The following is a 124156-nucleotide window of genomic DNA, read 5'->3' as shown; positions in this document are numbered from 1 at the left end:
GAGTATTCCAATATCACAGTACTTCTTAGCAGTGGTGCCTTGCATTATATATTATGAAATTACTGATTTGCCTTATTCCTTTTTAGCATTCATAAAGTTCCTTTGGAGTACAGAAAGATGCCTTAAATGCTTCTTAGATATTTTGAATAAGCTGTAACATGAGTTTATAGTTCATTTTCACCCATCTTTGAGTGCTGATAAGCAGTGCTAGCATTGTAGTATGTCTCAGAACTGTTGTTAGGATGCAAACCTGCTCCTTGCCTTCACCTAGTGTGCTATTAGCCAGGAATTTTAGCTCAGGGAGTGACTTTACCTACATGCCAATCTAAAACTCTGATTAGGCTACCATGAGAAATAAAAAAGCCAGAGCTTTAGTTGAAGAGTCTGTTGAAAGAGGTGAGTACTGCTACTGCCTCGAACCCATGCAATTCCTGTTTTATACTACCTCCTTTAAAAATGATTCTAGTGTTTTTTTGGATTTTGTTGTTGTTGTTTTTTCCTGTACTCAGGGAACAGTTTGTTACTTTTAAGCTGCCTCACGGAAACGTGAAGCAAACTGACAGGGTATCATTTTGTGTTTTAATAGGAGAGAGCGAGAGACAGGGGGGAGGCTGGAATCATCCAATGTTATAAACTTGCCTGTATCTATATCCAGTCCTCTTCTCACTCCTCCTCTTTCCCTATTCTACTTTAAAAAAAAGTAAGAAAGAAAGGAAAAAAAAAAATTAGGCATATGTTTTTACTTTAAAAAATTGTTTAAAATATAATGTTGTGAGAAATCAACCATCGGAACTCCTGGCTCTATTTAAATCTGTCAGAACTCCCACTGACGTTACTGGGGCTGAGATGTCACCTCCAGGTGTGCCAGGCTGATGTCACCTCCTGTGTTGCTCCTCAGTATCAGTAGGTGGTCAGAAGTTGTGGTAAGCCCTACTCTCATGGTTGGATTGTGCTGAGGGATTGGGCTCTGGTTCCTGGTTTCTTTCCCCTGGAGCTGTTGCCAGTCCTGAAGCACACAGTACACACTCACCAGTGGCCATTCAAATGCTTGAAGAATGGTCTTGTACCAAAGACTTTTCTGTGGAGGAGAAGGAAGCCACATATTATCCAAAAGGAAATGAACTAGTTAAAAAGCTATAGGTTTGAAGAGCTGAATACATTTTATTGTATGAGTAGTTACTAACAAAAACCAATAGGACTTCTTGATTGTAGTAGCCGATTGCATAGGTGAGTTGTATTCAACAATTTTAACTACCTTGTTGTTACAAGAGCCTTTAAAGAAAGTTAAAATGCCAGCAGATATCTCCAAAGAATTCCAAGTGTAATTTTTTTCTCCAGCTTGTAGTTGATGAACAGTACAGTATTAAGAAAAATATTTTTAAACAGTTTTTTTACTACTTGCTGAAGAAAAAGAAAACTTTTCACCAAAGATTTATTTTCGGTCTTGTCAGGCAGAATGTGTAGTGTACAGCAGAGTACTGTTTTTAGTTAGGTAGAGTGTGAATTAATCAAAACTAGAGTAAGAATGTGTAACTGTAGCATGAAGTTTCACACTTCATCTTTCAGAGTAGCCTCTTGTGTTAGTTGCATTCAGAAAGAGCTGATATGCAGATGGTAACTGCTTCTCCAAAGACTTGTTTGCTGTAAGTACTGGCAGTGGGGTATAATGGAATGATCCTCGTTACAGGTAAATACTGTAAATCCCAAACTCTTCCTTCCAAAGACTCATTCTGTAGTTTAACCTATGGATAATCTGAGAGAAACAGGCTTCAAATAAAATCTGCCAATCTGATACAGATGCTTGAAGTTCAATAGCCAAAGAGTTGAAAATACTCAGTGTATTAGAGAGCAGCACGTCCAGAGCTGGATTCATCACTTAATGTTTTATCAAGGTACTTCTTATCAGCAAATAAATAAAACCAAAGATATTTAAGGTTACCTCAGCGTATAGGAAAGCTTAGTTAGGCATTAATTATTCTGTCTTTTTCTTTATTTTTATGTTAACCAAATATAAAACATTTCTCCAGAACCCAGTCTACATTCATGTGCTTCCCTTTGGCACAGTCATGATTTCTACAGAACAAAAATCCTTTCCTTAAAATCCATGGCCTAGTACTAATATATCACAAGATTTTGTGAGAGAAAAATTGTCTTATGATTGAAAACACCAATAAGGTAAGCAAAGGAATATCCAGAAAAATTGTAGAAATTTATAATGTCTCTGTTGAATTTAATAGCAGAATCAGTCCTTCATAATTGTAACAGTGCAAAATTTAAAAAGTTTAAATGCTTCATAGCCTTGAAGGCAATGCATGTAATTATAAATATGATCTTACAGATGATAATTTTTTTCAAAATCTATACCCATGGCTGTCTAAGGGAATGAATTTTCCCCTTTGTTCATTCCATTTGCCTAGAAAGAGCTGGCAGAACACAGCAGGCAGACTGGTTTCAGGATTTCCAGGTTTTTCTTCTAGGTTATGTCTGTAGAAACTGGGTCCTGGAGAAAAAAAAATATAATTTCTTAATTATGAATTTTGCTAAATATGTTCTGGAAGATGAACATAAATGTGGAATTTAGTGTTACACTATGTGAATTGATTTTGTTTAAGTGTTGTAAGAACTAAGGGGCCATGGCAGGTGCGATGAGTGTATGTGCAACCCTTGCGTTTAAAAAAAAAGCAAAAATGTTACTGTTGATGTGACTTGAAAAGCATCAAAACTTACAGAGAGAATCTGAAAACTGACTTACCATGGTGACAGTGTTTGTAAGAGAGAGTCTGCCCATCAGTGCCACAGCAAGGCCTGGAGTCAAAACTAAATGCTGAGTCTGCCCCAGCTACACTTGTGCGCTTCCTTCATGTTTAACAAACACAAAGCACGGCCATCTCTCAGGAGCCAGCAGGGCTGGGGATGTGTGGGCTGTGCAGGACAGGGCACAGCACTTGGTTACTTGTTAATGGCTCTGCTATTGTAAGAGAAACCTGACAAATCTACATATCACTTTCAGTAATTTCCTATAGTGGCTCTCCATTTTTTGGATAACTGATGAGATTTTTTAACAGAAAAGAGTATCAAGAGATTGCTTTGCCTGTTTTTAATTATTCTTATAGTTCATTCCTTCTCTGGGTTTAATCCCAAGTTTTTGATATGAGCTTCATCTTGTTTGTCTTACTCAAATCAGGGTCCTCATCCTGTTTCTTTTTAAGCCAATGGGAGAATTAATTTGTATTTCAGTTTACATAGTCTGGACAAACAAAATAAGCTTCTGTTTGTTTTTTAAATTTTCACAGTACTATTATTTTAAAAGACAGAAGTCTTAGAGAACTCTCCATGAATCTGGTATTAGCCTGTAGTAAACACTGAATATTTCAAATCAGTTTACCTCTTTTTCATTGCAAATCAAGTCACCTTGAATGACTTCTCATTTGCTGCAGCCTGGGTGTACACAAGCAGAGCTACTGCTGGCTCTCAGTAAAATGTTACTCTGAGCAAACTCTGACCTTTTGTTCATTTTCTGAATTTTTGCTCATTTAATGAAGTTCATGCAGGGAAAATTCCATCTCCTAACATGGGGAACATTGGTAGGTTTTGCAGGGCACTCCATGTTTAGCCCAAAATCCCATTCATGGCAACCAGAGAGAGCTGCCCAGGTGTAATGCTGGTGGTATTTCACAGAAATCAATTAACTGACATTATTCCCATAAAATTGAAAGCAGAATTACACTTAGTAATTGGCTAAAGTGGTAGTTTTTAGCTTGAGCAATTGTTACACCCTTGCTAGCTGCTGCAGCTCTGCTAATGGCAGGCAACCTCTAGAGCAGAGGGATTCCTGTCTGCAGGAAATACTGAGCACCTTCCTACAATAACACTGTGTAGCATTTTGGTACATGTGTTTCAGAAACCACAGTTCTTCAATACAAGTCCAGATCACTTTTGTTGACAGAGAAAAGAACACAAAATCAGCTTGGCTAAAATGTAAGTTCATTTCTTTGAAATTCCTCTAGATTTATGCTGAGCCCACTCCTGACTGACTCAAAAGGGATATAAAAACATGCTTGAGGCTTTGCTGTGTTGGGCCCTCTGGTTCCATAGGGCTCCTTCAAAAAAAAAGAAGTTTTCAGCTTTTTGTGGTTGCATATACTCACATTGCATCTGCCTGGTGTGTTTTCAGTGAAGACTAACTGTATATGAAAAACTGATTTATACAAATGTTGCTTTTTGATTGTTTGGCTTCTTTTTTTTTTTTTTAAGTTGTGAATGCCTTGCCAGTGTAGGAGCCAGGTGTGTATCTGACATTGTGGTGGTCTGGATCCTTTCACTCTGTGTGCCATTTTCTTCCAAGGGCAGCAATGGCTGACTGGCTAATGGAGGATGGAGCTGAATTGTATTAATTTTATATTTGTCTCAGGGGATCAGCTCCATGAATTCCATTGCGTGAGGGAAGCTAATGTTTGCCCTGATTTGAATGTAACTTTTTAATGTCTTTTAAAAACTATTTTGTTTAATAATGTGGATTTGTTTTTCTTTTTCTAGCATTCTAGTAAATGTTACCTAGTGTGTTGGTTCATTTTTCCCCTCCAGGGTTGTTTATATACTACCCCAAGGTCATGCCAAAAAATAATAGAAGTTTAAATGCCAAATGTTTATGAAACTGCTGTCTAAATACTGATTGATTGCACAGTTGAAATAAAAGTTTTCCTTAGTAAAGGTGTTACTTGATATTTTATTTTCAGTGTCTCTGAGGAGTGGCTCAAAACAAGGAAGATAAAAACTGCAGGCTGAGCAGATAGGGATATTGTTGGCACTTCAAGTCATAAAAAGAGGTAGACAGTAAACTGAACTTATAATTGAATTTCATAGAACTTGCCCAACCATGTATTCATTTATCACTTATGTACCTGGAATTGTTTCCCACCTAAATCTCTGTGTCCCACTGCTGAACACCCATGCAAGGTCTCTGTTCTGCTTTATTTTCATGGGGTGTGAAACACGTGGTTCTCAGTGCAGTTGCTCTCCAAAGCCTGGAAAGCTGCTGACAAAGCTGCACTGCTGAGTTTCCCCAGCACATTTACACCTGTGGAGCCCCATGTTCAATGTATGACAACTGAAAATGCAGCTGCTGTTGGTCAGGAGGCAAACTGCTGCTCTTACAAAGGACTGCATGCTAGATGGAAATCAGTCCAGTTCAGTTAGTGAGGAAGTTGTGTTCTGGAGGGATTAAATGGTTTCTGTTCTGGCAGGTTGATCACTGATTGCCTCCTGAGAGCAACAAGAACTTGGCTGGGCAGTTCAGAGCTGGATTTAGAGTAGTGGTGCCCATGCAAACTACTGGAAATGAAACCACAGAAATTACTGCTGTCATTTACAGGGTCTCTAGGGAGACTAAATCAAAACATCAGTGGAAGTGGAATCTTGCAGTACTTGGTAGGTTTGACTTCTGTTTTTGTCTATGTTGTTCCCTAAAAGATATGAATTCTTTACTGGCACTGGATACTTAATGGAGAAGGGAAGATATTCACAGGTATTTCAAAGTTTTGAAATCACAGTATTGGGAATTGAAGATTTGACATAAATGTCTGCTAACTTTTTTCCATGTCCAGGAAATGACTGTTTCTGAATACATTTACTTCTTACTCTGAGCATCTGTAAGAGCATGGGCCCTGTCACTTCTGGGTGCCCCCAAGAGAGAGCACACTGAACACCCCTGGCAGTCAGAGCTGCTCTGCTTTGTCAGTGTCTCCTGCTGATCACTTGGGATGCCTGAATTCTGCAGTAGAACCATGAAGTCTCTTTCCTTTTGAATTCTCAGAAGACAAATGAAATCCCAAAAGCCTCATCATGCTTCTTTATGAATCACAGCTGTTCCTACCTGCAGAGTCTGCTTATAGACCAGTTCTTCCTAGCTTATATGACATTTATCCCTGGGAGTTTTAGAGCACCAGCTGTGGAGATTATTTATAAAACCAACTCTAATCCAAAAGTCTTTACTCCTTATGTTCAAATATAGGAGCACTGAAATATAGTTATTGAGAGATAATTGAGAAAATCAGACCAATGCTGAAAATATGATCAAGTATTTTAAGAGAGTATTTGTAGAAAATGAATAAATCCTAAATAGAGTAAATAAATCACATTTTAAAAGTTAACGATTTCAAATAACTAGGGAACAGTCAGTTGTGCAGTGATAAAAATGCTCCACCAGTGCAATCCACCAGAGATGTTGCTCTTTCTCTAGGTAAGAACCAACTGCAGTTTCCAGTTATATTCCAGATTCATTTTACAGTCCAGAATTCTTGTTATCAGTGGCAATCACTAAATAGTAAAGCTCCATCTTCCAAGGAGTTACTATTGCAAGAAAAGCTTAGAAGCAGCCCTGGTTTGGGGTCTGATGCTGTGCTACCTGCCTGGAGTCTGCCACCAACCTGAATGTCTGGGCTACAGACAGGTGAGTGCTGGGGGCCCCCTGCACTGAATGGCCACATTCCTTGAGGTGACAGCATTGCTATTGCTTTCTTTAGTTTATCAGTGAAACAAGCTACAGTCCAAGCTTGTCTGTTTTTTGGATAAAGGGATCAATACCTTGGAGTATGAAGGCCTGGGCTATGAATCTCCTTTGCACCTGAAGCCTGACTTCACATCTTGTTATATATGAAAAAAGACCTCTGCTTTCCTTTCATTTATTGAAGTTACTTCTCTGAATATACACAAGTAAATGCAGTTGGGTTTTCTGTTTGGGGATGCATAAACATTTGTTACCTGTAGGATTAAAGTGTGCCCTATTTCTAATGCATGTTGGCACTGTGCAGCCCAGCCTGTTTCTCCTGCCTGTCCTGGTGGCTCTGAGGCCCCTGCAAGAACCAGCTGAGATGGTTTTCTGGCAGTGCTGCCAAGTGGCCCAAGTTCCTCAGGGTTTCTCTGGAGAGATGACTCCAGCATCACTGGAAGCTGACCAAAATTCCAGGTGGGTTCAGGGGGTGCTGGATACTGTAATTATCCACAGTTTTGAAGGGTGAAAGTAAATTTTTATGGGCAATGGAAGATAATGTTTCCTATTATACTCTGTGGGACATTTTAAATCACTGCCTAAAACACTGGATTCTACTTTAGCTGGAAATAAAATGGGGACTCCCCAGAGCTCCTGTTAATAGAATGGTTTTGAATTTCCTTTTATCTGCATAGCAATACACTGGGAAAAAAAGGTTTTCATGAGTAAAGCCGCAGATTTCTGGCTGGGCTGCCAGGCTATTGCACCACATGAAAGCAGGAAAAGTGTTGCATACACTGCAGCTCACTACAGCCTTTTAACAATTTGCAGTTTGGTGTGCTGGTCTAGGAGATTCACTCCCCTGGTTTGCTGAAAACTATCACCAGGAGGTGGGTGACAGACCTCAGTCTGTGCTGCCTCCTCACTTCTTGCAGTTTACAGACACAATAGCATAAAACAATCCCACTGAACTACTTGCTCATAGCCTTCCTTATGATAGGTTATACAACTGAAGTTGGAAGTAAGATAGTTTACAGCACAGACTGTAAAATAATAATAGTAATAAAAAAATTCCATTAAAATTATTCATGTTAGCAACCATCCTGCTTTGGAATAGGTCCTGAATATTTAAAAGTCAGTAACAGCTTGCTTGGGCTCTACCAAATAAAACAATCTGGCTTTGCTTTACACAAAACCCACAGTCAAGGCAGAATGAATCCCTTGAGATTGAGATTTCCAGCTTCAAAGGATAAGTAAACCCCAGGCTTGAGTTTCTAAGTATTCCAATTAAAATTCTTCTGATAAATCAAAAGCAAGACAACCCCTAGTTCATAATAAGAAGAATTCTGGCTTTTAAAACACTTTACAGAAAAATGGCTATATTAAAGAGGAAAGCACTCTCATTTTTTATAAACTGCTTCTCCGTCTCTGTGGTGTAAGCAGGATAGGATAGAATCAGTGGGGAAGGTCAGTGTGTTAGAAGCCATTGCAGCACAGCTGACAATCCCAGGAGTTCACCTGAGCTGGGAAGGCTCAGAGGTCACCTCCATGCTGGGCTGTTGGGCACAGGGTGGGACCCTGGCACCCAGCAGTGCTGGCTGCTGCCACAGCCTGGCATTCAGAGGTCTCAGCCCAAGTGGGGGTGACTGGAACAGCCTTTTAGTAGGAGCACTCTGCAACTTGCTTTAGCATTCAACGAGGTTTTACGAGTTTGGGATGATGTTTCTTTTATGTAGCTCAAGTGGGCCAAAACGTGGAGCCCTGCCCTGCAGTTGCAGATAAGAAAATGACAGGATCCCCAGAGGAACAGCTGTATAGCATCCTAAAACCTCTGCCTCTAAATTTCTGACTTAGAATTGTCCCCACTAAACATAATACATGCCAAGTAATTTAATCCAGTTTGGTGTTTGCAGACAGATAGTGCATATCTTTTAAATAATTCTACATTCTTTCCTTGAAATCCTGGATTTCATGTGAATTTTAGCCTGGGGATTAGGGAGGCTCCTCTCAGATGCAATGGGTGAGTGCAGCATCTATGTAACTAGGTCACGGTGTACTTAGGAATATTTAGTTATCTGTTCTTGTGTTCTTCCCTACTTTAGTGGCACAATAAACAAAAGAGGGAATGAAGATGGATTTGTTATCTCCTCTCCTAGGATGGCAGAAGAGATTTCATTGTGGAGTTTTTTTGCTACATTTTCTAACAATGTTTGTGATTTTTCTTTTTTTTTTTCATTTTGCATTTTGTAAGCAATGAAGTGCAGGAATTAAATGCTTCCCTTCTTTTCATCAGACCACGATAAACAGGAATATGCAAAGGATTCAAGATGATGATCCAGAAAGAGCAAGAAATTGCATTTCTTTCCTTTCCCCACAGAGTGTCCCCATTTCACTGTTCGTTGCTCAACAGGCGACCACCTCTGACTAGGCAGAAGTCCATTTTGCAGAGAAGCCTACAAAGGTTACTCAAGCATGTGTTTGTCCCTTTCCAAAAGGTATTGTATTGCAGTGGACAAGGCAAACTGAAAGTTCCCTTTTACTTATCAGAGAGATTTTATCTGTCTTGGTGACTTGAAGATCAAATGAGGTTTTTTAATGCATATACACACATACTGGATTGCCTGTCAAAACTTTTGTTCTTTGGTTTATATATAGCTGTAAATACAATAATTAAACTTAAGTTCCTACATAATCAATATCATCTTTATATTTTAATTCTTTAGGTACTAATTAATTTTGATATATTGGATATAAAACTTTATAATTTAAAAGTAATGGAAAATTGTAGGTTTTAACTTTATAAGTCTTCTGTTGTTGGCAGGAGTAACTGAGTGCATGAAAGCTGCTTTTTCTGAGATACTTCAGCATATACATGTTTCAGAAAGCTGAATGTAAGCTGAAAAAATAAATATGCACCCAAAAAAATCAATTAGTCTCACTAGGTTTCATAATTAAGAGCTTGCTTTGAACTTTAAAATTTTTGTTCGAGTATAGATATGACACTAGAGTGGCCTTTGTACAGCTGAGACATTTTTTGATCAGTTCACTAATAACTTGTCTTGCAAAGCTTAGAAAAATGTGTTTCATCAACCAGTGATTTGCAATGTGACTAGACAAAGGCATGATCATTGTCAGACTTGTGTCATATGGCAGAAAACTAATGTAATGGGCTACAGATAAAATCTTACATTCTTTCATGGATCAATTAATAAGCCAATGTATTTTGCGCTTTTTTCCTACAAACAGTTTTGTATTCATTTCAGATTGAAGTTAAAACATGAATAAACAATTAATTAGATTCTGTTTTGTATTTTGTACTTTATATTATGTGGCTAAGTGGCTAGTGCAGAAGTTTAGACAGTCCTAATTTTTGCTGATTAAAAGCAGAAACAAAACAGATGTGTGCTGGTGGGGCCTGGTTTGCATCACCAGAACAGATGCAGCATTCAGCAGCAGGCAGAGCAGTTTGCACTGAAATGGCTTCAGTGACTCATGCTCGAAGAGTTTCAGTTACAGCTACAGCCCAGTCAGGTCGGCAGAGATGCTCTGCTCCTGACAGACCCAGACCTGCTTAACACATTTTGCCAGAGTAGTGTCAGCTGCATAGCCAGCCAGGCTAAAAAAGCATAAAAAGCACATCTCAGTGTAACTTATAAACATGCACGTGTTCAGTTCTACTACCAACAAAGGGAGGTGTGGAGGAGGAGAACAAATGTGTCTGGAGCAGGGGTGTAACTCCAGCAAAACAGCAAACCCAGATTTTTGGTATTGTCTCAGACCTGACAGAAACTCCCTCCAGCCTTGATAAACAGTCCTGTTTATCACACTGGTGCTGTGAAACATATACAAGGTTGTAGAATTAGCACTTAAATTTGTTTAACATGAAAAGAGGCCTTTTAGAAAAATGACTTATTGTATTTTTTCCCTCATAGCAAGTGGGGGGATAGACTCTACTGATGCTGGAATACTGTTACAAGATAAAACTATTGAAATCTAAATTTCCTTAAATGTGTCCCTTTTTTCCAGAAGAAAATTATTTCAGAATGACAACATCATTACAGTTCAAAAGGACTTTGGAAGTCTTGCCTTTGAGTCCAGCATCTTGCATAAAGCAAGTCTAATGCTGAACTTGGACCAGGTAATTCTGGGGTTTGCCCCGTTGCAAGCTCGTTTCAAATTATGAGTCTAATTTTTTTGTCACACTTTTCTGTGAAGAGCTTTGTCTCTCTTTTCTTGGTAACTTCCACTTAGGTGTTGGAAAGTTGCTAACTAGCTATCCCTAAGTCTTCTTAATTAATGCCAGCTTTTGAGAGGAAGAAATGTTGGAGTAATTTTAAGGCCAACCAATGAGCAGTGAGGCTTATCAGGTGGTGAATTGTGTGTCATAATGAGAACTTCTGTAGATTTTGGGGAAATATTTGGGATGCTGGTGTAGCAGGCACCTGAGCCAGTGAATTAGTTCCTTTCAGAGACCACATCAGCCATTTCCAATGAGAGTTTAGAAGTGAGTCCAACAGGATTCCCACAGATTGCTCACAAAAGACCTGAGCCAGTTAAAAGCTGAATTTGGATGAACAGCAAAACAGACATAATTTTTTGCAAGTAGAGCACTGGGTTAAATCTGAATTCCCAGCTCCCATTTCTGATGCAGACAATGTCCCCGTAGGAATCTTCACAGGCTCGGTGACACCAATCTGCGCATCCATAATTACAGTCTACATGCCATTACACGGCAGCCGTGCACAAAGCTCCTGCAGCCCTGGGAGAACCAGCCGGGCCTGCAGCAAGCTCTGTCACAGAAAATGCAAATCTTTTCACAGATAAGGCACATCTTCCTCCAAATATAGACAAGCTCACACCCACCTTGCTAATATTCTGTTCAGTAAGATTACACAGAATCAAGCAGCACATCCCATGAGAATACTGGCTGTGTGCTGTACTTTGAGGTACGTGCATCTGGGATCGCTGCAAAGTAAGAGACTGTGGACAAATAAAAATGATGTCTAGGGAAGGACAGAAATCAACATAAATTGAATGACTTTCTCCACTTTACTTTTGCATTTTGTATAACTTAGTAATAGCCATACCAATATCTTAAGGTTACATTCTTACATGAATGTAACCTTTTCCCCTCAGAAAAAGTATTTCAAATACTGGAAAAGTATCAACTATCCATCTAACAAGAAGGTACATAAAGAAATAGCACTGACAAGTATTTCGAAGTCAGGCATGTAAGCAAACTCCTTACTGTACAGCTGGGCATTTTTTATCCTCATAGGGAGAATAAATCTTTATTCAAATGGTACTTTTAATGCAGTTGATTAACAATTTTGATCTAGATCAAGAACTGCATACCTAACACCTCTAAAATGCAGCCACTTCAGAAGATGGGAAACTGAGGCAGAATGTGTTTGCACAAGATTACACCGACACCGGCAGCGATTTATCTGTCCCGTGTGTTTTTAAGGGTTCGGCAGAGTTTACCGACGCCACGAGGGCACCGGCTGGGCCCAGTGGTTTGTGCGGTACCCCCAGGCCAGTGACCCGGCCGGCGGGTGACACCCGGTGTGGGGAGCCCCTCCGTGCGGAAGGTCCCCCCGCCTGCCCGGGAGCCGCCGGAGCGCGGTGCTCCAGCGCTTTAACACCCCCCCAGCGTGGGCAGAACGGGAGCCGCAGCCCGGAGGCGGGAAGCAGGCGTGAGGCACGTGCCGCACCGGAGCCGCACCGTGGAGCCCCTGACGGCCCCGGAGGCGGTCCCGGCCAGCGTCCCCCCCCGCACGGCGGTCGAGGCGGCCTCTGCCCCCTCCTGCCGCGGCTCCCGCGCTCACGGGCGCTGCCAGCCCCGGCCCGCCCCGCGGCTGTCCCGCGGCCGGACCGAGTCCCGGCGGTGCCCGAGCGGAGGGTGGAGGCGCCGGCGGAGCCGCCCCAGCGCGGCGCCTTTGTTCCGAGCGGCGGCGCGGCCGGGCCCCAGAGTCCCGCCGCGCTCATGGCGGGAGCAGGGCGAGCCCCGCGGAGCGCCCCGCGGCCGCTGCCGCCCCTGCGCGCCCGGGAGCCGGCGGGCAGCGGGGGCTCGGCGCGCTGAGCGGCGCCGTGTCCGGCGGGGGCGCTGCGCGGGGCCCGGCAGCCCCGGCGGCGGGGGCCGGGCGAGGCGGGCGCCTGCAGCCTGCGGGGGCCCTGGCCGGCGCGGCTCGGCGCTCCGCGGACCCCCGGGCGGCCTCCGCGCAGCGGCGCTCCGCTCGCCGGACCCCGCCTGGCCTGGCCCCCGCCGCGGGCTGTAGCGGAGCCCTCCCGCGCCCAAACTTTGCAAAGTCTCGTAGCTCCGCTGCTGGGGCGGCGGCGGCGAGGGCAGCGGCGGGCGGGGGCGGCGGCGGAGGAGGCGGGGGCGGAGGGGGCGGGGTGCGGGCCGGCGGCGGCGGCGGCAGCAGCATCAAAGAGCCCCGATTCTTGCCGCCCTGGGAGCCATGCGCTGCTGTCTGTAATGTCAGCGGAACAGGAGAAGGACCCCATCGCGCTGAAGAGATCCCGAGGTACGGCGAGGGCTGGGCCGGGCTCGGGGGCGGCCGCCGCTGGGGCCTGGCTCCCGTGCGGAGCGCCGGCGGAGCCGCGGGATGCGCGCACCGCCCGCGCCGCCGCTGCCCGCCGGGCTCCCCGCGCAGCGCAGCGCGGGCCGGGCCGCCCCCGCCGCGGTCCCTCCCTGCGGCTGCGGCGGGGCCGGCGGTGCGGGGGCCGCTCGAAGTTTGGTCGGTGGGGCCCGGCCGGGCCCCGCGGGCTCCCGCAGCCTGCGGGCCCTGAAAAGCAGCCCCGGGGCTCGCCGTGCGCGCAGGTGTGCCCCGCGGGGGAGGGCGGCGTGCGGTCCTGTCTCTTGTGTGTCTGGGGATGTGCAGCGCATTAGTATGCAGCGAGCATACTGCTGGTGCAAGGGAATACGGCGGCAGTGCCACATGTCCGAGTTCGTGCTGATGCAGAGCCCATAAATTACACTTGAGTGTTCGCTCTTCTGCCCCCAGTCCTGGCTCCTGTGCTTGAGTGTAGTTGGGATTTTGTCTTTCCCTTTTCGGGAAATGAAAAAAGAAAAAAATCGAAATATTATTTCTTTACTAATAGCACTGGTGTATGGCTCTGGTGAGGTTTGAGGTATGCGTTTCTTTCAAAGGAGTAGGGAGAAGGGCAGAAATGCAGGGTCTCCTCCGACTTCGGCAGTGCAGCTGACTTTAATGGCAGTGGCACATCAGCCTTCGTAGCGATTGTTGTGTCCTTATAGTCCTTAGACACAGAAATGCCTCTCTGAATGAAATAATCAAAGACAGCAGGATGGGTGACTGACTTGGGTGAAAATCATGGCAAAATTATAAAATTTGCAGTTTAGTGCTTCCTGTTTTCTTGCCTCCTGTTTTGCCCCTGGAATTCTATTGTTCTTGGTGTTTTAAGCTTTTTTTTCTGGTTGGATAAGTGGGAAAAGGTGTGGATTCCACGGTGCATATTGTCATTGATTTACAATTTGCTTTTCTAAAACTGCTATAGTAACAGCTGGATTGCAAGCTTGAAAATGAGAGAATGAAGACACACAGCAGTGTTACAAAGGAGACTGGGATTCATTAGACTCCTCCACTCTCAAGCCCTGATTCTGCAAATATTAAAGCATATATGGTTTCACATGCTGGAGTTACCCACCGAGTTCCACCTGATTACAGCTTATTATCAAAACTGTTTACAGTCTCAGGGCCACAGAACAGGCTCACCAAATTTGGTTGAAATGAGACTATTTTTAGTTTTCTGCCTCTAATGAAAAGTTTATTCAGCCATTCATGTTTCTTGGGAAAATGTTCTTACTGAGATAAAGTAGTAAAAACCTAGACTGAGATTTGTCAGTGAATATGAAAATATTCCATGCTGTATTTGCAGTATGTTAAGTATGGCATAAATTACATGCAAAGTAAAAATCCCTTAATGTGTAAACCAAACTACAACTTGCAGTTCTCCTAACCAACACTGAAAATGCCCATCTTAGGTATGTACGAAGTAAAAGAGAATATGAGGCTTATCTCTTCTCCTTTGCACAAGTGTGAATGGCTGAAATTAATTTTATCTGTACTTTAATAGTGGAATAGTTATCAGATATGTATTTGTATCTTTAGATCCATGAGATAGGTGATGTCCCAGTCAAAAGGATTGTATTTTTGCCCAAAAAATTAGTCTTGGACAATGCATAATTTTTCATTAGTTCAGCATTCCAAAATGCTTGGTAGTCCTTTAATGAAAGTCTGTGTGGTAGGTACCAAAAGTGACTTTGTGGAAAGTTTATTTTGGCTTCATGAAAATGAGCCTTATTCACTCTTTTTTTGGAGGTATGCTAGGACTAACATTCTGTTTCCTTTCATGTATAAATTAAATCATTATAGAGCCCACAGGGAAAATATAAATTCTTAGGGCTGAATGAAATCATTGGCCTCACACAGTGAGAAGTGAAAATACAAAAGGTTTGTGCCTTTCCAGACACAGGACTCCCTTCTGTAAACCAAGGCATGTGAATGGCTTTGCTGATGAAAGTAATTCAGGTAGAAATTGATGGAACTTGTCACTGGAATTCTCATGTTCATATGCTGATGCTTTTGAAGAATGATGTCCCAGAGAGGGAATTTATATGTAGTTTTGTAAAGTCTTAACTTCAGCTACTGTAAACCAGCATTTGTGTATGACCCTAAGTATTCTACTTGATCACAAATTTACTGATGTCTGTGCTGCTATTGTTGAATTTATTAAAAGAAATCTGAATATTTGGAACATTTTGCTATCAATAGTTAACATCAATTATTTTTTAAGAGTACAAGGACATGAAAAGGAGTGTCATTTATGCAGTTGTGAGGATTAGTGTTCACAGTGCAATCTTACACTAAATTTAGTATAAACTTATAGGAATGCTGGAGAAGAAGCTTATAGAAAGTACAGGAACAGTTTTGAGGAAATAGATTATAAAGAAGATGATTTATAGATTTGAAATTGAGGGAAAATTTGCCATCATTTTTTATGTAAAACCTTATGCTGTAGTCATTTAGTATCTACAGGTAATGTAGTGACAATGCTTCATAGCACACTTAGTATGTGCAGGATTTTATCTTCTAAATCAAGGCTAAAAGATCTCTTTTTAAAGAGTAATCCCTAGTTTCTCTGATTGTACCTTAGACCATAATATGCTATGTGCAAGCCTGAATTTATTTTGAGACCTTGGTTGTGACATCATGCCCTTGTCTTTGAAATTCAGACTTAAAATTTGATAGGTGTTGATCTGGGATGTCCATGTATCTTCTTTATGTGTAATGAAAAATAAAATCAAATTTTACCAGTGACAGCTAGAGCCAAAAGGAACTTATTAAAGCAGAGGCAGAACTGGATTCTTACTTGAAGTAGGACTGGTAAATTCCCTGAAACCGCCAAAAAAAAGAAAAAAAAAGGAGGCGTGGAGGAGGAAGTGCTGGGAGTGAAAATTTTCAGGCCTCCTTGATCAGGAGTATTTCAAATAACTTGGATATTTTGGTCTGTGTACAATAGGACTGCTACTTCCCTGTGAGAAGAGATTTTGTGTTATGTTGCTGAATATTCCTAAAGCTGGCTTACCTGTCTGCTGGGAACACTTGTCTAACAGAGCAGTGTAATGTCATACATTGTGCTGCTTTGCATAACACTGTTGATAATTCACAGTTATCTCCAGGTTGTCTTTGGTAATGAGGACCTGTGTGTTCAGCTGGATGCTTGCATCTTGATAAAGTTTGACTCATATTCTGAATATAAATTTTAAACAAACAAGAGTAAAATTTTTAGGTTGGATTGCCTGCTTACTGTTCTGTGCTGTTACTATATATTTATATAAAAGAGCAAATAAGCTATTATCCTAATAGGCCTGGGGAAAAAAGAATTAATATGGTTTCTTAATATAATGATGTTAGTACTTGAACATGTGTACATGTGTTGCTCTGGTATCACCTGAAAATGCTTCTCATACTTCAGCTCAGGGTTTTCTTTGCATTCCCATATTGTGGCAATTTCACTTGAGCCTGTGAAGACAGACTGACTGGGATAATAATGAGATTGCCATTTTTATTTTTCACTGATGGTCTAGCTAGGGTTTTAAAATGGAAGCCACGATTTATACAAATTTGAGAGCTTGTCCCACTGTTGTGAAAGGTGGAGAATCCCAGGGGAAGTACAGATATCTCTTTGTATTGCTCAGGGTGAAATCTGATTGAGCAGCCAGTGAAATGAACATTCCTTACTTTTTTTTGTGCCAGGATAGACTTGCTCAGTTATTTTATAACATTTCTACAGAGGTGAGCTGGTTCACTTATTATTGGCAGGCGTCTTTTTGTTTGATCAAGTCTTGCATTTAGTGAAATTTAGATTTGATGCACTGGAGATTAGTCTAAACAACATGGCAAGTTTTCAATGGTTTTTGTTCATGGATCTACTACTGTTTGCTTTTCTTTTCCTTCATGGTGGATTGTAACAATCTGTTGTATATTGTTACACTGATGCAGTGTCTATGTGAGTTAAGAGGTGAGTCTTAGACATGGCTTTTTGCAGTTCTTTTGAAAGTTTCATGATTTATGCAAACAAGAAATACTTCTAACTGGTGATGAGGAGATGTTAAGAATCAAGGGGCAGATAAAAATAAAATAAATGGAAATGTCTATTTCAATAAGAATGAGCATGAATGGGACATGAAAGTGGTAGCAGACAGGTATAGGAGGGATGTTAGCTTACCTCCAGATGTGTGCTCCTTTAGCACTTGCAACACAAGGCACCAGAGTCAATGCAAATTCAGTATTTGTAACAGGTATCTGAGGCTATGGTAGTTAAAGGCAAGCTTACAATACAGTCTGCAATATAATTAATGTACTACTACACTGATTGATATCTTGTAGGTGGTGACAGTGGATTGGATGGGTTAGGAGGACCAGGAGTTCAGCTTGGGAGCCCTGATAAGAAAAAGCGCAAAGCGAATACACAGGTAAATTCCCTTTGCTTCTTTTGAATTCTTAATAAACTCAAATGTTGTTTGCTGGTATGAGTGGCTCTCATTGTTCAGAATATCAATTTCTTGTCACAAATAGCAGCTACATACCAAGTATTTCAGTTTTACTTTGAAGTTAAAATCTTCCTGAATACTAGTAATTTGTACTGAAGTTATTTTAATCCCTGTAAGTTGCCAAAAACATATAAAGAGAGGAGCACAGAGAGACTGCAACAACTGGGATTTTCCCCATAGGGATTTGATTCTGAGGCAGACTTTTTTTTAATGACTTTGTAGCCATTGGTAGAAATCCATACAGTGTGAATAGTTGCCATGAGACTACTTCTTACCTTACTTTCATTCCTGTATGTGTAGGTTTGTGGGCTAATGAATCAGTACAGTTTGTTAATGCTTTGACCAAGCTCTTGGCATACACTCCAGGTGATTTCCAAGCAAAAGCTAAATCAGGCAGAGCTCCTTTCCAGTGCATCCTTGCTATGTGATGTTTCTATGCAGTTGTTCTTTCCAGAAAAGAAAGCCTCAATACAAAATATCTTAAGCAGTTGGGTATCTATAGTGCCGAGTTTTCCTTTGTGTGTTCATTCAGCTTTGAGTGAGAGTATCTGTTAATTTGGCACTGCCCAGTGGGAATACCTTTATTTATGTAGGTAAAACAATCACTTTCTGTTAGGCCATGCAGAGTCCATTGAGATATGGATCTGTTTTCTTCATTTCTGTTTTGTTTTGTTTTAAAGTAGTCACACTGAACCTTGCTCTGAGAAATATTCCATTACTTTACAAGGCTTCACACCTCTTTTTTTACTGGAGTTTCCTTGTGTTCTGGAATGGTAATAATTCTAGAGGACATGCAGATTAGCTTGTGTTCCTTCTGACCAGGTTAAAATTTGCAATGCAGCATTTTTTTTTAATAAATTTTCAGTCTTAGTTCATTAGTACTTAGAAGGAAGTGCTTTCTGTGAGCACAGTTAGTGTGAGGGTGAACCCAGCAGGTGTTCCCTACAGGCTAATCTAGAATGAATTTCAATTGTATGACTGCACTGGTGACATTTAAACAGACTCTGGGCTCCATTAAACACTTGATTATGCTCTGTAACCAGAGCATAATCCTGGTGTTTCATACCTACTGACTATGCTTTGCAGACTGTCCACAATCACTGAATGCTGTTTGGTATAGAAATGTACAGCACAGAATATTCCACAGGCTATAGAGAATACCAGTCTGCTGACTCCTATATTCTAAATGCCTTTTTTATGGTTACAGCACCATTAGCTTTGTATATCTTCATGGAAGTGGGGTGTCTTATGAGATGTATATTCAGTAACATGAACCCAAAATGAAGTTAGGGAAATGCTTCAAATGTGCTCTTCAACATTTGGAAATACTTTCTGTATGGGTTTGTGACAGTTGGATTTCTATATTGTTGCTTGTCTTTTGTAAAAGATTATGAAATAGAAGTCACATATCAAGTAGTATTTTTAACTGCAAACTTTTTAAAACTCTGAAACTACTATAAATCACTACATTATCTGGAGCTCAAGCTCCTCTCCTGCCTCTGAAATTTCAGACAGCCTGGCAGGGTACAGTGGGTGAATTTTACACAACAGCTGAACAGTTCTTTCAGCAGTTGTATTGCTAATCCAGAGCCTTTGTGGTTGGTCTGTCTTGCAGGGAAATACTAAAACTAATTCAAGTGTTGTATTTAAAATATTTGTAGGGGTCGTCATTTCCTCCTCCATCTGAATATGCTCCACCACCGAACCCAAGCTCTGACCACCTTGTAGCTGCAAATCCATTTGATGACAACTATAATACTGTGTCTTATAAACCACTTCCTTCAGGAAATCCATATTTTAGTAATCCTGGTTATCCTGGCTTTGGAGGCTATAACACTTTCAGAATGCCACCTCACATGCTGCCCAGAGTGTCCTCACCATATGGTGGTTCTTACTCCCTCAGAAACCAGCCACATCCTCTTCCTCAAAACCCTGTTGGCATGGGTTTTAGTAGACCCCATTCTTTCAGCTTTGGTCCTCATGATAACCCAGGTTTTGGGAATCAACCACCTTATGGCAGTGGTCAGATAAATCAAAATGTCAATATGTCTGCTCAGCATTTCAGACCAAATCCTGGGGAGAACTTTGGCCATTCTGGTCAGATACCTCACCCTGATGTGCCAACTAACTTTGGTCCTGGAAACAATCCAAATTTTCCAAATTCTCAGCTAGAGTCAAACCATTCTTTTGTTCCTCCACCAAACACGTACAACCAGACAAAATCATCAGCACAAAAGCAAGACTTTAGTCAAGGTGCAAGCAAAGCATCCAGCCAGAGCACTGCTGCTCATCAGCATCATCACAGGACAGAGGACGTTGTGAGCCAAGGTAACAGCGACCTGAAAAACGTTACTCGAAACAATGTGGTGAACCAGGATAACAGCCATTCTAACAGTGCTGAGAACACCAATGCTGGCCACTCAAATGGGACCCAGAGCAAGTCCCGCCAGCCTCGAGGTACTGCTGAAGGGTGCAACTCTGAAAAGAGCAGCAAAACCCCCCTCCATCCCAGTCGTCACGGCCACTCGTCCTCTGAACCTGTGTACCCGTGTGGGATTTGTACACATGAAGTCAATGATGACCAGGATGCCATCCTGTGCGAAGCCTCCTGTCAGAAATGGTTCCACCGGATCTGTACAGGCATGACAGAGTCGGCCTATGGGCTCCTCACGGCAGAGGCATCGGCAGTGTGGGGCTGTGACACGTGCATGGCTGACAAGGACGTGCAGTTAATGCGCACCAGGGACACTGCAGGGCCACCTGCACTCAACACAGAGGGCTGACAGCCTCAATGGCTGCTAGTGGAGCAAATACTTGCTAGGAAAATTCGGTTACAAATTGGGTACTTCACTTTCTGCAGACAATCAGTTGTGTTTGATTGCTGTCATCTTTTTTCCCCCTAATCTGTATTCATTCATAAACTTCCATCTCAGCTTTTGTACTCTTAGTTTTATGCGTGCAAATGTTTTACAGGATGGAATATTTTTTGTTTCTGATAAAACTGTAACTGACAATTGATCGGAAGTAGGATGAGCATTGACAATATTATTGAAGGAAAAAATGTGCCTGTATGAATAGCCCTAATTTGCTAGTGTATATTAATGTGTTAACTAACACTAGCATTTAGTGCTTGGTTTTAATGGTACTATATTTGCAAGTACTCATTACTTTGTTTTTTTTCTTTTGGTGTGAATGTCTGTTATTGATGTTCTTGCTAGCCTTTCTTTGAATATTGTAGAGATGACATGGAGGAATGTGCAGTACTAATAGTTGTTATTTTAGGGTAAATACAGAGAATTTTGTATGTGCTTTTTCCTATTTTTGAAGTAAAGCATTAATGTGCTATTCAAAAATCATGAATTCATGCTTAGTAACACAATGAAACCCTCTAACTATTACACACTTCTGTTTCCTTGAAAAGGCAATAATCTCTTGACTTCTCAGCAATTACATGCTGAAGGCTCTTGCTAGGCCTTGCATTATTTGGAAATTTTTGTGAAATAAGATTAAATTGGAAGAAGAACACATTGAGTTTATGAAGTCCACTGCTTTAAATCTAGAGAATGCCAGAAGTAGAGTTGCACATGTAACCTTAATTCATCTATCTTGAGGACATACCTTGGGATGCAGTCTTTGCTCTGTCACGGTTGTGCAGTCATGCACCTCTCTCTCATTCTTTCTCACTGATGGTTCCAGTCTCCTGCCTCAGTGCTGCCTGAGGATTGGGGATGAAGTAGTGCACAGAAAATCCTGCCCAGCTCCTAGGGCTGTCAGCTCCAGCCTGCTCAGTCACCCTGAGCTTACACAGCCCACTTGGCATGAAGGAGGGGGCAAGGCAATGGAGTGTGCTCTCTGAATTGCTTGATAATTTGGCTAGCAAAGTCTTAAATCTAAATTCCCACCACTGCCTCAGCCAGTCTTGCAGTGAGGGGGTAGGAAATCTAAGGTGAAGAAAGAAAATACAGCTGTCATATCAGGTGAGTTTAGCTCACATCAGAACTAAGTAATCAGAAGTTTAGCTCCTTTGCTAAACCTGATATCCTCCTGACAAGTATGCATGGCACTAGAGCTTCATGTGTGATGCTAAGAAATTCTCTTTTAATAAGGGTAATTTGATCCTATTCTTGATCTCAAAAATAACTCCCCTTCTTTTTTGAATGTTGGGAAGCATCTAGCCTTGAACAGTTCAGCCTTAGCAGTGTGATGAAGTTGCACATGCAACTGAAAACGTTTCTTTTGAAAGAAATATTGTTTGGAATTAATAAAAGGAGGCACTGTGATAACAGATTCTGCTTGGATATGTACCACTGTACTGGAAACAGTCTTTAAACAGCAATTAAATCATATGCCAAGCTCACAGGTACTAGACATGTTCCTTAATGTGATACATTTTTCAGGTCTGTGAGTGATGAGTGATATAGGAGTTTATAGAGAATTCAGTCATCTAATAAAGAGGTAGTTTTCATGGTAAGCCATGCTAATGAGTGAAAGTAAGGCCTGTTTGATAGTTCACCATTGTGTTTGATTTTAAATGGGCTCTACTGTGTACATTCCTGGAAGATCCTGTGCAGATCTACACAACTTGTTTTATTTTAAAAGTGAAAAGTTTTGCTGTGTAAGTGCAGTATTACCCTGCTGGTTTTTTTGGTGGGGTGGTTTTGTTTGGTTGGTTTTTTTGTTTTTTGTTTGTTTTGGTTGGGTTGTGGGTTTTTGTTTCTGGTTTTGGTTTTTGGTCTTTTTTTTGTTTTTTGTGTTCCTCTCATCAGGAAAAAGAAAATGATATCTAGAGTGTAAGTGACATATTTTATATCTTGAGAATTTTCCTGTATGGAGATGTGAAGTGTAAGATAGATCCAGAGCTGCTGTTTTCATCAGTAGTTGCTTTAATTTAGTACATTAACTAGACTAAATCTTGTTTTGTTAGAGGTGTGATTTTAAAACCACCAAGAAAAAACCAAACAAGCAACAACATCTGTTAAAGAGATTTATTCTTCAGTAGTGCTCCTAATGACTGACAGACTGTTTGAAGTTGCTTTTGCTGCCTGAAGTAGCAGTTAAACCAAACCTTGTTCAGATAGATTTGTTCCTCTAGGAATCAGTTTAATCTCTGCAACAATTAGCACTGTGAACATAATGGAGCTGGTTCACACCTACAGTAATGTAAGTGAAATCAGAATTTTGCTCAGTGAAAATTCAACCAAAGCTCCAGTGATGATATTATTACCTTTCCCACTCCCACACCCCATGCCTCTTGTGAGAAGATTTTGGGGCATTTCTTCTCAGAAATCTAATTCATGTTTTGACAGTTGGAGCAGACATTGTATTTAAAATAACCATGTATTTCTTAATCTTTTCCTCAACCCAACATGAAGTTAGGCAACTATTTTCTAGATTAGCTGTCAGGACATTAGTATTTAAACATAGTGTTCCTAAATACTTAAAATCATCTGGAATATCATTTTATAAGGCCTTAAATTGTGGATTTATGAAACTTATTCTAACCATTTATTTTAGATTTTTTCTAAACTGGTATTCTATTGGGTTTGTAAATTTTCCTCATTTCAGTAAATTTTCCTCATTTATTAACTTGTAAGTTCAAGGCATTAGCAAATGTCAATGATGTGAAATAAAAACAAATGAACAACCGACTCCACACTTGTTAGGACAGTCATGTTAGAGATAGGACTGACAAGGATCTCCAGAAGTCATCCAGCCAATATGCTTGCCCTACTGATATGCTCTTGGCATACTTGAACTCTTTGTCTAGAGAGCAGTTATATTTTGGTTTTCTCTGCATGTGTTGACTAAGTAGTAGTTCAAGTATGCACAGGAGAAACAGCAATCATGTTTAATTAGTGAGGTACTAGGAAAATGTCAGCTGATTAGCATTAGAAGTTAGTTCTAGAATGATGGGTGGGAGGGAGGGAGGGCTGGCTAGAATAGGTGAGGTTTTTGTAATACATGAAACAATTTGTATTGAACTCTCATGTGCTTCTTTCATTACTGGTGATTTAGATTGTACTGGTGCTGCACACCAAAAATATTGCAAAGATTTTGTAAATCTTGCAAACCTTAACATTTTTGTGGGAAATGCCTGTGTCCTTTTACATGGTTTCTGGTCATGATCAGAAATGCAGCCTTATATTGCTCCCAAATTTTTTTCCCGCTCAGGCTGAAATAGACAGGTATAAATTGGATTGTGCTGTCCTTAATACTTTTTTGCTAGTGACCAATTTTAAATGAGAAAACATGGAAGGGACAGTGCTGGATACAGACCAGAGGGCAGGTAGCAAAAATCCTGTTTCTTCCTGTTTTACTCATTCCCTCTACAACTTGAAACTAGCAGGTTTGTGCTTGTCTCTTCTGGAAGAAGATGGGAGTGATGCTTACTTCCAAAGGTTGTTTAGAGGCCTAGTTTTTATTTGAGGTCTTCTGATGAAAGAAGCTAGAGAAAAGTAATGAAGTTTGCTCTACTTAAAAGAAAACTATAATTTTGGGGGCTGCTCAAAGAAGATTGTACTTTGTGACCTCTGAAGTTTTTAATCTAAGAACCAGTTTTGTAATCACATTTTTCAGGCTTAATTTCAAGCATGTGACAATTAATGAAGTCGGTGAAACTGCATGCACACAGTCAAGAATGTTTTAAAGTGTTTGCAGTTTGGGGCCTGTGATATTTGCAAGTGAAATGCTTATATGGTTTGAGATTTTTACAAAATCAGTGGTGTTAAAATGTAGCACCTTTTTAACATTTGTCTTTATTCCAGCTTAATACAGTAACACATCTGCATTAAATATATCCCTCTCATTTTATAAATAAGCATTGCCTGTCAGTAAAAGTATTGGTGTAACATTTTTAAGAAAAGGAAGTCATGCTTCTTATCATGTTGTATGTGACTTAAATGACTGTTTCATATTAAAACTAATCTTTCCTTATGTACTGCTTAAATATACCTGTTTTGGGATATCAGTTCAGTACTTTTTATACAATCTTGAATGTGTTCCACATTGGTGACATGTATTTTTGCAACAACTTTTTTGTTTTGATTTTAAATTAGAGCATGTCTGATGTAATACATGCATTAGTGCTGTGGTGTGTGACAAAGTTAATGTATGTAATTCAAATTGGAAAAGTTTCCAGACTTTGTCCAACATTAACCCTGTGGCCAGGGATTAAATTACTATGTAATACAAATTATTTCATACCATGATGTGTTTTAAGCTACTCTATGAAGTATGTGAAACATTATTGTTTATGGATTGGTAGCTGGTGAGGTGTCTTGCATAGAATGAGGTATGATAGATGGTAGCAGTTAATAATTAAAACTGAGTACCTTTCAGAACACACAGCACTGATATGCATTATCATCTTGTTGACATTACTTAATATGAATTTCTTAATATTATCCACTGATAAATGGGTGAACATTTGGTAATCAGCTCTTGTGTGTGAAAATTCTATTCTAACACTCTTTACTTGTTTCACAAAACATATAATTTTTTGTTTGTTTAGAAGGCATATAATTTTTTTGTCTATTGGATGTGATTAGATATATGCAGGAGGATGTAGAACTGGATGTATTTTAAAGTTATTCTGCAGTTGCTAAGTTTTGGCAGAAGCTTTCTATATTAGAATAGACTCTTCCCTAAAATTGGAAACTAAGTGTACTTAGCAGAACTCTTTAAGGCAATATAAATATCCTACACTACATCTTGAGTTATGCACATTCACTTCTTTATGTGGAAGTGATAACTTCTGCTTTCTATAGAAGAAAAGAAAGGTCCCTTTAGTGGCCTAGTGCTGTGTGTCATCAGTTCTGGGGTAATTAGTTCTGAGTGGTGTTCAGGCCCTCAGAGTGCTGCCTCTAGCTTGAAGTTTTCAGTGTTACCCTTTGTCTCCTGGTTTAGAAATGGCTTATCCCAGCACCATGGGGAATAACTGTTTCTGCATTGTTTACCATACATAATTTTCCTTTTCATGTTCAAAGAAACTGTTTCAAAATTATTTTTTGCTCCAACCCCACCTTTTTCCTTGGAGATTTGTGCACTGTATTTCAGGAATTGCTGTACTGGAGACATTTTGGGATTGGAGTTATGAGAGTTGTCTGTTTCTGGACACTCATCTTTTCCTCTACAGAATGGTCGAAATCTGAGCTTCCTTATAACTTAAGGAGGGCAAGCTCTTAATATATCATTTTTTCTTTTTGTTTTTCTTTCTTGATAGTTTCTTTTCTTTCTGAAATGTGAAATTATACAAAGTTGTTAGGGACTTTTATTCAAAACTTGGTCTTTCCTCCAAGCTTGTGTTTGTGGCCTTTAGAGCAGGCACTGTGGTCTTTAGGGCCTTCTGACTTGGAATTTTTTGTCCACCTTCTCCTTTTAGAATTAAAAGTGAGTAGAAAAAGGCAAGTTACCAATCTACTGCCATCCAAACAATGCAAAATATAAGCTGATTAAGATTGTTGACATTTAATTTTTTTTTGTTAATAATGATGTGATATTTTTACCTTTTAGAAGAACATATATCAGAATCTGATTCAAGTGTTCTTGGAAAATGTATATGGTAGGCTTTGTCCAGCACTGTATGTAACTTTGTTGCTTTCTGTTGTCTAGTTTCAGTTTCTTTTAAAATAAAGATAATTTTTGTGGGGAAGTTGCCTGTGGACTTTCTGCAGATGAAGTAATGCCTAGATGGATGCTTCTCACATTCTGCCTGCGAGAAGGCATTTGGATTAGGTGTAATCCTGCAAGAAGCAGCATGAGGTCATATGGATCAGAAAATACAGCTCCTGCCTTTCTTGGAGAGCTCCACTGTTCTGTAAAGGTGCTCATCTGCAGTGACTTCAAAGCAGATGGGAAAAGATCTTGTACCTTCAGCCCTATTTCTTCACAGGATGGGAAGGAAGGCTCAAGCACCATTTGTCCAAATAGATTTTTTAAATAACTTTCTGCACTTGGAAAGTGATTATACAAAGAATTATTCATTCCAGTTTATAAAATTATTACAAAGCTCTTCCTTTAGTTAAAATGCCAGAACTAACACATACCAAATCACTTCGTCACCAATAATTTTTAAAAGTAACTGATATAGGTCCCAAGCTACATATGCAAAACAGTTTGTTGGAATAAACAGAGTTTCATAAAATGTTTCTGCTTTTTGTTAAAAATATGGAGAGATAAGAGAAATGAGAGAGAATTTAGAAAGGATGTGAGAAAAAAAGGTTAATAATTAAAGGTAAGAAAATGTAAATTATTTTTTTTAAATCTAAATGATTTTTCCCCTATATTAAAACTTCTGAAGCCATTAGAAGTGAAATAACCCCAGAAAAGATATATATATATGTATAGGCAGCTAGAAGGCGCAGAATATTAATAATATTATTAAGGTTTGTCTGGAACATAAATCTGCATCCTTCATGGCACAGGTGATGGGAATTTAGGAATCAGCTTTTCAATGGAAAAATTTCCCTTCTTACACTGCAAACTTTGCACTGCAGACTTTTGACTGATAAAGTTAGTGCCAGCAGAAGAACCACTCTGCATGGGTGTCTCTTGTTTATTTTTCAAGTGTGCCACAGTGAGAGCACAGCAGCTTGTCCAGGTAAGGCTGTGGGGTGGGTGGGACAGAGGTGGTGGTTCTGCACATGCACATCACTTCAAAACCTTTAAGGTTGATCCAAGACCTTGCTGAATCCCTTTTGTGTCCTTTAGCAGCTAAATCTGCTACTTTGACATAAAAACTTGTCAGTGATATTTACTGTTTCTCCTACAAGCCTTGCTTTGCACATCTAGGCTTTAAGTAAATAGACATTTTAGTTGATGTATGGGAGCTCTTTTGTGTAATTTGAGAAGACTGAATATTGGTAACCATAACTGTGTCTTGTAAAGCATGTATGCATAATATAGTTCTTCTAGCAGGAATAAATAATAAGCTGCTTCATTTCAGTATATTCTCTGTGATTAAACTAAAAATGACACCTGGGTGACCAAGGCAGAAGACCTGCACTCAAAACCTTCGACTTTCTGGATGACTACAGCTGGAGTGGTAGGAGATTTTGAGTTACTACATTATAGTCATTCTTGTCACTGTCATATTTTCTGAAAAATCCCTTTGCCAGGATTTCTTCTCCTGGGAAAATGAGAAGCCTCAGAGAAAAAACAATATTATCTCATTTACTTCTCCCTGTTTTGCTGCTTTGGAATGTGGCTGGAGATTGTTTACCAACATGTGCATGTTTGATTGGTTTCATGTGAATTGTTTTTACTTAATGACCAATCACCATCAGCTGTGTCGGACTCTGAGGAGTCAGTCACGAGGTTTTCATCATCATTCTTGTTAAGCCTTCTGTCTGTAGCCTTTCTTTAGTATAGTTTTAGTATAGCATTCTTTTAATATAAGTACATAAAATAATAAATCAGCCTTCTGAGAACATGGAGTCAGATTCCTCATCTCTCACCTCGTCTTGGGGACCCCAGCAAACTCAACACATTCTAGCTGCTGCTGCTATGTACTTTGAATGTTCTTGGAAAGAGGAATTTAATTCAATTTACAGATTCCAGTCCATGCAAGGATTGTTCCAGATGATACTGATGTGGGTGAGTGAGGGTAGAGAATAACCCAGAAGTAATATGAGTTATGATGGATTTCTTGCTGTTATAAAAAAAAAGTTATAAATCTCTTCAATACCTACTTTTATATATAAACAGCACTTAAAAGTAACCTCTACTATTTGAATATTGCTGTGTATTATACGTAATAGAACATAAAAATTAAATCTTCAGTGATACACATTAGAAATACTAACTAATGTGAGCCATGTTAAACTCCATTACTCTTGGTCTCATTTGAAAAGAAAGAGGGAAAACTTGACTTTTTGTTTATGGATTTTACTAATATTTCTAGGTAATTGCGTACTTTTGAGGAACTTAAACATACCTGAATTTTTATCCAGCTGTGTTTGGCTCATCTTTCAGGCTGTTGTCTTCAGAAGCAGTTGCTTTCAATATACTAGACTTTATTTTGGCAGATACAGTGTTACAGTTTGTTTGAGAAACATGGAGTGGTAATGTGCAAATTACCTCCTGAGTTTTTGGCAGAGAGTGCAGCAGACAATATTGCTCAGAAAGAGCATGGGGCTGCCTGTATGACCCAGTTATTTTTAGGGGACATGTGGAAGTTTCAGTGCCAGCATTGCCAGAGGAGGTCAAGGAAGGTGATCCTGCCCTCTACTGAGCCGTGGAGAGGCCACTCTTGGAGTGTTGCAGTTCTTGGCTCCTCAGTACTGGAGACATGGAGATCCTGGAGCAGGTCCTGCACAGAGCTACCAAGTTCTTTCAAGGGTCTGGAGAATCTCTCTTACAAGGACGGGCTGAGGGAGCTGGGCCCGTGTAGCCCCCAGGAAAGGTGGCTGGGAGGGGACCTCAGCAATGTGTAAATGTCTGAAGGGAGGTGCCAGGGCATGGAGCCAGGCTCTTTCTCAGCGGTTCTGAGCAATTCAACAAGAGGCAACAGGCAGAAACTGATGCTCAGGAAGTTCTGCCTGAGCTGAGGGAGAACTTCTCTGTGGGTACAGGCTGCCCAGAGAGCCTGTGGAGCCTTCCTCAGTGGAGATATTCCAGAACTGTCTGGACAATTCTGTGCTATGTGCTCTGGGATGACCCTACTTGAACAGGGAGGCTGGACCAGATGGTTTTCTTTTGATAAAAACTAACGCTTGATAGCTTTTGTCAGCAGTTTGTCTCTTTCTAGAAATGTACGTGGATGACACGAGCTGCGTTCCTTCCCGCTCTGCGGAGCCGCAGCGGTGCCGCGGCCCTCAGGCCCCTGGGGACTACAGCTCCCGGCGTGCGCCGCGGGGCCGGGGCCGGGAGCGGCCCGGAGCTGCTCCGGCCGCGGCGATGCCGGTGTGGCTGCGGGAGCACAGCTGGCGCCAGAGCCTCAGCGCCGTGTACCTCTCGCTGCCCTTGCGCGGCGCCCGGGCCACCGCCGCCAACATCTTCTGCAGCGAGCAGTACCTGAAGGTGGGAGCCGCTCGCCTCACGGGCCTCCTGCCGCGCCCGGCCGCGGGGTGACTCCGGAACCCTGCTCAGAAGCACGCGTGCCGTGCACCATGGCAACTCTTCAGATTCAGAACCCTTTATCTTTTATCATCTCTTTATGGCAGAACCCTTTATCTTTTATCATCTCCCTCTGTCTGCTGCGGGCTGTTAAACGCCCGTCCTGCGGCAGATCATGGCTTTAGCACTGCTCATTCCCTACTAATGCTCTTACCACTCAACAGGTGCCACTGCCTTTACTCTCATACCTGGACTGAATTTATACATTTGCTTATAGTGTGGATAATCCTAAATTTGAAATCCATGGCTTCTGTTGCAGTGCTGAAGAACAGACTTTTAAAATCTTTACCTTGTGACGACCCACCCTTAACGGGAAGGAAGCACCTCTGGGCTTCTACAAACCTCCACAGTGGATATAAAGCAAATTACTTTTGTCAATAGTATCTGTTTCTTGAGGTTTACTGTATGCTTGTGCTCTGCTTTGAATATGTGAGAGTTAATTGAAAACAGTAAATATTAGCACAAATTATGTTTTTGTAGGTAAGCATCCCTCCGTTTTTGTTTGAAGCCGTTTTATATGCTCCTATTGATGACACAAACAGCACAGCAAAGATTGGAAATGGAAACATTTCCTTCACTTTGTATAAAAAAGAACCAGCCATGTGGGATTCCCTAACTCTAGCAAATGGTAAGTTTTCTACTCAGAAAACTAGATTCTGTGTAAGGAAACCATACTGAGACACTTCTGCTAGTAGATATCTGCTCAGTTCAGCCTTGTTCATTATTAAAAATAGAAAGTATGTGAGAACAAAGAATATCTACTAGTTCTAGTGTGTGTGAAATAAAACAATATTTCTTGTGCAACTGTTTTGTGTTTAAAACATTTTGTGTCTAAGTAAATCTTAATTTTTCTCTTTTAGAGATGGGCTTGGTTGACCCTGGTTTGTCGAATTGTAATTGTGTTGTATTTTGCCAAAGTAGCAGAAGAAATCATTTTCATTAACATGTTATATACCAATAGAACATCAGGCCTCAATGACTAAGATAGTTTCTTTTTTTAAGCTGACAAAGAGAAACTACAACATCTGAGAGAGAATGCTGTTCTAAAAGCCCAAGAAAAGGCAAAAGAGGAGACAGAAGCAAAAAAAATTACAAAACAGGAAAACAAAAAATATGCTTTGGAGGCCACAATGAAGGTAGGTTCAGAAGAAGCTCTGCAAGACATTCATGTTAACAGCTACCAACTAATCTGGCAGATGCTTTGTTAAATGTATGTTAAAGAATATGAAAAGTTCCAATTTTTATTGTAGTGGTGGTGAACTTTATTATTATTTCTCTGCATTTAAACCTATTTATTACCAAATATGAAAATGTTACTGACAAAGTGCTTACAAGTTGCCACTTTCTGTGAGTAATACTAATGAAAGCTTTTGGTGACAAGCTCAGATTTATGTCTGTTCAAAGGAGACTACAGTCATGCAGCAAAACTCTAGTCTTTTGTGGCCTTTGCAGGTGTTTAGTCCTTTAGCACTGTGAAAAAATACTGATTTTAAAAATTCTCACTCTTTGTTGTATTTTATATCAGACTTGGTTTTTTTTTTGTCTTTTTTGTGTTTGTGTCTTTGTTATTCTGCTTTTTATGTATATTTTAAGATATGTTAAAATTTGTATGTATATAAAAAGTCTGGTCCCTTCATTTGTGTTCAAAGGATTTTTTTTTGGAGCATGCAATGAAATTTTAAGAGTGCATATGCAATATTGACCAGAAAGAGCTACAGTTAGTGACTTAGTAGAAATGTTGTACCTTTTCTAGATATGTAATAATCTCAAAGAGGAGAAATAAGAAACTGTGTGTTCGCATGTTCGCATCACATATATTTTACATTTTTGTATTTTCCAGAGATCTACATTGGAACATGGCTAGGATTTTCACTGTTTAAAACTTATTTCTGAATGTTTCTGGATTGTACCTTAGGGTTATTAGTAAAATAGTTTAAAGATGAGGCCTCTAAAAGCTGATCAGAAATCTTTACTCTCCCAGGCATTTTCAAGCATCTTAATTAATTCTGCTAGTATGGTCACATTATTGGTTATACTATGCTTGGGATATGGAACTGAGAAAATAATGGTATCTTTAACTTAGTCAAGTCAGTATTATCAGATGTTCTGTATCTCATAGGGTTTTTTTTGTTCAAATAGCTAGAGGAAGCAGAAAGAAAAAGAATTGAAGATCTAAAAGAAAAGGAGCGGCAGAAGGTCACTAAAGAGTTGGAGTTATGGAAAAACCAGCAAAAAGATGGTGATAAATACAAGAGCATACAAGCAAAAGAGGAATTACATCAAGAAAAAGAGCCATTAAAAGAGAAAAAAAAAGAAAAAATTAACAAATCTCAGATTCCTAATGAAGGAAGTTCTAAGACAAGACTCAGATCCACAAGAGGTTGTATAATTGAACTGTACTTTGTAATTCTTTAAAGTGTGGATATAACTTTATTCCCAGATGTTTCTAATTCTTCACTTATCTTTGTCTCCACCATACTGAACCAGTTCTTTTAGCTCATGGTTATTTTAAAATTGTTGTTTTCAGACAGTTTATTGAGCTGAAGCACATGAGTTCTTAGCTCTAGATGAAGTCTTTGGAAATACAAGGGTGGGTTTTGTTCTAAGCTTTAGAAAAGTAAATCAGAGAGCCTTTCTGGCAGTGTAATGCAGACTTCCTGGGGGTGGGGTTTCTGTTGCCCAAAGTTACCCAACTACTGGATTTCATGGAATATTCAATCTCCTTTTGTGCTCTCTGTCCTGTGTCTTGGATCCATGGAGAGCCAATTCAGGGAGCTAAACCAGCAGAAGACATTTAATTGGTGTTTGATTTGATAGGTTAGTTTTAGCTCTTATTGTTGCCCTGTCACAGCATCATACAAGCAACAAAGAGAGAGGTGTAAGAGAAGTTTAAGTTCAATTGTGACAGATGCTGTATAATTCCATTTATTTACTTGCTACATTAGGAAGAAGAAGAAAAATTGTTTGAACGTTCCCTTCAGAAGATCAAGTCTAAGCTTTTCTCAAGCAATTAGAGGTTTAATTCTAGTGTGTCACATTTCTAAGGCAGGTGTACTTTGGACTTTAGTAGAAAACCAGAAAAATCTCTTACTTCATTTTTCATTTCCAGTGCTCTAACTCTTTTCATAGGTGGTGGTTCCTGTAGTATATTTTCACAGGATTTAAAGGAAGAACAGTTACCAGCTCCCCGAGCTGCTGCTACAATTAAAGTCAACTTTACACCACGAGTTTTTCCCACAGCTCTGCGAGAATCTCGTGTTGCAGAGGAGGAGGAGGTAAGGTGGGGAATTAATTATTGTGTATTCAGTCAATACAAAAATAGTGTCTGTGCCAAGGGATGTTACCTGTGCAATTATCCTCATCTTCTAAGGAAGGCAGTCTTATTTAAATTAAGAGATAAAAAAACCAATTTTATACAAAAATTCTTTTCACCCTGTTGTGCGGATTAATAAATAACATGTTCCTTTTTAAATTTTAATTCCTTGAAGTACAAAATTTGAAGTGTTCTGACTCTTATATTTAAGATTCTTTCAGTTCTGTCTCAAAAGAAGCTCACACCTCTTTTGAGCTCGATTCAATGAACACAAAGTAATTTTGAAAGATCAAAACAGACAAGTAAACAAAAAATGTATTAGAGATGTGGTAACCTGACTTCTCATGGTAATAAAATATTTGGGCAAACTTTGAAGTTTTTCATATTGGACACTATCAAATATTTTCCTGTGTCTGAAATACGTGGTCAATAGAATTCTTTTGATAAGTATGAGTGAAAAGATGAAAATAAAATCCTTTTTTGGATTTGAATTTTTGCTTCAGAAACAATACTAGCACATTTTTTATCTACAGTGGCTGCATAAACAAGCAGAAGCTCGAAGAATAATAAATTCCGATTTATCTGAGCTGGAAGATTTAAAGGAAGAGGAGAAGAATCCAGATTGGTTAAAGGACAAAGGAAAGTAAGTTACATTCCAATTGAAAATGTATTAAAAATGAAATAGTTCTATGGTGTTTGTCTACTGTTCAGTTTTGGTATATTTTATTGATTCTAGACAGAGTTGGTGAATGTCTAGAGTAGTCACAGTAGTCGTACTAGAGATTTTATTGACAGCTTAAGGGGTTAGAATCTGATAGAATGAGATGCAATTGTTGAAGCTCATGATGAACAAAATCATTATAAACACATTATGTATATCCTTCTTTGAAGAAAGTTGAGGCAGTGCACTATTATACCTAAGTGAATTTAATTTCATTTGTACTTTTTTAGTGAGATGTTAAACATCTATGTAAAATAAACCAGGGACTTTATACAAATACTGGTTTATTTATATAGGTGTGTTATACAGAAAGCTTTGATTAGGCAATCATAATCAGATATACAAAGCTTTCAAAATGAGTCCTGTGTTTACATAAATGTGTCCACTCTTAGAATCCTTCATTGCTTGTAAGCAGTGACTATTTTTGTTGTGTATCTCTAAGCTATATTGTCAGCAGCAAGGTGCACTGAACTTCAGCTTTGTTCTCAGAAAAGACTATAAAGGGACATTTCAAAGGAGAAGATGCTAAAACCTAAAATTTTTGAAAATGAGTTAACAATAACTAGGTGTTTATTTTTTATTTATCCCCTTCTTTAAACTGCATGTTTCATTTTTTTAACGCTTAGCAAAATGTTTGCAATGGGAGACTACCTTGGGGCTGTAAACGCCTATAACCTTGCAGTGAGGCTGAACAACAAACTCCCCCTGCTGTACCTGAACCGTGCTGCTTGCCACCTTAAACTGAGAAATTTGCACAAAGCTATTGAAGATTCCTCCAAGGTATAAAAATCCAGGAGCTCAGGCTCTTTTGCATTAATGTGATTTGTTACTGTGATGGTTCTGTTTTAAGCAGATCTGTAAATACATGTTAGTGCAATTCAAAGTTTTAGAATTAAAAATTGATATAATAAAGCCATGGTGAAATATTAAAATTTGATACTGATGAATGAACTTTCAGAAATTTAAAACAAAACAACAATAAAATAAACCCTAAACCAGGCTTCCACACATTTGTGACAAATGGCATATATTGGCCAGTATGTTTCATTACAGATAAAAATACTGTAGCAATATGTACACTTGAAAAAGCCCACGACTTGGAGCAGAGGAAAACAAAACCAAAGTAAACTCATATAGTTTCTATTATGTTGTGATGTGCTTCATTTGGTTGGAAAGAAAAAAAAATGGTGGTGATGAGCAGGATACCTTAAAAAACTTCTAACAAACCAAACATTTTTAAACAAGGGCTGTATTGTCCTGATGTTTTAGCAGCTGTTATTTGTGCCACAAGAGGAATGATCTCAAATGGCACCTGAATAATGTGGGAAAATTTTCCAAGAATTATTATTTTTTGAACTAATAAGTACTTGAGTCTTGAAACTTGGGGGTTTTTGGTCTTGCTTTTTCTAGTAACTGCTACTAAAACACATGTGCTTTTATAGTGCTACTTTTTTTCTTTTTCTTTTGATAGTATGATAGGCTATATGATGTATGAAAACAGAACACATTATTTAACTGCAATAAACATTTAACATGGCATTTGTCAGTTTTTGGCCATGGTAATGTAACTGTAGGTGGCAAACTGGGGGTGATGGACACAAATCTTAATGACTAGAGTCACAAGCCATTTATATTAAATTTGAATAGCTATTTTCTATTTCTGTTTGAATAGTTCCTATGTTACTGTACAATAATAGTAATTAGGTGAGAGAAGTGTTCATAAATTAAAAAAAACCCCAAATGATGGAAAACCTACTTATAACTACTGTGGGTGTTGTCATTTGTGAAGGCTCTGGAGCTGTTGACACCACCTGTTCCTGACAATGAGAACGCTCGATTGAAAGCCCACGTGAGACGTGGAACAGCGTTTTGTCAGCTGGAATTGTACCCTGAAGGTGAGGCCTTGGCTTTATGGAAACATGCACAGGAATTTATAGTGACATGCAAGTAACTCTGTTTAGCTCACACCTTCATGTTTTGAGAAGTGATTTGAAGGAGGTCTGTATAATCTATGTCTATTTGTTATGAACCTTTATACCACATTCTTTAATTTTTTTAAAATTTACTGGATACTTAAAAAATCTTTCCAAGTTTGAGTAAATGGATTGCGTTCCTAATTTAAGGAGTTTTTCCATTGATGATATTAAAATAACCTGAAATATTTCTAAAATACTTGTGAAGTGCTTAGTAACATCTTTGTAAAATGAGGTAGGAAGCCCATATTAATGAGTGAAATGATTCATCAAGTACATGTGATTTGTGTGAAAATAACTGAATTTACAGTGTCCCTATTCAGTTCCTCAAGAGTATCAGATCAGTTTTGTAAAGCAGTTTTACAAGTGAAAGCTGATAATAGAAATTGAAGAATATTCAAAATGTCAATGTTGAAGTACTAAGCTTTGGCCATTGTTTACCTTTTTCTGCAGGCCTCACTTGATTATTCCCTTACAGCTTCATTTGCACTTTGAAACCTTATAAAAAAGACTAATGTGGGCAAGATTTTACTTTCTGTACTCAGGATTTGGTTTTTTCCCCACAAGCTCTAGTTTTCACAGTTCATGTCTTTTTTGTTCATATTTTCACAAAGGATCATTTCCTCTCTTCTGCAGAACACTTTAGAACAGTCCCTTCATGCACACACACATATATAGGTGTGTATGTACATGAATGAAGAGGCTCTATTTTCATGTTTCAAAACCTGAAAATATTTATGTGGTAGAGTGTTTCCACTAAAATTATTTTGTAAAATAAGATAAACAAAATATAAGTTTATTTACTGATGGAAGCTAAACTAATGTCATTCTGATGCCATCTTACTTAAGGACAAACCTCAAGATCAATACTTTATGCATATGACTGGGGAGTAGTTATTTCCAGTTAGTTGCTAAAGAGGATGCTCTTGCATTATTGATTGATATTGTTAATGTGTCTATATTAGGCCTCCAGGATTATGAAGCAGCTCTCAAGATTGATCCTAAAAATAAAATTATAGAAAAAGATGCTGAGAAGATTCGACAACTAATTCAAGGAACAATGCAAAGTTCTTAATTAAAAAAAGTATAAAAAAGAAACTTTGATGCCTTTGAGGACATCAGAAGGAATCTTATTTCTCTTCAGTGTGTGTTACCTAGACATTTTTCTGCTTCACCTGGAACACTTACAAATTTGGTAAAAGATTGGATATATTATTTGAAACGATAGTATTTTAAACATGATTGGATACATTTTATATAATTTTGATACAAAGTTGTTGTAATTTTGCTTTTTGTCATCATTCTGTATTACTCTGACAATTTGAAACCCTGGACTTGAAGTGGTTCCTTTTTGTTAAGTGTTCTTTCCAGACTGGGGCCATTTCAACTACACTCCTTTCACTTAGCAGTTTTAGCAGACTTCTGAATTTTCTGCATCAGTCTCTTTCCTGAATACCATTTTTGACTGATTTCTGTCTCTATAATAAAGTATTTATCATGCAGATATATATTATTGTGTGCGAATTTTACAGTGTTGTATCAGGGAGAAGGTGGCAGGTATTGTTCCCAGCTGTTTTACTTAGAGCCTTGAGAGGAGTGCTGAGGTGAGTCAGAAGTATCTGGTAGGAAAGCTGCTGCCTCTGCTTTCCTACAGAAAACTGCTGCATTGCACTGCAAGGGGCCAAAACCACTTTCAGAACAGCTGGAAGGAGGGCAGTGCAGCAGTTTGAGTGCCTCTATTGACTGTAATGCTATACTTACAGATATTGCTGTTTGAGCTACACTTACAGATATTGCTGTTTTCTTTTTATAATTACTGAGGGGAAGTGAGGGCTAAGGAGCAGAGACAGGAGAACAACAGGAGAAAGATCAACTTAGTCAGCCCTTCAGCTAACAGGGCAAAGCATTTCAAATTTGTCAACTGTTTTTGGTCAGAGCAAACATTGCTCAAGATGTGTATTGAAATACATGCATGGTGGAGAGTGAGGAACTTAACATTTTGACCTTATTTAGTAAACTGTGGACAGTGGTAATTTGACTCATAATGACTATGGAAGATAGTAATATTTGAGATTGATGTAAATTTCTGCATTAGTGATAATCTTGAGCATAGAAAATATCTTAATATGTGTGGCAGAAATAGTTAGTATGGATAATAAAATATGAATGGGAGTAAGAATAGAGTGAGACTGTGGGTAATATAATTTAGTTCGGACCTTTTTTTCTAAGATACAGGAATATGAAAAATAGAGCCCTGGAGAAATTTACAAGTGATTGTGCTTCCTCACTCATGTTCACATGCCAGTATTTTTAATATTTTTATTTTTTTCCCCAGTAGGGTGTGAGTTATCATATGACAAATACTTTTTCATCTGTTTATGGAAACTGCTGTAGTGCTGTATTGATGAGCCTGCCACAAAACTTCTCTGAGTGAGGTACCTCCCTTAGTGCTGCTGAGCAAGCCAGTTACAACCTGCTGCTTCTCAGAGGGGCAGTGAAAGCTTTTTCTTTGTCTCTCAGTCATGTAAGACATGAAGCTGACACTGAACTTGCTGTCGTAGATAAGCAAGATTAAGATTAATATCTTGATTAAGATTAATGTCTTGATTAAGGCATCGCCTTTATTAATGAGGCCTGCTGTTGTCAATCTCCCATTTATTTTTTCTTCCAGGATCAGAGCACTGTTGGGGTCTAAACCTCTGGGATTTTGGATGATCTGCTCTGTTTGTACAGTGCCTGTTGATGAGATGTGCTCTAGGAACATGGGTGGGAGTTAAGAGCTGCCTTATCACCAGTCTGAGTGGCTCTTGGGACCAGTATCTCCTGAAGCAGCAGGGCCTGTGCTTCGAGGAATCTTTCCAAATTAGTTAACTCCCAGTCACCAGAGTTATTCTACCTGAGGCTAGAAGAATCAAAGATTTGTTGTCCATATACAGCACCTTTGGGGTTTGGTGGTTTTTTTTTTGGTTGTTTTTTTTTTTTTTTTTCTGTTTTTTCGTTTTTTTTTTCCGGGGGTGGGGGGAGTGGCATGTTCTGGGGTGTTAGTTTGCTTGGTTTTTTGAGGGGCGAGGGTGTGGGTGGTTGTTTGTTTTTTCCTTTCCCCTCAGTACGAGCGTTCCTGGCATGTAGCGGAGCCCGTCTCCTCAGAGCTGGCTGTCCCTGAGCCCGGCTCTCCCGTGATCCCCCCGGCACAACGCTCCCCGCGCTGAAGGGGCCTCCGAGCAGCCCCGGCCCGGCACAAACGGCGCCGGGGCCGCGGGGCCCGCGCTCGGCGGCGCGGCGTTGCCATGGCGGTGCCCGGGTCGGGCCGCGGGGCGGGCCGGGCGCTGCGGTGCCGCTCTGGGCGCTGCGGTGCCCGGGCCGCTCTGGGCGCTGCGGCCGCCGGGCCGCGGCGGGGCGCGGACTACGCTCGCCAGGGTGCTGCGGGCGCCGCCCCGCGCGCAGGCGCCGGCCCGGGCGGGCCGGGTTGTTTGTGACGGCGTCACCGGCGGCTGCGGCCGCGGCCCCTCGTCCGTGCCGGGCCCCGCGAGGGCCGCTCTCAGGTAGGCGGCGGGACCGGCCCGCGGGGGCGGCCGCCCTGCCCCGGCCCGGCCGCGTGGAGCTCCGTGGGGCGCGGCGGCTGCCGCGGGGAGGGGCCGCCCGGAGCGGGGCAGAGTCCGGGGCGCCGGGGCCGGGCGGCCGTTCCTGCTGCGGGGAGCGGGTGAGCGGGGCCGCGCGGGGCCGCGGCGCTGCTCGGGGGGCGAGCGGGCTCCGGGCAGCGGTCACCGCCGTGCCGGCCCCGGCTCCGGGCGCTGGCGTTTGCCAACTTCCTTCTCTGCCATCGTCTGCCGCTGCCTCGGCGGCTGATGCAAGGTGCTCTGTTTCATAAACACTGTGCTTTAACTGCGCTGGCGCCGAGCCGCGCTCCGCTTCAGGTGCGCTCCAGGAACACCTGCGCCGTACTGGCGGTAGAGACTGAGCCGGGAATGCCCAGCCTTGCGGGAGTCTGGCTCTCCTTCATAACAAGGAAATATTCTATATTCGGTATGGGTTGCTAAATATATTCTAAGAGAAGAATGTTACTTATGGGAAGAAATTACCACTTAGTAGAAATAATGAACTTCCATGAGAACCCTGAAGTTTAATAGCACTGAACCTGTTTTTATTTCTGTTGTGCAACAAAGAATCGACTGTAGAAGAGAACTGAGAGTTTTTACTTGGAATGACAGCACGGCAAACTCTGTAGAACACATTCGTATTCCTCTTGGTGCCCATTACTCATCTTTGCCAATGCTTATTGAAGGTTATTTTTTAGTCTAGGAAATCCTTTTTTTAGATGATTGAGCTTAAGGGTTTATTTAGACTGGAGTGGTCCTGTTTAAGGCTGGTATTTATTTTGCTTTACGGTAAATAAATAGGATGTGGTATCTCAGATTAATTTTTATATACATATCTGGGATAACTTGGTATTGTGTTATCAACAATGCATATGGTTGTAAGTTTTTCTGCCTTATACTTCTGGTTTATATTTCACTAAGGATAGGAAAATAGTTAATGCTTCTGAGTTCCTGCCCCCATTCCCCAAATACATACAAATTGCACTCTGAGCATAATGGATATTTAATTTGTCCAGACAGAAATTAAGAAGGTGATGCCAAAAGTGGCAATGAAGATACATAGTGAACATACAAAACCAGGGCACCACGGGATTGGCTTTGGTTGGGTTTTTTCCGCAGTCTTTCCTTCTGGCTTGGCCTGGCATACAAGAGACCTGTACCACCCTAGTGTATCCTCCAGTTATCCCTGGTGTCCTGGACTAGTACCCATTAGTGTCATCTTGATTCACTGGGAAGTTTGAAGGCTTTATGTCTTTTTAATTCCTGCTCAAAGCTATTTTTTTAAAAGTTGCTTTCAGGAAGACAGTGGTAGCATTTCCAGCCCCTTTAGGCTGGCTGGAGAAGCATATTGGTTCTTAGTGGGTCTTTGTTATTTGCTGGAGAATCAAACTGGAGAAGATTTTGTGAGTGGGCCAATTTAGCCATTGTGTTCAAATTAGTCTTCTGTTTTTCAGTGTACTTAAGGGATTGAATTTGACCTTGGATTGAGTTATCATGTGCATTTTATTAATCTGTTACAGAAATAAGCTGTTTAGCTGATGATTGAAGTTTAGGAACACTGTACCAAGGTAATTTTTTTATTAAAGCTTGTAGGTCTTTTTGATCTTTTAGATCTGAGTAATAAAGTGTTTTAATTTTGGTAACCGTATGTATGTTTGCTGAATATACCTGTAGGAAAGCTTTTACCCTAGAGATGCTCTTCAGTCTGATACCAAGCTATCTATCTATTATAATTTGGCTAAATTTAGCAGTTCTAACCATAAACCTTAGTGTTCTTCTGCTTATTCTTTTTTCAAAATTCCATTATTTTTCTTAATATTAAAGTATTTAATATTTAAAATATTAATTAAAATACTAATATAAAAAATTTCTGTTTTGGTGGCTTGTCACCTGTGTGCAGGCAAACACACACTATTAGTGTAGTGTTCTGGTTGAATACAAATAAATAACTTCTAATTCAGGGCCATTTATCAAGACAAGCGAGCAATAGGAAATGATGATTGTTTGCTTATTTCTCTGTTTGTTTATTTAATATATTTTGGTGATGTTGGTACCCAGGGAGGTCCTGAAACTTTTGTTTGGGATGGGAAGACAGGTGTTTATGTGGAGCCCAAAGCCATGGTTGCATGTTGAGAAGAGAAGATAGCTTTGTGTTTCTGCAGTTACCTGTCAGTGTGTTTTTGGCAGGACAGGGAGAGCAGGATGGTGTCTCTGTTGTGTTCACCAGGCCCAGGGTGAAATGCTGGGTTAGCTGGAGGAAGAGAGATGTTGCAATGTCCAGCACAGAGTCTGCTGTGACAATTTGGGATTTCAAAATCTGTAGATGCACTGGTATCAAACTGTCCTGGTGCCCTGAGGTTGTCTTTTAAGAATTCAGATTTTGCAAGGCAGCCAGTGATACTTCTGCCAGGTGATGAGTTCTGGTGCTGGGAGTTCCCTTCCTGTGAAAGGAATGCTGCTGCTGCTGGACGCCCAGTCAAATTTAGAGTAATTAATGACAGCAAGCAGATGTCGTTGTCACATGTCACATGTCAACTCCAGAACTTAGTCTTTGCCATTTGGGCATTTGTTATTTTGATGATTGAAGAAGTATGATTTAAAAGTAAATCACAATTAAAAAAAAATAAAATTATCCTTTTATGCAGTGTGATTTAAAAAAAACCCAAACAACTCAAACCAAAATAGATTTCTTCCCACCCCCTCCCAACCTGACATACCCTGGTTGAGATTCCAGGAAAAGCACTAATGGAGGAAGAAAAATATCTACAGGAAAATGACAACCATATTCAAAGTAGGGCTTTATAAAAAACCAGAAATTCAGTTTCTCTCTAAGTTTCATACCTAAGTTAATTGTTAGTAATATTTTTGCTTAAACTGTTGTTGTGATTGTCACCATTACCTTTTTTTTTTTACAGAGGAACTGTAAATATATTAGTAGAAGTTGATGAGAAAATAGTTTTATCTTAGAAAAACACGCAGTAACTACCATAATGCAGAGATATGAGACACATGTTTACTGTGTTTTGAGAGAAACCTAAATGGAATTGGAGGTTTTATATTTTGTTGTGCCAATTTCTAGCCACACTGGTGTACTTAGATGTTCTCATTCCAAGTTTTATGTATAATCTCTGTGTTGAGAAACCAGGAGTGAAGACAGGGTTGATAATAAAGTAGAGAGCAAATAAATTTAAACACATAGATGCTTTCCTCTGTGTTCTTACTGGAATTAACTCAGAGTGGGAAATAAAGCAGGTGTCTGAAATTCTGTGAACAAAGCTTTATTGAACCTTGACTTCATTGGCTGCTTTTATTATGTTGATGCATAATATAACAGGCAATCGATTGGAAATTGTTCAATTTTGGGAATATTTTTCCCACCAAGATGAGTCCATAGTAAATTTTATATAACAATTCAATATATTTTTTTTCAAGGAACAAAAACTGTTTTCAACTTCTTTTTAAAGCCTTTTTGCTAATTAAGGACTTGAAAAAGTGATTGAATATGATGTTAATGAATACTCTGTATTCCTGGTAAATTCCTGTTAAAAAGGAGAAAAGATATACAGGCAGCTGCAGCTGGACAGTTCTCTTCTGAAAGTGGCTACCAGTCATCTGGTAATATTATTAAAAAAAATAAATTGTACTTTGGGTTATTTTTATTTTGTTTTTGTAGTTGCCAGGTACTCTTAATTTTCCTCAGAATCAGTGTGAAGGAGTGAAAGAAACAGGAAACATTGATTTTGCCCAGTAGCTGAAGAAAATTAGTTCCAAAAAATCCTAATGTGTTTCTTCTCAAAAAAAACCTCACACTGTTTTTCTTGAATAAACTGTAGTTTCTGTGCTTGTAACAAAGCAGAAATGATTTTGTGTCTTAAAACTTGTCTATAGCATCATTGTTTAATTATTAATTTATTGACTAGCTTTGTGTGTGTGTTTCTAGTCTAAGGCTTTTTGGTTGGCTGAAATAAGTATGTGCCTAGCAAAACTATATTTGCTCCAAGTATAAAGAAGATAATAGGAAATAAGTACAAAAGAATATATTTTCTTTCTCAACTTTTTTATTTTTTTTCCTCAATTCCAGAATAACAATTTGTGTGTTGGTATATTCTTCTGTAACATCATGATTGCCATTCTTATGTTTATTTATTTTTCAATAGAGCAGTGAAATTGTGTGTTTTGCATATTAAAAGAGTTTACTTTTACCTGCAGTGTGCTTTGAAAATGTCTGAAAATTCCAGTGACAGTGATTCGTCTTGCGGCTGGACTGTCATCAATCACGAGGTACCCAGTTTCACATTGGTACAGTTCTGTCATTTCAGGCTATCTGTAAGCAGTAAAATACTATTTCAGCTTAATAATTCTTGCTTTGTGTGGATATTGCCTACCAACAGAGAATATAGAAGAGCAATTTAGAAGTAAATAATGAAACTACTATTTAAAAAATGTATTCTTTTACTATAGTTGATACAAAGTTTCATATTTAAAATAATTTCTTTTTCTGCAAAGGTTTTACTTTGAAGAGCTGGTAGAATTTTAGTGGCATGCATTCTTCTGTTCCACCCTGCCTGAAAACATTAGCATGCTATGTAACTTGTCTGTTGTTGCTAATATATTTCTTGTCCTCTTGATACATCTGTACCCTCACCGAAACAAAGAAATTTGGGAATACTGGGCAGGAAAATATCTTGTGCAGAAGGGAATGATTCCATGGTTTCCCCAAGTTTTTTCTACCACTAAGGTATCTGATCCTAGTTTTGGCAGTGGCTGTTCAGGGACAGCCCTCTGTCCTTACAGAAAATTGGAATAGGGACAAGTGTATATTCCAGCACTGGCTTGGGACAGGTGTCTGGATCTGCTGTTGGTCTCAAAGTTTGCATTGTGTGGATGAAATCAGTGCTGTCAGTGGAGTCTGGGGAGCAGGAGTCTATGGCAAGGTCAGCCCTTAGGTTTGGTCAAATGACTGCCCTGACTGTGCTGGCTGACACGGGGCCTTCAGCACCTGCTCAGGTACAGCAGACACCTGAGAATAGATAAGAAGAGTGTTTTATGTTCTCTTCCCACTGTGGACAAGGCAGGCCTGGTTGCTCAGAACCTCTGAGAAGCCTTTCCTGGTAGTGTGGGTATCCAGTATCCTTTCCTCCTTTAGTCCTGAGGATTTCTGTATCTCTGCAGATCATGGCTGATGTGTGAGTGTAGGATGGGTGGGTTGGTTTCCTTGTTTGGTTTGGTTCTTATGTATTTAGCATAAACTGAGGAGGCCATTGAGCCAGAATCCTCAGGACAGATGGGTTGACAGTTTTGCTGGAATGACACTTAGTATTGCCTGCATCTACTTGTTGCCTGCCCCAGAAAAGAATTCAAGGACCAGTACTTGAGCTGTTTCATTCAGAGGAGGAAAGCAGGAAAAAATGACTGAAAATCATGCATAGTGTTCATCTGTTCTTCATTGCACACTCCCCTGTTTTGCAGATTATAATGAAAATGGGAAATTTGGAACCAAGCTACTACAAACCTGTGATTGCACTCATGTTTTGACAGTTCCTTGTCACAAGTGATACAGTTTGAAGTTTATAAATATTGGGCCATGCTTTCATTTCTGTTGGCAGCAAAGTGGTATTTAAGAGATGGTTAAAACTTCTTTTCCTTGTTTTGGGCTGGATGACAGGTTGGGAATCTTGTCACCAAAAGAAACAGAAACTCATCCCTCAAGTCCAAGTGGGCTACAGTAGTTTAACAGGCTGCTGGACTCACAGAGTTCAGATAAAAGTAAAAGGATTTGGAGGTTGAGTTCAGCTATTGAGTTACTCCGCTGTGAAGTGCAGACTTTATTTTCATTCTTGGGATGGTTATTTTACACTGTAACTGCAAATGAATTATGCTGTCTAAATAAGTTAACATAACACAAGATTGTAGGATGGCTGGGATTTGTCTAGTCAAAGCAGAACAGATTTCTGTGACATGGAGATTTTGTGTTCCCAGTTATTCATCCCTGATTCGGTGAAATAAAAATGAGGCAACACTGGTGTTTGAGAGCTGCCATTATTAGCATTTTTCCTGGTAGGAGAGCTTTGAATCTGAGCATAAAGAAAGCAGAATGGATGGGATACCCTTCACACAGCTGTTACCCATGGAGGGGGATGTGGACTTCTGTACACGGCAGTGAATTGATCTGGATATTTAGGGCAGGGGTAGAACTGTGGGTTAGACAAATTTGGAGTACTGAAGTATGATTTTCTCACATGCTGTTGTGACCTGTATTGGTGATGACACAGTGGAATCTGTTTGTGGACACGTTTTGCAGTGGCTTGAGGGGCAGGAAGTGGCTGTTGTCCAGGCTGTGGCTGCAGGGAGCTGGCAGCTGTGGGTGCTGCACTGAGTGTGGGCTTTGGACAGAGTCAGAGTGCTCTGCATTGCTGGGTTGCTCCTGAGAAAGCACTTGCTAATTTTGTGTAGGAGGGTAGGGAGGTGACAATATCTTTTCTTGACCTCTTTGCTATTGCTGAGATGGAAGGTCCAGCATCAGATGAAGTGGATCAGAGAGTTCATGCATTCCCACCTGTGTGTTTTACCACGTACTCAGCTAGCCCATTATCTTGGGTTTTTAGCTAAAATTGTAATCTGTCTTAAGCAATACTCCTGATGTTTTTCTTCTTGTGGAGCCTGGGCAAACTGAAATGTTGTTGTTCTTCTTCACAAGTTAAGAAATGAGAGTAGTTGTTCTATCACACCAGAGAAAATTGTCACATAATAAACCTGTATATCTGTCTGTAAAACCCAACCAACCCAAAACCCCCAAATAACTTTGTATTTTCTTTCCTGGGATTTCACTCAGGTTATAATAAATTACTTGTAAATGAGAGGTGAATTTCTGCAAAACACATCAAATCAAAGTTGTGATATTTACGTAGTCAGAAGGAAAAAAGATACAATGTGTTTAAAAAAAGAAAAAAGATACACAGTGTTTAACAGTTTACCAAAGGAGTTAATTTTTGAAGCCTTTTCAAAAGAAACATAACTTTGTAACATGATTATAGAATGTATCTTATGCAGTTCTTTTTGAGGTATCTAGTCTTCCTGAAGTACAGTCTCCCTAAAAACAAAAGCATACATGTTTGCCTGAGTCCTGAAATGAGACATCCAGGGAAACTGATCTGGAAGTATTGCTGCTACTGTAATTTCACACCTGCTGTTGCAAAAATAACTATCTCTGTTTACAAAAACAGCTCAACTTATTTATGGATCAGAGTGACTTAGGATTTTTTCAGTTATGTTTCTAGTTTGCTAGTAGCCTTACTGGTGTCTCATCAGTATTTTTAAACCAAAATTACAATATAAAGATTAAATATTTGGAATTGTCAAGCATAGTGCTTGACTTTAGTACCCTGCAATCTCCTGATGTTGTTTATTTGCAGTTCCTGTTGTGCTCTGGTGTTGTTGCTGCCTGGCAGCTGACCAGTAACGAAGGCTCCTTTTTGGATTAAAGACAGAAATCCAATCTAGAGTTTGTATAAATATTTGTTTTTGAGGTGTCAGAGATGTACTATATAAGCAGCCTTTCAAAATTTCTCACAGGAATTGAGATGGAATGAAGTTATACATAGTTTTTCCTGGTAGTAGTATTTATTGGAGCTCATGTTGATATGCTTGAAAGTTCTATTTTTGGGAGGGTGTGTGTATTTGCATAAAATAGATGGGAGCAAGAATTAGATCCCATATTCAAAACCTCCTCTGTTTCTCTAAATTCCATTTAATAAACAGATCTAATAAAGACAATAAAATAGTTATTTAAAATACTCAGTGTAGCTGTTAATTAATGCCTAGATTGCTGTCATTTTTCCCCCTTAGAATTGTCCTTGTCTAACATTTTTTAACCTTGGTCATGAGTATTACGCACCAACACTTGTTTCACTCTAGTTAGTTGGTATTTCACTTGCTTTTCTTTGCTCAAAGTTGTCTTCAGTTTTAAAGGCTCAGTTTTTCTGTTTCTGTTTTTAATACTAATATTCTGTTTTCTTTGTGACCCTTTCTTCCTACTTTACTATTGGAAACTCCAGTAATTGTAATGTCCATTTAAACTTTTCACCTTCAGGGTTCTGACATAGAGACAGTGACCTCGGAAAATGGAAGCACAAATGACAACCATGAGTTTGGTTCAGAAGAATATGTTTCCTTGCAAGAAGAGGAGCAGGCAATTGATGTGCAAAGTAAGATATTAAAAGAGGAGCAGTTACATAAAATAGGTCAATATTTGTTGTAGCAATATTGTTTGGCACAAAATTAGTATTTTCAATAGATTTTTATGTGCTTTGTGGACCTCTGTCAGGGTATTTGCTTCACCAGTGTTATGGAAAATAATGAGTCATTAACTTTATAAAAATATTTTTTCCTGAAATGTGTGAAATTAGTAGAATGTCTTTTATTTTGTCCATACTTTAGATGTGTTATAGAAAGTGTGCACTGGTGTTGCTGGAAGATAATTTTAAGAAGTGTTATTGATTAAAGAAGTATTCCCTAGTAAAGTCATAGATCAAATTAGAATACTTTGGAAGGAACCATCAATGCTTGTACTCCTGAAAAAATGACATAATGACACAGAATTTTAGTATTATATGTGTGTGGGCATAATTCGTGGTTGCTGCTTTTAATCTTGTGTTTGTTTGCTTGTTTATTTCCTCTTTTTATTCATATAGCTCAGTGCAGCAATGATGAAGAGATCCCAGCAGTAGATAATACTCTGTCTGGTTTTGAGGAAGCTCAGACAGTTCCAGAGGTAAATTACACTAACAGACTACATTATTCAGAAGCTTCTCTAAGCCCCATCTGTCAATGGCAAGAAAATTTTTGAAAGCATTAAAATAGTCACAAATTTTTCCTTTTCTGAAGTTCCAACAATTTTTGGTTATTTGTTTGTTTTAATTACGCCATGTTTTTTGTGTCTGAATAATTCTCACACTGTCCCTTTCCCTAGGAAAACAAAGAAAAAGTTCCTGATGATGGGTCCTGCATTGGAACTATTAGTGATGATTCTGACATTGTTACACTTGAAGCTCCAAAACCAGAAGAAACTCAGATTCAGGAGGAAGCTCCTGCTGATGGTGAAGAAGCTCAGAGTTCAGAGGATTTTAACATGGGTTCCTCCTCTAGCAGTCAATATGCATTTTCCCATGTAGAAACTGGTAAGAGCAATGCAGCCCTAAGCAACTGTGTGCAAAAATGTCACCAGGGAAAAAACCCAAAGCAGTCTTTGGTTAGGGAGCCTTCTTTTTATGGAGAGAGGAAAAAAATAATGGTTTTGTTGAGTGCATATCCAAGTATTAGAGTTTTTCTAAACTCTAGGTGCCCTCTACAATTTTGTCTAAATGTATGTCTGCAATTTTTTAATTGAAAGCAATATTTTTCATTAATTGTTCACTGTTTTAAATGGAAAGTTAATTTGTAGCACATCTTGGAGAGTTAAAATTACTTTTAGTTCACAGAATAATTGAAGGTTTTCTCTTGGCAATATTTTGGGCTTTATATAAGAGTTGGCATAAATGACTAGCAAGTGGGAGGGGATTTTTGGTGCCATGGGGACTAGACAGTATGACTACAAAAACTTTCTACCACCCTCATAGCTATGTAGTGTATATTTATATATTGAAGATACTTCCAGTGCTCGACTGAAATAAGCAGTGCATTATAATCAGGAGGAAGAGGATGAATATTTGTCCAATAAAGAACCACAAACAAAACCCCAACAAATCCAAACCAAAAACTTCCTGTTTTGTTGTGTTCTCTAGTTCTCTGGTCTTCCTCTATAATTCTTTTTGGCTGCTTGTTTGTAATCTCTTCTGTTCTCTTTGTTCTCTATGACACCTTTGTATTGCTGATTTTTATCTTTCAAATTAAGTTTATTATAAAGCAGAATTATACCTAAAATACTGTTTTATCTTAGAGTAGGATACATTGACCATTAAATGGTCATGTATCTGCATAGTATCCACTGGAAACAGAAAGTGACAGCTTAGCATCTAATTATAATCAGTGAAGATTTGTAACAGAACTGTCACTTTCTTTAAGTCTTCTGGGGAACCTGACTTAATTTTTAAATTAAGATTTAGTTGACTTTGTTTTTCTTTTTAGGGATGAGTTCTAAAAGTGTCTTTTTTTCCCCCCTGTGTTTTTGTACACAAAAGTCAGTTGGCTGGAGAAGCTGTGGAAGATTCCTGGTTGTGTAAAGGGATGGGGAAATGAGGTGAAAGAGCATGTATCTCGCAGTCTTCCTTTTCAAGGTGGTGTGATTACATTTGATCAGCTTGTGCAAAGCTGATTGCTTAAGGCTTGCATGGAGTGTTCTTACAATTTTTGATAGCAATCTGACTTGGTTTTGTCATAGTCATATTCTAGACAGATGCTGAAAGCCAATCCTCACTGAAGAACTTGGCTAAGCTCTCGGTGTCTTATGTGCTTCTTTAAAAAGATGTTAACCTTGCATGTAGGTTTGGAGCAGACATCAGTAAGGTTTGTAATACATTTGAATGTGTGTGCTTGATTGTTTCAATGGATAGTGTTGGATTCCAAACCTATGTGTGACTGGCAAAAAGAATTTCTTCCATCTAACATAAGCTGATTTCAGCATGGCCTTTAGTGCTGGGCATTCAGCTGATCACGTATTGCAGAAAATGGCAGGAGTACTTTTGCAAGTGTTTTAAATGCTGAAGTTTTAGAGGTGACAAAAGTGGCAATAGAAATCTTTGCCATCCACTTCTTGTTGAGTGTTCTTTTGTGGAAAAGGATGAGCCTCAGATTCTTCCTAATGTAGATACTAAAGGATTTTCTGCCACTTCTTTTTGCAAACCAGTTCCTGTTGAGATTGCCTTCATCATGCAAACAGAAATGTTTTAATATTGCTTCATGAGTGAAGTTCAGACAGCAGAAGTACCCATATGCTACAGTGAACTCTATCTGAGCTGTGTCTGTGCAGAAATGTCAACTGACTTAATCTGATTGCTGGTATAGATCTGACACTTCAAAATCACAGCAGAAACAGGATTTTGGGCTGCTATTGTGGTCACACTTGGTTTCATTTGTAGTCCTTTCCATCCTGGTACTATTAGAGCACAGCTTTGTACTGAATTCTTACAGCAGCTGTAAGGCAGTGTCATTCTTGCCTGAAAGTGTAATTGCTGTTGACAACTTGGCTGCAAGTGCTTATGAATGGCTTTAAGTATCTTACAGCATTTTTCTTCTTGATTGTATTTTTTTTCCTCCTTTCCTATTCTTTGCTGTCCAGTGTGTATCAAAGAATTTTCCCATTTGGCTAGAAGCAGCTCTTGTTCCTTAACCACTTTGGTATTTCATGTGTGTAAGCTTCTTTGGTTGTTGAAAAACCCTATAAAAACCCCACAGATGAGCAAGAAAACCACCTCTTACTAAGTTTGTCCTGTATATTTCTCTATAATGTCTGACCTCTGCATTCTAGGAATGCATTTTGAATGTTTGCCTTTGTTTTCCAGGATTGGGAAGTATGCATCTGCTTAAATGACTGGGTCTAAAATGGTGTCCTTCTCTACTAAGCTATAGAAATTCATTTAAGTGTCTGCATGTCAAAATCACTGTTTAAGTCTGGTTTGACTGATTTACTAACATGGAGTTTTTTATTAAGGGAGGAAGTTGTCTTTCATAATCTGTCACGTTGCTTGTCCATGGACTTAGAAATTAGAAGTGTTCCAGATACTAACTGATAATCTTTTCTGGGCTTGATGCAATCACTTCTATCAAGTTGTAATTTATTTTAAGTGAAGAATCTTAAGTGCTAATGCATTTTATAGATAATAGCTAGCACTGCTTGGCATTCTTGTCTGTTCAGTGATGTATGCATGGCTTTGCTCAAACAGAAGACTTTTCAGTTGTGAATTGTTCAAGGACAGACTTTTTATATTTATATTTTTACATTCTGAGTAATGACATCTGCTAAGAGAATGAATAACCATATTTTAGGAGGGGCATTAGCATTGTGTGGCTGTGAGCAGCAAAATTAGTGTCCAAACAGGAGCACTTTGTGATGTCTAGAGACTTCACTGATCCCATTGAATTTATTCCAGACCTATGAATTAGGTACAGAATGTAGATACTTGAAATCTAGTTTTCCACCTACTACGGCTTCCCCTTGAGATTTACCTTGCACTTGAAAGTTACACTTTTAAAGGAGTGAGATTAAATAATAATTACTTATATACTGGATTATATAAATCTATTTACAGTATATGCAGCAAACATTTGTACAAATGGGAACAAGCAATTACAGCTCTGTTATTTTCCTGGTTAGAACATGTGGCTTTTGGGCCATTAGAACATGAACGTACAAATGGTATAATAAATACAATCTTGCAAAAATTCTATAAAAGGTATTTTTTTAAGGTTAGAATTTGTTATTATTACAAATCTTGTACAATTTACCAAAACTTCAGTCAGGTAATAGAAGAGTGTTGGGAAAGAACAAACAGAAAAGCACTTGGGTGCATTTTTTCCTGTGCAGTAGTGGTGGAAAATGGCTTTTTTGAAAGGTGGGTAAAGATGGTAACAGGTAGTATATAATAGATATTCAAAGTAAACAAAATTGCATATTTAAATAAATTTATATCTTGATTTTGAATATTTCTAATAGCTACATTAATGCAACTGTAATGGAATTTTTTCTGCAGTTGCATGCAGATCACAGAATGAAATTTTTTGGGGATATGTAACAAAACCATGTCTGTCTTCTAGGAGGCCTTCTTTTAGCAAGCCTTTATATTGCTCTTTCGTTATTAGGTATTTCAGTTTCAATAGCTGCAGGAGAAGGAAAACTGAATTCTTTGTCTTTCCACCTCACAAGAATTTGCAGGGCCAGTACATGTATATGCTTTAGGAGGCAGGGTTGACTGAAACACTTTGTAGTGAGTGAATGGTAAGGTATGGGGAAGTGCCATACAGCTTTTTAGTGATGATTTCTTGATTCTCTATCATTTAGTTTTAAAAAATTAATTTTTAACTTTGAAGAGCACACATTGTTTGCATAATTTCCAGCACAAACTATATAATTAGAATTTTAATTTTGTTCTGGTAATGTTCTCAAAGATAAACGCCGGATCTATTCTGCACAAATATTATGGATCTTGATAGTCGTTTTGCTCTTTATCACAGTACTCAATGCATTTTAACCACCGCCGTATGTTGCTTTTCAGTGTTCTCCTCCCAGGCCAGCCCCGAGGAGGAGTCGAGCAGCGATGAAAGCAGCAGCCAGGGCAGCCCGGCCGTGCGCAAGCGGCGCCCGCGGCGGCGGGGGGTGTCGGGCTCCGAGCCCGAGGGGGCGGCCCCGGCAGAGCCCGAGGCGGAGCCGCCCCGGGACGAGCAGCAGCAGCGGCAGTTCGGCAGCGGCCTCAACAGGTGCATCGTCCTGGCGCTGGTGATCGCCATCAGCATGGGCTTCGGACACTTCTACGGTGAGTTCAGGGGCACAGAGCACACAGAGTCCACATCTTATGCAGCCAATGCTGTTTTATTGCGACTCCCATGTTTGTTCTTGTTCTCTGCTAACCCAAACCTAAAGATGAGAGAAAGCCACTGCAGCTGTAATGATAATACAGAGAGGTCCTTTAGCAGTGCAACTGTATGTAATATACACTACTTTGTACAGTAATGGGGTAAATAGTGATTTTTCCTGAGTAGCTCTAGTTTTATATGAAAATAAGCCTTCTAAAAGCACACGTGATTCATTGGAGGTGGGGATATCATTCTGTTTGGATTTTGTGTTGACCGATTGTTAGGGATTTCAATCTTGGCACTTCTTTTGAGATTTATATTAATTTTCACTTGATCCCAATTTTTTTTATTTTTAGGTAAACCTGAAGGTAAGAGCCTTGAGTGATGTACTGTGTATGCTGTGCATGCACTCAGATTTACTTCTTAAACCATGCGTGTGTATGTGTGCACACACATCCATATATGTATGCATACTTACATTGGGAAAATAAAACAATGAATCAAGTCTCAGGAATTGCTAACGTATGTGGGATTATAGGAGCAACTAAGCCAATCATACAAACTCATTTTATGTAGCAGTAACTGTGTGAAAGCTGTTTGATGAGCACTGGTGTGCTAGAGGCATAGAGGAGCACAGTGACCACAGCAGTCTGTGATAGTGCTTGTGGGGGAACATGAGATCTCAGTTGATAATCACTTCACTGTACTTAGTTTGGTGTTAATAATAAATACTATCTTTGTAAAGAACTTGGAGATCTGTGGATGAAAGATACACTTTGAACGTGGACTCAAGTTAATACATTTTTTAAGGAATTCACTTGTTCATTCATTGAATCTGTACTTCTAAATAAAAATTGTCATCATTGATGACAGTGATGGCAGTATTTTTCAGCAGAAGGAAGGCAAGTCTGTGTGGCTTCAGTTTTTGCTTCTTCAGGTGAAAGTTCTTCATGGTTATGGGATAACTTATCTTTCTACCACTAGAAAGGAAGTGAAGTTCTGCTTCCATCTTCCTGTTTTTAGGTTTGTTTTTTTTTTTTTTTTTTTCAACACAAACTTGCAGGGAGAATCCATCTCCCTAGAGGACTACTTTGCAATTTTGTGGTTCAGCTTGGAATGAATGTTTCCCACAGCACTCTTCTACTGTTAGGCTAATTGTCATGTAAGAGGATTGGGAGTGTAACTTTTTTTAAAATTACTTTGCTTTTTTTGGGTCAATATCAGGATAGTCTTTTCCTTTTAGCTAGAGCTCTAGGACCCCCTTAAGACTTTCAGAGATGTAGAAAGCAACTAGATTAGATTAATTAGATTAATTAATAGATTTTAATCAACAACTGTATCCCAATCGATATTAAACTGAGTTAACTGGTTTTATGATGCTCTAAGAAGGAGAACCTCTAAGAAGGCAAACTTTTCAGGTAACAGGTGAAGCTTAAATTAGGTAGAAGGTCCTTGCCAGAAAAATGTCTCCTTATGGACATTCAGATATTTAATTTTTTTCTTTAACCAGAAACTGCAAGGGGGACTATAGCTATAATGCTAGGGATTTGGATTGGCTGCTTAAAGAATCTGAAGGAAACTGGGACTTAAAGTACCAGCTGGAAACACAAACCCATTACTGAGGAGTGGCACCTCAATATTAACAAATTTTTAGTGTTGCTAAATGTCATTTTTCCTTACTGTACTTAAATTAGGATTTTTGATAAGGAGAAAAAGAGAGCTTTAAGTGTTTTTTCTGTAATTCAGGTTCTACCTAACATCAACCCTTTATGCTAAATGATGATTTTTCAGATGCAGGCTTTAGATTGTTAGGATTGATGGACTTCCTCAAAAGTGTCTATAAAAGATAAATATTAAAATCAAATTTACTGTCAGTATACTTAAATTCATTTATGAAAGGATCTGTGCTATCAAGAAGTGTTTACTAGGACTCTGCAGACTTAAAATCATTGCTGTAAAAATGTTGCCTTTGCTTAGCTGCATTGAACTATTATAGTTCAGCTTGGTTTAATAGAACAGTCTTTTTTTAAGGTCACACTTGACAATAGATAAAAAAGAAGAGAGCACAAAACATTCTTCAGTGTAAGTGTACTTGGAGTATTTCTTCTCTTTAACAATACGTCTCCCCCTGCCTTTAAATACAGAAATAGAGCTCTGAATATGCTGCATTGGTTTTAAAGAAATACCTAAAAATTGCTGTTGTCTTTTCTCTAGAGTCAATTCAAGAGAATCTTAAAAGCAAATATATAAAAACTACATCAGTCTTAGGATTTAGAGAACATGTCTTAGGTGAGGAAGTACCAGTCAAGAAGCTGTACTTGACAAAAAAAATTGGTGGCTAGTACAGCAAAGATACTTTTTCTGAAAGCCAGGGTGTCTCAGCCTTTGTCTGACAATTGAAATTCAGACAGGACACTTGCTTACTCTGCAGCCTTTGCTTATGGATAAGGACAAGACACAGCCTGCAATACTTGCTGCTTTGTGAGCAGTGTGTAATAATTGTATTTCTGCATGAAAATTTAAACACTGTGCTATAATACCCTCTTATTCATGTAATTCAATTAACAGTCAAGGTTGGAGTTCTGAAGTGGATAATGCATGGACCAGTAGTCTCTCTTTTATCCTGGTTGACTTGCATGTTACTAAAAAACTTACAGAGAAGTCACAAATATTCTTTCTTGCATAACTTGTTGGTTTGGATCTAATTTATTTCTATGTAATGTTCCAAAATTCCTTTATTTGTTATTAATGAAAAAACAGTGTAGAAGCAAATTTTTGGGTCTGAGAAATGTTTAACATTAAAGGAAACAATTTTGCTACAGCTAAACAGTTACTGGTAAGGACAGGGCTGAAATGTCAAGGTAAAAATGTTTTTCAATTTGCAGAGAGAATGAAGACAATGTTTAGGTTCCTCTGTTCCTCTAACTGCTTGCTCTAAGTCAGTCTATCAAAAGAAACTTTTTAATCTTTGTAGGTACAGTGCAGATCCAGAAACGGCAGCAGCTGGTGACAAAGACACGTGAATTAAAAGATCTGAAAGATGACCTTTACCAGTGCCAACAAGAGCAAGGAGATCAAGTGCACCACAAAGGGGGGGTAGGTGTGAGCCTAGCTGGAAGTCATTGCACAATTCTGTCATTATGTGTGTGTTTTACACAAAGTGAAATGAGTTTCTCACACAAATCCATTTAATTGTTGTCTTTAGCAAGTTCTTTCAGAGAACTTTCCCCTGAATTCTTGACAAATGTTTATGTTGACTGAATTTGCTCTCGGAATGTGGTTAAACATACTGGGTTCTATGTCTGTAGTCTAGGAGTTATCTGGACACAGAGACTGTTTCCCTATGACACAGTGCCAGGTTGTCATCAATGAGGACAACTGAAGCAGAAAATGCTTGTAAAAACATGTTGAACATACAGGTTTTGTGATTTTGCTTTCTAAATTATCAATAGTTATTAATTTTTTGAATACTTAAACCATACTTCTGTTTTTTTGCTATTGCATCATCCAGAGAGAAGATTAGGGAGTGGGCATTTTTTTAGATTTTCTTTTATGTGTCTGTTAGCAGCATTTGTACATAATTCAGTATGTTCTAGAGCTTGTCAATGATGCCAACAGACTGGGAGCTCTTTTTTTGTGTTAGTATATAGTTACACAAACAGATATTTTCAGATTTGATTAAAAATCAGTTTGTGAATTTCTGCCCCAACAGCTAAATGCCTTTGCTTCTTCTAATTTTTTTGGTAATCTGTAAATCCAGTTTGCTGAACATAAATCAACAGCAAAGATGCACACTTTGATTTCCTTTGAAGATGTTATGAGTTAGAGTTCATGTACCCAACTGACTATTCTTTAGCCAGTTAAACCAGTACAAGTGAGGGGTGATGACCTCTGGCTGGCTGGGAGAGTTTCTCACATGGTCTTTGTTGCCAAGAAAGTGTGTGATAAACAAACCCAACTGAGATAAACAAACCAGCTCTATTTTTGCATCTTGGCTGTGCATGTTTCATTGCATCCAAAATGACAAGTAAGCTCTGTTTGGGCTACCTTGGTTTTTCATCTTTCTAGCTAAAATTGTAACCATTCTCATTGTAGTATTTCTGCTTGTTTTCTTTTTGTTTCTTTTAGTCACTCAAGGGAGATCTTGACACGTGTTTGACCTTTACTGAGGTGGAGAAGAAATCCTTTGATTCTCAAAAAAAAAGTCTTGCTGCAGAAAATCAGCACCTAAGAGAATCTCTAGAGAAAGAAGAAAAAGCTTTGGCCTCACTTCAGGAAGAATTAAGGAAGCTAAGACAACAAATTAGAAACTTAGAAGATAAAGGTAGTAGCACTGAATCTATTGTACTAGAAAATCAGAAACTAAGGGAGCATTTGGAAGAGGAAAAGCAAAGGAACAGCAATTTTCTCAGGCAAAAGGAAACACTGTTCGCAGAGGCACAGATGCTAAGGCGAGAACTGGACAAAGAACGTCATGTTACAGAAGCTCTGAAGAAAGAACTGGAACAGTTAAGCTCTCGTCAAACACCTGAGAGTGCTGCTGATGATGATGAGACATTAAGAGAAAATCAAGAAATAGAAACTCTGCGAGGAAGACTGGCAGAACTAGAAAAGAAGCTGAACTTTGAGCAACAGCGCTCTGACTTATGGGAGAAGCTGTATGTTGAAGCGAAAGACCAATCTGAAAAACAAGAAATTTATGAAAGTGGACAGAAGAAAGGTGCTAAATGGCAAAGTAAGAGTAGAAAGAAATCAAAGGAGACGTTTTTTGGTTCAGTTAAAGAAACTTTTGATGCTATGAAAAATTCCACAAAGGAGTTTGTAAGACACCATAAAGAAAAGATTAAGCAGGCTAAAGAAGCAGTGAAAGAAAACTTGAAAAAATTCTCTGATTCTGTAAAGTCTACATTCAGACACTTCAAAGATACCACAAAAAACATCTTTGATGAAAAAGAGAAGTCATCAAGTGACAAAAGATATGAGGCAAACAAGAAAGCTCGAACTTTTTACCGAGACCATAACTCCTACGAGAATCTGAAGCACATGCATTACAGGGGACCTCACATGCCCAAAGAATCCAGAAATGGAAGGAAACATCATTTTACAACATATGAAAAAGATTCAGATTCCCAGAAATGTCTCAATGATCATTTGTGTAATAGAAAACATCAGTTTGCCCTAAAGGGCTGCTCTGGTATTTTTGAATGTGCTCATCAAGAATTCCTTAGTCTCTTTAACAGAGTTTCAGACCCCATCAGGGTGGATGAATTTAATCGGCTAATGAGAAAATATTTGCAGCAAGTTGTACATAACTTCCATCACTGGAGAGAACTAGAAAATTTCATCAATAAGTTTTTTCATAATGGATTGTTTATACACGACCAGATGCTGTTCACTGATTTTGTTAATGATGTCAAGGATTACCTGGAAGATATGAAGGAATACCAAAGTAATAATGAGAAGGTTTTTGAGGATTTGGACAAATACGTCTACAGATACTACTTCCATTATGATAATTCACCCCAGTATGGACCCAGGTTTGTTTCCATGTTTCCTGTACTTGATAACACAAAGAAGTGTTCTTTATAAAGACAACCAATGTCCTTGTTGTAATGGATGGTCTTTGAGCAGGTATGTGTATGTATGTGTGTGTGTGTATACATATACACACACACATGCTAGAAGACTTTCTGAAGGGCTTAGTGGAAATATTAGATTATGTTATATAAAGTGGATCTGTAGAACCTTTATATAAATTTTGTGTGTGTGCATAGCACCATCTGATGTTTCTGCTGGGTTCTTTAGAAAACTGGAACTACCAGTAGGATTTTTTTAGACCAAACAGCTCTGATTGCCTGTCTGATGGAATGAGGAACTGTCTTGGAGCATTAACTGAGGCTTCCTTTTTGTCCTGTGCTGAATGAGGTTTTTGAGTGTATTTAAGGTGTGTCTGATTCCTGTTCTGGCAGATACATGTCGCTACTCTCCTGTAGATTAGTGTAATACTGGGTTAGTCTGTATGCCCAGAGCAGAGCTCATCACACAGCAGGCTTTAGTTCAGATCCTGACCCTGACTAAGCTTTGTTCAGACTTGCTCACAATGGCCCTTTGTGTCAATTATTTCCTACATTCCTTTCCTGGATCTAAAGGTGTTCTCAGAGCTTTACAAATTTACACTTGTATTATTTATCATTTCATGTACTTTACTGCAGCTCAAGTCTGAACTATTAACTACTTTGGGGTTACTAAGTATTATGTAACATAGCACTTTCTCCTATAGAAGGGTGAACCATGAAGGTGATAGTCCTATTATCAGCTACCCAGTTAATGTGGTTTTGGCAAACACATAAGTTTATGATTTTATTTATAGTCCATCTTCCTAATTTATTATCAAAGGAGCTTTATTTTAAATTAAATACCTAATTTGTGAGAATTTCAGTTTGCAGAAAATCAATTCCAAGTTCTTTTACTGATACTGTTATACAGAAGCTTGTGATACCAGCTGCATTTTTATTTTTAGAAAGCATTTCTTTTGTATATACCATCTTATTGATGATTTAAACAAACAAATGCCTCTCCCATTTTTCTTACAAGCTAAAGGACTACTTACTACTAATTTTGTTTTCAATGAACCTCAGCATGTTAAAAGCTGTACTTGAAAATGTAATTGTGTTACAAAATGCTTTTAGTAGTAATAAGCTTTTGTTTACTCCTTGCAGTCGACCTAAAAGACCTTTTACACAAACTGAAAATTCCAGACATGAAAAACAAGCTCAGAAGTACCAACACCGTAATAAAAGAGAAGGTAAATGGCATAAACATGGTCGCACTAATGGAAGACACATGGCAAATCTTGAAATAGAATTGGGGCAACTACCCTTCGATCCAAAATACTGAGTAATTTATTGTAAAAATTAAGATTAAAATTCACATGCTCTCTGGAAACTAATTGTTTTTCAACAAAGCAGCAAAATGCAAATTTTTTTTCTGAATAATTTGATTTTTACACATTTTTGTTAACAGGCAGAAGTCAGGCTTTCTGATTTGCATATTCTGTACCGTTGCTTTAACTGTTCTTTGGAAGTAAAGATAGTTTGGGTGCCAGCAGTATTGTTGCAGAATCTAGGCATGCCATGACCTGTGTATGAAAAAATGCTTAATTGCATTCCATTAGTGTAGTTAAAGCTTGAGCCATGCATAATGTACCAACTACTAACTCCAATGTTTGATATACTAACTTCATCTCATCCTTCAAAAAATAGATCAACATTGTGGTAATGTATTTGTTAGTGTTCTGTAACCTTGTATTTGCTTCCTGTCTTTGGGGGGGTTCAAGAGCCTGTTGAATTGTGAAGAATTTGCTGTGCTGCATTCTAATCAGCGTGCTGATTTAAACACTTGAAATGTCTTGCATATCTGCATATTGTAGAAGAAAAATAAAAGAGACATTGTGGGTAAAAGTCTTTTATTATAAAAGAAACTCAGCATAGCTGTACAGTTCTATAAAAACAGTCCAGTCTTGTCTGTATTTTATTGCTTAAGTATTCATATGGTAATTTTGGTCTTCCCAATGATTTCTAGTGTTGTAAGGTAGGTCAGGAACCCCACCCTGCCCTAGTGCTACTGAAGCTGCCTTCAGGAGGAGGTTTATGTGTTTGCAGGCACTGGCTGCCCCATGGGACTGCCCCCGTTTCAGACTCAGTGCTTTCTCCTTTCTGCAGTACGAGATGTAAGCATAGCGACTGCTATGCAAAACTGATCTCATTGGGTCTGAGCTCTAGCCTGATCTTCAGGGATAATTCATTTCAGATTTCCTCCTGTAGATGGAGATGTGGCTTCCAACTCGTCCTTGAGGTACATGAGTATGAAAGACAGTGGCTGTTTTCTCATAGCCCCTTAAAGCTAGAAATGATGATATTTCCTGCAAATGAACATACATTAGTTTCCACAGTAAGAAAACACAGCTGGGAGCATAAGAATAGTGTTCCAAAGTCTCTTGACAACCATCAGTTCAACTGTCCCTGGGAAGCTTTATCCTTTATTTTAGGAAAGCCTGCTAGAAAAAGAAGCACTTATCCTGTTTGATCCCGTCTGGAGCAGATATTCACCAGCCACCATTGTTTGAGTTCATGGACTTCATTAAAGATTTGAGGGGTTAAAAGGTACTGTGACTGCAGGTGTTTTTAGTTTTCATTGTTGCTTACTTAAAAGTTTCTGGGAATAGATGGCACATTTGTTTTAACATTACTTTGTGGCCTGTAGAATTTGCACAGAGGAAAGGACATACATGAACATTAAATATATAGCAGTGGAATGACATCAATAATCTTATTATGGGCTATAGGGGTCAATTTTAATATAAGCTATACTTTAAAAGTTGTTAACAACAATTTTCAAATATTTTAACTATAACTCTTCCCTAATTTATTTTGTAACTTATCCTCAGAAGCACTTTGTTTCATCTTGGTGTTCCCATACCTGTTCTAGCACATTGAAGAGGATCAAGTGACTGGGTAATAATGTGTCATTGTAAAACTCCTTGTTCAGCCAGCCAAGTGGGTTAGAGTAAAACACATCTGCTTCATCAACGTAGCTCACATTGCCAGTTAGGTCTGGGGGACACTGAAGGAATCTCATTTTTAGAGGACAATGAACGTGACTAGGGAGAAAAACAAAAACACATTCGTGATAAACTGACCAGAATCAGAGGTTTGAAATGACTCACCACTTCAAATGACACCTCAGTCAAAACAAATATCAGTTAATTTTTTTCTTCAGAGTAGTATTTTTTTCCCTTCAATAGTTCATATGAAAGCAAAGTAAAGCAAGCAGACTCAGCTCCAACTGCTGGGACTGTGCTGTTAGCAGTTAACAGAAAACACATTTATCTTAATAAAAATATCATTTGCACAACATCAGTTTCTTAAAAAGGTACTTTTCCATATCAGCTTCACTATTTATATATGCTTTAACATTTTGTTTACTTGCCAGGATCTACTGAAAACCTTTTGCAGTGACCTAAGTCACTGTTGTAATGACACTTCTTTACTGCCTAGCAGCAGAAGTAAAATTAATACATTTTGATTGTAACAATTAGTGTTTAATTTTGCTAAAAATGTTATCATAATGAAGAAGTGTGACATACTTAGTGAAGTCATTAGACTTACTGCATATCCTCATACAAAGCTATTTCACAAAAATAGTAAAGCTTAGATGCTGAATTTTATTCTGTGGTATAAGCATTTGGCTTATGTTCCCTATTCACTCTGTATTAACTGTATGAAAAATCAAAACTCTTCCTGTATATATTTATATATCTCAATTTATTAAGCCTTGGAGAAAGGAAATCTTGATTTCTGATTAAGAGTTTGGATTTTAATGTAGTGCACTGTTGACACTTTTAATACCTGTAAAATGGGGTAGAGTGGCATGGCATCAGGATGAAAACAAAAGCTTGTGACTGCTGAGGGTGATTGCAGAGCTGCTGGATGTGACTCATAACATCCAGAGTGCCTCGCTGGTGAACCAAGCCTGTGTACAGGGCTGGGACTAAATTGGATAACAGCAGGAAACTTGCTGCAGTTTTCCTCCATGCTTTCAGGTATCTCAAAGAATATCCTATAGAAACATTGGAGTAAGTTTGGGAGAGAAACAATTCACGCATTTTTGAAAGTAGCCTAATACAGTGGCAATACAATTTCAAAACCAGTGCTTTGTCTCTTTAAATTTAATTTCTTGTAGTGAAAATCAGTTCATTCAGTAGTTTGGATGAATGATATATGGCAACTTACTGATGTGTTCTGATTCATGCAAGTCCACATAGAGCCAGAATAAATGGTAACTACATCTGCATGGCTGCGGTATTCTTTTTCTCCAAACTGCTGAAAACTACAGCATTCCTTTATTGTTATTAAATTTTGAGCTTCTGGCCTTGAAAAAGCATACTCCATTTTTTTTCCCCATCTCCAATCAATGCCCCTTTTCCCCACTTTGCTTGAAGAAGCTAATAATGGGAAAAATTGTCAGGTTTTTGCAGGAATACTTTGATCCATGCTAAGGATTCTCTATCTGTGCTACAGTCACTTGCTCTCCCTCATCTTTTTTCTTTCTCTTTTTAACTAGCTGTAAGAAAATGCTAGACTAATTCTAAGAATCCTTTATCAAATACCTACAATGACCATTAACAGTCATTATCTCCTGGGATAAAAATTATATCCAGGTAAGGTTGGAAGACATTTGAAACCAATGCTTACCACAAAAAATCATGCAGAATGGCAGTACTGGATAGATGAACCTGAATTCCTTATGGCTCAGTGTGCTGTAATAAAACATACAGTAGTATAGCAATAAAGTTAAATCCTTCAGTTCTGTTGACAAAATGTGTTTTAGAGCACAGAGGACTGGAAGAGCATGTGCATGTATTAAGAAGCTTTTGGTACTGAAGCAGTTAAGAGTAAAAATCCAAATTGTCACTTCTGAAGAACATAAATACATTCAAATTAAGACTATTTGGTCAGTTTAAACCAAGCACTGTTAAAAATTCCTGGGTACTACAATTAACTTTGACAGCTAGATGTAACTTAGCCAGTACTTCACCAATCTGTTTTCTGTAATAAGACACAATAAATCGCATGGATGAAAACCTAAGTTTCAAGTGCCCATTTGTACCTAGCAAATTAACTGTCACCCCTGCTAATACAAAAATACACTATTTCCCATGACAACTTTTTGGGGGATTACTGCAACTCTCATGTCTTGGGAATCAAAGGAGTTCTTACAAAACTAAGGAAGGTAAAAAAGTCCTAAAGCCAATAAAGCTACTTCCAGTTTTGAGCTGGAAAGAAGAAATTGCATTTCTGGTCTTGTTACTGTTTTGCTGTAGTCTATTACAATGATAGTATAAAAGTATTTATTGCTTAGTATTTATTTGCTTGCTCTATTTTTTCAAGTCTGAAAGTGTCTCTCCTGTTTAATCTACAGTTAATTCTGATGCTTTAGAAAAAAACTTACCTTTTCTTATACTTCTGAACTTACAGTGAAAAATACAGCCTTATGGTAGTTAAGAGTTGTGTATAAACTTGGGAATGGAGTAAGTTTTAGAGGTCTAAGAATCTCTCATCTTACTGGGGATGTATTAAAGTCCAAAGGAAATGGTGCTTTCATTGACAGGAATCTAGTGAACTCAGTTTTCTAACTAGTTCTGTTTTTGTTTAAAAACCTGCTGAGTGATTGAGTGCTGGTTTTGGGATTTTTTAAATTTCATTTCATGATGAATTATTTTATTCTTTAGAGGTCTAATCAATTCTAAAGATACATGTTGGTGACAATACAAGAAGCAGTGTTACACAAAATTCTAGAACCAGTTTTATAACTGATGGCATTTCTTGGGGTATTTGAACAGTTTCTCTAAGTTTTCTATCACTTATCTAAATCCAATGCTGCTTTGTTCTGGAGAGGACAGGAGCTTTGCCAAGAACACAAGCAGTGAGAGGCAGCAGTTCCCCTCAGCAGAGATTACCTGTACACCAGCAGTGTCCAGATCAGTGCCAGCAGAAGGATGCGGAGCCTCCTTGGTGCCAGCGCACAGCCGTGAATAAAGAACGGCAGATGGGGACCCAGCACAACTGGCAGTCCCTGAGTCAAGTACCAGTGCCAGGGGTGAGAGCCATAAAATGTTCCCAAATTCTGCAGCACGTTGAATTTCAAGAAGTTCAGCTGAACCAGTACCCACTGGGAGATAGGGGGGAGTTAAACACAAATCCAAAGTCAAACCCAACAGCTCCATTGAATGACACAGTCATCACTGGCCCTATATAATACATTTTCACTCCTACTTCAGGTTGGTTCTTTTACTTAGACTCAGCATGGACTTCCTGTATTTAGCAATTAAACACAGAAGTGTGAAAGTTTGTAGTTTGTTGATAACTGTTGAGGACTGAGCATACTGATTTTATGTAGCAGTCCATCATTTGAAATACCTGAGAAGTCAGTGTTCAAGGGTTTGTGGCTTAGGATATATTTAGAGATCATAGGCCAGACACTGTCACAGAAACAAGGGAAGTCAGAGAAATCTCAAATATACATCAATGCTAAAATACTAAACCCCAACCTTCTTCTTATAAGTCAAGTTTAAAACAGCTTACCTCACCAAAAAACACACGGTCAATTATTAAAGAGGTTCCTACTGTGACCAATCTGCAAAAATGGAAAGTTTGTTGCACTGATATTGCCTGAATTGCTTTTGTATCTTCTCCAGCTGTCAAAACTCTGATTCCTAGTATTTTTGAGATTATCCATACTCATGACCCTTTTACAGTGGCCACTTGCCATCATCTGGTATCTTTGGCACAATCCCAGATTAAGCTGGAATGCTGCTCATGTCTCACCATCATGAAATCTTTCCTTGTGCTTTTTGCAGCATATACAACAGTTTGATGGAAACGTGCCCCTTCCTTAAACTTGCAACAGGACTCTATTTGTTTTCTTTTTTATTTACATGATATCAGGTTTTTTGGCTTGTCTGCCTTTGCAGTGGTAAAACCAATCTTAAGATGTAGCTGTGCACAGTCCCAGTTTCAATTGAGAAAGGACTTACCCAACTGGAATGCAGTTGTGTAGGATAAGGTCGGCTTTCCTCTGTTCTTGCAAAAAATGGCTGAAGACCAAAGGCATCCACGGGATAACAGCAGTGGGACGAATAATAATTGCAAGTGCAACCAAAGCTAAATACTTACAACTAAAAGGAAGAAACATAAAAAATCCAGCAGCTTATCAAAAGGTCTGGTCAATTCTTTTGCAGACAGTGACATTTCAACAACTGTCCTGTCTCTGGCCAGAAGTTTTCTATACTGCAGGTAACTTTGTTTCTCTGAGTGCAGATACTTTCTCTTGCTTAGAAGGCTGCAACTCTAGAATTGCTTTGTTACAATGGAGTTGCTAGTAGAGGTACCTACTTTAAAATAGTGAGTAATAAAGAAAATTGTGATCACAAATTCACCTATATCTGACCCCAAAAAGCTTTAGTTATCTTTTCCCAAGTTACTCTATATTGCAGTGTTTTAAAGTTTAAAATAAAAGCTTCCCATGAAGTCACACTTTGCAAAGGAAAGAGTGGAATAGATAATTTTACATCTACCTATAACATAATCTTAAAAAATACTTAGAGGAAATACTAGAGTGTTCATTCCATAAGACAGAACTCTTGCTACATGAATGAGGGGGCTTTGCCTTAGATATTAAGAAAAAAGTTAGCATTTTAAACAATATCAGTAGATTGGTGTCATCCCAAACCAAAAATTATCAGTATTGTTAGGGGAAAGTTTCTCACCTGTTCGCCATCTTGGAGCCTTTTATTGGATAGTAGGAAAGAGCAAAAATGGTAAGAATAGTCTCCATGGTGTTTGTTAGAGTTCTGGTACAGGAATACCATGTAAACCAGGAACAGAGTTGGCAGAAGAACTGAAAATAATTATGAACACATTAAAACATGTTCACCTAAATGAAGGTGGTAATTCTTCAAGGTGTGACGTATCATTTTGCACTTATTTACACTCACTTTTTTACAATGCAAAACCAGTGTTTATTAACATGCATAATTTTTTAAAGGCTGTGACTCACCACAAACTTTGCTGTTTCTGAATTTTCAAGGTGTTGCACTAATGAGTAAAGCTTCACATCAGCAAAAGCAGCCAGCACTGCCTGTGCAAGCCTAGGGACCCAGATCTGTGTGAGCAGAGAGAAAACTGTACTTACAACAAACCAAGTTAAATTCCAAGTTTTAAGAGAGGACTGAATTAGTGAATGACTGTTCAAGTATGAAAATAGTGAATTGGTGAGTATTTATGATTTTATGATTTTAAAAATTAAATAGTAAGGGCCTTAGGTAAGGATAGTATTTCTGCCAAAACAGAGAATGTCTAAAGTTCAGCTGATGGAATGTAGAATTATCTGCTTTACATCTCCAATAGAAATCAAAAGGGGCTGTTGTTTGTTAGTTCTTGTGGGTTGAATGCAAATATACATTGCTAAACACTTTAGAAAACTGAACTACTGTGCAATTATGATGAAGTGGCAAACACAATCAGTATGAAAATCCAAGAGATTGACAGAGACCTCTGCACTTGTAGGCATCAGTGTTGTGACTGGAAATCTATTGAGTTCTGCTCCCATGGGAAGTCAGTGGGATCTCTGTGTTCACACATCTCTCAATTGCCAGACTCAAGGCTTTGCATTTTACTTGGACAATGCTAAAAATACGCTGATACAATACTTTAAAATTTAATTTTAGTAGCAGATGCACATTTTTTGATTATACTCACCAGCAGCTGAACATTATCCTTAGCCAGCAGTTGTAATGCTTTGTACATGCTTGCAAAGATCAGTGGGTACGAGTAGCCCCTTAAGTTACTTGTCCATTCCCAAGTCAGGTAACCATAATTATGAATATTAAGGACAGATAATGACCAATTGAAAGGAAAAGCTTCACCCGAGCCATTCGGATCGAGACCTTCTGTCCCTTGGGCCAGGGTGGTGGGGTGTATGTTGCTGGTCAAGCCAACACCTTATTGCGGGGGAGAGCCGTGCCCGAGCGTTCACCCGCCCAGGGCACCGCGGAGAGCGACGAGAGGGCGGGGGGGCCGCGGCAGGCGAAGGATATTTGAAGACCATGCGATGGGCCACCTCCAGCGACTGCCAGTACTCGTCCGGGACGAAGCTGGTCTGGATGAGGAAGCAATTGAGGGTCCGCAGCGCCAGGGTGAGCGCCAGCAGCGACGCGGGCGCGGCCGCACCTGCGGAGGCGAGGCTGGTCCGTCACGGGCCCCTCGGGGGCCGCCCCCCAGCCCTGCCCCTGCCCCTGCCCCTCCCCGCCCGGCCCCGCTTACCGGCGCCTCGCTGCGCGGCGGCCCCCCCGGCCGAGCTGTACAGCACCGAGCGCCGCTTGCGGAGCCGCACCGCCTCCGGCATCCGCGCCCGCAGCTCCCCGGCCGCCTCCTCCGCCGGGGCATGCGCGACCGCGGGAGGCGGGACAGCGCCGGTACTTCCGTCCGGTGCCTGCAGCTAGCGGGAAGCCGGGGCTCTGCCGTGTCCCGCGTTCAGGTGAGGGCGCCGGGGCCGCGGGCTGAAGCCGAGCCGGGGCCACGCCGCAGTGCGCGCCCGCCCGCCCCACGCGTGTCCGTGAGCGCGGCAGCAGCGCCTGCCGGCATGAGGGGGCGGCTGCCGCTGCAGCACGTGGCCGTGGCCGTGGCGCTCGGCGTGGCCAGCGGGCTCTACATCTACGGGCCGCTCTTCCAGCCGCCCGCGGCCCCACACGGCCCCGCCGCGCCGCCGCCGGACGCCGCGCCCGACAAGAGGCCCTGAGGAAGGCGTGCGGCGCCGTTCCCGGGCACCGCCTCGCAGCCCGGCCCTCGCACGCCCCGTCCGTCGGGGGCAATGGAGCCGCTCGGAGCCGGCGCGACTGTCACCTGCCGGGGCCGTCACCTGCCGGGGCCGTCACCTGCCTGGGCCGTCCCCCCCGAGCCGCCTCCGCAGCCCGGCCCCGCGCTGGAGCCGCCCGCCTGCTGCAGCTGCCTGCCTGCGTGTTTGGTACCAGACTCCGGGACGTCAGTGTTGAATCATGGATGACATGCTGAATGTCGGAAGGGCTGTTTCACCTCTAAATTTAAATGACATCAGGAAACTCGAAAAAGAAAGCTGCTGCTGTGTGGTTATGCTCCATGGGTTTTGTTGGATTGCCTCTGATCTGATCCTCCAAGTGATAAATACCATTTTTCTCTGCTTCTCATGGTGTCAGTTCTTAATACGTCAGTTCAGTTGGGAAAGCCGTTGTGCAAATGGCTGAGAAGGAAACTGCACCTAACACTGGTAGCTTATAATCAGACCTGGCCATATGTACATAAACACACGTACCACATGTGCTTATACACAGATGTCATTCCTGACAGAGTGAGGCTACAGTAGACATTGAATACATAAATCTGCCTGGAAAATGGGTTGTCCTTAAGAAGAGCCTCAGTGTGTAGCTCAGGAAGGAAGCATGGCTCTTGGAGTAGGTGTGGATTAGTCTGACAGAATAGAATCTGAGACTTGGAGAAACCAAATCTGTAGATACTTCAAGACTTCAGTAAATCTAAAAAGAAGCCAAACCCAGGAGATCATTGGACAAACTTATGCCAGGTTTTGGTTTTAACACAATCTTGTTTGGACAGAATGAGGAAAGAAACCAGTTGTTTGTGTGTCTATATTTTAAGCCAGGAACAATGTTGTAGGTGGAAGCAGTGGTATAGAAGCTGAAATGGGAGGATAGTAGTAGAAGGTGAGCTGGGAGGTGCAGTGAGTGCAGTAAATGCAGTTTGGACATGACATTACATGGGCAGAGGCTTTAAACTGAAAGAGGGCAGGTTTAGATTAGATATTGGGAGGAAAATTTTACAGTGAGAGTGGTGAGTCACTGGCACAGGTTGCCCAGAGAAGCTGTGGCTGCCCCATCCCTGGAAGTGTCCAAGGCCAGGCTGGATGGGGTTTTGAGCAGCCTGGTCTAGTGGAAGGTGTCCCTGCCAATGGCAGGGAGTTGGAACTGGATGGTCTTTAAGGCCCCTTCCAACCTAAACCATTTCGTGATTCTAAAAGAAAATGCTACATATTGCCACAAAAGTTCAGTGCCATCACTGAATTACTGAATTACCCCAGCAGCTTCCTTTACAGTATCACTAAGTATTGAAAAGGCTATTTTGAAGAGGTCTAGAAGGCAGTTCCTTTGTAAATATCATGACTGGAATTGTCCATAAAAATGGCAGTTGAGTTTGAAAAGCCTCAAGAAACAGGGTGTCTGCACGGATGCAGGTGGAAAGGGTTATTGATGCAACTGAGTTTAAGACTCTGCTTGCTGAATTCTTGAGGCTGCTGGATTTAAAGCGTTTACTGGGGAGCTGCTGAGAGTGAAGAGCACTCTTCCCTCGCGGGGGAAGGCAGGCAGCCAGCAGGCGGCAGGAAGAGCTCATTAAACCACAGTGGTGTGCATTAACCAGGCACCGCGGATTTTCGCTGCAGAACCTGTTTTGCCTCTCATGAATTCTTACTAACCGCGCGAGATCTTTCAGGGAGGTGAGGAGGGAAGGGCTGAGGAGCCAGCCCGGCTAACGCCGCTGAGCGCCGCGCGGTGCTGCCCTCGGGCCGCGCTCAGCCCGCCCAGGTGGCCGCGGCGGGGCCGGGACACGCCGGGGCGGTGCCGCCCGGCCCGCCCCCACCTCGGGCTGTACGGGAAGTGATGTTGCCTTGACGGAAAAGACACGGTCGGAGCCCAAAAAAAGGCAGGTGCGGCGTGACGCGGCTGCGGGAGCTCCGGCGGCCGGGAGGCGAGCAGGTAGGGCGGCAGGGGAGGCGAACGGGGCAGCGAGCAGGGATGGCTCGGCTCGGCCGGGCTGGCAGAGGGCTTGGTCAAAGCCCCGGGACGGTGTTTCGGGCGGGGAACTCTGCGTGCCGGCGCCCCACGGCTCCGGAACAGCGACTCGGGCTTTGACAAAGGGGCCTCGCTGCGGAGAGGAGAGCGAGCCGTCCGTAGCCTCGGCCTTGGGCCGCCCCTCAGGTGCTTCCCCTCACGGCGGCTGCCGGGAGCGCCGGCAAACAGCCCCGCTCGGGCCTTCCTTCCCGCGCTGCTGCTGCGGGAGCTGCCAGCTCCCACCCTCTACACCTGCCTTTCTTTCACAGAGGAGAAGTGGACTGCATGTCTGGTTTAAATTTTTAAAAAGGCTTTAAAAATGGTCAGTCGTTGTGAGAGCACCATAATAATGTTGTATCTGCCTAGTCGGGACTCAGATCTTATGCGTGACTATTAACAGACCTGTTGCTCCTTTCTGAGCACTGTGTGTTTGTGTAAGGGAGGCTTCGTGCTGAGAAGGCCCTTCAGCCTGATTTGTAATGCTTGGGCTGCATTTACACTTTGGTGATCTTGGATCTAAGGAAATCTAAGTCCATTAGAAACAGCTATTGATTTTCCTTACTCTGTAAGTAACTAGAATATGTTAATATATAAGTGGTATTTTTGATGGTGCTGGCAAAGTATAAAGGACATGCTTAGAACTGTTGAAACCACTCAATTTTTATGTCTTAGACATGTATCAGGAATTTTGTGAGCTTTCTGACTCTTTGACTCTTCTAACACTTCCCTCATAGATGGTGCTTAGGGGGTTTTCATCAGGATGACACATACATGTTTGGAGTTAGTTCTGAAAGGTGATGTGTTGCTGCACTTATAGGTTTTTCTTTGAAACTCTACAAAATCTATACTGCCCTTTCTTGGAAACTTAATCTGACATAGACATCTTCTCTCAGCCTTTCTTTCTTGTCACAGACTTTTACTAATTTTGTGAGTGTTCCCAGTATTTTCTAGCCAGGGAATAGCATATACTGCAACATGCATTTCAAATGTTGATAGGTAAATGTAGGAATGGTATTTGTAATGCTAAATGAATGTCTCAAAAGCATGGTTAAAAAGATGGAAAAAAGAACAGCATGTTCCTGTGTTTCTTGTTCAGGGTTCTGATTTTATATCTACTTAATCTCTTGCACAAAGGAGTTTGGGAGAGAGGGTGTGCTAAAACTTACGCTGGTTTAATTTCACAGTTAACAAAATTTCCCATGAGCAACCAGATGTCTAAAACCAGACTGTAAGTTTGTTTTATCACTATCGTTAAACATGGGAACACATGAATTTATCACTCGATTACACATTTCCTTTTCTTTCAAAGAGAAGATAAGGTGAGATAAAAGAATTCTTAAGTAGCATTTGACATTTACAGAAACAAATATTACGTGCAATAATCCCTCCGTGCCTTTGAATTCTTGGTCGTGCTGTCCCTGCCGGGGATCTCTCGTGCTGGTAAATGACCAGAGAGGTCCATCAGTTTCCAGCATAACCCTGCACTTGCAGATCAACGTCATTACTAAGATCACTCTGTCACAGTCAACAGAGGTGGTTAGAATTTAATTTAATCTGAAAAAACCAGGCAAAATTGGCACTAGAGGTGGAATATGAAGAATGAGAACTCCTTTTCTCCTGTTAATGTCTCAGCAAGTAATTAAGTTGCATTTATAAATAATTAATCAAATTAATCAAATATTCTCATCTGCATTAAAGCTGCATTATTGTGCTCTGCACATGTGGTTGGTCCTGCAGAGAGTTATTTAGATACTTATAGGTGAACTTTTCCTGGGCTGGGCATACATAGTGCTCTGGAACTTGCTTTTGCTCCCATTGCTTTGTAGACACCACTCAGTGCTACAGATACAATCTTTGAGTTTACAGCACTGGCTTCAAACATGCCTAAAAAGTTGTTTAAGTAGAGCATGGATAGATAAATTCTATAAGGCAGCATTTTAGCAGAAACACTTTTTTTTTTTTCTATTTATACAAATATATTCCCAATCAGTCTCTCTGGATATAGCATCTGGTTTTGAGGTTTCTTTTCCTCATTTCTTTTTTTCTCTTCTTAGTCAGAACTGCATCCCTGTCAGGAGGCAGGACTAACTTGAACCATGTTAAATCAGCTGAGATCACTTAATGATTGAATGATCCTTTTATCTCCAGTGGAGCTTTGTGAATAAGTCCTAGCCCTGACTTTCTTTTCTGGAACACCCTTACATTGTTGTATTTTCATACATAAAGCATTAGAATTTACTTTTGATTTATAGTAATAAGTAGTCTCAGTGGCTGTGATTTATTTTCCAATCTAATAAGCCTTATGGCATGTAGATTAAAATATGACATATAACCAGCATACTTTTTTCCTGTGGTGTTGGTGTGGCTTCAAAGGGCTGGGGATGCTTTGGGGGGTGTGTGACAGTTTTGCATATCCTGGGTGGTGGAATTCTTTTCACATACTGGTGCATTTCAGCACTCTGGAGCTGACCTAACAAGTTCTTCAGTATTTTAGTCTACAGGAGGAAAAAAAACCAAACAGGCAAATGTCCTTGCTTCTAAGACTCTGAGGATAATATCAAAGTGTAAACCAGTGCAGTGATATTTTCCTGAGTTTGCACACCCATTTCTCATAGCTGTTTTCTTTCTCTATGTCTGATACTTTTACTGATGAGAAATGGGTAAGAATAAAGCATGTCAGAAAAAGGCATTTGTGGAAAACAACATGAAGACTGGTAGTAAGGTAGCAAACTCAGCAGGAGTAGAGCTTTTCTAGAAATCTGTGATTTGCAATGGACAAAAGAAGTTGGTTAATATGTAATCAGTGTTTTAAAATTAAAAGTCAAGTTTGTGGGCACTTGCAAAAAGTATTTTGAAGATAACTGTACACTTCTGCAGTAATTCTTTGTGTAAATGTGATATGTGAACGAAAGGACTGTAAGGAATGCACCTTGCTGAAATATTTTATGTGCAAATGAAACACTGGATGGATATAAGGACACTGCTACACAAATCAAGTAGCTGAGTCCAAATTAAGTTTGGAGATTGTGACTGCAGTTTTGCAGCTGTGTACTGCTATTGGTTTCAAAGGTGATTACAGGATAAAGGATTAGATAGCAAAATAGATAAAACCTGACTCTTCAGTGATACTGTCAGGTAAGGAAGCTCCATGGGTAGAAGCAATGCCTTTTATTAGGGTAGTGTATTTAGTTGGAAAGGATAGGCTTTCAGGTATGTAAGCTCCTTTCAGGTTTGAATTAGAAACAGCAGAATGTAAAGCAAAATTGAAAACAATGGATGTACAATTTTTATAATACTTTTATTAAGCTTATGTCATTAGAAGGTGGTGAAGGTTCTCTGGAGCTGTTGTCCAAAGTCAGCCCAGTCTCACTCTTAAACCCTGGCTCATTATTTTCATTACTGTGGGATATTTCATTGGGTTCCCTCATCACTCAAAGACTGTAAGGAAAATGGTTGCTCTGTGAACTGAAAGGAGGAAAACAATTCATTCCAGTAACATCCTTGGGGAAAGGGAATATTTGAACTAGACTGAAGGCTGCTGGTGGTGATAAGGACTAATAAAGCATGTACGGTGGCTAGGGGGGAAAAGAAAACTTCATTCATTTTTCTGAATAAAAATGCAAGTTTTCCTGTTTTCTCTTGTCTCCAGCAGTCTTGCTAGTATGGTATTTTATGTTGGTAGTTGCTGAGGGAAATGACCTTTCTCCTGGAGATCCCTGCTGATAATTGTGTGACTGTCATGGAGTGTGGTGCATTTTGAGAATTCAGGGTATCGCTCAAGGCTCACAGTGGTGGGACTGCTTGTGCTGTGAAATGGTTTTTATGCAAGGTTTGCATGAGATGATTTGCTGCTACAGGTCTTGCCAGTGGCTGGTGCTTTCCATGTCTGCTTGGAAACCTAGATAACATTCAGAATGCAGATTATAGCAAAAAACTGGATAATTGGGGTCTTTTAATGTTTTTTATTTTTCAATTGCAAAGGCTAATCATAATTCCTCCTCCCCCACCCCCACTTGTTTTGTTTTAACCAAACTTTATGCATGCCTGAATGTGACCCAAAATACAGGTATCAGGGCAGTCCTAGCCCTGCTGGTATTATCCATTTCCAACAGATTTTCTCATGCAGCACTTTCAGATCCTGTGCACGTAACTGCACATGCTCCACTGACTTTCTCCTCTAACACTGATTCAGCTTGACAGGTCTTTTCTGTCGGGGCATGGACTGTCTGACTAATACTTAATTTTTTCATATTTTTTTCTTGGAATGGTGTCAGGATAGACATCTCTGTACAGAGATGGTGTTAACCAAGTTTGAAGATAGTACTGTCTGATTTGATGGTGTTTCTTCCGAATTTTGTAGCAAAATTCTTGGAATTTTAGATTGGATAAATATAAGTTGGAGTTATTAAATTAAGTTAGATGTTAAAGTAGTAGTTTTTAAAATGTTCTTTATCTGTGAAATGGAAGAGGTGAATATAAATCTTTATTTGATAGTTTTCTAGAATCATCAGTTTGGATATAGCCCACAGGGCTGGAGATCCTGCTATGAGTCAGGAGGAGCTGCAGAGCAGGCTTTGAAAGGCCTGTGAAAAGAGCCTGCTGCAAAAGTGGAATCATGCTTTTTAGTAGGTTTTGAAACAGAAGACAGCTCCTCCTCCCCCAGATCTGAACTGCTGATATGGCAAAACTCCACTGGTTTTATTCCATTCACTTTTTAATAATAGATGTGCTTAAATTTCATTTGCTTATAAAATAGATATAGTGTCTTTTAAATCCAACTTGAAAGTAAATGTAAAATTGAATGACTGTCACAGTATGTGCTGCAGCAGGTACAACCTGGGCAGCTGGTGGGTTTCCCTTGCAGAACTGGAAACTCTGCCAGCTTTCAGAGGAAGCACGCATCCCAGTCTTCCCTTTGTCTAATCTGCCATTTTTTTGCCATTTTTTCACAAAGTGTTCAGGAAGTTCAGATCTTTGTGGTTTCTTCCCCTCTGTAAAGGAGTGTTAAAGCTGATCAGCAGATCAAATGTTGGGGGAGAAGGCAGAAATAATAGAAATTCAGTGTCTCTGCCCCTCTCTAATGAGCTTTGTTTCCTTAGGAAATCAGGCTAAGAGGCGTGTCCTCATTTCAGCTTTGTTTTTAGCATTGCAAATTTGGAGCTTTGTTCCAAGAAGTCCTTATTGCATTCATAATCTCCAGTGTGGTGTGTTGAGCCTTAGGGAATTTTTCTTCAGCCTAGCATCCTGTGGGAGCATGAAGAATGGGAGCAGTGATGTTTTTAGTAATTGGGAGTCACCCAGGGAGTGGAATGGGGCCAATGGAACTGAAAGCCCTACTTTGGTAATGTACTGCAGAATCACCACCTTTCTAAGCCCACCCCTTCCTCCTGCACACCCTGAGGGAAGGCAGATCAACCAGTCAGGTTAGTTAACCTGGGGAGTCACTGAATAAATGGTAATATGAAGGAGCTCTCATATTAATGGTGCTCATGCTTTAAGAAATGATAGAAAAAAATAGGCATCACAGGTGTTTAATTTGGTTTCATGTGCTTTATTGCATGGAAGATCAAACAACACACTGAAGAAGCAATACTTTGCTGTAGCTCAGAAGCAGCAGACTTCTCTGTCTGCCACATAGTTCACATAATTAACCTTTCCATTTTTCCTCCTGAGAGCAGAGTTAAAGTGCAGAAGGCACTGTTGACAGCTTGTGAGGACAATGATGAACCACTTGCCCTATTAAGTAGATCAGAAAAGATGTGAACAGAATCTTGTGCTGGAAAGCAAACCCAGCACTGCTGAGATTGGTTTTCAAATAACTTAGATAGTGCCAAGAATAAACACATATCAATGAAGCTGAAGTGTGGAGAAAAATATGACAGAAACTTTCAAAGGTGTATTGATATAGGATTGTAAAACATTGAAAATCCTTTCTTAGGTAGCTGTAGTGCACATGTTCCCTTAAATGGGCACAGCAGCTTCCTGTAAAGAAACTGTTTTTTAATTAAAAAAGCTCACTTAGTCATCAACCCTTTAAAGTAGATAAAGATCATTGATCTAAAATGAGGTTTGTAGCTCTTCAGGCTGAAGATAGAGACATCAGATTATTGGTATGCTTTTACAGCTCCTCACCCAGTGCAGGGCTGCTGCTGTCTCCTGCAGTGCTGCTCCAGCTGCTCTCTTCATGCACTCAGGCCTGCACTGCGTAGGTCTTACAAAATGTGAACCAACACAGTCTCACAGAAGAACTGTAGCACATCATAATTCATCCATCTTTAGGTTAAATGTTCTTTTGAGCACAGATTATGTAACTTGAGTAGTGTGAATGTTGCCAAAATACCATTTCCTGCATACAAAATTATCACATTTGCTCATTTCACTCAAAACAAATAATAATGTTTATTCATACACTTTTTATTGCTATTTTAAATAAACCTGGTTTGACCATTTCTTGGTGTTGTACCATCTTATACAGGGACATGTACAACAGTATTTTTTAATACTGTTTGCTTTCTGATATTTCAGAACTGTAATAAGAGAGAACCTGATTCAAATATTAAAGGGTTCTTTCCTTCCCCTTTTGATTCAGATCTGGAATAGGCATCTCCACTTGGCTTTGCCTTGGGACAGACTGCATAATACAAAGTGGTGTGGAGGCAGAGGATTGCAGTTTTGACAGAATTGACAGATCAATTAGAATCACTTGTTTGGGATAATTTTACTAATCTTTTCTGAGGTCAAATATAACCATATATAAATCTCATTTGGGAAGCAGTCTTTTGATGTTTTTTTCTGATGACAGAGTTTGGTCTAAAGTTTTTTGAAGTGCTGAGTACCGAGCAGCTGCAAAGGATTCCTGTCTTTAGGCAGTATGATGTTCCATGAAAGCAAAATTGATGCTTTTCATTTGTTGATTATTTTACTGTTAACTTTTTATTGTTGAAGAGACCCTGGTAATTCTTGCAAGTTAGTTATCTGGAGACTCTCTTGGAGTGGATTGTTTTTAAGAACCTCCTTTTTATGTAAAATGCTACAGATCTTAAATATGCCAATGCTTTATCACATGCAATGCTAGAAGAAAGCTCTGTCCCCATTACTAGAAATTGCCTAGATTGGCTTACAGTTGAAAGAACATAATGAAAGTTTTACTTTACTCTATAATATTGCTAAATATTTAGCAGTTGTGCCTTTGGGTAGCAGGAAGACCTGCCTGACCTACTTTTATTTTAATCACTCAAGGGATATTTCATGATTTGGTCCTGGCAAAGTTCAGCTATAACAGTTCTGATGTGAAAGCTGATTTTGTTAGTGTGGGTTGTCTTTTTTTAAAAATTTTTAAAGGATATTGGTGAGAGGAAAGCAAAAGAAAAAAGTCTTTTATATGGAATTTATCTTGTCCTTTTAGTTGTGCCCTGAAGTACTGGCATGCTACTGCAGAGCAGGGGCAGATGACACTGAGGTTAGGCACTGCTCTTGGCTTTGGAAACAGGGATGTGTTCTGTAGCATTATCTGAAATGGGCTGTTACTAGATCCAATTCTTCTCTTATTCCTCTCTCCAGTGGCAGATGTCTTTATTTCTGCAGGCAGGTAACAATCCAGCATTTTTCTTACAGAAGAAACATCTGCTACAGGACAGTTTGGACACCTGCAACTTTTCTCAAGGAGTGTGTGAAGGCAAATATTCTGATGCTTATACTAAAGAATGCTCCACACTGTTCACTGTGTTTAACTCCTCAAATTTTCTCCTGAATTCCTAGGCCTGTAAAGCATAGAAAAGTTTTACAAGTAAACCATAAATTCCATGCATCCAGATCATCTTAGTCATAAAACTTGTAAAAACGTTGGGAATATTGAGTAACTGAGCAGATAGGTATTCCTTTGTAGGGCTGGAGCTTTAAAACTACATTTCACAGTTTCAGTAATTTTGATGCCCTCCATAAAGTAAGAAATTGTCCAAGCTCCTTCAGCCCCCTAGGCCTGGGGTAGCAGTGGGAGGAAGGCTCACCTTGGGCTGCCTGCAGTGGTTCCTGTTCCAGCTGTAGCTCTTGGTTCGTGTTTGCTTCCTGCCACCACAGCAGGGCTGCCTCAGCTGCCTGTGCAGCACTTGCTGAGAGGCTGCAAACGTGTTTGTTGAAAAACAGAGATTATAAATAACCAAATATTGATCTCCTTCCAGTTTATAACTCCTAGTTTGAAATCAGCATAACTTCACCCTCACAAAGAAAGCTTTATTTCAGCTGTACCTTTCTGGCAAAGTCTTACTGTTTTGGATAAAACTCTTGCCTGGAAGGAAGGAAGAATTAGTTGGTGTCCCTCACACCAAGTTGGTGAGAGACAAGTTGAGCAGCCTCATTTCATCCTGAAATAAAACACTGAAGTCTGGGGATTATTTATGAATTGTTTTCCCATTAAAGATGGCAAACATCTGACTATATGGAAGAGTTTGAACTCCATTTACATTGAGAGAGATTGAAGTTGAGGCTTCCAGACAGTTTGTGCTTAGTGTGTGTGCAGTTACCCCCCAGGGCTGCTTGCAACATGGCAGGAGAGCTGCTGCTTTGTCTGTCAACACTTCTTATCCTGTTCCTCCTTCTGCACTCTGGAGCAGTTAGCAGACATTCTAGTGTGCTTGTGGTCTGAATATTTCTTCACACTTAAGCAAATGTGCTGGTATTGATCAAGGAAGCAAGAAGTTAAAGATTAAAAATGTGCATGTTGCTGAAAATTGAGCACAATTCTGTTTTTTAATTGCATGTGGGAGCAAAAAAAAGGGCCTTTTCCTCTAAAACTGGTGAAATTTTCAGAAGATTGGATTGAGCCAAGAATGGATAGAGTTTTAAAAAATTACAACCTGTAAGCAAATGTCAAAGAAATGGATTTTAGTTAATGCTGGAAAAATGCTAAGGCAGGGCATGAAAAAGTGTTCCAGCTCTGTATAATACAACTTAGATATTCACCAGGGCAAGGAAAAAAATTGCCTTGATTCACATGAAAAGAGTCAAGATAGTTGAGCACTGAAACAAGTGAGAGTTAAGAAGCTTGTGGAGTTGTCTTTGTTACTGGTAGATGAATCCATATGTTAAATATTTGTAGCAGCCCGTCTGCAGCACTTCTTAAATTATAAGATTGGAGACTAGCTGGAGACACCACCTTAATTTCCTTTCTTTGCTGCTCTTGAAGCAGCTTGAGGAAAGAAACTGAGACAAGAAAGGATTGTGCAAGGACACTTGTCTGCAAAAGCTCACATCAGCTCAATCTTACACGGTGAGTGCAAAAGTTGCTTTGTCCACAGCTTTCAGTGCTCTCCTGTGAGCATCTCTAATGTTGGGGTGTCTGAGAGGGGACCCCCTCGTGGGGCTGTGAAGGTCCTGTCTCATCCCAGTGCAGGGCTCTCCATGCAGTGAGTGCCTGGTGCAGACACTGGTGCTGAAACTGGGGCAGACCTGTGGATTCTGGCTCTTGTGAACTGACTCATTGAAGAGCTGGTTTACATGTTAAAGCAGTAGCTTTATTTCCTTGAAGTTATTTAAATGTTTAAAATGTCTGCATGTGTGTCTTAGGACCGTGCAGGGACAGGAGCTTGTAGGTTTAGTGTCTGTGTTTCAGAAAGTTTCTGGCAACATCCTCACTCTGATCTCTTCTTGGAGCTTGTTGCCATCAGAAGTGGTTCAGCAGAAAGGACTGGACACACATGCCTACAATGCTCAATGGTACAGCTGCCACTGTCCTCCCAAATCCTTCCAGATTTTGCTCACATGGTCTCTCTCTGTGGTGTCTTTGCCAGTTTTGTAATCAGTAGCTTTTTCTGCTGTCTGTAAAGGTGAGAAGTAAAACCAGTTTGGGGAACTTCGGTGCTCTCTGTATTTCAATATAATATTCAATATAAATTTCAATATAAGAGACTACTGTGTTTGCTGTATTTTATTTTTTTGGTATACTTAGAAAAAGTTGTGCTCACACATTGCAACTTGCTCTCCCTAAGACAAGGAGGAGGGTCAGTAGTTGATGCAGAGGTTCGAGGTGTATTACCTGGTTTAGGGAGATCTAGTTAGCTACTTTGCTAACTTTAAAAGGGGGAAAAGAGATCACTTGATCGGTCAGCAAGACCACATGACAAGCAGCTGAATGTAATTAGGTGGGGAGGGTGCTTGTGTGGGGCTGGCAGCTTCCCATGCCCCGTGAATGTTAGAACTATTAGTCTGAACTACACTGTTTTGGTTTTATTTCTTTCTCTGCTGATGCTTCCTGTAGATGAGAAATGGCTCTTTTTGCATGACTATGGTATTCAAGAGATCTGACCTGTGTCAGGAAACTTGTCAGTGAAGCACATTTGGAAAACTACAGATCCATTCACAGCTGTTAAACCTGGGTATGTAAACACTTTCTCTTCTCTGTTTATTTTCAGAAGATTTATCACATTGTTTTCCTTGAGCTGACTGTGCCAGCTGTTCTGTTCAGAGTTTTGAAACACTGTTGCTGCACTTTAACAAGCTGCCTGGAATATTCTGATTTTGAGAGTTCAGCATTGCTGCATCCTCCTGTTCTAGAGGGAAAAGTAAAGCTGGGGAGTACACTTGGGTTATGTAACACAGACTTTGGGGTTGAATAACAAAACTGCAGCTCTTTTGTATGCATTTATCATTGCTTTTCATAAATAAATCAGTCAGACTTAAATACAAACCAGGGGAAGTTTATTAACAAAATAAATAAATGACTGCAGTGAGCCATGTCTCGATCCAGGAGCCATAAGATGCCTGTTCTGGTCCCAAATCATCAGCCTACATTGTCTTCTGTGGCAAACTTGTTCTGCAGGGAAGGTACAATTAGACCCCTGATAGTAGAGTGTGCTGTGCAAAAAACATTTAAAATACTGAACAAAATAACTCAGTATTTTCAAATATTGCACTGCTTGAATTTTTCCCCCCTCTGTTTCTTCCTGTGTTCCTATTAGCATTTAAAGATAAATTATACTGAATAGAACAGTCCTTTAGAATGACAGGGTTTTTAACTGCCCTGTGCACCAACGTGTTTGTTACCATGTTTGCTAAAGGGATGATAAAATGCATGAATGTGGTGTGTTGCACAGGCTGTTATTTTTAATTATAAAAAAAGATTGACTAGCAAGGAACCATGAGAGCTCATCTAGTTCACATTCCTTGTTCAATCATATAGTAACAACTTGAATCTTAAAATTAATTATCATAAAAGCAATAGGAAGGTGGGCTGTTATTCCTGTGTTTTGTTTCTCCTTTGGAAGAAACTCAGAATATATGTACCCACCTGACTAAGTCATGCCATGCCACCCCAAGCATGATTTTGTAATCAAGCATCCTTTCTAGCCATGTGTTTACCAGCATTTTTCTAATCATGAACCAAAACTCCAGTTTTTATAGACTGCAAATAACCAAGGAGGAGTTGTTCAGAGAACAGAAAACAGTATTCTTCTCCACTTCTCTGGAGGTCACAAGGCTTTCCCAGGGTTTTATTTGATGTCTAGCATTGAATGTCTTAAGATGACTTTTCTCCTCCAGATCAACAGATGACTTGTGTTTATGACAGAGAAGTGAGACATTAATAAATGTAGTTCAATAAACATATTTTCTTACTGTTTCCTTATAGTCATCCCCAGTGTATGAAAAGTTTATATAAAATAAATGGGAAAAAGGATTTTGTAAACAGTGATGCTTGGCTTTCTGTTTTTGTTTTTCCTGTGCTGTTTGGATAGCTTGGTTGTTGTAGCTGCTTCACTGTAATTTACTGTTACATAATACTTTCATTTATTGCATTACATGTGCATTTTGAATGTGTTACACAAACTATTTCTAGCACATTTTAGTGCAGTGTTTTCTAATAGCATAAGTTATTTGAGGATTAAATTTTGATAATGTTGGAATTTTTTTTACACTGCAAAACAATATGCTAGCATTTGGTGCTGCTACCCTTTCCTTCACCATAGTCTTCCTGGATTTCAGTATAATTGCATGTTTCCCACATGTCTTTCATTTATAACAGTCTTAAACAAAATAGCCTTAGTAATTAAGCCTGGTAAAAACAAGCTGGGAATCTAATTCAGCTAGGCTTCTTTAAGCATGTCACTAACAATGGCATTAAAGAGAAATAGTAACTTTTTCTCCTTAAGAAAAAAAAGTTAAAAAAAAGAAGACAAATAAAAATTCTGAATCTATAGAAAACTTAGAATGACCTCAAAAAATCTTAAAAGCAGTTAATGGAAAAAGATCTGGAAGTAGCTTAGTAGGAGGAGAAAAATAAGCTCTAGACAATGGGAAGGAGAAAAAGGAGTAACTTTTATTTGGTCTCCTAAAATGTTTTACTTCATAACTAAGAAACAGTGTAGTTCCTGCTTCTGAATTTGTTTAAATACTGTGACATAGGGATAAAATTTCTTTTTAAAAAACCTGTTTTGATACATTGTGATGCAAGTGTTGTTATAAATAGAAAAACTGGGATCTTGGTGAGGCAATTCTCTAGGAGGGAGTGGGTTGGTTAGCACAGCTCCACTATAGGCACTCCAGCTGTACTGATTAGTGCTGAGATTTTCTTTTTTCACAAACTTAATTTATTTTTGAGACTGAAATCTCATTATTGGATTCTTAGTTTCTTCTGTAGCAAATCACATGCACTGATTTAAAATCAAACCAAATGCTGCAGTCTTTTAGCAGAAGATGAAACACCAGCACCTACTTTAATGAGACTTTTCATATAGAAACTCTTGTGGGACAGTGCCATTGCATACTCCCATTTTGTTGTGACTTGTTCCTATTACTTACCTTTCTATTCCATTCTTCATTTCAGAGGTTTGATGCCTCTCTCAGTTATGGTGTACAATTGTTCTGTGAAGTTGGTTTGGCAGTTTGTGTGAGATTTTTGAGTTCCTCACAAGCATACAACATTTCTATTTGGTGTCTCACCAAGCCAGCACAGTCTGTATGCACTGTATGGTGCAATAATTGCATACACGTTTCTCTGACACGGTTTTCAACAGGAAACCTGCACTGCTTGGATCAATTAGAGCATTCTGACTGGCAATTTATTTTCATCGAAAAGCTTTGTGTATTTTTTCTGGAACTTAGGTTATAGAGGTGCTTGTTCTGTAAGCTCACTGCTGCCTAAGCCATTTATTAGCTATAGACAGAACCATTCTGAATTTTAATTGAAGGCTTCTAAGGGTAGAGGTAGGGAATTGCCTGTTACTGTAGGTCAGTTCAAGTGAAACTTGAGGATGCTTTGTGTGCATGAAATGTTATGAAAGAATTCTTTAGGAAGGCACCTACAGCATGAAAAGCTGGCAACAGCTGCCAGGTTTCAGATGAGGCTTTACTCTAAAGCCATCTTGGGCCCCTCCCTCCATCTGGGAATAACTAAAAGGAAAGGTATGGGCAAACTGTGGCATTAGACTTGTGCTGCTTTTTGCTTTCTTTGCTCATATATTCCTATATAACACCAATTAGTGTAAGAAATTCTGGTTTGCTGTGCTGTTTATCTCAGGAGTCTTTGCTGTGTATCAGGATTTAACTATAATTCATGCTGTATTACAGGATTCTGATCTGAGCAGTGAGATAAATATTGTTGGCAACTCAGGTTGAAAAACAGCAGGCTTTTTGAATGGAAACTTTGTGTTGAGCAGATCAGGCTGCTAATCAGTGCTTCTTTTGAATTATGCCTTCCCTGAGGCTCTAGAAAGCTGTGCTAGGACAGGAATTGAAGCCAGCATTTTGCCAAAGCACTGTCTGAGTAGTTTGGCAGACAGCAGGGCCTCAGGAGACGGCTTGGGCAGTGGTAATTTGTGCTGCAGTTCCAGAGCTGTTCAAGGGAGGATAGAGTGGAAGCAGGGGCTTGGCTTTCAATTCCTGAAAGAAAAGCCCACTCAAACACTGTAGTTTTAGCTTTGCTTTGGTTTGAGTCACACTTTTGAGCCACAAGCATGCTCCAAAGTGGCTGTGTCTTGCTGTCACACAAAGATTCCTGTGAAGATTTCTGCTTTGCTGTTAGTGACTTCCTGAAGAGAACAGGTTGTGGCCTATTGAATACAGCCTATTTCAGGCAGAAGTGGTGTTTTATTATGTAATGGGCATGTTAAGTTATGGCCAGTGTATTATCAGCAAGTTATTTCTAACCTTTTCATAGCATTTATGAGACATGGAAGTATCACATACACTCGTTATCTCCAAACATATTTACTGAACAAGTCCTGCTCAGTACTGGCTGAAAAATCTCTTTCTCAGACTGTAGCTATTACAGACTCTGAAATTAAAGGCTCATTTTCTTTTTGAGACCTCTTAGGAGCAGATTATTCACAGCTGCCACTCACCTGTCAAACTCTTTGAAGTGTCTTGCTGCCAACCTGCACTGCTCTCACTGCCTCCCCATGGCAGCATGACCTCAGGTAGGTCCAGTGAGCTCTGCACCTGCAAGGATGCTTCTGTCAAGATTTTCTGATCTTTAAAAGATTGGGAGAACTGAATGCTAGCTGTGAGCCTCAGTTTGATCAATCTAGATCTGTCCTTCCATCTCTGTCCATTGTGTACCCTTCCTAGCTTGGCATCTCTGACTGTCCTGTGATGCTGGATTTGAGGAGTAGAAGAATGACCTTTTCTAGTTGCTGGACAGGGTTTTAACTGACAGTTTCCCATGCTTTCCCACAGACAACTATGGACTTATTTTGTCCTTTTTGTTACATTAATTTAAGAAATCCCACTGATTAAATATTTTCACCAGTAACTTATTATTCCTAATGTTGTGCCTGATATTCTTAGATAATAGAGTTTTCCATCTCACTATTCATGGATATGGCTTAGTTGTTCAGTAACTTTGATAACCAGTAAATCTTCTGGGGAGCAGGATGTTTTCACTGGTTGCTGGAAGAATGCTGACATTAGTCCTGCTCCAAAAGGCCACGATGCCTTGTGATTAGCTGCTTTCAGAAAACTTCTGATGGACTTAAAAGTTTTTGGGTATTTCAATGGCACCTAAATAATGAGAAAGCATTTAACTTGCTGAGAAGTAACTAGAAAAACAGAATGTTAGAAATCCTCTATACTGTGACCCCTGTTAGTTTAGATCTCAATTTTACAGAAAAGCAATAATGCTAAAGAATGGCAGTGGCTGCTGAAAATAAGGTTGTTGAATCTTCCAATGAACTGCCAGATTAGCAAGGAAAAGTGTTTACTTCCTGTGAAAAACAAAACCCCCATGTATTTCCCAATCCAAAGGATGAAAAGGTGGATTAAATTCTGCACTGCAGTTCTTTCCTGCCTCACCCTTTTGTTTTCCCACATCGTGTTAGATGAATGATGTGGTTTTATAGTCCCATTTGTATCATATTTGTGTGGTCTTCACTTTTATCTAACCATGATTAGGAAGCATCTTCACGTGTCTGGTAGCTGAGCTTCTCCATTGACTCCTAATTGTCCTAATCAGGGTAATTTATTTTGCCAGATTATTCCTCTCTGATGCAGGATGTATCTGGTATCATTCATAAGCTTGGCAGTGTAACCTCTTGGAGAATTATTTTCTGTATTCCAGGTTATCTGGCCTGGAATATGAAACAAAGTAGAAGATAGCTGAGAACTTTCTTGTTTCAAAAGAGAAATATATCTATGTCCATATTGGGTTTTTTTAAGAAGCAGCAAATATTTTCCTCTGGCCATTTACAGTGTGTGCTTTAATGGAATTAAACAAAGAGGATGGGCTGAGTGACATCTATTGCAGTCTACTGAATCACCCATATAGGCAGAGCACAACTTACACTTTCTTTAGCATGAGTACCTGCACATGTATTCTTTGAGATGCCATTTCAAGAATATTCTACCTGCACATATGAAACTGCTTCCTTTTTCGGCTTTTAGATTTTTAGCGTTTTTTTAAAATTATTATTATTATTCCTCTTATTCTGCATTTTCATGTGTTTGCTTATCTGCTGGAGATCTTTATCTCCTGGAAAACCAAACAATTTCTTAAAGAAATATGCAATTCTTACTATCCTGTGTGGTTCTTATTCTTTTCTCCTTTACCCTTTGGTGGTTATTTCTGTGGGCAGAGATAGAAGTGTGCTCTCTTTTCTTGCCCTTCTGAGTTTGAAAGTGCTGCTGAATTGGTGGGTGGTCAGAGTCATGAATATTTCCCACCTGTGAATATGACCAGCTTTGTGGGTGAGACCCTTGTGGCTCCTGGTTGTCAGAAACGGTTGGAAAATGTGTATATCTGTGTAAGACTGTCCTTCATAATTCCTTGATCCTGTGAAGAGTAGGTACAGTGCAGTGAGATATTCCAGATGTTAAGGTTGGGCTGTGAGGAAGGAGGTGGATCCCCAAGTGGTCAGAATCGTCACATTAGGGAGGTGCTGAGCATTGCTCTGGATTTCCTGTTTAGAAGCAGTGAAAAAGCACGGAAGCACTTGGAAGCCAGTGTGGCTTAATGCATTTATTAGAGGAAGAGGGGAATGGTTGAGGATGAAGTAAGAAGTATGGAACTGCTTAAAAGAAATTAAAAATGCTTGCTTTACTTTCCCCAGTTACTCTGGAGTTGATTCACTTTATACAGATGTTTCAAAGCAGCTTCTGATGAGAGTGCAAAGAGGCAACTTGTGAGGCAAAAGCTCTTGTTCCCAGGAGGGGGACAGATCAACTGTTTTCATCAAATAGCATTGCAAATCTTCCTGTATCTACAGTATTTCTTTACCATGGAGCATGAACATGTTAGGAAGTGATGAGGGAACAGAGATGGTGCTGTGCTTTTTGCACAGAAGTTGAAGCTGCATGAAGATCCTCCTGTGCGGGGAGTGTTGAATAACCAACTGCAACATTCCTGCCTTTATTCTTTATTTTTTTCCAGTTCCATGCTGCTTTTCATTCGTGTAACTGAGATAACCTTTGAAATCCAGCTGCCTGATTGTTGGTTTGGTGATGCTGAAATGCAAATGCAATTGCAAAACTAACTGTTGTTTCATTTCCTGGCTTCTCCATTCCTAGTGTCTCCTGATTTTCTGGAAACATAGTCCAGAATCTGCTGTTTCTTGCCTGGCCTGTTGTGCAAGATTCTCACCACATCAGACCTACTGCTCCCCTTTTGTGCCCCCTTTCTGGGTGGGATCATCATTTTCTGTATCTCCTGTAGTAACTCATTCTCACAGTGCTTTGTGTGCCCATCAGTTCATGCTCTCAAAATGCTGCAGTTGCAGCAATAGTGAAGAATGGTTGTACAGCACCTTCAGCCAAGTAAAAGTGACATCAGTGTTTGGAGGCTAAACATTCCCAGCTGTGTTTTTGTACCTAGTTTTGCAGGTTCTTATGTATTTTGAGCGCCCTTAAAATTATTTAGATCTTTCCAAGAAAGAGGCACTCCTTGGACAGTGATCCTGCAATTCATTAGAATTTGTCTACAGTTGAAACTAAAAACATTGTAACAGTAAAATGTCAGGCAGAACAATTGAAAGCAACCGAGGATTTTTTTTCATGTTGTTTATGTTACAGAAAAGGCCCAGAAGTCACAGAAAGTGTCATTTTGACCAAAACTAAAGTAAGCCAGGTCATAGGTTTTCCTAAGAAAAACAATAGTGCAGTTCAGAACATTTTGGTGAAGTGCATACTCATTAGTTCTCTTCCCCCAGCACAACAGGTACTTGAGTTTATGAACAGTTGTCATGATGTGCTTATATTCCACTTGTATGGATCTGGCAGGTTTTAACAAAGCACATCTAAGCAAGTGCTGACTAAGCAGGAACATTATTTAGGTGTCTGTCCCTTGTTTGGACAGAGCTGGCTGGTGTCTGACTGACCAGTTCTCCAAGCACTCGGCTGCTGCTGGAGCCTAGAGCAGGGTGAGGCTGAGCAGGAATGTGGTTATTGCCTCGCTGCAGCGTGGTGGCAGTGCTGCTGTGACAGGACTACTGACTTACTCCTCTGCACTCTGCATCACTTTCTCAGTTTTTCTGCTGGAACAGATGGAGTGACACATAAAACACTCTAAGTGTAATTTTGTGTAGTGCCTTGGTGAAAAAAAAAATTGTATGAATTGATGTTCACTTGCAGAAGAATCAAATCTGTACAAATCCCACCGAGAGACCTGTAGAGTCTTCATTTTCTGTCTTTGGGGGATTTTGGTTTCATTCTCCCCAATGCCCATGTCAACTTTAATCACCAGCATGGAGCCTCAACAGAAAGGAAACAGTTTCCATTAAAGACTGCTCTATTCTCAAACCAGAGGTAAAAAATGTAAAGCTATAACTGAGCAGGTGTTATCCATCATTATTGCATTTTTGAATGAAAACCCCTGCTGGGAACAATGTAATTGTTTAAAGATGTGTGGGTGATTTTGCAGCAACTTTAGATCTGTTCCAAGGCAGGTCTTGCACAAATCTCTTTTGAAATGCTGTTTGCCTCTAGGAATAAAAGGGACATGTGAGCTGTGTAATTGCTTGCCAGCCATGCAGTGAGGCAGCACCCTGCTAGACACAGACACGGGCACACCTCTTTATCTCTGAGCACCCATCAACGTGGATGCAAACAGCTGACACGTAAGCCTCTTGGCTGTGTGCTGAAGAGGTGGTGCTGGAAAAGTACTCCTGCTGGAAGTACTATCTCCAGTGTGCCCTAGCTGTTCCTTTTGCAGGGTTTGGGGTAAGTGGTATGCCTTACTTTAAACTGATGTGCTTGAGGATTGTCTGGTTAGGGGCACGATCAGATTTCCTGAATTTTACACTGTGTATGTGTGCATGTTTTTATTGCAGATCGATGCTTTTTGGTTTTGTTTTTGGTTTTTGGGTTTTTTTTTTTGCTTGTTTCCATGTATTCATCTCTTTTGCCTTCTACCTTTTTCCTTCTTTCCATCAGCTCAGTAGCAGCACAAGAGTTGCATGTTTTGTGTAAGGCCAGTTCAGGAAGCATATTCCCTATTCCCATACTGCACGGGGGAAATCCTGCATGCCAAGCCAATTTCCTTAATTTATACAGGAGCAAATCTGCCATAGTCTGGAATGTTTTATCACACAATAGTGCTGTCATATCTGTGTCCCAGAGGCAAAAAGATTAACCCATTAACACTGATGTCTGTAATGTGAAAGTACCTCAGACTAGGAAATGCAGGGAACAAGAAGAGCACTTGATTTGGAGAGAATCCCTTCTTGATAAGGCCTGATCTGTGTGTGTGGAGGCTCCAGAGCAGCAGCTGTACAGGCACAGCTCAAATGCTGGCTGTGGGGGTCCTGTCAGCCCTGGAAAAGGCCAGTGGAGCTTTTCCAGCACTTGTTCATAGCTCTTGTCCCTCTGCATACCAGGCAAAGTGCAAAGCCAGAGCTGAATGGGATTTCAGGAGGGATTTACAACAGGCAAAACTGTGGAGGGCTTGATGTGGAGCTTAAAACTGTGTCCATTGGTGATTTTTTTTTTTTTTTTAACCAAGGAGTTCTTACTCTTAGAAGCAAGATTTGGGAACAATTTTGTTTTGGTGGCCTGGTGAATTCTAATTGTATCATTAGTTTTTTTCAGAATCTTCGTTTTCTACCTACTACTCTCCTGTTATATGAGGTATGGAAAAGTGGAAGGAAAGACTAGAAAGTGTGAAGCAATAAAGCCTAATTAAAAAAAAAAAAAAAAAGCAAAATTGGAAGGAAAAAATGGGATGGGTTTTAGTAACAGGGCTTTGATTTTTAAAAGCTTCACAGCAGTGAATACTTTCCAGTGAATCTATTCTTATTTCTGTTATGTGAAACTGAATGTGTCTGGACACTAGGACTGCAGGTCTCGGAAGTGGAGGGTGGAGATCACTTTTTAAATATTTGTACAGGGAGGAGGACAAGGCTTGAAACTGCTATGAAAATAGCTCTTTACATGTCTCCGAGGATAGGTTAACTCTGCAGGGTTTCACAAGAACCACTCCCTGGAGATATTTGAATAATAGATTGACTTTGTGGGGTGCAATGAGAGGTGTGTGCATTTCAAAACCAGAGGAGAAAATTTCCTTCTCAAGCAAACCTTTTAGAAGACATTTTTAGAACCCTTCCTGTGAAGGGTTCCTCACCCTCTGTCAGTCCTTTGGAAATTGTATTTTGTACCAAGCACAGGGAGAATTGAGTGGACCAAATGCTGAGGCGTGTTTGTCCTGACAGACACTTTACAAATCAGATATGACACTAGTAATACCTTTTTTTGCCTAGTCTTGACCTTTCTGTTTTGGCCAGAGCTTTCACACAGCCCTGTCCAGTGGAAGGTGCAGCTGAACTGTAACAGTTCCCTACAGCTCCGTGGCAGAGCTGCAGTGCCCTTCCTTCCTCTGTGTGGTCTTGCTGATGGTAAATCAGCAGTGATCAGCTGCACTGTCATTGGTGCTTGTTAATAAAAGTGTGTTCTGTACACCTATAGCCACCCAACAGAAAACCTCTGTGCAGGTGGCATAGCACAGTAAAAGGCATGGAGCAAGCCTGTCATCATGTAATATACTGGCCCTAAGATTTACATCTAAGTTTTTAAAAGCAACAATTAATTTAGGGATCTTGAGACTGAAAGAACATGTGCTTGAGTAGAGGATGAGCTTACACAGCTCTTAGCCCTTTGAGAACATGAGGGCAAAGGAAACACCATGTGTGAGACGGAAGTCTAAATAAAATGCAGTCTTTAAAAAAATCCATCTCAGTTTTTTAAAATACTTTTCCTTTTCTTCTGGTACATTTCAATGAAAAGACTTTGGCAGAGCTACAAGATACGTGATCTGGTTTTACTTTTTTTTCCCTTAGCCAACAGGAGAGAGGATTTATAAAATGAAACAAGTGCCCCAAAATTATTCTTGCTGATACATGTGAGTGTGTCTAATGGATCAGGGTTCTTAATTTCTTCTGAAAATGTTATGTCAGTGTTTGTGCTACCTGTTCATCTTGCTTACTTGAATACACTGCTCCCTCAGACCTATGATGTGGTTGCAGTCCTGCAGTTGTGGTGCATTTTTGTAAAATGCTCACTGATAATTTTTGCTGCAGGGCTCTCCCTTTCAGCCTTCTACTCTATTGCAAAACTTTGGTTAAAACACAGCAGTAGGATGTGAATTAGCCAGCTGTGGGGTAGTGGTGAGTGTGAACTCTGTCACCTAAACCCCCTTCCTGCAAGCTTTTACTGGCATCGATGGCATAATGTGAAATACACGTTGGCTGGGAAAGGGAGACTTCAGTGCTTTTCAAAAATGGAAAAACGTGTTAGCTGCTTTCCACTGACTCTTCAGCTGGAGAATATCTGGGGTAAATCTGACCAGTCTCTGCTTTTTAGTAAGCTGCTTATGGCCACATCAAGCAGACACAGTTCTGACTTGTAACCAAGAGCGGGACCATTATAAAGGTGTGAAGCTTTTAAATGGTTATGGTTTTAGCTGAATGGTGGTGATTGACGCCCACGTGCTGGAGACACAGTTTGTTCCAGACCTCAAGCTGTGAGTTGATATTCAAGAAATTAATTGGTGTTTTGCCATTGATGTAAACTACTGCAGTGTTTGGCTTGAAATTAATATCTTTATCTAGTACAAGCTACAAGTACTTTCAAAAATACTTACAGTTGAAACAGCAGATATTACTCTTTCAAAATTTTATTTCATAGTCTTTTTTTTCTTGTATTTTTGGCATCTTTTTCTGTCCTTCATAAGAGGCAATTTTATGCCGGTTTTCTGTTGCTTTTAGAGTGGTTATTTTGGGCTTATCTTTTCATGTTCATGTCTTTGAACACAGCACAAGGCAGCTCTCTACTGTTTGTTTTGGGGGAGGGAGGCTCGGTAGCTACTCAACAGGAAAGTGCCAGTGCACTTACATCAGCTTTTCTAGTACACATGAGATATTCCAGTGATTTTTGTTACACATTTTAGTTGTTCCTGCACTTAGATCAGACTATAGAGAATATGGTTATTTTTAAAAAGGCAGAAAAAAGAGAGAAATTTCTTAAATGTGTAATGAGCCATGGAAAAAAATGTGTGTGTTTGTTTAATGTCAATTCAGGATCAAGATTTAGTTTGAGTGGCTAGTTCGCACCACAACACAAACTTTAAAAATTGAGAATTCTTCTTCAAAACAAAAACCTCAAGTTTTTTTTTTTCAAGACTAAAAAAAATAGCTATTAATAGAAAATTACTTTAAAATTTGTTTAAATATAGTGGACAGTCCAGGAAAAAAATTCTTTTTTTTCATTTGTTACTAATGCCATAGTGAGTACGAAAATTGCATTGCTAGTACAATTAAGAAGCTTTTGCCAGCTTCCAGGAGGATTAAAAACAGTTCTGCAGTTTCTGTTCCAGATACCTTGAATAGTTTGACCTTGATTTTCAGTCTTGCCTGAAGAAGTCAGAATTGTGTTGCCTTCCCTTTCCAGTAAGAGGAATGCAATAAAACTAAAGATGCACTTTTTTCAGTCACAGCTGCATTTGATATTGGTAATTTGTGCAATTGAGAGTTTAAAGTGAAGTTGGTGTAAAGGAGCACAGAACTGGCCCCACCACTTGCTGCTTTGTAGTTCAGGGAGTGATTTGTGTTTTAAACATTTGTCAGTCGTCCTGGCAGAGCTCTGGACTAACTGTTCCTTTTTGCTTTGCTTTTTAAGGTGCCGCCTGAATTCTCACTATGTCTGATGGGGACTACGATTACCTCATAAAATTCCTAGCACTTGGTGATTCTGGAGTAGGAAAGACCAGCCTTCTTTACCAATATACAGATGGCAAATTTAATTCCAAATTCATCACAACGGTGGGCATTGACTTTCGGGAAAAGAGAGTGGTGAGTTTATATGAAATGTGCTACTTGAAAATGGTGTCTGTCTGTGTGCAGGCCTGCAATCAGTGTTATTGTGTGCTTCATTCTGTGACAGGAAAGGCCTCATCTGACCTGGCTGTATTTGTCATTGCTGTGTACAGACTCATTTCCCCAGAAGTTAAAGAGCTGACTTTAAGAAACCATTTCTTTCTGCTCAGCAGGTGTTGATGAGTGTGTCAACTCTGTGATTAGTGCACACAGGACCTGGAGTAGCACTTGTACTGTTGAACTCTTTTCACCAGGAAGGACTGAACTGTAGTAAAATGTTTTTGCTGGGTATGAACTGAAATGGCTACTGAACAATGGTGCAGTTTTTTAAACATGCAAATTAAATGGTACATGCAGCTGATCTGGCTTCCTAAGCAGTCACCACTAGCAGAGAAAAATTATGAAATATAAGGTTGCTTTTTTCAACCCCTGAATTGTTATTAAACTAAGCAAATGTACTTCTCATATGAAGCTGAGCACTAGAATGCCATAACCAATTGGATGCTGGTCCTTACTGCTCTGAGAAATGGAGTTGGCACAAGCTTTTTGTTGTTATGTACAGCTATTAAATGTCTTTCATTGTAGCCTGGTGATTTCCTGTGTCCAGAAATCTGGATGGGGTAATGGGCTTTGTGCAGACTGGTTTTTGGTGCATGACATGCACCACAGTATTTCAAGGACTAGATATCTTAGTTAAATGCCAAACTGGTCCCTTGAATAAGTCAATCTCCCTTTAGTGGGATCGTAAACATGGTGGTTTACTTGATCAGCATATTTGATAACTCAGGATAAGGTTTAGGCTTCAGAGCTTGAATCTTATAATACATAAACTTGCTGAATTTGTGGAATTCTGAAGATCTGTTTGTAGCTCTTGTAAGCTTAGATACAATGACATTTGAAGGTAACGAAGATGACTTAACTTGAAGCATTCTAAACAAGAAATGAATCTATTTTTATCTGATCCTTCCAAGACTAATAAATGCCCTTATTTATTTTTTCATGCTGAGCAAACTCTTCAGCTTTTATTTTTATCATCCAATTTCTGCTTTATAAGCTGTGATCTGATAAGATCTACCCTCAGCAATTTTTCAGCAGCATTTTGGCAGCTAAGTGGAGATGTCATTATCTCTTGAGTATATCCTGTCTGCAAATGAGGTTCTGCTACTACTACAAATACATTGCCAGATAGCATTGTTGCTTTCTTATATTTTATTTTGAACATGATGTAAGGTAGTAAAAAACCCAGAAAATCAAAATATGAAAATTAATTTTGTCTCGTGGCTCTAAATATCTATCTGGAGTCCCTAGTCTATTGGGCCCTGGTTTTGCAGTTTCCCTTTTACCCTTATTTTTAAATATTTAATTGGATGCAATATTAAAATGTATCTCATACTACTTTTGCCTTACAAAGCAGAGGATTGAGTTGTAGTTGGCATCTGTGCATCAGCAGTGCTAATTTTGCTGCATTTAATGACTTTAAATGTCAGTTCTTTTGTGTTCTGTAGCAGCTGGACTGGTAACAGTCCTGCAAATTTACCTCTTCCAGGTGTACAGACCCAATGGGCCGGATGGTGTTGGTGGCAGAGGACAGAGGATCCATCTTCAGCTCTGGGACACTGCAGGGCAGGAAAGGTATGGCCCAAGATTGCAATGGGAGCTTACTGTAACAGCAATGGAAAGCTTCCTATGGGTACCCAGTAAATTCTAACTGTAATTTACAACTGTAGAACACAAAACCTGTAATTCTTGCTTTTTAGTCTTTTTTTTTTCATAGCCAGCACATATAGATACTTTTAAAGCTTGTCTTTTTAAAGTTCTCTGAAATTTCGGTAAATATTTTGATGTCTTGGGAAAGTCAGACAGGCAAGAGCATCTCAAAGGATTCTTTTCTATTGGCCTATCAAAAGACTAGCATTCTTGTAGTTGTTAATCTTACATTCAAGGACTGACGTGTATAGGGGATAAATTTTTGTTCAAAGTTAGAGTTTAATTATTGTTTTAATTTTTGAATCTTGATCAAGGCATGCTTTATAGTGGAAGACTGTTTAAAGCTCTCACACTCAAGTCTCCTTGATCCCTTAGGCCTTGATTAGGCCACAGCAATGTTAGCAATTTTTCTTACACAGCCTCTGCCTCAGCAAAACAACTATGAATATTTCCTTCTGGTTCATTCAGTCTTAAGTTACCTCACTTCTTCTATGATTGTAAGCAATTATGTTTTCCAAGTAACTTGTCAGATGAGCAAATTAATTTCTCTTTGCTGGTCTAGGTTTCGTAGCTTGACTACAGCTTTCTTCAGAGATGCCATGGGGTTTCTTCTGCTCTTTGATCTGACAAATGAGCAAAGCTTTCTGAATGTCAGGAACTGGATAAGTATGGCTCTTTTTTTTTTTCTTTCTTTCTTTCTTTGCATGGGTGAAATGGGGTGTGGGGGTTATGTTTGTAAATATGGAGTCTCACTGAGAATTAGAGCTTAAAATACTGGTTTTTATGGCTTTCTCGGTAAAATAATGTAAATATTGTATTATAATTCTAATAGCTGCTAGTGATGGCTTCTAGGGCTTGCCTGAAATTCAGCTTTGCCTACTGAACTTGGATTTTAACCTATATAAAAGACAGCTGAGACCATATCCTATCCCTGGCTCTGGTGCTGTTCAGTAATTTAAGTGTGTGGGAAGCCTATGCTAAAGTATTTTGGCTCACCTGAAGCTTTGTCAGCAAAACATAATGGAAGGCAAATCTTACTTGGCTGGTATATCCAGGCAAAGGAGTTCCCAAACTGCATCATCCATCTGTAGAGGGAAGCAGATCCTTTCCTGGCACTCACTGTAGGTGCTTAGTGAGTGTAACTCCTTCAGCTGCAAATGCTCAAGTTTCTGTGCTAACTCTGCCCAGGTTCTGTTTGCCTGGGTTTTTCCCTGGGTATGTGACAGTGGAAAAGCCCACCTGTTCTGTGGCTCCTCAGGCCAGTGGAGAAGGGCTGTGAGCCAGCAGAGCAGGCTTGGTGTGTGGTGTAGTGTTCCTAGGGCAGTGTGTGTGAGAGTGACTTGTGACCCTCTTCATGCTGGTGCTGCCAGGTCAGCTACAAATGCATGCCTACTGTGAAAACCCAGACATTGTGTTATGTGGAAACAAGAGTGACCTGGAGGACCAAAGGATGGTGAAGGAAGAAGATGCTAAGGAACTTGCAGAAAAATATGGGTAAGTAACTTTATTGCAATTATTGCTGTGTTTAGAGCAGAATGAAATATTTTCTGTAATACTTTTTTTCTGTATAGTGAAAGGTTATTGTGAGAATAAGCATTTTAGAATGCTTAACTGCCTGATATCTTTTTTCTGTATGCGTTTATTATTTTCTTCATTGCTCAAAAATAAGTACTTAGTATTGCAGTAATCTTGCACAGGAGATTGGGTCATCTTCTTTGCTTGGCAGTAAACAGTGTAAATTTTCACAAACTTTCTGGAAAAGAGAGAGAATTTAGAGAGGCAGGTGAATAATGGAGTCTCTTTGCTCTTACCTGTGCTGAGGCATCTGCACTCTCACAGGCTCCCAGGGAGTCTGAAAACTGAGTCAGCCCAGTAGGAAGGCAGGGTAGCCTTGCCCTTCCCCTTCCTGCCAGGCACAGGTCATGTGCCTCTGAAGGAAGTGTGTGAAGTCTTTGTTCCTATCAGATATTAATTTGTACTTTTATACTCCCTTAACTCTTTCATGGGGCTTATCTTTGGATTACCTTTGCTTTTCACTGAGAATCAAAAACACATTTCTGAAGGAAATCATCTGATGCATTTGTTGTGTTTTAATTCACATAGTGGAGCAATTTTCTAGCACATGAACTGGACTTCTTCTTAAATGAAAGCTCAGTTAAATGATGTGCTCCAACCAGTAATCCACCTTTGTCTGGAGGGATAGAGTAGAACTGCTCCAAAGTAAAGCCCACAGGGCAGGCAATAGTGGGAACACTGGCTCCTCAGTGCAGGCTGCCTTGTTCTGCAGGTCTTCTGCTGTGTCATGATGTTTACTAGGCAAAATTAGTTTGCCTTGGCCATTAAGAATCATTGGAGGCAAATCAGAAGCAATCTGTCTATGAGAAAGAAATGGTTTAGTGCAGTAATACTTCCTTACTTTTTCCTTCTGTGAAAATGCTTGTTTGAAGTCAAGTCCATGTCACACAGACAACAGCAAGTGCATGTGGTACTTTAACCAGCTGCTTGTGAAGGAGCAAGAAGTTTTAAACAGCAGCTGATAGCATGTGACCATATCTTAAATCTCTTTGCATGTGACTTCTGAAAATGATTTATGAGGTATTTATCTTTGTGGTGAAAATGCAACTTAATTTAGGAATAGTGAGCTAAAAAAGCCAAGGTTGTGGGTCACATCCAATCTGTAGGCAGTTATGAAGTTCTCTGCCCTGTAGAGGTGAGACAGGATGGCTGCTATGAGTCACTTTCTCGTGAGGGAAGGAAAGATAAATCCTGCTGCAGTGAACAGTCTTCTGGTAACTAAAGTGTGAGATAGTGAGTGTCCCCTTCTGTGGAAGGGCCTCATATGGAAATGTGGTGTATTTGAAACAGATTGCAAGAGACCTGCACAGACACAGAAAGAGACTTTTGGCCACTCATTGTGTCTTGCAAGTTAAGTAAGAAATACTTACAATTCTGAAGTGATGGTATCAGTTTCCTGGGTAGTAACACAGATGCAGCCACTGTAGCACCACACTGTGGGGAGCACTCTGTACAGAAAGCAATAGCTGCAGATCCACAGTGGAGCATCCTGACCCACAACAGTGAAGAAACAAGCAATGTACTTTAGAAACCAAGGTGCCAGAAACTTTTCTTAACAAAGACATAGATGCTCTGAGCACTGAGGTTTCTTCTTTTATGTAAGAAAGTTTAGAGTTGTGGTGTCAATAGAAGAAAGTCACCTTCTGTAGTGATGAGTACCACCACACTGTGAGTCTTTAGTGCCTTACCCGCAGAGGAATGGCTGTAGCAGCTTTCCTTCTCCTGTAATTACTTTATATGTCCTTGTGTGCACAAATGTTCTCCTCACTGATTTCTGTGCACATCAGCTCTGGAGTAACTGCATCTCTTGCAGGGAATGGAGTTAAAAAAACAGACCTCAGGAGGACAACTTTGGGAAATCATGCTGACAAGTGTCCCTGTAAATTGTGGTCTCCATTAATGTTTGCCCTTCTGCCCTACCTCCAGTCAGCCATTTCATTAATTCCTTTTGCATTTCAGACCACTGAGCACTTAGTGTCTCTCTGCTATGGAGTAGCAGTGACAGTCTTAGTGTGCAGTAATACTGTATTTTTTTTTTTCTTCTGTGAGTGACAACTGTATGATGTAAGGTTATATTTTTTGTCTCCTGCAGAATCCCATATTTTGAAACCAGTGCAGCAAATGGGAATAATGTAAGCAAAGCCATTGAAACTCTGCTTGACCTCATAATGAAGCGCATGGAACGATGTGTGGATAAATCCTGGATCCCTGAAGGGGTGGTGCGCTCCAATGGGCACAGCTCTACAGAACAACTGAATGAGGAGCAAGAAAAAGGCAGATGTGGCTGTTAGCCCAGTTACAATTAACTTTCATGTGTATGATTCAGTACAGTTGCAGCTTACCTGTTTAACTTTGGGACAAATTGCTTTGTGTAGTTATTTAATGAGCTATATTAATTCTTTGTAAGAATTTTTGTTTGCTTTCTCTCAAACAATGTTGATCTTCATTTGTAAGGTATGCAGTTTATTAGCTTTGGGACAGAGGTTCAATTTGGTTTAGCACTGAATGTTCCTCTAATTCTCTGCTTGGGAGGAAAGGGGAAGAAAGGAATTTTCATTACCAAATTCAGAAACATGTCTCTGTGGGCAGCCAGAAAGGGTAGGCTTGAGTTGAAGGATTTGCAGTTGCCCTTGGCAGTCTCCATTAACTACACAGAGTAGGCATTTAGATTAGATATTGTGACAGCTCTTGGTGTCTCCTAACAACAAGATAACCAACTTGCTTCTTGGTTTTAAACAGAAACATTTAATCATTTCACCATTTAATAACAATCTTAAAGAGCACATCCTGTGTTTTCCACAAAAGCCTGAGAGTAGTTTTTTCTTGCTCTCCTAATCCATCAGTTTTCAGTGATGAAAACCAAAGGGAAGCACTTCAGTAGAGAATAAAAAGCTCTAGAAAAGCACAGGGGTGTGCACACAGAGCACTTGGGGCACGTCATATAATTGAACATGTAAACTACAACTGTACTATGTAAAATACATCCAATGCAGCCTATGAGATCTCCTGACATCATTTGAATTTCTAGAACATGCATGTATGTAAATTTATAAGCAAATGAAATAACTGTGCATCTGTTATGTTTCTTTCATATTGCTACTCATGTTTTAACAGGAATGTAGGGCAACCTAGATGTCAGGAAAATTTCGTCAGAGTTGGTGCTTTGCACTGAATTTGTTTTACCAAACACAGATTGAGAATGTTTCTTCAAATTTGGATTGAGAAATGAATGATTATTGTCTTCTGGTGAGATGCAGCTAAGATACTAGACCTGTAGATCAGTATTTCTATGACTTTATAATGCTCATGTTATTCTGCCAACCTTTGAGTCCTGAACATCTTGGTTACCATATAGTAATTTATGGCTTGTTCATTTCCTTTAGATTGTATTTTAAAAAGAATATAGTTATTTTTCTCTCCCCCCAGCTATGGATCACATAAATGTAATTTTTGGTTTCAGTGGATCATGTTACTCTAACCATTTTTATTTATTCACGTGCCCTAGGAAACAATCAGTATTTTTTGGGCTTTTGCCCAGACTGATTCATAAGATGTGCCTACCAAACTGTTTTCTACCCTGGCAGAGGTTGTATAATTGTAAGGTATTGCCAATTAAAATCATAACATGCCAAATTGAGTCTTGTTACAGACCTTCCAGAGCAGCTTGTTTACAGAACTCCAAAGCTATTGCTTCTTTAGAAATTATGTATTTATTTATTTAAATATTCTAACTACTGCAATTTCAGACAAGTATTGATACCAGTTATGAACATGAATTGCAGCATTACAAAATTTTTGAAGGAAGGACCAAAAATGTTTCTAGAATAGGCTCTAAGGAAAAATATTTGATGTAGCTTCTGGTTATATTAATTAATACAAGAGTAAGTATTTAAACTTGGTTCTTAAAATATTTTACACAGTAATGCATTGTTCTTTAACAAACACAATGTGTAAATATTAGATTTTTATCACAGCCTACACAGAATATTTTAAAAGTGCAATATAATTTGACTGCTCTGGGGCTAGGACAGAGGTAAAAGAAATTTATATGAGTATAGGGTTTTGGTTTTTTTCTACTCCACTTCTAAAATGCTTGTAGACCGGAGTTACTGTAGTTTAATTCAGAGTGCCTTTTGAAGTTACCATCATGTTTCTGACCAGTAGAGTAAGAAACTCTAGTGTAAGACACAATACATTTCAATGTACTTCAGTGTCTGAATTTCTTTTAATGTGACTCTTTGGTTTTCAGAGGGTTGCAGTGGAACTTTGTCATGCATTAACTTAAAATGGGAGTTTTTGTGCTTATAGCTCCATCCAGTTCCTGAAAACTTTAAGGATTATTGCAACCAGCTATTGAGCTAAGTGACTACTGAAATAGTGTAAAAATATTTCCTTTTGAATACTTACGTTTAAATTGGATATTAAATATTAAATACTGAAACTGTCATATTTGTGTCATGCCTATTATTTGTAACTATTTGCAAAGAGGATCTACATAAAATTCCTTTGATGTCAGCCTTTGAAATGTGCCATAAGATTTATCTGTTTGAGTTATTGTGTGACAAAACTTTTGTTCCCTTTTAAACTCTCATGAGAAATCATAGTAAATGTTTCTTGACAGTAAATTACACTGCTCTTACTAGACTAGTACTGGTTTTAAGAAACAAAGAAACAAGAATTCTTAGGGGATGTGTAACTGTTATTTCAAGAAAAGTTGTTTCCATTCAGTGTCAGATGGAGACATTTATCTGTAATTGAACAAAGTTTTGGAAAGTGTTTCCATTAAGATGGATTGTCCCAGGATTTCTTAGAATAATATAAAATAGTTATACATTCCTGACATGAACCTTGCCAGCACTGTTGAACTGAACTGTAACATCTCCTGTTGTTCAATGTCAGTCCGTGTCCTGCGCTGTCCCTGGGTGTTGTGAGACTTCTTTGTTCAGATGTGTCCAAGGTCTGTGCTGTGGTTGAGGTACTTGGTGACCCTCTCTTCCACTGGGCAAACCAGTCAGACAGGAGCCTGGTGAATGCTGGGTGATGCCAGGAGGAGCCCAGACCCAGAGAGGACAATGGAGACATCAGTTCTGTGTTCATGAGACGTTCAGAATGCCGCTCATCTGAGCGTGTCGTGTGCTCGGAGCAAAGGGAATCAAGCAATGCATTTTGTCAACTTTATTGCTTCTACAAAGGTAAGGAGCCTGATTTTTCAGAGTAACTGCTTCCATCAAGAGCAGTGTCTATTACCAGGTAGGTTATAATGTGCTGGAGGGCAGTGCTGCTATTCAGAGGTTCCTTGACAGGCAAGAGAATGAGCTGAACTAAACCTCATTCATTTTAAAAAGGGAAAGTGTCAAGTGTCACTGGCTATTCCCCCTGGGCTGCAATAACCCTATGCACTAGTGCTAGCTGAAAAAACATTTTTCAGATAAGGGGATGAGCATCCTGTTCCAAAGGAGACTGACCAAAACACAAAAGTGTGCTACTGTGGCAGAGAAGGCCAGCTGTATCCAGGGCTGCACTGGTAAAATGAAGGTGACAGGTTGGGAAAGTCAGTCTTTCCTTATCTTCAGTAATTGTAAGATTGACTGGAGTTCTGTGCCCTCTTTTGGACACCTCAGTAGAAGAAAGACATTAACACATGGAGTGGGTCCAGCAGATGCCACCAAGATCAGAAGGCTGGAACACAAGGGGTAGGAAGAGATAGAACAGAGTTTGCTTAGCTTTAAGCTAAGGGAGACCTTTCTGCTGTCTTTGAACTCTAATGGGTGGAGCCAGACCCATCTCAGAGGGCACAGGGATAGGAAAGAGGCAAGAGAGAAATGTTCTCTAGGAAATTAAGATTATTAAATAGTAGGAAAAGATTTCCCCCATAGAAGTGGTCAGAAATTGGAACAGGAGCTCAGGAAGATTATGGAGTCTGTCCTTGAAGACACTAAAAGCTAAACTGGATGTGGCCTTGAGCCTGATATTAATTTGTTCTGCTTTGAGCAGGGCTTTGCTCTAGATGACCCCCAGAAGTGTCTTCTACCCAACATGATCATATGTCTCTGAAACTGATCCTACAAGTACATTTGCCTGACAGTTGTTTATTCTTTCACATGACTGTAAAACAGTTCTTTTACTTCTATTAGGAAACTTTTACAAGTATGTAAATACTTGCAGATCAGAGCTTTGCTGAGTTTAAGGTGAGTTGAGATGTTTGGTGAAACAGTTCTTGCTGTAGTAGTCTGTGTCAAAAACAAATGAGCCACTTGGTTTGCTGTAAAATCTCTTCTTCCAGTGAGGCTGTTTTTCACCTGGATACCTAATTCTGTCTGTGAATAACTATTAATGGAGTAGAAGTACATATTTGTTTTCTATAATTAATCTGGATTCTGTCACCAGCAACCTTCAACCTATATTGCCTTTTAGTCAGGAACAAGCACTTCAAATCTCCAGCATAATGGCTTGTAGAGAAGATTAGTGCTTTGATGTGAAAAAAAGAGCTGGGAGTGGTAATTTAATGTTAAATGCTGGTATTATCACTGTGCACTCACATCCTGTCTGCTGGATGTATTGGTGACAGTCTGTAATTCAAAGTGTTTAAACTGTAGAAGTCACCAAACACTTCACCACACAGTGCTCTGCCAGGAAAAGTGAAATAAACACAGCCCACGGGGGAAAAAATGGTATAGGCAGGAAACTCAGAGTAATCAAACTGAAAAAGGAGAACAGCCTGGGACCTAATCAAACTTGTTTACTATTTGTTTTTTCCTGTAGTTGTAGACTTGTCTTCATAGCTTCCCTGATAAAATTGGATTGTGTGTGTATCTTTAACATCTCCTCTTCTCGCCTGGGTTGCCATCCTCAGTCCCACCTCAGAGCCCTCGCTGGCTGCAGTGTGAGAGCCATTGACAGCCTGGCCACCCCTGTGCTCCAGCCCCGCTCCCTGCAGCAGACGGGGCTGAAAGATTGGAGGCAGCCTCTGTGCAGATAAGGTGACTCCACTGTGCTAAAGCAAGTTTTCTTTCTTCCTCTGATATTTCTTAATACAGCACCAAGCTGACTGCCTTTCTTTTCTTGTTCTAGAAACCAGAAAGCAAAAAATGCTTTAGAAGCACATGCAATTTCAACACATGGATTTTTCACCAGATACCAGATGCTCATTTAAATTTCTTTCAAGTGGAGAGGCAGGAATTGTGGTGGTAAACACTCTTGTGGTGAGGAGGATTTCAGATTCAGAGCTGGGACAGCATCCTACAATTGAGGAATAGAGAGAAGACCTCCAATTCCAAACAATTTGGATGGTACAGGGCCTAGTATTTAGGTCCTTTCACAATAAACAGATAACTCTAGGAGAGGGAACAGAAGGAGTAACAGGTACCTACCTATATGATATGCAGAACCATTGGTTTTAGGACTTCAAATTTTGGTGAGATTTTGGATTTTACAGATATGAAAACAGCACAGAAAGTGTTTTCTGAATTTTACAGTAAATTAACTGTAGATTTAAAAATCTATGTCTAACTCCCTTTCTTTTCCTTGGGTTACTCTGTCTATCCTTATGTCCGTATGGATTCGTTAATTTCTTGCCCTTGGAGCACAATTTTTCCTTTATAAACAGAAGCCAGGGTCGTGCCCGTGTGGGCCGGCGGCGGGGCCGGCAGGGGGCGCTGCGGCGGCGCTGCGGGAGCCGGGCCCGCCCCGCGCCTCCGCCTCCGGTCAGCTGGGCCGCACTTCCGCCCGCGCCGCCGCTGCCGCCGCCATGCGTATCGAGAAGTGCTACTTCTGTTCGGGGCCCATTTACCCGGGACACGGCGTCATGTTCGTGCGCAACGACTGCAAGGTACCGCCCGACCGGCAACGCCTTGCCCGCTGTGCCCGCGGCCGCTCCCTGCGCCGGCCCGGCCCGTGCGGGCGGGCCCCGGCGGGGCTCGGTGTCACCGGCCGCGCCTCACGCGGGGCGCTCACGGCCGGAGCCCCTGTTCCGGGCCGGGGCCGCTGCTGGCGCTCGGCACCGGGCCCTGCCGGGGTACAGAGCGCGGTGCTGAGAACACCGAGGCTGTGGTGTGGGTTCGATCCCTGTGCGGGCCATTTGCTTAAGAGCTGGAGTCAGTAATCCTTTTGTCTGTGGGTCCGTTCCAACTCTGACTATTCTGTCAATCTGTGAAATTCATGTCTTACTGATATTTAAATATTAGGACCGGCAGCGATGTAGTCATTTGGCAGGTACTGTGGCCGTCGGCAAGAGTGGTGGGTGAATGATTTGTTTTCAGTTTTTAGTAAAAAACAATACACTTCGCTGAGCAGCACGGAATGCTCACCCTTTAACTCTCAGACTTTGGCTCCAGGTGGCAGCAAGCTCGGCTCGGGGCAGTGCGGGGTGCAGAGTGCGGGGCGGGCGCTGCGGGAGGAGCGGTGGCTGCGGGATCCGCTGTGGCCCCCCCGGCTGAGGCTGTCGGGGCTCTGCCGGCCTGACAGCTCCGTACACACAATGCTGGGTATCGCGTCCCAGCCTCTGCCGCGCTCCGTGCCGGTGCTGCGGGGCGTGGGAGCGCCCGGCGTGCGGCGAAGCTTGCGCACCTCGCTTCCCTCCCGGGCCCGGGCGGCCGGAGGGATCGCGGGCTGAGGCACAGCGCCGGCGCTGGCAGCGCGCACTGCGGCCGCGAGGGGCGCTCTCAAACGCATCACTTGTTAACAGATCATCCCTGAAAAGGCAAAACGCCGTGGCAGGTGTGCCTGAGCCGAGGTGAAAAAACGTCGTAGAAGAGTGTAAAAATAAAAAAAAAAGCTATTCGAAGATGATTGCTGTAATTAAAAGTTTCATATTTTCTATTAAATTTATTTAGAATTTCTATTAAATTGTAGAATTTAGAATTTCTATTATTTTTATTTTTAAATTTTAATTTAATTTTTAATTTCTATTAGATTTTAGAATTTAGAAGTTCTATTACATTTTTTTAGAATTGACTATTAGATGGAATGGAGGATATGGCTGTAGAAAAATAGGGGAAAAAGAAAAAGGTCAATTAAAAGGTTTTGTCATATGCTTTAACAGCTTTCAGTAATTTCAGTCCAGGACTTAACTAATGTGCTTAGGACTCCTGCAGCGTAATCTTTGGGGCTTAAGGCTGCATCCCAGAAAACAGACGTTTTTGTGTGTGTGTTGCATTCGTTATGAGAGGTGTGAGGATTTTTTGTTGTTCTCAGGATGGTACTGTATCTAAGAAGTGCTGGCAGCTGTGGAAAATTGTTTATTCATACTGCAGGTTTGGCTTTATGGTTATTTTTGCAGATGATAATTCTCAAAACTCAGGTGTATTTTATGTATAATCAGCTTAATTGTAAGTACTTGTGCTTAACCCTGGCAGCTGTGAAATTGACTTTATAATGAAAAAAACAATATTAGTGCTTGAATTTGTTTTTGTTAATAGCTGTATTTCCTATAAAATTACTGGCATTTGGAAACTGAATATAATTTCTAATGAGGAATATTGTTAGAGTAACCTCAGTGTTTGATGTCACACTTGCAGTGGGGCACGAATAACATGATTTAACTAAGATTTTTCTTCTTTTTCACCCCCTTTTTTAAGATATTTAGATTCTGCAAATCAAAATGCCACAGAAACTTTAAAAAGAAGCGAAATCCCAGAAAGATGAGATGGACTAAAGCGTTCCGTAAAGCAGCTGGCAAGGAACTGACAGTGGTAAGAAGCTGAACTGGTTCCCACTTTACATCAGCACACTCAAATGGCTCTTCCTGGGGCTGGGCTGGGTGCATTGTCATTTAATGAAAGGAGCTGGGGACAAGAGGGGTTGTGGAAGAGACTGTGAGAGTTTCTTGGGAGTGAGCTGTTCATTCAGCTTGATTAAAACCTGCATCTTCCACCTTCAGGATGAAAGCCAGAGTATCAGGTGTCTGTTCTGGGAACATGTGGTGGCTCCCAAGTCCAAGGCATTTTTCCCACCAATAAATCCTCTAGTCTGTATGTATACAATTGGTAGTTGTGTTTCTGCACAAATAATCTGTGTTACCAGGTACCTGAGGAAGTCTCTCTATGTAGACCCTTAAAATATTTACCTGTGAAGCCTCTTTAAAGCTCACAGTGTGTAGAAAAAGTCTTTGCATAGAAAGGAATGTTTGAAAAACAGCATGAGACCTCAAATGCAATTTCAAAACAAAGTTGCTTCAGTGGTAAAAGTATTAAACATTCATAGTTGGTGGGACAGTCCTTAAATAATTCAAGAATTATTGTGACTTAATTACCTATTTTTTTAGAGAATATTAAAAATTTAGTAAGCATTTTGATACAGTGATTTCCTGCTTTTTGTGGATCTTTCAAGGGAAAGAATGTGGTTTTATTTTTTAATGTGACTCTGAAAAGCTATGGTTAATTAGCATCTTCAGTAATTGTGTTTCTTGCTTTTGAGTTGTTTCTGGCTATGTTGAATTACATTTTTGAAAATAACCGAATTTAAAATTACTTTATACATGTCTAAATAGGTGACAATATGTTCCAATTTTGAGATACATAATGTATTTTAAGAATAAAGCCAATATATGAACTTAGTGCTGTGTAACTCAGCTCTACCACAACAAAAAACAACCTTTGGGCGCGGAGAAGTCCTTGGATAAAACTGATATAAAGCTAAGTGTGCCTGGCAAAAAAAGACCAGGAAACTGTTTTTAGTCTTCAGCTCATGGGAGTGAGGGGGCATGGTTAAGAGCATGGCAGCTGTCCCAAGTGCCAGAGGTATTGACTAAAATATTTCACAATTTCAAATTAGACTGTTTCAGTATTCTTAAAATGAAATGGTGGTTGGGGTATTTTTTTAAAACCATTTCAAAATTACAAGCTGTTGAGTAGAGCTTATTTGTCCTGCAATAAATGCTTTCAAATCTACAGGTTTTCAATTTCGCCTTCCACCTGTCTAATCTGCTCTGTATTTCCTATTCCACATGGGTTTTCTCTGCTCCTTTAGTCTTGCTAAATAGAAAATAGTTGAGGGTGATGTGGTAAATAGTCCTCTTCAGACAAATCACTGTGGCTCCTGACACTTTGAGGTCAAACACTCGACTCGATTTCCTTCTCATATTACTCTCTAATGATCGTTCAAGTCTAGGAACTGAGCTTCTGAAAGGGGGGAAAAGAATCCCATAAAATGTTCAGTTCTGTGAGTGACTGCTACAGTATGAATGTATTGATCTAAAAAAGCTTCTACATAAGTCTCTATTTACTTTTTCTTGATACAGGATAATTCATTTGAATTTGAAAAACGTAGGAATGAACCAGTGAAATACCAGAGAGAGTTGTGGAACAAGACTGGTGAGTCATTATAGGAAAAAACCAAAAAATTAATTTTTTACTTGTGAATGTGTTTTTAAAAGACTTTTTAGAGTATTGACAGCTTGTAGTGATTGTGCTTGAAAATACTGAAACCGTGACCAAATTCGGAGTGTGTGGAGGAGGTTTGAGTTGTAAACAGGTGTGGAGTTTCACTTGATTTTTTTTTTCTGAAACTGGTTTGAAAATGAGGATCAGAAGTCCTTTATTTTGTCTTCAAAACCCCTAAGTGGTTTTCCAGCTTTTTAAGAGGCTCCCAGTGTAAGCCTTTACAGGATGCAATTGTTTCTGTGTTTGTGCTCATGCCACTTCAGTTTGCTTCATAGAATCAATTGTCATAAAATAGGAGAAGTGCTTATATTCATGTGGATGAATGCCACAAAGGCGAAGGTGGTAACTTGCATCTTTTTCAAGTAGAGTCTTTTGCAGTGATGGTTAACTATAGACATTATGTGTAGGCACAAAAATAGAAGCATAAATAAGTTTTAGAATACAAGTTATCAGAGTTGCTACACAGAATATTCCCTTATCCTGCTCTTGGGAGAAGGAATAGTTTCCTCTACATAGTGTAAGAATTGCCTCTGGTATTTAGGTATTCTGGGAGTGCTGGTAAGAGCTGCTGTACAAAAATAGCATGGATTTTCTGCTGCAGGGATTTAAGCACATTTAAAACAACTTCTGCTTTATTTCAGTGGATGCAATGAAGAGAGTGGAGGAAATAAAGCAAAAACGCCAAGCCAGATTTATTATGAACAGGTGAGAATTATCTGTGTGATGGGAACCCCTTGCCCGTGTGTGTTAGACAACCTTTCCAGAAATTGAATGATCCAGTTTTAAAGAGTAATTTGCTTTTTATATACACAGTCATCCAAGTGATGGGGTAAAATACACTGGGTGGGCTCTACCCTGTGTTATTGGCTGTCCAAGGAAATGCAGCTTTTGGACACTCAAGGATAACAGCTGTAATGTAGTACTTGTGTATACAGAGTCTTAAAATTTAACAAAATTCTGATAGAAGTTGGTACAGTGCTGCATTTTTTGTGGCTTATTATCCAGTATTTTTTTTAATTGGTTTTCAAATACTTTTTACCTTGATTTCCTCATAATCATAGTTATTTACAGCCTGTACACACCTTTAGCGAGAGATATCATGCATTAAAATGAAAGTCTGCATCTCCTCTTTGAAGGTGATTAAATCTAATTTTCCCCTTTCCCAGATTAAAGAAGAGCAAAGAGTTGCAGAAGGCAGAAGACATCAAAGAAGTCAAACAGAATATCCACCTTCTTCGTGCTCCCCATGCAGGTAAGAACTTGAGTTACTGGTTTGCCTACACAGTTTTAGGATGAGTGACTCATTCTACAGATCAATAATCCTGTACATTTGTCTTACAATTAATTTGTCTGTTGAATATGAGTAATAGTTCTTGCCAGTAAATGTAAGTAGTGTCTTAGTTCTGAATCAAATTTACCTTTTTATTTGTCTAGTCCTGCATTCATCCCATCTAGTCCTTTCTCTTCATTATTTTTGTGGTTTAAATTGCACTCAATACCTGGTGCTGCATGAACTGCATGTTTGTTATCTGATGCCTTTATCTAAGTGTTCCCTCTGACCTGGTTAGTTGAACTCAACAGATCTACCACTGAATGATATAAAACACAGTAGTTCAACTTTGCTGCTTGAACTTGTCAGTCAGTTGTGTAGAAATTACATGAAAATACTGTTCCTTCAGTGAAGTCACATTTAAAATAAATTATTTACTTTTAAAAATACACTTAATGAAGTAGAGTAATGAAGACAAGTTAAAAACATTTCCATTAGCTCTTGTTTTATAAAAATTACCAGTGATTTTGTTTCTTCGTTATGAGATATTAATTAGAAGTCTGTTCTATGGTTTTTTCTTAGATTTTTGGATTTTTGTCAGGATATAGTCACACTTTGGTTTAAGGTTTAATGTGTCGTGTACCCCCGCCTTTTTTTTTTTTGAGGAAAGGAAAAAGATCTGAATTCAAAATTATAAATTAAAATGATTATTTCTGTGTTTGTCTTTGCTTTTACTAAATGAATGTTGCACAGCACTGTGTGGTCCATCTGTTGGTCCAACACCAGCTGCCTTCTTGGTATTCTGCAGTTCTGAATAGGCAGGGAGTAGAATCAAATTTAAGTCTCGATTTTTCTTTTTCCTTGTTTTTCTTTTTGGTCATCTTATTGAGAGTTAGCATTCTTGCTGAACAACACAGCATTCAGGCATTCAGGAGGGCTTTAAATGTTTATTTAAAAACTAGTAGGAGAAGGCCATTGATCTGTAATAAGTAATGAATTTTTGTAGTCCTTTGCAAGGTTCTGCCAGGTATTGGCAGCTGTATCAGTTTGTCATAGCAGATGAAAACACAGGTTTGACTGCATTTTAGATTTTGCATAAAAACAGCATCAGCTTTTCTGCTAAAACAAGTTTGAGGTGATGAAGGTTAGCAGTAAATACCTTTGAGCTTGATGGATTTGCTCATAAACAACTCTTCAAGCAATATATTTAGGCTGTTTCACCTGGAATAGACATGTATATTGTTCAAAGAAAAACAGTTATTTGGGTTTAGAGAAACATGTTCAATTCGATTTGTTCTTTTTGAAGGTACACCAAAACAGCTGGAGGACAAAATGGTGCAGAAGCTACAAGAGGATGTGCCTATGGAAGAAGACTAAGAAGACTCTTAAAGAGCTTTTGTTTGCTATTTATGTCTCTTCAGCAGTTAACAGTTCCTTACTGCCTTGCCTGACATCATTCAGAAATGTGCTTACAGTTGAAGAAAAGTACATTTTAATGAACAGTGGTCATTTGCAATTTGAATTATTTTTTAAATGAAAAATAATAGGATAGATACTACTTTGGGCAGTACTTAAAATTCTGCAATTTGAGAAAACCTTGTCAGCGCGATGGAGAATGAGGCTTTATTGTTTGAGATACCATGTGCTCCTTGGAAAGTTACACTTTTTTTGGGTAACTTTTCCAAGTTCATGCAAATAATTAAATAATAAAAAATGCTGGCTCTGAGCTTTTTAAACTTTGTCTGTTGTTCTTCATAGTGGTAAAAACAGATAAAAATCTATTTTAATGATTTAATTACAGTGTGGGGGAGGATGTATTAATTTTCATCAGTCCAGTGTGGTCCAGACTTATTTTCATTCTTGTCTTGGGGAAAATTTTTCAATTTGAAGAATACAGTGTTTGTTATATCTCCTTTCCACATCAGCCACCCCAGGATTCCGTTGCAATTGACACCTGCCAAAGCTAACACTGATGCAGGACTTAGGTATGGAAAATAGTAATGGTGATATCACCTAGCTTGGAGTTGGCCCTGCTATCATCCTCACCCACCAAAATTCAAATCTTACTGTCTAATCAGGCAGATGGAAATGCTCAATAAGTCACACTAGAGACTGTTTTTACCTGACTTTTTACCTGCTTGCAGCACCTGGTGTGAAGGTGCCCTTGTGATTTTTTTTTTTAAATTTAATTGCTGTGGTGTCCTGTTCTCTTGTCTGTCTACTGGAGCACAAGATGAGGGGGAAAGCTGAACAACACGGGGCTGGTGATCATTCTGCACATCTCTGCACAACCTACTGCATGCAGAGACCTTCATGGGGAGCTGCTGAGCTGCAGAGGAGCCGTGCTTTTCTTTTAGGAGGCTTGCTGTCCAACCACATTTCTAATAGAAATTGTTATTATTCAAGACATTTTGGTGGAAATCTATTTTCTTTGCTTGCCTAAGATAAAAATTTCTTTAGATTTTGCATTTTGTTTACAAGACTTAAAGAGAAAATGTCCAACTGAGCAGTATCCTGGTGGTCATGGATAAATACTGCCAAATAGGAGGAAGGAAATGCATTCCCCTTTCCACTTGAACAGCTCTAGATCACACAGTGGCTTGTCAGAGGAGCTTGGGGATAGGCAAACAGAGAGCCCTCATCTGCCTCCTGTGTGTGGGGCTGAGCTGTGCCCAGTCCCTGGGGAGGCAGGAGCTGCCACTGCTCCCCCAGAGCAGGCTGGAGAGAGAGAAAGGGCATTTTATCAGCAGCACATTGTTATTCAGAAGAGATCCTGGTTTAGTGTCATACGTCCAAATCACCGGTCCTGTCTGTGCTGAGATCCAGTAGGAGCAGAGCACAGGGTGCCTATGAGAACAGACTTACAAGACAAATGATGATGATGGTGTGTGAATATTTAATCAGAAGAATTATTTATGAATAACTGGTAGTGCTAAATTCCATTATACTGTCTGTCTTCTTGGCATTTCCCAGGTCTAACAAACGATTGCTGTTTTGTGTTTGTACCTTATGCAGTCAGCAGCCTTTCTTCAAAACAAGCTGATAGGCTCGATCAGAACAAATGTGATAGTCAAAACCAATTTTTAACAAATGCTTTTTAGTTTCAGTTGCTGTCATCTTTCCTTACAAAACAACGCCAGATGTATAGTTGTTTTCTTTCTTTTTTCAGACTACAAAAGTTAGAAATGTGTATTTTAATAGTGATTTAGTAAGCATCTTTTTCTCCTATTTCCTCTTTGCCATTTTTAATCCAGCTCTTAGTGATTTTGAGTTAAACGCTGATTTTTCTTTGAGGGGGTGGTCAGCCTCATGCTAACACGTTTGGGCTGCTCCCTTAGTTCTGGTGCCCAGGGCCTGAGCAGGGGTTCCAGCCCTGTCCTGAGTCCCCAGAGTTCCCTTTATGTCCCTCACCAAGTCCCCCTGTGGTCTCGGTGTGTGACTGTCCCTTGCCATGTCCCTGTCCCAGCCCGGCTGCTGGGGCAGGTGTGTGGGGAGCCGTCAGTGCCGCGGAGCCGCGGCCGCTCCGAGCGTGGGTTCTGTGGGCTGCCGAGCTCCTGAGGGAGGAGTGCGGTGCCATTCCTGCGCTTTGAGCTGTGCGGTGCCATTCCTGCCCTTTGTGCTGTGACTCTGCCGTGGCCCCACAGACGGCGGAGGAGCCGCGATGGGGCAGCCCGGGCCGGCCCCGGCCCCACAGACGGCGGAGGAGCCGCGATGGGGCAGCTCGGGCCGGCCCCGGCCCCACAGACGGCGGAGGAGCCGCGATGGGGCAGCTCGGGCCGGCCCCGGCCCCACAGACGGCGGAGGAGCCGCGATGGGGCAGCTCGGGCCGGCCCCGGCAGGCGGGCAGGGTGCGGCTGAGCCGAAAGCCCTCACGGCTGCCCCTCAACAGCTCCCTGCCTCACTCCCTGCAGGCCTGGCCTTTTCCACATCTTCATGCAGAGTAAGGCCTGGAGATATTTTTGGGGTTTTTTGCCTTTGGTGAGAGGTTGGGTTTTTGCCACTGTTTTTTTGCCTTTGGTGAGGGGTTGGGTTTGCAATCCGTGCTTCTCGCTCTGGATGGCTGTGGAGGTTTTCTGCTCAAAGTTTGATCCTGAGGGAGTGACCAAAAGAATGGCGGGTGATGGTGGGGCTTTGGTTTTGCTTGTCTGTTTGGCCTTTAAGAAAAAAATGCAAATTCTTTCTTTCAGGCTTCCCTTTCAGTCTTTCCAAGTGCTAATACAGTGTAGAAAAAATGTAAAACACAGCATTATCAAATTGTGCTGAGCTGATGCAGACTTTCTTCATAGGAAATTGGGCTTTCCCATAGTTTTGAGATTTTTTTAGTCAGAGATTTTCCTGAGATATTCTTGCATCAGAGTAACAGCACAGTGGAGCCCAGCACATGTCTGTGTGTGCCACAAAGAACCTCAAATCAGTTCTTGTGTTGACGTGGTCATAGGTGTCCATGGCTGGAAAAGCAATAGACAGCTGCTAATAGGTCCAAAGGCTTATATCCCAGGGGATATTTCAACCTCCAGGCTGTTCAATTCCTCAATTACTGTTCTGGCCTCAAAAATTCAATCTCCTTTACCAGCCTAACTTATTTATGGGTTGCACTGAATTGTGACCAGAGAGAGCAGAAAGCTGAAATAAATCAAGCCCTGATAAAATTGTTTAAGCCTTCTTGATGGCTGTCTGTCTATTTTTAGCTCTCAATTTGAAGAGACCATATGGAGAGAAATTTATTTTGTTTTATTCATGTTGAACAAGCAGTATAACTTGAGATTGGTTAGGAACAGGGAGGAATAAGGATTTGTGGAGGTAGCTGTGTTGGAAGACATTCTTTGCTGGTTTTGGGTTTGTTTGTGTGTTATTCTCCTCCCTCTTCCTCCTATCCTTAGATTTTATCATATTATATTTAGTTTGGTGTCATCACTCTTGCTTCTTAAACAGCAGTTTTTTCACCTTTAAAAAGTACTTGATAACATTGTCTTACACATGTGTATGGCAGTAAAGGTATGTTCTGAATAAGGGGGGATGTCAGCTCTAGCCCTACAAACTGTGAGATTTATTAGTGACATTGTTTCAGTGTGGGGAACAGACTCCTTAATGGAAATATATGTGTTATTTATAAGGCAACAATACTCTGCATCCACAAATTATCACTGGGAATCAAGGCAGTCATCTCTGCATAACTGAAAAAAAAAAAAATCTTGTTTGCAGGTATTTGAGCTGTTTGTAGGCTCTGCTCTGTACTAAACTTGCAAATTAAGAGAATTACTTTGGTAATCAACTTGACTGAAGTGATTCCTGAGTGGAGAATTTGAAAGATTTCTTATTACTTGATAAAATGAGAAGCTGCCAGAGATTCTCCCTTGTGTTGAGGTGAGGTTGGTTGCAGTATCTCTGTTTACACAAGCTCCTGCAGAAGGAGGTGTTTTCATTCAGCTTGCTGCAGAAATTGATGCTGCAGAAATTGACTCTGCAGAGCTGCTTGGGATGAGCAGTGAAATAACCAAATGGTTTTCTCTCATTTCCTGCCATTCCCACTGCTGGGCAAATTGAGATTGCATTTCAAATCCCTGTGTTTCCCAGCTTTTTGTACTCCCTGACACAAAACTTGGGGACACAGTGGTACAGGCCATACAGGTTTAGCTTGAAACATAAAGGTGGCAGACCTGAACCCAGCATTCTTCAGGCCTGCCTGTACAGCTTTTTCTTCTAACAAGCCAAACAAACTGTTGGTGGGTTTGGAAGTCAGGAAGAACCAGCCAGGCTGCTCCCCCGGGCTGCTCCTGCCTCCTCTGTTTGGTTAGTTGTGCTGGGCACAGCTGGAAAGTCATTCAAGGTTAATTTGATTAGCTGTACCCAGCTTCTGGGGATCTCGGTGGAAAATTTTTTTCTTTGAAATAGAAGATACAGATATCATAATGTGATCTTAATTCGTGGGTGATATTTAGAAAGAAACAGTATTTAACCTTGAGCTAGGAATACATTTGGAATATTCTATGCACAAAGCATACTTTAATCCAGATTTCTTTAGGGCATGGCCTTGCTACTGCTTGGGATTCCTCATATAGATTATCCCCAGGATATCTGGGGAATACTGGCATGCTGCATTTAAAGAACTCTTGCCTTTTCTCCGTGGATGGTATTAATCTGGGAGAAATTGTGTGCCAGATTTTGTCACTGACGCTGTCAGAAGCTGTGATACAAAGGTGACAGGAAGCATTCTTCACTATTCACAGCTGATGTGGATTCAATTGTTTTGAAGAGGAAGGAGATGGCTTTCTGAAAATTGCTTTTACTGGCTCTTGAAAAATTTCTACAGCAGATAGGCAGAATTCAGGTTCTGCTTAAAAAGATCCAGCTGTGAATACAGGAGGCATTCTTAGGTCAAACTAAAGGTGGTTAGCAGGATAAAGACCTGTAGTTCTCTAGTAACAAATTTATCTGCTTGCTTGTGTGTTGATAGAAAAAGGAATTAACACTATTACAAGCTGTTCTAGTGATCATTATGGTCTGCACACAGTTCAGTTTATTTTCTTATTGTATCATATATAATGATCTACTTCAGCCTGGTCACATGAGGAGCAGGTACTCTCCCAGTTTTTAAGGAAATGCCAACTTCTGTTAAACTGCTTCTGCCAGACTGTGTAGATTTTTGGCAGTCATTTAAATCTATTTCATTACCTGAGTTTCATCTGCTTGTCCAAAGTCAATGGCTTTAATAGTTTTGACTTTTCAGGACAATCCTGTTAATTGCAGTTCTGGTAATATTTAAGGCCTTTAGACTGAAAACAGAGGAACTTTAATGCTGGTTTGTATCTGAAGTCCATTTAAACTTGTAGTACCTGTGATGGCCAGTATAGCAGAACTTTCAGAGAGGAATCACAAAGCATCATCTGAGTACCCTTTTCCATGGTTTATTTTCCTAAACTCAGTTGGTAATTTAGGGATTTCTTTGGAAATTTCTGGTGAAGCAGTCTTTTATGACTGTATCAAGTCTAGATTTGAACCCCTTTTACTTTCTCAATGATCCTGTGATAAAGACTTCACACTTCTGATTATTGTGAGAAAGAACTTTGATTTGCATTTTACACTGTTGGGTTTTCTGTTGTTCTGGAATTGTGGGAAGCTGAATTGCTAATTCTCTTTGCAGTGTTGTGAACCTCTAGTTACATCTTTTCTGAACCAGAGTCCTGATCTCTTACCCTGTTCTGTAGGAGGGCCTCTGAGCATCTTTGTTGCTCCTTATGTCTGTTCTTGTCTGCTTTGTGGGATAAAACGATGACAAATTCCTGCAGTATTCAGTATATAGATGGGTGTACCCTTTATGTCTGCACTGTTTCTCCTTTGTTCTTTGTTTCTTTTGTAACTGTGTTTTTCAATATCCCCAGCTTTTTTCCTGCATGCTTTGTAGAAAGAAAATAATCTTCTCTGTTCACATTTGTTTAGATTTAGAATTTGCCAGTTCATTCTCTGTGTTTTCTCTTTCAAAATCTTTAGTGAGCAGACAAGTCCATGACTACCTGAATGCATCATGATTAGGACTGTGCTTTTAAGAGAAGTGAGATAGACAACATCATAAAAAAGATAAACACAAAAAATAAAACAAATAAACCTGCAGGAATTAAATTCTGTCAAAACAGATCTCAACAGATGGGCATCAGCTGCTCTTAGCAAGCAGAGAAAATCACCTTGAATGTTCTTCATTCTTGAGAACTGTGACTTGGAAGAGAGTGGTGCCATTGTCTTAAATGTTTAAACACAGTTGATTGTAGATGCAGGGAAGTGTGTGCTGGTACAGAGTTTTATGAATCATTTACCTTTGTAGGAGTACATTCTGACATCCTAAATGCAAGGTGCCATTTCCCTTCCCACACAGTACATGCAATAGCTAAGTGGTGAGTAGACAGCTACAAGTCAGCAGAGCTGAGTTTTATTCCTGGCTCTGTTTCCCTTGGCAATTCTACTCAAGTTGTTCAGCTTTTCTGAGTCCTCTCTAAAATGGTCTACCTGAATCACGAGGAGTATGTTCTGTCTCTTCCAACTTTTCCATGCATGGTAAGGCACTGAAGTGAGACTTACTGCAGCAATTAATGTTATCTTAGATTTCTATGGGACATTTTTAATGTAATTTTAATCTTACTTTCCCAGCTCTGAAACAAACAGAGTTCCTTTCAAATGGAGTTTCTTCCATTCATCCTTTCCATCACTTTTTTTGGGTAGGTTTTCGTCACTGACTAAGGCCTGTAGGGCCAGGTTCAGTCATGAGACAATTTTCTGGTAGCTCTGAAAGTCAGAGGGAATTGTTCATGAGTGTGCCCAGTAGAAATCAGCATGAGACCAGTCTGACTTGGTGCCATTCAGTGGTGACTGGCTCGGTTGGTCTGACCCCAAACACCTGACTGGGACTAAAGCAGCTCCATGCAAATGAGAAGTTGTCTGTTGTTTTACCAGGAGATTGCCAAGGGTGTTGGACATCTTACTTATTTCTGCTTCTTCTGCTGAAGTTAAATAGCTGGTAATTCTTTAGTTCTTAAATCTAGTACACTTTGTAGCTGTGATTTTTCCCTGAAGCCATGTTTCAGAAACTCTCTCTGCTTATGTAATTTGGAAATCCTAACAGAGCAGTTTAAGTCTAGCAAGCAACCAAATTTAGCACTGGAAACTTTATATTTTTTATCACTAGGGACAGAAGACAAAAGAGCTGAAATGTTCCCAAGCTATTCACTGAGGATATAGCACAGATACTTTGTGATTCCAAGCTTGCAGATTTTATGATTTGTAGGATGAAACGTAATCTGGTATTTTAAAATGTAAATGGAAACTTTTTTCCTTAGCCCTCAAGCTTATGAAGAATATATCTCAGCCAAGTATAAATGCCTGAAAGAAGTGATGTCTCATTTGGTCTGCAGACAAGCAAAACAGGTAAGAAGACTTTCACTATTCTAAACCCATTTTTAATTCTGAAACTTGAGTTTATCAAAATCAGAACTGTCAACTCTTCACCTTGTTGATCACAGTACAGTTAGGATTAGGGTTTGGCCTAGGGTTAGGGTTAGGGTTTTTAAAGCAGTGAGCCCAGAGCTCCAGGCACACTGCAGCTGCAAAAGGCATCCCAAGGGGAGCACAATTTGCATATTGAAAATTCAGAGGAAGAACAATTCAGCATTCAAATAAAAAATATATGGCGTGCAATTCTATCTCACATATTTTCATTAAAAATTCTTAAAATTCCTCATTTTCTTACTTGTTTTAATGGAAGAAGTCCCTGTTAATTGGTGTCAGAATACACTGGAAAATTATGAGGGCGATTAAAGCCCTTGGCTGAAATCAGATTGCTATGACCTGTGTTTTAGAAACTTTATTTGCTTGAGCCATTGCAGCCTGAAAGAAACTCTAGTATCTTTCTTGAAAACTTGATGATGAGATCCCAGATAATCAGTAACCTGGGGCATACTCCTACGGATGGAGGAAGCGCAGTCAGAAAAGCTTTCCTTGGATGAGAAAAACTTGAAATGAGTCTCAACATCCAGTCATTAGCATTCAGAGCCCTATCCAGTCACAGAAATGTCTTTTTGCTCTTTCCCCCTCAGAGCTATATTTACTAGGAGGTAAGAATGTGATACAGAAGCCAGAACCTGAAGGTGTAAAGTGTGCTGTGATTCAGCTGCCTGGCAAAAGATCTCACTTTGGCATTCCCCAGACTGGTCTTGTGAATTATTCCTCAGGGAGGGAGATTTCTTTCCAGAACTGTCCTCCTTTGGTGTGACCATCTGCCTCTATATAGTCATTTGGGCAAAAATAGATATTACAAACAGAAAATTGCTCTGCTGCCAGATTAGCTGCAGAATACACACTGATGCTTTACTCACTCAGGGGGATTTAGTGCCTGGGCTCTTTGCTGGGGATAAAACACTGTATCATATTTTCCCTTCCTGTCGGTGTTGGATTAAAAACTAAATCCTGCTCATTTTACTTTCAGAAGTAGTCCCAAAGGATTTTGGTAGGATTAATTGCATATGAAGAGCAAGTAGGATTTGGCATTCTGTGCACATTGAAAATTAAACAGAGGTAAACATTATCAAAAGTTTTTACTTACTGATGGTATTTCAGCTTGTTTTATGATCTGAATATTTTCTGCTGAATACTTCAAGATGCTCATGGAACTTCAGAAAAGTCACATCTCTGAAAGGAAGAGGGAAGAAATCTCATTGAAGACTTGAAATGGCTACTCAAGTCCTTCTCCCTTCCTGAAGTTAGGCACATATGTAGGTTGTTGAACTTGGGACTTAACAAGGAGATCTACTCTTTTTTTTCAATCACATGGACTTTTATTTTTTTCTGTAGTTTTTCTCTATAATATTCTAAGGCTTCTGCTGGGGAGAGGATGCAAAACACCTTTATGATACATTGGGAGTAATGCCCTGAAAAATCCTTTTGGTTTATGGATTCAGAGTTTGCAGCACAAATTTCAGTTCTGTGGGTAGTGTGGGTAGATGTAGGGATGAAGAGCTCCAGAAAGTAAAAGTCAATACCTGATAAACTTGGAAAGTTACAGCATCAGCTGTTCCACAATTTTTTTGTGATTAGGGAGTGGAAGAAGTTCTATCAAAACAGACCTAAACAATTTTTTAACCCTCTAATCTTTTGTAATCTGTTCTGTCTGGGTTTTCTGTGAGATTATTTCCCCTGCCCCAGTCTTTGACCTTTTTGATGTTACCCCAATTTGTAGTTAAGGGTTGATTTTTTAATGTTGTGTGGGATCTGTCTCAATTTCTTGCTCTCATGCAGTTTGACTGAGTTTACAGTACTCTAGAAGGATATTTTGGGGAAGATTGTCTTTCTTGGGGAGGGAATGGAGGGAGTCTGGGTGTCCAGGTGCCCTGGGAGCACACGTGGGCAGGGAGATAATTTAAAAGACAATGTAATTTACCCAAATCCTGCTGAGTGCATGGCCCTAAATAGGGATGCCATCAGTTTCCAGAAATGAGTTTCAAGATCCAGAAGATCAGCAGTAATCTTGGATGGAGCCAGTGGGCCTGTGTGAAGGAGTGGGGAGGAAATACTGTTTGATACCTTTAGCTGCAGGGTTGCTGTGTAATGTTCTGACTCCTTGTTGCTGTTGTTCTTCTGTTTTAAAATTAAGGCTAAATATTTCACAGGGGTAACATCCAGTCTGTCTTGAATGAGTTGTGCCTTGGTCTAAAAAGAAGCAAACTGCATCTGAGGCCATCCCTCATTCAAGGGAGACTTTGTCTGCAACAGCTTTTGTGCAAGTTGTGGAACAGCTTGAGCAACAGCTTTCAATAAATAAGAAGTTTCCCTTGGACATTCTGCTGCCCTGCAGCTCTTTGCTCCATCCATCACCACTGTCCTCCATAGTTTCTCCAGCAGGTCCCTCCATATCTGCCCTCTGGCTCTTTGCATGGTGGAGTGTGATCCCTGCCTAGTCTGTGGGTGTTGCTGTGATAAACACTCTTGGGAAGGAGTAACATGGGATCAATGCTTCAGCTGCATTTTGAAAGGTCCCTATAAAATGAGTTTAAGTGAAATTCAAGTCCATGGTTCTTGGCCTGAATCTTTTGTTCTAAGGAAACATACTGAGTTCCTGAATAAACTAAAATGACCTAAAATGACATAATGTGGCTTTCCCTTGGTACAAGGGTACAGTCCTCTACTTGTCTGTCTCTACATTTGCCATCTTTTTCAGTTACCTCATGTATAGCCCAGAAGGTTTTATTGGAGCATAGGCAATAAATCCTATGTGATAACTTACTGCTGTTGCATCATCTGGGGTGAATCAGTGTCACTCTCAGATGGTGACAGACAGCAGAGCAAGCACCAGAACTGGATGTGAAATAATCACTGTGGTGCTCTTTGTCTCCAATTGCAGGCAGAGAGGAGACCTGAGAACCACAGGTTTAAATGCTGAAATACGTAATGCGTTTTTAGTGTTTTCTGTGGGAATCCCTCACATTGTGTTCAGGTACTTGTCCATCATGTGGTATATCAGTCGGTTATCAAAAAGTTCAAGAACCAAAGGCATTATTTCATGTAGATTGATATGAAGGAGGCACAGTGTTTGTGATATGCTGGTATTTTAAACACTTTTGAGTTAACAAACTCCTAAACGGGGAAGAAATCTTGATATAGTTTCTCAAATTAATTTTTGAGCTTTTCTTTTGAGTTATCCTGATTTGATCTCAGAAATACCCTAGTCTTTTGTTTCAGCCTGTCTTCTCTGGATATGGACAGTGATAGATGATTCAATTACTTAATCCTTTCATGCATGCTTTCACTTTCAGCAAAGCAGCAAGGTGCAAAATCAGAGTGTGTTTAAGACAGTTTCAGTCCTCATTTTAAGCTATGCTACATTACCTCTACAAGAAACAGCTGATTGTATGTGAAGCATAACTACTTGAATGAAATCTATCTACTACATCTTTTAATTTTCAGTGCTCGGTGTGTTGTATGCAGAGCTATTTACTGATTAATATTGCTTTGCAATTAGCAGGGAAATGGGAAACATGAAGAAGTCCTACAGGAACTGCAACTTTCTGGAGAAGTAAGCCTGTTATTTCATCCTTCAACAAAGTACATCCACTCCCCACTGTATAAGGGTACATTTAATTTATTTTTTCAGCTATGCCTTATTGATTCCACAGTTGTGATGTTTTCCATTGAGTTTGTTACCAAATCTGCACTGCTCTGATCTTGTGGCATCACATTTAGATTTTGAACTGCGTCATTGTCTTGCCATCTGTCAAAGCCCTGTGTCTGCTAAGCCCTATCCTGAGAGAGGGCCAGTTGCTGGCCAAGTCAGAGAAGGTGACAAATTTTTAATTTTGCAGACAGGATGGGAGTGGTGGGGGACTGAACAGTGAGTGGTGATTGCTCGGACAGTGGTTGTGTCTCTCAAGCAGCCTGCTAACAGCCCTGCAGTCCTACCAGGGGTGGCTCAGGTAGTGCACAGGGAATGGCTCTTTGGGGATGAGCTGAGGGAAGTGGGCTCCCCGGGAAGAAGCTGAAGAAGTGATTGATGGATGCCTGGTGGGTCAGAAGTCAGAAGCTTCTTTGTTTGATACCTGAGAAGGCCCATATGAATAACTCCTTCCTGTGCTTTCCATTGATTGTATTCAGAATAGGCCACTTAGGAACTGATGATGAAGAGATTAGGAGTACACAACCCCTGCCTCTTCGATGCACATGATCTTCAGACCATTTTGCACCAGCAGGTTGCTGGGTGCTCCCTTGGCCAGTCTCCACATGTGGATTTCCATTTCATCAAAGGAGACAGGAGGGAAGAGCCCCAGCAGCTAAAAGCAGGTCTGATGTTTGGTGGGGTCAAAAATCCCCCAAGCTTTAATTGGAACTTGTTCTGCTTTATTCTTTCCATGCCTTGATGAGAGCACTTGGAAGGAAAAAGGGATTAGAAACTTCTGTAGCAGCCCTAAAGAGCAGAGCCTTGCAGGGATTGTGACTCTGTAATTAAAAGCCAGTCTGGGGATGGACTATGAGGGTTTATTGTTCCCCTGGAACTACTGTGGGCAGATAGGGCATAGAATGGATTTATTTAGGATATAAGAAGGAGGGGATGCCATCTCTAGGCAACAAGGCTGCCTGCAAGCTGTCACACTGAGTCTGGGTCCTCTGAGAATGCTGCTAGCATTGCAGGGCCCGAGGGCTGGGACAAGAGCAGAGGCTGGATACTGCAGGAATGTGATACATCCCCACCACCATGTGTGGAGGGCTGGGGAAGAGGAATTGTTCTGATTCTGCCTTTTGAAGCATGACTATGACTCAGTTGGGGCACATTACAGGAAGAGATTAGATTTATGGGCTGGAGCCTTTCACAAGTCCTAAGCTCTCCTGGCAAATGTTTTGAATTTCAGTACTGGCTCCCCTTACTGGAGTGTTTTTAATCTTTTGCTAAAGAACTTGTACTTTTACCTGACACAATGGAAAGAAATGACAAGAAAACCTGAGTTTTTGTTTTCTTATCATCTCTGCCATTCTGCCACCTTGGGACTGAATGAAGCTGTAAATTAATTTCTTCACTGCCTGGGCTGTGGAATGGCTGCAGGAGCTCTCTGCCTACCTGGTGGGTGCTGCCTGCCCTGGGAGGAGGGAGAAGCCTGGTTTCTCAAACACTGAGCCAGCTGCTGGAGGTCTGGGGATAGGAGGGCCCCAAAGCCCTGCGTTTCTGCATTGTGGGACTTGCTGTGCACCCGCTGCAAAATGTTCAACCCCAGAAGTTTTTGCCAAGAATGCTGTTGACTTGCTGGTTAATGCATTAACTGGTTAAAATAAGGGAAATAGAAGGTAAGTTGTTGACTTGATTTCCCCTCTGTTGTGTCCCTCATTAGACTGCACTAATCCATGTTATGACTTCTGAGATTTTCTCATCTGTTGATGTAAATATAGTCAATGAAATAAAATCCTTATGGAGATTTAATTTGCTGAGTCATCACATCTCTCATCTTGCTTGATTATAGCCTTGTTGTCAGAGCCAGGCTTAATGTGCTTTAAATTCCTGGCTTGTTACTGACTTGTTTGGCGTGGAGCTGAGGGCATTTTCACAATGTTACGGAGATTGGAATTTACCTTGTAATTCTCAGAGGCAGAACTGTTCCTGGTTGAGGCAAGGGTAGCTTACTGGAGAAATTTCAATAAAATAAGGGGGATTTATTGTTTTGCAGCTTGTTTTGTTTTGGTTTTTTTTTTTTTTTGATACAGGAAAGATATATTTTCAGCATGGGATCAGTTGGAAAGGCATTGCAAATGCAAGCTTCTGAGTCAGCAAAGAGCTGTCCAGGTTAGGAACTGAAATGAATGGTACAAATTTTTTTGACAAAAACAAATGAGTCTATAAATGTACCTGTTTAGGCTAATAAATGTTTTCATAAGTGTTTGTGCCATGTCCTGGTTTGACTAGCAAAAACCTTTGCTGTTGGAGAAAAAATCGAGGAGAATTTGAGCAATTTAGGTGAAATAAGGGCAGGAAAGGAGAATTTAATGGTGTCTTGAAATGGTAATTCCAATTAATTGTGACTTGTAGCCAAAACAACTGGTGCAGTTCTATGAATGGGGAGGCATATTTTAGGGGATAATATGCCAGGTATCATTGACAGTTTTGGCTGTACTTTCATCTCTGTTGCTAATGTGAATAAGTTTTAAATGAGCTGTCTTCAGGAGATTTCACTCTCTTGTACAGTGGCCTGTGCACGATGATATCG

General features: G+C 40.1%; 6 protein-coding genes across 15 annotated transcripts; 5 read left to right on the top strand and 1 right to left on the bottom strand.

Annotated features, from left to right (window-relative positions):
* Positions 1-12825: 12825 nt before the first annotated feature.
* On the top strand, positions 12826-26217 carry PYGO1 (pygopus family PHD finger 1). The gene is made up of 3 exons (XM_071441583.1): positions 12826-13014; positions 17404-17489; positions 19229-26217. The coding sequence occupies exons 1-3, from the start codon at positions 12966-12968 to the stop codon at positions 20348-20350; spliced, it is 1257 nt and encodes a 418-aa protein (XP_071297684.1). The 5' UTR covers positions 12826-12965; the 3' UTR covers positions 20351-26217.
* A 3189-nt stretch (positions 26218-29406) lies between these two features.
* DNAAF4 (dynein axonemal assembly factor 4) lies at positions 29407-37196 on the top strand. The gene is made up of 9 exons (XM_071441575.1): positions 29407-29585; positions 30162-30309; positions 30684-30817; positions 31821-32061; positions 32811-32956; positions 33528-33637; positions 34342-34495; positions 35505-35610; positions 36654-37196. The coding sequence occupies exons 1-9, from the start codon at positions 29463-29465 to the stop codon at positions 36761-36763; spliced, it is 1272 nt and encodes a 423-aa protein (XP_071297676.1). The 5' UTR covers positions 29407-29462; the 3' UTR covers positions 36764-37196.
* A 1881-nt stretch (positions 37197-39077) lies between these two features.
* CCPG1 (cell cycle progression 1) lies at positions 39078-60247 on the top strand. 5 transcript variants are annotated; one of them, XM_071441568.1, is made up of 11 exons: positions 39099-39230; positions 40805-40852; positions 43494-43565; positions 47374-47488; positions 47975-48054; positions 48253-48460; positions 49460-49555; positions 52490-52747; positions 55762-55883; positions 56916-58324; positions 59507-60247. In XM_071441568.1, the coding sequence occupies exons 3-11, from the start codon at positions 43506-43508 to the stop codon at positions 59682-59684; spliced, it is 2526 nt and encodes an 841-aa protein (XP_071297669.1). In that variant the 5' UTR covers positions 39099-39230; positions 40805-40852; positions 43494-43505; the 3' UTR covers positions 59685-60247. The 5 variants fall into 5 exon arrangements, with proteins under 5 accessions (XP_071297668.1, XP_071297672.1, XP_071297669.1 ...); XM_071441569.1 differs by lacking the exon at positions 39099-39230 and adding an exon at positions 39577-39711; XM_071441567.1 differs by lacking the exon at positions 40805-40852 and having other exon boundaries at positions 39078-39230.
* On the bottom strand, positions 60236-67854 carry PIGB (phosphatidylinositol glycan anchor biosynthesis class B). Of its 2 annotated transcripts, XM_071441573.1 has the most exons (12): positions 67670-67854; positions 67446-67576; positions 67106-67225; positions 66405-66509; positions 66115-66245; positions 65383-65523; positions 64931-64982; positions 64306-64517; positions 63041-63105; positions 62195-62405; positions 61266-61446; positions 60236-60708 (listed from the first exon to the last, which is right to left on the bottom strand). In XM_071441573.1, exons 1-12 carry the CDS (start codon positions 67749-67751, stop codon positions 60577-60579), a joined length of 1563 nt encoding a protein of 520 aa, XP_071297674.1. In that variant the 5' UTR covers positions 67752-67854; the 3' UTR covers positions 60236-60576. The 2 variants fall into 2 exon arrangements, with proteins under 2 accessions (XP_071297674.1, XP_071297675.1); XM_071441574.1 differs by lacking the exons at positions 64306-64517; positions 64931-64982 and having other exon boundaries at positions 67670-67850.
* RAB27A (RAB27A, member RAS oncogene family) lies at positions 67808-100731 on the top strand. 5 transcript variants are annotated; one of them, XM_071441578.1, is made up of 8 exons: positions 69902-70146; positions 80474-80591; positions 88624-88857; positions 92806-92978; positions 94549-94634; positions 95272-95375; positions 96080-96203; positions 98377-100731. In XM_071441578.1, exons 4-8 carry the CDS (start codon positions 92826-92828, stop codon positions 98573-98575), a joined length of 666 nt encoding a protein of 221 aa, XP_071297679.1. In that variant the 5' UTR covers positions 69902-70146; positions 80474-80591; positions 88624-88857; positions 92806-92825; the 3' UTR covers positions 98576-100731. The 5 variants fall into 5 exon arrangements, with proteins under 5 accessions (XP_071297681.1, XP_071297680.1, XP_071297679.1 ...); XM_071441577.1 differs by lacking the exon at positions 88624-88857; XM_071441580.1 differs by lacking the exons at positions 69902-70146; positions 80474-80591; positions 88624-88857 and adding an exon at positions 67808-67883.
* A 3226-nt stretch (positions 100732-103957) lies between these two features.
* RSL24D1 (ribosomal L24 domain containing 1) lies at positions 103958-110668 on the top strand. The gene is made up of 6 exons (XM_071441582.1): positions 103958-104112; positions 105860-105973; positions 107521-107593; positions 108304-108367; positions 108829-108914; positions 110239-110668. Exons 1-6 carry the CDS (start codon positions 104032-104034, stop codon positions 110307-110309), a joined length of 489 nt encoding a protein of 162 aa, XP_071297683.1. The 5' UTR covers positions 103958-104031; the 3' UTR covers positions 110310-110668.
* Positions 110669-124156: the final 13488 nt, after the last annotated feature.

Source organism: Agelaius tricolor, unplaced genomic scaffold (assembly GCF_023055355.1).
Source record: "Agelaius tricolor isolate 1412-34295 unplaced genomic scaffold, bAgeTri1.0.p SCAF_16, whole genome shotgun sequence".
NCBI classification, from domain to species: Eukaryota; Metazoa; Chordata; class Aves; order Passeriformes; family Icteridae; genus Agelaius; species Agelaius tricolor.
This window is presented reverse-complemented; position numbering and strand designations above follow the sequence as displayed.

What these genes read in the sequence shown, in the direction of transcription:
- PYGO1 (XM_071441583.1), top strand. Translation starts at nt 12,966, where the DNA reads ATGTCAGCGGAACAGGAGAAGGACCCCATCGCGCTGAAGAGATCCCGA. An exon ending in CGCGCTGAAGAGATCCCGAG is followed by an intron (nt 13,015 to 17,403) that starts GTACGGCGAGGG and finishes GATATCTTGTAG; the next exon opens with GTGGTGACAGTGGATTGGAT. An exon ending in AGCGCAAAGCGAATACACAG is followed by an intron (nt 17,490 to 19,228) that starts GTAAATTCCCTT and finishes AAATATTTGTAG; the next exon opens with GGGTCGTCATTTCCTCCTCC.
- DNAAF4 (XM_071441575.1), top strand. Translation starts at nt 29,463, where the DNA reads ATGCCGGTGTGGCTGCGGGAGCACAGCTGGCGCCAGAGCCTCAGCGCC. An exon ending in AAGACTCAGATCCACAAGAG is followed by an intron (nt 32,062 to 32,810) that starts GTTGTATAATTG and finishes CTCTTTTCATAG; the next exon opens with GTGGTGGTTCCTGTAGTATA. An exon ending in CTATTGAAGATTCCTCCAAG is followed by an intron (nt 34,496 to 35,504) that starts GTATAAAAATCC and finishes TCATTTGTGAAG; the next exon opens with GCTCTGGAGCTGTTGACACC.
- CCPG1 (XM_071441567.1), top strand. Translation starts at nt 43,506, where the DNA reads ATGTCTGAAAATTCCAGTGACAGTGATTCGTCTTGCGGCTGGACTGTC. An exon ending in AAGCTCAGACAGTTCCAGAG is followed by an intron (nt 48,055 to 48,252) that starts GTAAATTACACT and finishes CCCTTTCCCTAG; the next exon opens with GAAAACAAAGAAAAAGTTCC. An exon ending in ATTTTCCCATGTAGAAACTG is followed by an intron (nt 48,461 to 49,459) that starts GTAAGAGCAATG and finishes TGTACACAAAAG; the next exon opens with TCAGTTGGCTGGAGAAGCTG.
- PIGB (XM_071441573.1), bottom strand. Translation starts at nt 67,751, where the DNA reads ATGCCGGAGGCGGTGCGGCTCCGCAAGCGGCGCTCGGTGCTGTACAGC. An exon ending in GGCTCCAAGATGGCGAACAG is followed by an intron (nt 65,524 to 66,114) that starts GTGAGAAACTTT and finishes TCTTCCTTTTAG; the next exon opens with TTGTAAGTATTTAGCTTTGG. An exon ending in CACAACTGCATTCCAGTTGG is followed by an intron (nt 64,983 to 65,382) that starts GTAAGTCCTTTC and finishes CCATTTTTGCAG; the next exon opens with ATTGGTCACAGTAGGAACCT.
- RAB27A (XM_071441580.1), top strand. Translation starts at nt 92,826, where the DNA reads ATGTCTGATGGGGACTACGATTACCTCATAAAATTCCTAGCACTTGGT. An exon ending in ACTTTCGGGAAAAGAGAGTG is followed by an intron (nt 92,979 to 94,548) that starts GTGAGTTTATAT and finishes TACCTCTTCCAG; the next exon opens with GTGTACAGACCCAATGGGCC. An exon ending in GAACTTGCAGAAAAATATGG is followed by an intron (nt 96,204 to 98,376) that starts GTAAGTAACTTT and finishes TGTCTCCTGCAG; the next exon opens with AATCCCATATTTTGAAACCA.
- RSL24D1 (XM_071441582.1), top strand. Translation starts at nt 104,032, where the DNA reads ATGCGTATCGAGAAGTGCTACTTCTGTTCGGGGCCCATTTACCCGGGA. An exon ending in CTGGCAAGGAACTGACAGTG is followed by an intron (nt 105,974 to 107,520) that starts GTAAGAAGCTGA and finishes TTCTTGATACAG; the next exon opens with GATAATTCATTTGAATTTGA. An exon ending in AGAGTTGTGGAACAAGACTG is followed by an intron (nt 107,594 to 108,303) that starts GTGAGTCATTAT and finishes GCTTTATTTCAG; the next exon opens with TGGATGCAATGAAGAGAGTG.